The sequence below is a fragment of the Paroedura picta genome, chromosome 14, assembly GCF_049243985.1.
Source record: "Paroedura picta isolate Pp20150507F chromosome 14, Ppicta_v3.0, whole genome shotgun sequence".
In the NCBI taxonomy this organism is placed as follows: Eukaryota; Metazoa; Chordata; class Lepidosauria; order Squamata; family Gekkonidae; genus Paroedura; species Paroedura picta.
The window spans coordinates 18,896,700-19,019,633 of NC_135382.1; the positions used below are offsets into that span (position 1 = coordinate 18,896,700).

The window sequence follows — 122,934 nt, forward strand, 5'->3', positions numbered from 1 at the left end:
ACTGATGAAGATATTTCCCTTGAAAAACATCAGTGCATTCTGGGGCTCATTTTGGCATCCTCCATTGGAATATTTTGCCTTTGATTTTATTGCCTCGCCAGCTTGTGTGTTTTGTTCTTCAGCCTTGTCTTTCTTTTTGCGAACCCTACAGAATGGGTAGAAATATCTGAGACTTGGGCCCATTCCACACATATTGGTTAATGCTCTTTCAATGTGCTTTTGCAGCTGGATTTTCTTGTGCAAAACAGGAAAATCTTCTAAAGTGCATTGAAAGTGCATTATCTGACATATGCAGAATGGGCCAAGGATGGGTCATAGAAGGAAGGCCAGAATCCAAATATTTTGTTGGTTTCTGTCAACACCCAAGGGGGGGGGGGAGTCAGTTCTCATCTTTCTGTTCTTTTTTCCCCACAGCCTTGATCAACCACAAAGGTTAAGGACTGAGTTTAGGGATAATGGTGTTCATAACCTTGGAAATGTTACTCCATGTTAGACAGGGTGTCCTCTCTGAAGAGGTCTGTGGAAATCTGACACTTCCATCATGCTCTGCTTTGGATAGCAGCAGATAGCATCTGGTTAAAGCAGGGGTGGCAGGGGCTCATGGTAATTTTAGTCCATGGACATCTGGAGAGTCACTGCTTCACCACCCTGGTATTAAAGCAATAAATCAGAGCAGGATTTCTTTGGGGTTTCTTGATAGCCCTGGAAGGGTGTCCTGAATGGATGGGAGTTATTTAATTTTCAATATTAAAAAAAAAAACATTTATTGGGTGATATGTGCATATATGGTCATATTGCCCCCCCCCAAAAAAATGGCCAATGATGGGCCTGGAGGGGATGGGAAGGAGAGAGGCCCCAGGTGGGTGTGTACAGAGCTATGCTTCTGAACCATATTCTGTAGGATCACACCACTTCTGGGGTTTCTTGAAGCCTGAAGAATGTTTCAAGGGCTTTTCAATGGTAAAATAGTTGAGAAGGCTGAATTAGAGGGTCATAAGGGGGCAAGGGGGAGATAGCAGCAAATGATAAGCTTTTTTAGCTTATCAGCTAGATAAGCTTTTTTTTTTTTAATTAGTGCTACAAACAAACCCTTTTCACACCCTTTTCATCCACCTTCCCAAGCAGCCCTGGCTAGTACAGTAGAGGAAAATTTATGCAGCTGGTTTTGTAAAAGCAGGAAACAAAAAGAACCAACAAAATGGCGTCAAAATAATGTCTCTTCTCCACAGTTGTGTATTCTTTCTTGTTACCTTTATTCAAATTCACCAAGCCAGAATGAGATCCAGATAGTCCCCATTTTCAATGCCAAGTGCTTTTCTTCAGTGGCTTGTCCCTCTAATCACAATCATCCCTAGTTCAGCTCCTCTAGTCTTAGATATTTCACCAATTCTTAGTCACAAATTCAAAGCATAATGCAGCTGTAGGCTCCCACTCTATATCGAGTTTCCACCGAAGTCCCAGGTTTTGTAAAAGCAAGCTGTGCCCCAAAATTGAAGGCAAAAGGGGGCATTTTTTTAAAAGTCGCTTGGTTTTAATTGTTTATTAATCGTTTATTTTATTGACCTCACCAAATTTTCAGATTGCTTCTTCTTACCAAGACCATTTCCGCATGAGGAATTTGCTCCTGCCCAGCCTCTCATTGTTTGCGGGTTTAAATGCTGCTTCCTCATGACGTCAGCAGCAACACATAGCTCTCCAGTGGTTGGCATGAGTTTTCATCCTTTTTGCCCCACAATGAGGGAAAGCAGTAGAATCCACTTCCCCTTTCTTGTCATGGCACATAATGATGTGCAAACAGCAGATGAAAGAAGAAATGCACAACAGTCTTACTAGCATTTTGCCCACCCTCGCACCTGCCCTCTCCTCTCCATTTCCAGATCTCATTGCTACGGGACCGCAAAGCAATGTGCCTATGTATCAGTAGAAATAAAATGTACTGTTGTGTTCTCTTCAGTGTGCACAGTAATATTGGGAGTGGGCAGCAACCCTATCTAAAACACATTGATTTTTTTTGTTTTCTGGCGGTAGGGCATGAATGGGGAAAGAGGGGGGGATGTGATGAAGCAGAGCATTGTGTCCGTGTTCTGTATTTTTAATCTTTATTGTGAACACACGATCGTTGGGGGCCAATTACTGTGGCCAGCCTATTGGAAATCTACCCAAACATAACTCAAGACCGTTATACAAAGAATCCCGAAAGGAAATCTTGAAAAATGTTTTATTGTTGTGGCATGATCCCATAGCACCGTGGAAGTGTAAACCACCTTGTACACTTATGGATAGGAGCATATAGATTTTATAAATAAGCAGAAAGGGGATTGCCAGCATTCAACCTGTGCTGACAGGGCTGGTTATTTGGGAAGACACTGTCCCTCCTGTGATGCGTAGCAAGGCATAATCAAGATCCCTGCAACAACACATGCAATTAACCCCAGAGAAAAAGACTGCAATTTACAAAGTTTACAAACCCCCCAAACTCCCAGCAATTAAAGACGTAAATAAGAACATTTGGATGAGCTTTGTAAATATTTCAATTCAAGAGAGGCAAAGAAGGGTCTTTGTCAAACAGATTTATTAAGAACTCAGTTGTGAACACTGAATTACTAATTTTTATGAGTCACTGGCTCCATATGTATTGTTTCCTTAGATATATATTTAAAATATCAGTAAGGGAGAATTAAGGTTCAGTGAACATCAAAGAATCAAAATTACAGGGATTTGAGCATCGCTAGCTAAATCACTAAATCACTACCTAAGGACTGATTAGCTGTTTTAGCAAAGAATTATCATATGGCATCGTATGGCTTAATTTGGATATTATGACACAGTTTACTAATTTGCCATAATTTGCTTTTGCCTTATATCTCCACAGTTATGATGTTTTTTCTTTTAGTCTGAGGAAGAGTGTCTGCACTCGAAAGCTCACACCTTGAATAAATCTTTGTTGGTCTTAAAGGTGCTATTGGACTCTGTTTTTGTTGTGCTACTTCAGACTAACACAGCTACTCACACGAATCTAGCTAAATCCCTGGCATTTCTGAGTCTCATAACCCAAAGCTGTCACTTGGCTTGTGTCCACGGGAGGGATCTCCCTGTTGCCCCCTTTCCTTCTGCAAAGAGAAGGACCACGGATGCTGTGAACTTCACAGTGGACGGGTTCAGCAGGAGAGCAAACCAGGCCCGAATACTATGGCTGGCTAGAGGCCTAGTCTCACATACCCCTGCCTCATCACAGTCAGTCTCAAGTAGATGTCTAGACAGGAGCTGTGGTGGTAGCAGCAGAATAAGAAGAGTTGCTTTTTGTACCCCACTTTTCACTGCCCAAAGGAATCTCAAAGTGGCTTACAATCGCCTTCCCTTTCCTCTCCCCACAACAGGTACCCTGTGAGGTAGGGGAGGCTGAGAGAGCTTCTGACAGGACTGCTGGGTCAGAGTAGCACTATCAGGGCTGTAACAAGCCCAGGCCACCGAGCTGGCTGCATGTGGAGGACCCAGGAATCAAACCCGCCTTGCCAGATTAGAAGTTTCTGCTCTTAACCGCAGCACCATGTTGGCTGTAGCAGGAGAAAGGGCATCGTAATGGCCTCAACTGCAGTGGCAGCAGGAAGAAGGTGAGAAGATGGGGAGGGGAGGCACAGGAGGCCCATTGAGTGTGACAGCTGCCTGAGGAGAGACAAGGAAGCTTGAGTGGTTATAAAATCAGAGTCCAATGGCACCTTTAAGACCAACAAAGATTTATTCAAGGTGTGAGGTTTCGAGAGCAGGCACTCTTCCTCAGACTATGTTTCCTCTGGTCCCTACGCCACCCACCCTTGACAGTGGGCCTGAGAAGGTGATACAGAGTGATCTAACTCTTCATTTGGCCATTCCTTGTTAGCTTCAGCAGTTGGCCTTCCGTCTCTGCACTCCATTCCCCAGGCTGGCTCAATGAAGCCGCAAGAAGAAAAGTGGAGGGAGGTCTTGATGTTGCAAATGTCGTGATGTCACATCCATGAGAGTACCCAAAAGGGACACTGTGGCATCAACCACACTCCAGGAATTCCCCTCCCTCCATATCTATGGTAAAAGTCATAGAGATTGTGGAAACTCCTAGAGCAGCCCTGATTCTATGATGTCAGTTCTGAATTCTTACCAGGGTGTAAACTGCACGGAGCTTTTATTCCAACCCCAGATCGATTCAGTCCCTGCCCTCTACACAGAATGCGATTTCCGTTTGGATTTGGGGCGATTTAAAATTTCCTTCTGCAGCAAGAAGGATTGATCTGGAGTGACCCTACCTTTATTGTGTGATATCTTAGCGTGCTTTTAACCCTCAATATTTAAAGGCTGTTTTGAATCTGGGCTCTCCTCCATGGTAGAAGACCCGTGATTGGCCACAGGTGGTCATGTGACAAACTTGCCTTAAAGGAGAAGCCCCTAATTTCTCTCAACCTCTGGCGGTCCTGGATTTTTTCTCCCTTCTCTGCCTTTTTCGATCCTCCCCCCCCCCCCCCCCGCTTCAAGAAAAGAAAGAAAGAGGTTTGGCTCCCCCCCCCCCTTCTGAACTACCCTAACCACGTGCAGAACACCATCCTGTTTCAATGGGGGGGGGGAGAGGAAGATCTGAGTTCAAAGCGAGCTGAATTCAAAAGGATTGACAATGGAATAAACAAAGTAAGTGCAGACTCTGCCCTGGATACAACATCACATCATCTGTGATGCTGCTCCTCATCAGACTGACCCCCAAATTCTCCTGGAGTCGCAAGGGAAGGGCTGGCAACACATCTCCTTGGGATGGCATGGCATGGCAGAGAGCACTGCATAGTGTCACACTATATGCAAAGGATAGCAGAATGACCAGGATCATGTGCCTCATGTGTGACTGAACAGCCTATGGGTGGACAGCTCCCTGCTCATGATGAGTGGGCAGGGAGGGAATTGAACAGATAGTCATTGGAGCACCCAGTGCTTTAATGCTCCCCAGCACAACACCGCTCACAAAGGCCTTTTGTTCTGAAACATTTGGTGCTCCACAAAGTAGTTCAACTCCACACTCTGCAGATTTCCAGAGCCACCGAAGACAGCTAGGAAACAGCAAGGAAATCAGTGTTCAGCAAGACTGGCTTTCCACGCACTGCAGGCTCGATTAGAAAGCGTTGAGGCACCATCCAAAAATTATACGGATTTAATTTTCATTGATTTCTGCGTGCAAGAGAGACTGAAGAACATGAGATCATTGTGCTCTTGTGCTGCTTCCAGGTTCCTAGGCAGGATATAAGGTCTCAGGTGAAGCTGCTTGCGGCTCAGCTCTCAGGAGAGGGAGAGAGGCCTGCACAGCCAGGGGAAAAGCACACCAAAATCCAGTGGAATCAAACATTTGTCCTTCAGTGGTGGCCAGGGCCAGCATCAGCATCCTCTGAAATCCTCTGAAATGGGGCAGCTGCTGGGGCCCAGGGCTCCTGGCAGGGCCCTCAGGTTGGTGAGCCACTCACATGCTGGCTCCACTCCAGGGCCTAGTCTGCATACAATAGATCAGGGGTAGTCAAACTGCGGCCCTCCAGATGTCCATGGACTACAATTCCCAGAAGCCCCTGCCAGCGAATGCTGGCAGGGGCTTCTGGGAATTGGAGTCCATGGACATCTGGAGGGCCGCAGTTTGACTACCCCTGCAATAGATAACGCACTTTCAATGTGCTTTCGCGGCTGGATTTTCCTGTGCAGAACTGGAAAATTTACTTCTAAAGTGCATTGAAAGTGCATTATCTCATGTGTGCAGACTAGGCCCAGGACTCATAGTCTCAACTGCACCCCCTGCCCAGTGCCACTGGGGAAAGGGCTGCTGGCAGTTGGGAACATGGTTCTTGGGGCTGATGGAAGGGAGGTGGGGGAGAGGGCACAAGCTGGGGCTTGGTGGTAGGCAGGGAAGGGGAAGCAGTCCCAAGGAACATTTTGCCCAGGATCCCCCCAAATGTGGAACTGGCCTAAGTGGTGATTTTGTGCAGTTTCCATCATGGGTGGACTGACCATTGGACTAACAAGGAAGTCCCTGGTTGAAAGGCTACATTGGCCAGGAGCAAGTAATCTTCATGCCTACAGTCATTGCTTGGTCACTTCAGCCTGGTTTTGAACTGGAGTTGCTGGGTTCCTCCTGGCCACTGGCAGGCAACGGGGGCCATATCCAGGTTGGGAAACTCCTAGAGGTTTGTGGATGGAGCCTAGAGAGGACTGGGACTTCAATGAGGTATAATGCCACAGATTCCAACCTCTACAGTAGCCCTTCTCAACTTTTCTACCATTGAGAAACCCCTTAAACATTCTTCAGGTTTCGAGAAACCCTAATAGTGGTGCAATCGTGCAGAATATGGTTGGGAAGTAAAGTTGTGGACACGCCCACCCAGGGCCCCTCCCCTTCCCACCCCCTCCAGGCCCATCGTTGGCCATTTTGGGAGGGTGGGGCAGGTTGACATGATCATATATGTTAATAGAACAATAAATGTTTAACAAATTTTCAACAATTAAAAAAATTAATTAACTCCCACCCATTCCAGAAACCATTCCAGGGCCATCAACAAACCCTAAAGAGTCGCAAATCCCTGGTTGAGGAAGCCTGCTTTATAGCATCCATTTTCTCCAGGGAAACTGATCTGTGCAGTCTGGAGATGACCTGTAATCCCAGGGGTTCCCCAGGTCCTACCTGGAGGCTGGCAGACCTACTCTGAGCCAAGCAGATTCCCACAACTCTGCCCCCACTTCAGGGCCTACTCGTTTCAACTTGGTCCCGGGTGGTTTTAGAAGAAGAAGAGTTGGTTCTTATATGCCACTTTTCTTTACTAAATGGAGGCTCAAAGTGGCTTACAATTGCCTTCCCTTTCCTCTCCCCACAACAGACACCCTGTGAGGTGGGTGAGGCAGAGAGAGCCCTGATATTCCTGCTCGGTCAGAACAGTTTTATCAGCGCCGTGGCAAGCCCAAGGTCACCCAGCTGGCTGCATGTGGGGGAGCGCAGAACCGAACCTGTCTCGCCAGATTAGAAGTCCGCACTCCTAACCACTACACCAAACTGGCTTTTAGCATTTCAGTCCTTAGTCCCCTCCTCTCAGCTCTGGATTGTTTCATGAGTTGGCACCACACAAATCCGTCCTTACCTTGCAGCCCCTTGTTTCTCCCTTCCCTTTAGGTTCAGGTTCCCGTTTAGGAATATCATCTCTTTTATCTTTAATTCATAGGAGACTCTGCTCGAGCAGAACAATCGCTCCTACCAAACAAATAAGATCTTTGGTCGGGAGCCATATACTGAATCATTAAAAATGATTTCTGCTTCCCCAGGAGCTTGGACACTGAAAGAACTGCTTGCAAAGCAACACTTGGGAGAGGAGAGGCAGGCCTGTGGGTGAGGTTTAACAGAGCTCCTCTTTGTGCGCCCCCTGGCCAAAGCGCCACGCACCATCTCCCCCTCCCTTCCCATTCCTCATGATGCTCTGGTCCAGGGGTAGTCAACCTGTGATCCTCCAGATGTCCATGGACTACAATTCCCATGAGCCCCTGCCAGCAAATGCTGGCAGGGGCTCATGGGAATTGTAGTCCATGGACATCTGGAGGACCACAGGTTGACTACCCCTGCTCTGGCCTACCAAAGCTTCTGCTGCAATCCATCTCCTGCCATTTAAGATGCCAACAAAAGCTCCTGTTTGGTTTTGTGTTGCAATAGCTGCCAGAACAGTTACGGTTCTGAATGTCTTCTGGGCAAAACATACCAAATGATACCATTTCAGTGGGGTTGGGAGGTGGAGGAGGAGGAAGAGGAGAAGAAGAAGAGTTGGTTTTTTATGTTGCTTTTCTGCGCCAGAAGGAGTCTCAGAATGGCTTACAATTGCCTTCCCTTTCCTCTCCCGACGACAGACACCCTGTGAGGTAGGTGGGGCTGAGAGAGCTCTGACAGGACTGCTCTGTGGGAACAACACACTGTGACAAGCCCAAGGTCACCTGCTGGCTGCATGTGGAGGAGCGGGGAATCAAACCCGGCACACTAGACTAGAAGCTGCCGCTCTTAACCACTACACCAAGCAGCCATCACTCCTGTTTGCCGAATCCTGCGTGATCTTTCTTCAGCATTTCTGGCAATTTCTTTCTTTTCACAGCCTGAGCAGTTATCATGATAAACCACGCAATGCCCTTTGTGATAGCTGTGCATGCCACAAGTTTTTAAAAAATACATAAATAAAGCTGGCAGCAGCAAAGTCCTTTTCGGTAGTGGTGTCCTGCCCATGGAATGCTCTTGAAGTTCAACTGGCACCTACATTACTGCCTTTTGAGAGCCAGCAGTGGTTAAGAGTGGTGGATTCTAATAAGGAAAACAGGGTTTGATTCCTTTCCCGCTCCTTCACATGCGGCCAGCTGGGTGACCTTGGGCTAGTCACCATTCTCTTAGAGCTGTTATCAATACAGCAGTTCTCTTAGAGCTCTCTCAGACCTACGTGCCTCACAGAGGGTCTACTGTGGGAAGAGGAACGGAATGGTGATCGTAAACTGCTTTGGAATTCCTTTGGGTAATGAAAAGCTGGATATAAAAAAAAAAAACAGCTCTTCTTTGGGGCACCAAATCAAATAGCTTTTCCTCACCAAGTTTTTTTTTTTAAACTGTCCTCTCTCTGTTTTTATGCTGCTTCTTTTCATTCTGTTTTTATTCTACTGATTTTACTGCATGCCACTTTAAAATACTGATGATAAGGTTTCCGGGCTCATGTTTCCTTTGTGCCGCTGTTGACCTATGTTTTGTATTTATATTGGTATTTTTACAGTTTCACGTTAGTCAGTTTGGGAAGATCCTGGAGAGCGTGGGAGAGCATCACTCCAGTCCCTAAATAAAAAGCCTTTTGCAGTAAAATCACAGATGACTTAGGGTGACGGGGGGGGGGGGTGGATTTCCAAGGCAAGAGATGTCAGAGGCCGCTTGCCATTGCCTGCCTCCACGCCATGACCCTGGTATTCCTTGGAGGTCTCCCATTCAGCTAATAGCCAGGGCCAACCCTGCTTAGCCTCCAAAATCTGATGAAATCGGGTTAGCCTGGGCTGTCCAGGTAAGGTCTCAGTTGATAATAGCATTGAAGTTATGTCGGAAGAGTGACAGGCACCACCCTGTTCACAACAGATGTTTTAGATCAGGGGTAGTCAACCTGTGGTCCTCCAGATGTCCGTGGACTACAATTCCCATGAGTCCCTGCCAGCATTTGCTCTTGGGAACTCACGGGAATTGTAGTCCATGGACATCTGGAGGACCACAGGTTGGCTACCCCTGTTTTAGATGTTTTACCAGGGGGATGGGAGATTGAGTACTACCGCCATGTTTGTTCTGGTTTTTATTTGTTGTATGATTTTTCGTGTCCTTGGATTGTTTTAATGGGGTTTTATTGGGGTTTTTTAGCATGAACAATTTGTAACCCACCACAAGCCAGACTCAGGAGTGGTGGGGAATAAATTTAAATGCTAAATAAATAAATAATAGCACAGGTAGCTTCTGATGCAAATCAACTCAGCTGCTTGAACACCCTGTTTTTTAGGAGAGGAATTGTGTGAACTGCTGTTCCCCAAACACCCCCCCCCCCCAGTAACCAGGAGTGTTCATAAAACGTTCCACCAACATACAGGAGATACTGTAATGCATTCGAGAGAAAAAATGAACATGCATGCTTCTCTTACTTGAATACTCTCAAAATCTGTCTTGTGTATAGATAAGACAAGGGTTGTCGAATATAGTTAGTTCGGGCAGATCCTGCAACCTGAGAGGACTTGGATTGGATCTTGAACATTCTCGCCTCAACCTTTTTAGCTCTGGTTTAGGCCTGGTGGAACGCACTGCAAAACTACACTAGAGCCCTGTGGGACCTTCCGTTGTTCTGCCGGGCTTCCAAGACAGAAGTGTTCCGCTGGGCCTATGATTAAGGTGGGAAGGATCCTTCACAATCCATCAACCAAACAAATAAGAACACCACGGAACTCATATATGTGTCCCCTCTTCCGCCCCAGAAACGAAGATGAAAAATGCAGCTACATATAGATGTATGTGGTTTAAGGATTTTGATGATTTTAACAGTTACTTGTGTTTTAAGTGGTTTTAAACCTTGCAAGCCACCCTGAGGCTTCAGGGAAGGGTGGCATAAAATTGAATTATTATTATTATTATTATTATTATTATTATTATTATTATTAATATTACTAATATTACTACTACTACGAAGAAGTCACATATGCTTGGTATAGAAATAGAAACAATGATGTTGATGTTGATGTTGATGTTGATGTTGATGTTGATGATGATGATATTGATGGTAAAAATAACAAAAACATTCTGCCTCCAAAGCATGAGTTCAAATGTGCAACTTGTTCCGAGAAAGAAATCGGGACTGCCTGGGAAAATACCGTTCCAGCTGTGTTTATGCACTGGGCTTTAGTTACATCCCAGTCGGTGAGAGGGGTATTTCCATAGTGCTTTATTTGCCATGGTGATGTTATTGGATACCAGTAAATATTTATCAGTTATTTATTTAGTCAATGTATACTGCACCTCTCTGGAGAACATTCACTGGACTGCACGGTGGAGAAAATAAGAATGAAAGCACCTTAAATAATTTTGCAAAGGTGTGTCTCAAAAAGCACTCCTGCCTTCCCCAAACGGGTAGGCTTTTCCCCCCAGTACTGTCCAAAGAAGGTTATTTACAAGGGGGAGTGGTTCAGGGGACAAAATACAGAAGGCTGCCCTGCATGCAGATACCCCGTGCTGTTATGCAGAACAGCTCCGGTGACCAGCCGAGGCACATCGCTCTCCAATAAAACAATCAATGCCGATGAATTTGCAATCTATAGCCGGCATCACCCCTTTCCCTCCAGCCCAGCCTCCTACTGTACATTTTGCAGAAGCTTTGCTCTACAAGAATGAATTTCATCCATAATAGATGTGCAATTTTCTCTGCAGCATGACTGTACAATTCCTACAAACTCTTTAGGCTCCGTTCGATATTTTTAGCTGGGGATGTAATCAAACCTCATTTTCCAGTGGGCTAAAAAAGATGACCCAGAGAAGCACGGAAGGTTTCGGGCGACCCTTACCAGTATCACCGGGCTACTTAATTGGCATGGGACAGCAGAGCTGGATTCAATCCTGCATTGATGAATGCAGGCACCAGCCAGGAGGGGCTGTGCCAGCGAATCACAAGAGATGCTGCAGGGAAGCTAGCTTGCATTTGTTAGAGCAGAAGCGGCGTTTAGGTTGCCGGTACACAGGCATGCAGGAAAATGAGACAGAAGCTTTCTGAGGGGAAAAACAGCTTTGTAAGTTTCTAGTTCCTATTGCTGTGATGATACACTTGAAAGTGTGTGGGCGCTGCCTGCTAAAATTTCAGGAGTTGAAAGGCTGCTGAGACAGATTTTCAGCGACTGAGGGAAGGACTTCAGTGTTCCGCTTCACTGCTGCCCCCTGTTGACAGCTAGTGGAAACAAGGGGGAGAAATGATGCAAGATCAGAATGCGTTCCCGAGTAAATCATGCATGGTGGAAGGAATTGTGCCCATTTTCTTAATGTCTTTAATTAACGTGCATCCCAGGATCGAGATGTCCTCGCCTGAAAATCTGGATCGCTTGAGGATAGTTTTTCTTTTCTTTTTTAACACCTGGAGTATGTGCAGCCTAGTTCTATTCATCCTGTTCTGCTAGACTATGTGAAAAGATCACTTGGTTTTGTGAGAATACATGCACTTTGCTAGCTAAAGGGGCTTCATGGTCATTGGTGCTAAATTTCCTAGTACCTGGAATGTTGATCACTCCCTGCCAGATGGGGGGGGGGGGGTCTCCAACCGGTATAGCAAAGAAGACACACACACAAAACACTTTATAAATATGTCTAGAAAAAGAGAATCGATCTCCGTTGGCTGGTTAGGACTGCAGATGCTGCAAGAGGACTCATGTGCCTTTAGGACCTGCCCATGTATCTACTTGCTTGCTGCCTGCTCTACCGGTCTACTGTATTTGTAAATCAACAGATATTACAAAAAACATAACATGCCTCTGCCGTTTTCTCCAAACACTAAAAGGGAAAACAGGAGGCCAGTGGGAAAGCTCTTTGTTTATGTCCCCGAAGCCATCCAGTAATTCCCAAATGGGCCAAAAGTGAGAGATACTATTGTGTATCCAACAGCAGCCAAGCTGAAAAAGCCAATCTGGGATGTGTTTTGTGCACAGTTGAAAGGAGAGGGATTTCTCGCGTTTCTTAGGATGGTTTTTTTTCCCCCCATGATATATTTTATTGTGTGTCGAGTGTATTTTGTTGGCATTTCTTTGAACAATCATTTCCACATCTGGGCTCAGTCAGGCAAAATGTGGTGGGAAGGTTTACTTGAGGCCCATAATTCTTTCCCTTTCAAAATACCATTTATGCTTCTGAAGGTGATTTTATGAATCTGTGTTAGTGCTTATGGATTTTTAAAAACTGTAAGGGAATGGAAATTATGGCCTCATTTTGAGAGAATGAAGTTGGAGTTTCCCTTTCTCTCATCCCTGCAAGGAAATTTTAAAGGGGAAAGGGTGATGCAGAACTTTGATCTTTGAATGGGTCTGTGTTCAAGCAGACAAGGCCCCCCCAACCGAGATATACATCCACTATTTTCCTTTGTGCACTCATTCCGTGAAATATTGCCTTACCAATAACCGTATTTCTAAAGTATATAGATCAGAGTTCATGACTCTGGCATGTCTCCAGCCATACAGTTTCTTACATTGAATGGCATTCCAATTTGCAGAAAAGGGTTCTGCCCATTCCTCTTCTACCGCAGACCCCATTTTGTAACCCTGCACTGTTCATGAGGATACTTTGACCGTAGGACTAGATCTCCTATTCATCTGCCCAGAGCAAGGAATTCTGTGCCCCAGTTTTCTGCCCTCAAGGAATTGGAGAGCGGGAAGAAAAAATGGCCTCCACATAGCGAAGCTCTAGGAATTTCCCCTCGTCTCTGTGGTAGAGACCAAAGGGACTCAAGGAGACAGCCTAGAGAGTCGCCTGGAAATGATATCATATCTTCCCCAACTTTGTCCTTCCCAGGCACTTCCCTGCAAATCCATTGTTAGTTATGATGATGATTTTGTTGCTGCACTCCCACCGAAAGGCCGGTCCCTCGAGTGGTTTCCACTTTGCACAATGCCTTCTGATGATCTAGTAAAGGCTCAGGCACAATGAGAATTGAGCAGGCTGACATTTGCTTTCTTATCATTCTGAAATCTAATAATCAATCCCCTTCTGGATGCTCGTGTATGAAAGAGCCCTGAGAAAGTTAGGCCTGGAGGGGGTGGAAAGGGGAGGGGCCTGAGTGATAAAAATCCTTGCTTGGTGAGGCTCATTGCATGTGACAATGAGTGGCATCCAGAGAAGGAAGTACTCTCATTTTAACTTAACTGTATTGGGAGGGAGGGTGGCAGGAGGGTGATGGAGCGGAGGATGCCTGCCCAAGCCTAGTTCCCCGCCTGGCGGAGCAGGTCGCAGGGCTGTTTCTGGCACTGGAGGAGCAGGGAGCAATGGAGCATGATGTCACATCCGGTGGGTGTGTCTGGGTGATGTCACCTCTGATGCCATGTGACTTCCTGGGGTGTGGCAAGCAGGTGTAGCCTGCTGGCATCACTCCCGGGGATTCTAGGAAGCCTGAAGCCTGTTTGGTAAAAAGCCTCAATGGTAAAAAGGTCGAGGAAGGCTGTTCTAAATCGATAACAAGCATGAAAAACCTGTCCTGAACAATGGGCTGCTACTCAGATGCCAGTCTTGGTACCTCAGATAACGTTACCAGAATTAGAGCTGCATCTAAAACACATTCATCGCTGCGGGGGAAGTGGTGGCATTTGCCCCCAGCTTTGCTCGGGAATGTCTTCCAAAATCCCTTCTGCTTTCGGGTAGCAGATTGCATCTCACTATGGCTCCATAAATTACCATAGCCAGGTGCTCATCTTAATTTCTCCCTGCTCTATGGCAACAGCGGGGGGGGGGGGGATTCCAGCAAGTATTTCCTGCTGAGCTGCTTTCAGCCATATTATTGTGCTTCGGACAGCTGAAAAACAGAAAAGTAAAAGTTCTACAGAGGGCAGAACATGTTCTTAGCCTTCTGACCAGCCATTCTTCAAAGAACAGAAGCCACAGAGAAATGGCGTTTGTAGCTGAAGGATCCAAGCAGTAATTCCTATCAATTTAGAGAGTCACTGCCCCTTGTTAGATCCATTAGCTGTACGCTCTGCCTTTGGAAGGAATTTTATTAGTGTTGCTGGACAGAAATTCCATTAGATTTATCCTTAGCTCCCATTGGAAGAGCTTCAGAAGCCAAGCAGGGCCATATTTTGACAGCTTGAGAAGGCTGCCTGGTCGAGTTACCTGAGGGGTTCCTTCCTGGCAACAATCAATCTGCATTTCCCCATTAAAACCATAAAATCCTGTTCCTCAGATAAATAGCTTTGGCCCTGTGGGCCCCAGTTCTTCCTCTACCTCTCACTGGCAAGCGGCTTCCTAATGTGAGTTTAGGGTTGTCAGCCTCAAGACGGGGCCTGGGGATCTCCTGGAATTACAACTGGCATCCAGATGATGGAGACCGGTTCCCCTGGAGAAAATGGCTGCTGTGCAAGGTGGGTTCTATGGTAGTATACCTTGAAGGTGTCCCTCCCCTCCCCAAAACACACCTTCCCCAGGCTCCACCCTCAAATCTCCAGGATTTTCCTAACCCAGAGTTGGAACTCAACCTGCCTACTACCATCTCTAGATGTATCCACATCCTTCTTCAGAGAGAGAGAGGGGGAAAAAACAGAGGCAAAATAGGTACTGAGCATTTCAGCTTTTTCTCTGTCCTCTGTCAGGGTTTTTCCATCTTCACCCAACAGCGGGCCTATTGCCTCCTTTACCTTATGTTTGCTCCACACATACCTGCACAAGCTGTTATAGTGGGCTTCCCTGGCCAGTCTCAGCTCACTCCAGCTTTGGCCTCTCTGACAGCTGACCTACAGTGCCTAGTAACCTACAGATACTCTTCTTTAGAGGTCTGTCCTTCCCTCCATTTCTCGAACAATTCCTTTTTCTTCCTTAGCTGCTCCTGAAGTTCTCTGTTCAGCCAAATGGGCTTCTTGAGATCTCCTTGACTGGGACTGACAGGCTCTATGGAGGGAAAAACGAGTATGTTGAAAGAAAGAGTGGGTGCCCGGAGGTCACAGAACTGCAAAATCAATATCTCATCAAATTATCAACTGAACATGGTGTTTGTTAATATTCTAGTCCCCCCAAAATTATTTGGAAGCAACCTCAGAAATTATTCCTTCTTCAGCAGTACTTACTCATGGATTCTTGTGGGAGGTCTCCCTGGGTTAAAGCTAAATGAGGCAGAGGCATGTGCTTTATACAGAGGGAGAATTGCCAGTGCAGAACATCAAGACTGAAAAAGAAGAATGCCATGTGCTGATCCGAGTCATCCTTACACCCCCGCATCAAAGAATTACATCAATAATGAAAGGGTTAATCTGCTCTGCAGAGTCAACACCTTATTCAACTTGATTCCCAGCCTCTCTTCTTCTTCTTCTGCTTCTTCTTCTTCTTCTTCTTCTTCTTCTTCTTCTTCTTCTTCTTCTTCTTCTTCTTCTTCTTCTTCTTCTTCTTCTTCTTATTATTATTATTATTATTATTATTATTATTATTATTATTATTATTTTCATTTCTATACCGCTCTCCCAATATGGCTCAGGATGATGTAGAAGGTGGGTTAAAATTAACAGTAAACAAATCTTAATAAAAACCAGTGTGGAGGGGGGGGCATGTTATACGAATTCCAAAGCAGATTTGTTCCCCCATCTTCAAGAACTGTCTGGTTTCTTCCATTAATTATGACAAATTGGGGGGGGGGGGAGACAGAAAAAGAATCAAACAAGCCACCCAGGTATCCCCTGTGCAGTCTGGGGATACCTTTAGAGAGCTTCGATAAGGTTTACAGAGAAGGTGTCCAAGGAGAGCTGGAAATACGCTCCATTAAGAAAAAGTGATGCCATTATGAACTGTCCCACATGGTGATTAAAGCTAAAATGGGTAATTAAGTGAAAAGGCATTTTATAGCCAAGCAAGGTTTTAAAGGCATGGGGTTAATAACACCAACAATCCATGGTTGAGCCAAAGCCCTTTGCGATGTTCACTGGGAATGTTATATCAATATTATCGATCTCCATTATTGGGCTATCAAGTACATAAGGCTAAATGTAAAGTGTTTCCTAGCTTCAGTCCATATCTAAATTGGAATCTAAACAAACGTCTCTGGTTCACAGAACAGATAAATGCAGAATACACAGTGAGATATAGCTCATTCCACACACATTGGACAACGCATTTTCCAAGTATCAATGAGCTTTAGAAGTAGATTTTCCTGTTTCGCACAGAAAAATCCAGCTGCAAATACACATTTAAAGTGCACTATTCAACATGTGGAATAGACTGGGGCCTGGGGAGAGTAGGGTTTAGAGAGGGGAGGGGTCTCAGTAAGGCACAATGCTATATAAAGGCTAGCCTCGACAGCAGCCATTTTCTGGGGGGCGGGGGGAACAGAGGTCACAGAGGTGGACAATGCAAACACGAAAACTCTGTGGCCTTTTCCGCACCAGGAATTGGCCCAGCCCAGCGCTCGTCTGGTCATGTGGCTAGTTTCGGATTTTGGATAATGTTGGTGCCAGTCTCAGGCAGTCCAAGACCCAAAATGATTCAGGCTGCCCCGGACTGGTGTTGACATCGTCTGGAAGCGGGAATTAGCCCCATGACAAAACGAGCACTAGGCAGGGCTGAATACTTGGCGTGGAAAAGTCTGTGAGAGATACAGCAATACAGTGGTTAGATAATTTTCAACTATCCACGGAAAGACTACGTTTACATTACTTAATATAAAGATGCCAAATATAAGAAAACAACAAAGTCTCGCAATGCAATGTCATTGTCTGCAAAAAAATTGTTATTCAGAATGGCCACTACATATTCAAATGAAAACAAAGTAACCAAACAAAAACATGTTCATATCTTATACATTGTTGATAAAATGGCAGGGGAGGTAGATAAGATAGGTCTTCGGTAACACTGAGAGCTATTCCGCACAGTGTTAATGTTGCTGAAGTCTTACCATTGTGTAATGCTATTTTTTTAACATTATGCACACAATCGTACACAATCTGCAACACTCTTGCAACACTCCCACAAAAATCACTTCTTTGTAGCGCTTTTTGGGGAATCCACAAAAGTGCATTTCTAATACATCGAATGAACAAATATGTGTTTCTACAGGTGTTTTGGGTTTTTTAAAAAACAGTTTTAAATGGAATAACAGGGCCTGTAGCAGGTGCTACATGTGCTGCTAGGATAAACTGCTTCTGTAGAATGGCCCCCAAGTTCTGACCAATGGGCAGCTTCTAGGGAAACATTGCTATAAATTGACTCATGCTGAAGATAAAGAGTTCTGGCTCCAATTACGTGTCTGAATAAGAGAACTTCTGGGAATTACATATAAGCCACCTTGAAAGGGGTGGAAAGCAGACAAATCTGATAGATAAATAATGCCAGCTTGGTGTAGTGGTTAGGAGTGCGGACTTCTAATCTGGTGAGCCAGGTTCGATTCTGCGCTCCCCTCTCATGTAACCACCTGGATGGCCTTGGGCTCACCACAGCACTGAGAAAGCTGTTCTGACTGAGCAGCGATATCAGGGCTCTCTCAGCCTCACCCACCTCACAGGGTGTCTGTTGTGGGGAGAGGAAAGGGAAGGCAAATGTAAGCCACTTTGAGACTCCTTGGGGTAGAGAAAAGTGGCATAGAAGAATCAACTCTTCTTCAGTAAAATCAGGGCTCTCTTAGCCTCACCCATCTCACGGTGTGGCTGTTGTGGGGAGATGTAAGGAAAGGCAACTGTAAGCCACTTTGAGACTCCGGGTAGAGAAAAGCAGCATAGAAGAACCAACTCTTCTTCTTCTTCTTCTTCTTCTTCATAATGTGCTGTGGTATCCAGAGATGCCAAAAAGCCATCAGTTATGCTGCTTATGCTTCTGGCAGCAACTGTGGGCTGAATCTCTCCTAGCAAAGAAGATTCCCACGAATACTCATGGATCCAGTTTAGATCAACCTTGCTGCCACGGAGTTCTGAACCATATCTGAAATGGTTCCATACTGAGGGAACAGAAGATTCCATCTTTGGCAGTTCCCCCACTGTCACAGTTTGTGTTGGAGAAGGCTCTGGGCAAGTGTGGGCTACAGAAAGGCCTCTAGACCACAACCTCGCCATTTCAGAATTTGAAATCAGATTAATTTCCAAGTCCAATAAGTATCCCCCAGATTAATTTGTCTTAATCAGAGAGCTATTCTGACTTCACTGCTGTAATATCAGAACAACATGGAGCGGATTTCTAAAGCTTGAAGGGGATATGCCCATGCACATGTGTGTGTGTGTGTATCCAGTTCTCCAATTTCCAGCTGGGGCCTACAGATCTCCCAGAGTTACAATTGTTCTCCAGACTACAGAGATCAGTTCCCTGGAGAAAATGGCTGCTTTTTTAGGGTGGACAATATGGCATTATATCCCTCAGAGATACCTCTCCTTCCCAAGCTCTGCTCTCTTCAGGCTCCTCTTCCAAACCACCAGGAACCTCCCAAACCAGAGTTAGCAACCCTAAGTCATTGTTTGGAAAAAAAAAAGGCCCCCAAAATGAGACCCTCTCAACTCCTGCGCTTTGTGTGCCTCGATAATCCTCATGTGGGCAGAACGGCATGACGAGAAGTTTCTACGGAATGGCGAAGGGATGATCGTATGGAAATCTGTTTACAGCCCAAAGGAGGCAAATGTGGAAATGACACACACACCACTGAAAGCTCTCCCTGGAAAATTACAAGGGCCAGTTTACTTGGCAGGGAAGAATGCATGCCTTGAATTTTTGGCATGAAAATCCCCAAGGAGAGTTGGCAGGACAAAGGCACGGGAGTTATTTCTTGGCAGGATAAACAGCTCATGAAGATTACCGTCTGCGTAGACTACTCCTTCTTCTTTTCTGGCAACATAGGCCTGGCAAAGAAATGCTAGGAAGGCAAATTTTACTCCCTCCCTGGCAAAATACATGTACTGGGCTGTAGAGGATGGGGGACTCCATTTCTCACTCAGCTAATGGACACCAAACCGCATGGCAAGCCAATGCACCACTTCCGTTCTCTGGCAGAACAGATAGCAAGTCTGCAGGGGGGGGGGAATAGATTGCTCAGATCCTTTCCAAGCTGGTTTCAGGTGAGACTAGGCTTGCCAGCTCTGGGTTGGGAAAAACCTGGAGACTTTGGGGGTGGAGCTGGGAGTGGGTGGGATTTGGGGTGGGGAGGGACCTCACTGAAGTATAATGCAGCCTTTCACTCCAGGGAAACTGATCTCTGATGCCTGGAGATGAGCTGGGAAGATAGGGGATCCCCAGGTGCTACCTGGGGACTGGCATCCCTTGGTTGTCCTGATGAATGACCTGCTCTGGGAGATGGTTGGGGGGGGGCACAACCCCATTGATCCTTCTGGACTCTTCATGGCTTTTGATACCATGGGGGGAAAAAGAAGAGACTGCAAAGTTTCCGAGTTATATTAACAATGCAGAACAAGAAACCATGAAAATTAACTGTCCAAATTATTCCTACATAAACCCTGCTTTAATCAATTATTACTGTTCATTAGGATTCTGTTATGCAAAATCCAACCATGATTCTGCTGTGCACAATGAGGTGTCCAGCTGTAGCTTGGCTGTGCAAGACTGGCCTCCAGTCAAGGGCCGGTTTCAATAAACGTTCATCAGCAGCATAAGCAGCAACAAAATAGATACGCAAATTACAAATTATGAATGAAAAAAAAAACACAGCAATAACATAGAAGTTCATCACTTTACAATCTTACTTTGGGGCAGCTTTGGCCTGTGGGATCCCCCAAAGTCCCACCTTGTCTCCCATACCTTTCAATGTCTACATAAAGCTGGTGAGAGAGGTCATCTGGAGATTTGAGCCAAATTGCCTCTAGTATGCAAGTGATGCTCATTTCTATCTCCTGTTTCCAAGTGATCTCAAGAAGGATGTGGAATCCATGGACAGATGCCTGGATTCAGTTTTGGAATGGATGAGGGCTAACAAGCTTACAGTGGATGAGCAAGAGGGTTGTGAGTGTCCTGCATAGTGCAGGGGGTTGGTCTTGATGACCCAGGAGAATTGGAATCCCTTCCAATTCTACGATTCTATGTATTCAAAAGCTAAATAATAAAAGGTGTGAGCCTCCATTTCTCACTTTGTTAATGGACACCAAGCCAATGCACGGCTTTGATTTTTTGGGAAGGATGAATGGTGAGTCTACAGAAAAGCTAGGACATTCTCTAACTCCTACTATCTAAGGGTCAAAGATGCCTGAGAGATCAGTGGATAGATCACCTTTGTGTTTTCTTTTTACTGGGAAACAGCTGCTGCAGAAGGGTATCTAGTCTGGGGAGAAGTTAACCCTTTCCTCCCATGGAACAAAATTTGAAGCCAGTGGGACCTTTAAGACTAACAAAGTTTAATTCTGGGTATAAACTTTTGTGTGCATGCCAACTTCTTTAGTTGCTCTAAAGGGGTGTGTTAAGAGCCTCTTGTGGCGCAGAGTGGTAAGGTGGCCGTCTGAAAGCTTTGCCCATGAGTCTGGGAGTTCAATCCCAGCAGCCAGCTCAAGGTTGACTCAGCCTTCCATCCTTCCGAGGTCGGTAAAATGAGTACCCAGCTTGCTGAGGGGTAAACAGTAATGACTGGGGAAGGCACTGGCAAACCAGCCTGTATTGAGTCTGCCGTGAAAACGCTAGAGGGCATCACCCCAAGGGTCAGACATGACTCAGTGCTTGCATAAGGGATACCTTTACCTTTACCTTTAAAGGGGTGTGCTTGCAGATGTTGCTCCAGACCAACATGGCTACCCACCTGAACCTTTCTCTCCTTGGCAGTTTTGCAATATCCGCTTCCTGTCCACGATTGCTGTTATTATTATTATTTATAATAACTAACTTTATTCAGTGCAATCTCAGTGGTCCTCATCCATCATGAACAGACAGGAGGGAGTAGAAATCACAATATTATTTACTTAGTTATTCCGTTTTTATCCTGCCCTTTTGTTGCTGCTCAGGACATTGTATGAGTGCCCCTACTGTGAAACAGATTAAGATGAATGAGAGCTTGACTGACCCAAGGTCACCCAGTGTGTTTCTTGGTGGACTGAGGAGGACTGAGGATTTGAACCCTCCACTGCAGAAATCCTAGTGTGCCACATTGCACAGGAAGTAACATCATCACAGCAGTGACTTCTGGGTGACATTCTGGTATTTGGGCAAAAACTCTATGGTAAAAACTGGTTTTACCGTTGAGTTTTTGCTCAAATGCCAGTGTGTCACTTCCTGTGTGATGCCAGAGATATGGCCTAGGCCTTCATTTTTCTACCGATAAGTCCCCCACATGCACACTGGTTTCCAGGAAGGATCCAACAACCCAAAGTTGGGAAACAGGTTAATTTCTTTTCAAATCAATAAGATTCCCATTGTAGTGCTCTCTTGCAAAAATACCTCTCTCTACATAGATGGGACCACCTCTGTCACAGCCTGCAGGCAGTGCTTTTAGTAAGCAATGCAAAGCAGGGAAATGGCCAAATGGCCACACAGAGTTCTCTGTGTGTCAAGTAGGGAGACCCAGTACCAGCAAATCATGAGGCCTGCAGCCCCGAAATTTGCTAAATTGATCCAAAAAACTGATCAGAACATTGACTTAGTTCATCCCATTTAACAATTAGGGACCGGGGTGAGAGTCTTCCTGTCTCAGGAGAGGGTGAATCCTAGACAGCTGATCTGACTGGAAAGAAGTGGAAAACACCTTTGCCATCCTTGGATAAATAATCATTTTCTTCCCACCCGAATCTTGCCTCCCTTCCACAAACCCATTTCCACACCTTATTTCAGCATGCTACATAAACAGTAAATACAGCGCCCACGCAGGATGAGAACTCCAAGGGTATAAATAACATTAGGCAGGTCTCAAAGCAGCAGACCTCAGCGGAAGCATACTGTCGTGTTTAACGGAGAGCGGGACACAGCTGATGCTGCAGTGTCAGTAAAAGGTAAAGGTAAAGGTATCCCCTGTGCAAGCACCGAGTCATGTCTGACCCTCGGGGTGACGCCCTCCAGCGTTTTCATGGCAGACTCAATACTGGTTTGCCAGTGCCTTCCCCAGTCATTACTGTTTATCCCCCAGCAGTAAGCTGGGTACTCATTTTACTGACCTCGGAAGGATGGAAGGCTGAGTCAACCTTGAGCCGGCTGCTGGGATTGAACTCCAAGCCTCATGGGCAAAGCTTTTAGACGGCTGCCTTACCACTCTGTGCCACAAGAGGCTCTTTGCAGTGTCAGAGAGCCCCCAAATACGGGGGACAGGAGGACTTCAGGTCATCCGCAGCACTGCTCAAACATGGAAAAAGCACGGAATTGAAATTGAGGTGCAGAATTCAATGCCTTAAAAGCACACTCACATTTCTAGCCCTCATGGTCATCGAGATTACTGGGTTGGGCAGGATATGACGCTGATAGAAATTGGGCAGAGATTTTAAAAATTTCTCTCCCTACTTCATCATATTAGAACAGGGAATCACTCTGTGAAACTGGCTGATAATAAATTAAAAGCAGAAGGAAATAGTACCTCGTCACGAGAAATGGACTTGTGGGACTTTCTGCCACAAGATGTGGCAATGGCTTTGAGGGACATAAAGGGGAGGAAGGTTGGACAAACTTATGGAAAATAGCTCTGTAGGTTAGCCACGAGAGCCAAATGGGAATCCTGACTTCCTTTGATTGTCAGAGACTTGGGAGCAGACCTCAGGAGAGGGTAATTGCCTGAAAATTCAACTTGTGGGCTACTTTATGGCACCAGCCTGGCCATAGCTGAAAACAGGATGCTGAAGTTGATGGAGCTTTGGTATGGGGAGTCCACAAGGACAATTGGCATGGCTTGCCTGGAGTGGGTAATGCTAATGTTCCTTCAGGAACACTTACTCCAAGAAGAACATGCCCAATTGCTACAGTCATCTTTGAAGGTCCTGCTAGGGGTGCCCCAATATCTGACACTTGGTGGGTCATTCACAACCCAAGAGAAGGACTTCTTGGTCATGGCAACCAAACAGTGGAATATCTTCCCCCTGGCCCCAACCCCATCTTCTATCAACTAGACCCATCAGCAGGGAAGCCCACAAGGAGACTCCCACCTGGAGGCAGATAACACTCAAGCCCTATTATACTCCAAAATGACCATGTGAGATTTTCAGTCCCCACTATGAATGCTCTTACTCCACGAGAGCAAGAGCAGCAGAAGAACGAAAGACAAGAAGGAAGCGCTGGCTGAAAGCAGCAAGAGAAACATCAAAGTTTTATTTTGCTAGTACAGTTTCCAGTGGGGAAGTCTGTAAAAATAAAATCAAAGGAAGAGTCTCGTGTCATTTTAAAGACGGCGACATTTCTTGCAGCGTCGTAAGGTAACATCAATGTAATAGCAACTCGATAATAATGAAAAGGCTGCTTTCAAGAGGAGAAGGGTACATTTATGTAACAGCAAAGAACACTGTGCTATCCAGCTCTGTCTCTGCGCCCTGGCAGAGAAAGTAATACCGCTTAATGAGCTTGTTAAACAGCTTAGTGTCTGTAAAACGATCTGGACAATCTCCGAATCACCTCTCGCGACTTGAAAGGGCTGAACGATTCGGTTAAATGCAAATACGCAAAGCAGCCATGGATTAGAGAACATCCTGAATCACAAAAGCAGGCCCAAATAGCTCCTTGAAAGCAACTGTTTTAGGGGAGAATATATTCTTTTCTAGCCTGGGATCTCCGGTCAAAAAGGGGCAGCTATGAGTTCTTCTTCTCAAGTGCACTTTCTATGATCAGACTCGCTGTTCTAGCCCAAGCAGAATTGCACGCTTCTAAGCCCACTGAAATTAGCTGCCTTCAAAAGGCCTCTCTGCTTAGTATTTATTTATTTATCTTATTTATGGTTTGATCAGCATCCCGCTCCTCTTGGATTAGCCGTCTTGGGGCGGTGAACATCAGCGAAAATGCTAACATTTCAATTAAACAATACATGGCACATTATTATAAAATTAGAAGATAATTAACTTCAAAATTAAAAAATTGCCGGCCGCTTCCAGGCCGTTGATGTTATGCAAAGCAAGTAATTTGGGAGGAGGAGGGAGGAGGAGAAGAAAGGACTGGAGGAAGGAGGTCCAGTTAAAGTGTGATATCATTTCTGATTTCTTGATTGGCCTCAACCATAAACCTGGTGGAAGAGCTCTGTCTTACAGGCCGTGCGGAACTTAGGTAGGATAGCGCTATGACTGCCTGGAAGGGACCTTTTGACCATGTGCAGCAATGACCAGAAGCAACAGTGATAGAACCGTCACCTTCGTATCTGTGTCCACCTCCCATCAGAATTAGAAGGAATTCTTTGAGGCTCTGTTAGTATAGCTAGAGATTTTTCAATGAGGCACTTTGTATTTTGAGAGGGAGATCAGGATTCTGACCTCCCCTCTCCACTCACAATAAAAGTAGGGACCCTCTTTGGAAAATTTCTAGCTGGGAAATACCTGGAGATATCTGATTTGGATAGCCCAGGCCAGCCCAATCCTGTCAGATCTCAGAAGCTAAGCAGGGTCGGCACTGGCTAACTCTTGAAAGGATGACCTCTGAAGATTACCAGGGCCAAGATGTGGAGGCAGGCAATGGGAAACCACCTCCAGACATCTCTTGCTTGGCTGTTCGACGATCTTCAGATCTCCTGGCTACATTGTACTCATGCCATATAATAAATAAAATTACCCAGAGACCTGGGGGTGGAACCTGAGAAGCGCAAGGTTTGGAGAGTGGATGTACTTCAATGGGGTATGACACCATGGAGTCCACTCTCCAAAGTTGCCATTTTCTCCAGGTAAACTCATCTCTGATGCCTGGAGAGCAGTTCTAATAGCAGATGGTCTCCAGCTGTTGCCTGGAGGTTAATAAGCAAACCAAAGGACACTGGGACACTTATATGGTCACACAAAATAGCTGGAAATATTCACACAAAACAACTGGAAATGTTCTCTTAACACCTTTGTTTAGCTGCTGAGATATTCTAGGTTGCTGACTAATAAATATCAGATTTTGGAATCCCTTGATAAAGCGCTGTTAAGCTAAACATGTTGGGAATCGTTAAAGAATGCTTCTTATTAAAGGAATTGTGTTTTGAAGATTGAAGACTCCTTGTGTGTCTACTTGCTACGCTGGGTTTAGCAATTTTGTGTAACCATATAGGTCTCCAAGTGTCCTCTGGTTTGCTTATCGTTAGGTGTATTTCATGGGATCCCACCCTTCTTTCTTTGTAACCATCTGGAGGTTGGCAACCCTAAAATTATCTGTGGCCAAAGCCCCAGCGAATGTAAGAAAGCTCACATCAATCTCCTCCACACTTAGAGAGGCTCTCTGAGGAGCTGGACAGTGATTGTGTAAATCCCACAGCTAAAGATGACTCATTTTGTTTCTCCCCCTCCCCCCTTCCAGAAAAAAAATCCTTTCTCACACTGAATATAACCCCCCACCCCCACCCACACCCCAAAAAAGATAGCATTACCAAGGAGCATGATTGTGCTGGCTCTTCCACTCCCTATGCACAATCACTGACACCCTGTGAGGGAGGTGAGGCTGAGAGAGCCCTGATATTACTGAAGAAGAAGAGTTGGTTCTTATATGCTGCTTTTTTCTACCTGAAGGAGTCTCAAAGCGGCTTACAGTCGCCTTCCCTTTCCTCTCCCCACAACAGGCACCCTGTGAGGTGGGTGAGGCTGAGAGAGCCCTGATATCACTGCTTGGGCAGAACAGCTTTATCGGTGTTGTGGCCAGCCCAAGGTCACCCAGCTGGCTGCACGTGGGGGATTAGATGCCTGATTAGAAGTCCACACTCCTTACCACTACACCAAGCTGGCTCTCCGATAGCTAAGTGGCCATAGCTTAACAGCCACTGAGGAATCCAACCCCAGGTAAGAATGGGATCCTTTAGTAAACTGGATACATTCCTCTTACAGAATACACCTCACAGGGATTAATATACTGCAGTGGTATAGCTAACTTAAATAATTATGCTAAAAAGTTAAATAGTAGGTAGCCATGTCGCTGTGAATTGGCAGAACAAAATTTGATTCCAGCGGCCCCTTTAAGACAAACCAAGTTGTATTCAAAGTATAAGCTTTCATGAGAATGCAAACTTCCTCAGATACAAAGATACAGATACAGTGACGAATTCACATGGAAGTTTATACCTTGAACAAAACTTCGTTGGTCTTCAAGGTGCCAGTAGACTAAAACTAAAGTTTGGATAATTGGCTCACATAGGATATGCAGTGACAGGAAATGAGAAACAGTGTACTGCAGGGCCAATAAATATTTTTAAAGGGGGGAATTGTGATTGTAGAGTTGCAGCTGGCTTGCCTAGAGGTGGCAGATAGGACGGGAACTTCGGCAGGCTGCAAGAAGGTACTTGGAAAGCTAGCCCCACAGGACAGAGACTGTGCCTCTTATCCACAGAACCTGCCAAAAGTAAGGTATCAGATTGGCTCTTGGAAGCAGCGGGAGCGTTGCAGGGGAAGAATGGCGGAACTGCAGACTGCTGATCACGCCATATGGAGCCCTTGGATAGAAAAGATGGTTTGGTGGGGAACCAACTATAGACAGAGAAAGAAGAAGTGACATGCTAAAAGTTTACAACGTGGTGCCATTCAACAGATGGCAGGTAAGGATGGATTTTTGGTCTGAAAAGTTTGGAAGTAACCCTTCTAGCTACATGTCTGAACTGATTTTGACAGCCTTTCCCCTGCCTTCTCTGTCTCCCACTCCCAGGGCCAAATATCAGCTTCTGAAGGGAGTATTTTTCTCAGCAGTTTCCTGCGATGCTGTCTACTACCCAAAAGTTATATGAAGACTGGCAATGGTTCTCCGCTCCAATTACAGTGAACTTCCGTCATTTGAAAAAGTGCAAGGCTGTCGCGGGGCATGAGCTGTGAATCGGAGCGTTATTTCCAAAAATATACCACTCCTCTAATTCAGATGTACCCCATGTGCCTCATTTGCAGGCCGTTTCTTGCCCAAAATAGCTCGCAGATGTGATTGGCCGCATCTTCTCTGTCATCCGGGCTGTAGCAGGAGTATTAATGCCAGCATTCTCAAAATCTTTTTAAAGTCTGTGCTCAGCGGAGAGATTATCTCGTGGACCATTCAGAAAGGCACAGACGTTTCTCCCCTGCCATGTGCGGTTGCATAACGGCCTGGCGACACTTGGCGTAATTGCTCCTGCATTGAAGAATAAAGGTAGAAAGGCACTTGGGTGTTTTGTTTCATCCTGCGGCTGGGCCAAAAGCCGTCCTTCACACTGCAGCCCTTGTGACCGCGTGAGGACTCTGTGGAACACCCGGGAGAATCTAAGCAGTCGGCGGGGAGCCTGCAGAGATGGGCCAGAGGGGCAAGGAATGGATTCCAGAGGGGTTTTGACAGGAAACCAAGATATTCCCTCTTGGGGGCAGATAGTTGAATGCTAGCTAGAAACAATGCACAAAGACCTCTGTGGGTTCGTCTTTTTTTAAAAGCGGTGTAACAAAAGCAAGTTGGAGGAACCTGGTCTGATGGCAGAAGCTGCTTTGAGACGGAGGAATAAAAGGGGAAGGAATTCCACGGTGATTGTAGACCATGCGGAAATGAAGCAAACATATTGAAAATTTGGAAATATGTCTGAACTTTGCATTAAGATAATGAATGGATAAAAACGGACTGCATATCTCTGGTGTACATTTTTAGCTTCTGAGATCCGAAATGCAGTTGAGTGGGAACATTCGCCGTCATTTGGATTTTGGCAGACGTTGTTTATGAAACCTCATGGCGGTTTGACAGTCAAGCACGGATCATCGATTTGTAGCCCAGTGGAGATCCAAAGCAGCTTATGACATCTTCACTCTCCCTTCCTCCATTTCACCCTCACAGCAACCCCACAAAATAGGTTAAGCTGAGACACTGGAAGGGGGCCCAAGGCTTTTCACTAACCAAAGGAGTCCCAAAGTGATTTACAAACACCTTACTCATCCTCTCAGACACCCTGTGAGATATGTAGGGGTGAGGGAGCTCTGAGATAACTGCTTTGCAAGGACAGCGCTAAGAGAACTGTGACTAGCCCAAGGCCACCCAGTTTGGCTGCATGTGAAGGAGTGGGGAGTCAAGCCTGCTTCTCCAGATTAGAGTCTACAACTCTTTAACCACAATACCAGGCTGGCTCTCAGAAGGTAACAAGGCTGGTATATTTGGATGGGAGGCCAGCTAGGAAGACTCTGCAGAGGAAGCCAAAAGCAACCCCCCTCTGCTAAGGATTGGCCTTGAAAGCCGTTGCCACAAGCTCTCAAACCTCTCCTGTACAGAGAATACAAGTCATATGGTCTGATCCTGACTCAGAACAGCTGTGTTTATCTACCTTTTCTATTTTCTATTGTTACCTTTTAAGATGTTTTAATTCCTGGTTTTAATGGATGTTTCTGTATCATCTTATGCTGGTCTATGACCGTAATAAAACTAACTATGTGACTCAGAACAAAATTCTGGCATTTCAAACTTCAGCAGAAAGAAATCTCTTTGTGCCATAAAGGAACAGCCCGCATGCCCTGGACAGTGGACAGATTTAGAGATCACTAACAGTACGAGGATTAGGATTCTCAGTATCCCGTCATCACCGGACTTCCACTTTGGCTGGGTTAAATATCAAAGGGCAGCCCTGCCCGAACTCTCTCCAAACTTCATTCTCACATTGAAGGCACAGCTGCAGCTGTCAGAGCAGCCCTTGACGTGAATGCCTGAAGCTGATAAATAGGCATGCCAGCCTCCAGGTGGGACCTGGAGATCCCCCAGAACTATGGCTCATCTCCAGACAACAGATGTCAACCCCCCCAGGAGAAAATGGATCCTTTGGAGAGTCAACTCTATGTACTCCACTGTGGTCCCAACATAGGTCTGGCAATCCTGCCCCCCATACCCAACCAGTGTCCAGGGGAGACCTGGCAACCCGAATTACCAGCTCTGGTTAAATATGAAGAAGTATTGCTTCTTATATGCCATTTTTCTCTACCCGAAGGAGTCTCAAAGCGGCTTACAGTCGCCTTCCCTTTGGGCGAGGATGAGAGAGCCCTGATATTACTGAAGAAGGAAAGTTGGTTCTTATACGCTGCTTTTTTCTACCTGAAGGAGTCTCAAAGCAGCTTAGAGTCACCTTCCCTTTCTTCTCCCCACAACAGACACCCAGTTAGGGAGGTGAGGCTGAAAGAGCCCTGATATCACTGCTCGGTCAGAACAGCTTTATCAGTGCTGTGGTGAGCCCAAAGTCACCCAGCTGGCTGCATGTGGAGGAGCAGGGACTCAAATCTGCGTCGCCAGATTAGAATTCTGCACTCCTAACCAAACTGGCTTATATATTGTCTCCGAAGGGGGTCAGGTGGCATCATCAAGGTGAGACAAAGTGAGTGACCCAGTTTCTCACAAAGCTGACATGTACTTGATCCATCATTCGTATGCTCTGCAAATGTTCTTCCACCGAGCCACAGTCCCCATGGCAGCTCTCATGACCTCCAAAGTTGGTAAATCCGATTTAAATTTAAACATTAAAAACTGTTATCCACCTTTTATCATTGTAATGTTAATTGTATGAATTCCTGTTATTACCCACCCTGAGCCAACCGGGGAAGGTGGGCTATAAAAATAAAACTATTGTTGTTTTTATTAATAATCATATAATATTAATAAAAGGTACACCTTACTACTGCGGACCTTTGTGCCTCTACCTGCGTGTCCAGCTCCAAATGCATTCTTCAGCACTAAACCTGCTTCTTCAAGTGGACAGCAACCCCGTCTGGAGTGAGGCGGCTCATCCATCCCTGCCCCACTCCCTTATTGACCCCCACCCACTGCCTCCTTTTTCTCCAGATTCCTCTTCCGTTAAATGGCTTTCATCCAGCTTACGACATCTTCAGACAATGGGCAGCTCTGACTGCCTCCCTCAAGTGACTGATACAAAGGAGACAATGGAATTATGTCATCCCTGTGTCAATCACTGAGATCTTCACTTCAGATCCCCAGAGAACCTCACCCAGCTGTTGCAGGTAGATATGCTGCTGCTTGGATCTGAATGCTTCCTCTGCCCAGCTCATAGCTTGGCAGGTGGGCTGAGCAGGTGACCCAGTGCTGTCAGCTTCTGCAAGCCACCACAGTCCAGAGCGAGGAACGGAGCAGAAGGAGACTGCAACTACCTGTTCTCTTTCCGCTATCTCTTTGCTGTTGTACCTGCTGTACAATTGCACATTAATTCCTTCCGACCCAGTTTCCCACTAAACATTAACAAGTCCTTTCTTTTCCTCTTCTCCCCCCGGAATCTGGAACATGTTTTGAATTCCTAGAGCGTCCAAAGACACTGTGATGTCACTTCCAGTTCCAAAACTGTAAGGCAGGAGTAGTCAACCTGTGGTCCTACAGATGTTCATGGACTGCAATTCCCATGAGCCCCTGCCAGCTGGCAGGGGCTCATGGGAATTGTAGTCCATGAATATCTGGAGGACCACAGGTTGACTACCCCTGCTGTAAGGGATATCATATAGTATCTGAGGAAGTGTGTGTACACACGAAAACTCACACATTGAATAAAACTTTGTTGGTCTTAAAGGTGCCACTGGACTCTAAACTCATCATGGTGTCAATGATGCTGATTCCCCGCCCCAACCCCCATTTCATTCCTGCTTTCTTGGTGGTTTGCTTTTCTTTGCACACTTAAACTCTGCCTACAAGCCAGACTTGAGTGGTCAGGATTTGAGCCTTTATTTTATCAGCTTTTCCATGCTGGTTGGATCGCTAATTAGATCAATTAAGTACAGGGGGAAGAGACAGGCTATCTGATAAAAATGAATATTCCCACTTCTGCTGGCTTATTTAAAGCTTCCTTTGTAATCCAATACGTGCACTTCTTAACACACGTTTTGTTTGTTTGCATGTGGTTTTATTATTTGTGTTGCTTGTAACAGTGAGTCAGATACGAAAGTGCAAAAGCAGCACATAAATATTTAAAATGAACCCATCAATGTCATAATACTTGTTTGGCAGGAGAAGGCTGTGACGGGAAGGAGGGGAGATGGCCGGGAAGGGCCAGGGTGGGGTTCAGGCCCTGGCCCACCTCGCTGTCATTATCAGGAGATCTCCTATCAACTTTGGCTTGTGCTGTGTGAACAGAAAACCCAACAAATAATTAGAAACTTTTCCTGGGTTTTAAAGTATTTAATCAAAAAAATAATCATGCACACTATTTGATTGATTACAAAATTAGTAGGCTAACTGTATTATTTGTTTATTTGTTTGTTTGTTGCTTCTATTTATATACTGCCCTCCCCTTGCACCTCAGGGTGGTTTACAGAGAACATGAACAAGTACAATATAAATTCAATACTAGAGAATAGAAGTGGTGATAGGAGCAGTAACAGGCATAATAGTAACAACCGTAACATATCAACTGTAACTGTAGCCTCTCCAATTGGTCAATTGCCCCTTGATGTCTTGAACGGGCATATCTGTGTGGGAGGGAGGGATTCTGGGGGCCCAGGAGACGTTGCTCGTTCGATTGACCTCAACCAAATGTCTGGCAGACTGTTAGGACTGTTTTTGCAATTGTGATTGCTGGCATGTTCCAAATTTGCACCTGGCATTCTGCATTTGTGGTTTTCTCTGTCCCATGTGGCATGTGTTTTGTACTTTCGTTGGGATGGTGGGTGGTCCCACCTCCTGTCTTTATTTGTTTGTTTGTTTGTTTGTTTGTTTGTTTATTGTTGGATTTATATTCTGCCGTTTGCCAAAAGGTCTCACGGTGGTTCACAATAAAATATAAAATCAAAGTAAAATCACATAAAACCCCATAAATACCCCATTATTGCAATAAAAAGATGGCATTCTATTCTATAACTTTCCCCACTTTCCCCGCTTGTTCAGAGAGAGGTCGGGCGTTAATTCTGTAAGAGAGAGAGGAGAGAAAGACTGGCCGATGGATCTGGGATCTTGGATGGAACCTGGGCTCTGCCTTGGCCTCAACCAAAGGCCTGGCGGAAGAGCTCCGTCTTACAGGCCCTGCGGAAAGATGGTAGTTCCGACAGGGCCCTTAGCTCCTCCGGGAGCTCATTCCACCAGGTCGGGGCCAGGACTGAAAAGGCCCTGGCCCTGGTCGAGGCCAGGCGAACGTCTCGGGGGCCCAGGACAGTCAGTAGATTCATACCCGCAGAGCGGAGAGCCCTGCGGGGGGCATAAGCAACCAAACGATCCCGCAGGTAAGTAGGACCCAAGCTGTGTATGGCCTTGCCTCCCTCCCCCTGATTGAGCACGTGCAATAACACAATCGCATCCTCTTGCAATCAAAATAAGGAAAATGCCTCCCTCTTTTTCTTGGTCACCCCCCCCCCACACACACACACACTTCAAGGAGAGTCACCAGGAATGAGGGGGGGGGCAGACACAAATGGAGGAGAAGGAGACACTTGGCTGGAGATGATGCATCATCATTTGAGGTGGGAAACAGTGGAGGAAGCCAACTCAACTCTCAAGCTTCCTCATTAAACGCGAATTCCCTTCCATGGGAGGGTACAATGGGTACAATGCCATAGCATCCACCTCCCAAATCAGCTATTTCTGTAGGTGAATTGATCTCCCAGGAATAACAATAACGATAATGATAACGATAACGATAACGATAACGATGACGATGACGATGACGATGACGACGACGACGACGACAACGACAACAACAACAACAACAACAACAACAAGGAGTTTTGTACTCTACCTTTTACTACCCAAAGGAGTCTAAAAATGGCTTACAATCATCTTCCCTTGCCTACCCCACAGCAGGCACCTTGTAAGGTAGGTGGGGCTGAGCGAGTTCCGAGAGAACTGTAACTGGCACAAGGTTGCCCAGCTGGGTGCATGTGAAGGAGCTGAGAATCAAACCCAGTTCTCCTCATTAGAGGCCACTGCTCTTAACCACTACACCAAACTGGCTCTCTCTGGAGATCTCCAGCTACCACCGGGAGGTTGGCAACCATAATACAGTAATGAGCATATTGGGTATTGTTCTACTTCTTAAAATTGGGGCAGGGGGAATAGAATAAAGATCTCAGATTGAGCAAAAAGACAGTCAGTTTGGTCCTAAAAAATGTTAGTTACACCCTTTGGACTAATTTCCATCGAAACCATGGGGTTTTCAAAGGTGTGACTCTGCTAAGGGTTGTCCTGTGTCTCTTTTAATTTAAACCACCTCCTGGCCTGCTAGGTTCCCATGGACTTCCATTCAGCCGCCTCTGGGGCTGGCATTGTCAGCAAAAGGACTCCCCATTTCCCTCCTCTTCAGAAATTAACAGTAGTTTGGCTCCTTTGTGGAGTCTTTCAAAAATAGATTGTGGAAGCCCTGAGGGGAGGAAAAGTAGAAGAGTCTAAAAGTAGCTCTAAAGCTGGATTAGAGAAGAAACCAGTGAGAGAGAGAATAATGTCTACTTTTTTTCCTTTTCTTCAAAGGCAGCAGTTTAGGGCCAGGAACAAAAATCAGGGGTCCTTCAAGGACAAGTGAGAGAATTACAGCTCTCTGGAAATCAATAAAACCCCACTTTCTTGAGGCTTCTGTCTCCGTACTGCTGCGGCAGCGATTCAGTTCGGGAGCCCTGCCGAAGCAAACCAACCCCATGTAAACAAGAGAATGTCAAAGACAGGAGGGGTAGAGGAGGCAGCTCTTATAACAAGAAGCAGTTGGGTGGGAGGTGTATTAATCACCATCCGTTCAGATACTGACTGCCAATGGATGCCATTTCCCTGGGGAGGCAACAGATGGCACCTCTTTGCGGGTTGCCAGGGGTCCCCTCCCGCCGGTCGTCAAGAAAGGGGTAGGGTTGCCGGAACCAGGTTGGGAAACTCCTGGAGATTTGGGGATGGACCTTGGGGAAGACAGGGACCTTGGTAGGGCTCAACGCCATAGAGTTCACCCTTCAAAACATTCACGTTGTCCGTGGGAACTGTTCTCTGTCGTCCCAAAGCGGATTACAATCCCCTTCCCTCCTTTTCCCATGTCAGACACCCTGTGAGGTAGGTAGAGCTAAGAGAGCTCTAATGGAACTGATCTGAGAGAGCAGCTCTTAGAGAACTGTGACAGGCCCAAGGTCACCCAGCCGGCCGCATGTGGAAGAATGAGGAATCAAACCCGGCTGTCCAGATTAGAGTCCCCACTCAACCACTATGTCACGCTCTCAAAGATGTGCAGCAGGGCAATTTGGATACCAAACTCTTTTTTACAGACAAATTTAAGTAGCATGCTGGGTTTCCCCCCCCCCCCTTCTGTTCCTTCATTGTATGTAAAGCAAGCACATGCAGCTTCTGGCATGTCATTTGATCTGGAAACTGCTAAAAATAATTCCCCATCAAATGAAATAAATGAACGGGAGAGAGAAAAGCAGTCCCTTTTTGTGATTAATATATCCCCACCTTCCACCATAATTGTGCTCACAAGAGTGGGAGAAGTGAATAGTTACAGAGGAGATATTTATAAAGTGAAGCTGTGGGAGGCCATTACCCTCTCCTGCTGCTTAGATGTCTCGCATCAGGACCAGGTAGAGGAAGAGGAGGAGGAGGAGGGCAGAGCTTGCTGTAAGTTGCTTAACCACTGACAGTATGATGGTGGGTGAAGTCTAGTTTGCCATCCATCCCTTTTATCTCAGTAGCTTTTGTTCACTGGGGTGGCCATCACCTGTCATCTAGTGCTGCCTTTCTCACCTTTTCTTATTGTTGAGAGAGCCCAGAAAAATTCTTCGGCCTTCAAGAAAACCCAGAAGTGGCATAGAATATGGTTGGGAAGCAGAGCTGTGAACATGCCTATATGGGGGCCCTCCCCTTTCCACCCCCTCCAGGCACATAATTGGCCATTTTGGGAGAGAGGGCGGGTCAACATGACCATATATGGTCATATTACCCGATAAATATTGAACAATTTTTTAAAAATATTTTTTTAATGAATTATCTCCCACTCATTCAGAAAACCCTTCCAGGGTCATCAAGAAACCCCAGGGTAGTTCTATTTCAAGCATCTGTTTTGCCAAGAAGCAAAAGGTTCTTTTGCACAGAGTGATTCGAAGACAATAAGCACAACAGTGGTGAAGGGAAAACCATTTTAGAAGAAGAATTGGGATTTTTGTACCCCGCTTTTTACTACCTGAAGGAGTCCCAAAGTGGGTTACAATTGCCTTCTCTTCCTTCCCCCTAAACCGTCACCCTGTGAGGTAGGTGAAGCTGAGAGAGCCCTGGGAGAAATTTGACTGGCCCAGAGTTACCCAGCAGGCTGCGTGGGGAGAAGTGGGGAATCAAACCCAGCTCTCCAGATTAGAAGATGCTGTTAATAACCAGTACACCACACTTCACTAAAATCTCCAAATCCCTAGTTGTGAGAGATCATCAATAGGTTATAAGGATGAAGCAAAAATATACTCTTCTGTTCCTTCTGCCATGGGAACCCCAAAAAATGATTGGGGGGGGGGTGGACTCCAAGGACAGGCCAATGTGCCCATCACTGCTCCATGGTCCAACCTGAGCTGAGGTTCCCTTAGCAGAAGAAACGTAATGGTATATTCTTTGTTTTGTTCTTATGATTTCTTGATATCTCATGACTGTAGAGATGTTAATAAACTCATTTTTGCTCCAGCACTGGGGTGGATCTTGCCTCTGAATCCCTCTGTGGAAAAGAGCTGTTTTGCAATTTGGGAATACAGCAGGCATGGTATGTTGGGTGCAGATGGATAAATCTGTGACTGACCACTAACACCCTGAGTTACAATAATTCTCTGAAAATTGTAGCTACGATGTCCTGACATATACAAAGCAGCTTTATGCTGAATTAGACCACCTGTCCATCAAGCTCTCCAGGGACTCACATAGAAGAAGAAGAAGAAGAAGAAGAAGAAGAAGAAGAAGAAGAAGAAGAAGAAGAAGAAGAAGAAGAAGAAGAAGAAGAAGAAGAGCAGTTGGTTCTTATATGCTGCTTTTCTCAACCCGAGGGAGTCTCAAAGTGGCTTACAATCGCCTTCCCTTTCCTCTCCCCACAACAGACACCCTGTGAGGTGGGTGAGGCTGAGAAAGCCCTGAAATTACTGCTTGGTCAGAACAGCTTTATCAGTGCTGTGACGAGCCCGTCACGCTTCTGGCTGCATGTGGGGGAGCGGGCAATCAAACCCAGTTTGCCAGATTAGAAACCACTGCACTTAACCACTGCCCCAAACTGGCTCTCCCAACTGAATCGCCCACAAAATGCAATATACTGACTCCAACTTCCGTGAAGTTCTCTGTCCCCTTCCCCTCTTCTATCAGTTTTCCAGGCAGCAAGGTGAGAGAGCGTGACTCAGCACGGGTGCCATCGAGGCAGAAGAGTTAGCAGATGTTCCTGCTGAACAGCATCTTTCCGATCGGCCTTGCCGTCCTTCCCCTTTCCGTCTATCCTTGCACAGTCTCGGGCTTTGGGAGGGTTTTCTGGTTCTATTTCTGCTCCATTGAAAACTGAAATTGCTAGCTTGTGCTCAAAGCTGAAACGGGAGAATATTCAGCCCAGCTCAAATTTTGGCCTTTCAGTCCCTGCCGATTCCTCAAAACACTCAGAGCTGCACAGGCGTGCATGAAAGCCCATCCTTGCCAAATTCTGGGCAAGGAGTCAGCCTTCGCACCACCAGCTCCATGAAAGGTGTTTATTGCAGTGTTTCAAAAGGGATGGGATGGCTTTTTGGGGGGGGGGGAAGGGGAAGAATCACACACCCTTGAAGAAGCAGTGCATAATTCTCAGCGGCATTTATCCAAAAGAACACACAATCAGCAGAGTCTGTTCTTTTCTTTCTTTCTTTGGGGTTTTTTCTTCTTCAATCTCCATAGAAAAGCCAAGCAATCTCTCCATGCAGTAATCACCTTCCTCCTGGGGTTAATCCTCTCCTAAGGTAAACTGCCCAGCTCATTCCAAGGAGACTCTTTTTGCTTTTTGGCAGCTGCTCTTGCAAACATCTGCTCCGTGGAGAAGTTTTTGTTGACTTAAGCACTTAACACACTCTTCTTTCGATAATACAATATCCACAGAGGAACAGACTAAGCAGAACTGAGGCCGTCGCAGCTGTGCTGGGCTTGGCTACAAGGCCCTGAAAGGCGTTCGCTTTCTCTCCTTGAGCCGGCAAACGGCGTAATTAATTGCTGTGTTTATACCAAGCGTATTCCACCCATTAAATCTGACAGTGGAAAGACCGAAAATAAGGCAGCGGGGAGAACACAAATCACTGCCCCTCTAATTTGTTGTGGGTCAGATTCGGCCACGGTTAGGGCAACACAGTGCACCTTACACCGAACTGGGTAGAATCATTGATTGGGAAGGGACCTCCAGGGTCATCTCACCCAATCCCCTGCACAATGCAGGAACTCACAACTACCTGCCCACTTTCCAAAGCAGCCCTTTTCTTCAGGAGAATTGAACTCTTTAGTCTGGAGATGACCTATAATTCCAGGGGATCCCCTCATTCCACTTGGGGACTGGCATCCCTCGTCCACGAGCCAACTATGAGCTGGATCTACAGAGGTTGTTTCTTCCAGAGTTGCCAGCAACCTTGCAAAACAAAGGCCTTCAAACTAAAGCTTGGGAGGTTACTGTATGCAAGCCCATTTGGGGTCCACGCCACTTAGCAGACCATCACAGGCTGGAAAGTGACTCTAACTATCCCTGTGGAGAGCCAGGTGGGTCTCAAGCAGCAGAACAAAGTTTGAGTCCAGGGACACCTTTAAGGCCAACAAAGTTTTATTCAAAGTATGCACTTTTGATTGCATGCACACTTTTTCAAATACTCTCCCTATATGTAAGGGTTGAGGAAATTCTTTCACAGTATCCTATGAAGTGTGCTTGTACACAGAAGCTTATACCTTGAATAAAACTTTGTTGGTCTTAAAGGTGCCACTAGACTCCAACTTTGTTCTAAGGTTCTTGACCTGCACTGGATTCTTTCAGTCCTACCTTTCCCTGAAAGCCATTTCGTTCTCCCGGATGCCTTTGGTACACAAAACGGAAAAGCTACATGAATTGAAAGTCCCTGAGGTTTGCCTCTAGGCCCTCAAACATGGTGGCACCCTCATTCATGCACTAAGAAAAAGGAAATATGGCTTTACACAGATTAAAATGTGGAATTCACTGCCAGATAATTCAACGATGGTCATTGGAAAAAACGTATTCATGGAAGATAAGTTTATCAGTAGATACTAGATGAGATGACTGAGGGGAACCTCCATGTTCAGAGGCACTAAGTCTCTGAATCCCAGAGCTAGGAGGAGACATCAGGGGAAGGCCTTGGTGTGGCGTAGTGGTTAAAAACAGTAGCCTGTAATCTGGAGAACCGGGTTTAATTTCCCACTCCTCCACATGTAGCCACCTTGGATGAGTCACAGTTCTCTCGGAGCTCTCTCAGCCCCAACTACCTCTCATGTCTGTTGTGAGGAGAGGAAGGGAACGTGATTGCAGGCTGCTTTGAGACTCCTTTGGGTAGTGAAAAATGAAGCATAAAGACCAACTCCTTCTTTTATGTCCTGTTTTTAGCTGTCCAGAGGTACTGGTTGGCCACTGCATGAAACAAGATGCTGAACTAGATGGACCACTGGTCTGATCCAGCAGGTTTATTCTTATGTTCTTAAGAGTTAAGGACCCAGTCTGGAATCTACATCCATTGTGAGGAATATGTGGAGGAATATCTCCAGAAAATCAATTCACATTGAATCCATTGTTTCTGGAGCAAAGTTTTCCCATCCTTAGAATTGGGGAACGAACATACTAAAAAGAAAGGCCCTGCTCTCCCTATTTATAAATACTTGGAAAGGATTCAGCTTGCTAGCAGAAGGTGCCTTAAATAGACAGAAAGGTGGATACGGCTAAAACAGCAGACATTGAGGAAAGCTGTGTCAGCAAAAATAGGAAGATTTCTGTCTGATCTTTATTCCCTGGGAAGGTCATGTTATTTTATCCCACTGCTGCAGTAGCAAACCATGCCAGGATAGCAGGATACCCAATCTTTCTGTTTTCAGGGAGAATTCAATCTTCCACAAGCTCAGTGGCTTTCTGCATGTGGTCTTTTGGCCAATTTCTAACGCTTCAGCTACTCAAGTCCTTAAGGAGAGAAGGTCCACTTTCCCCTGGCAATAGCAAAGGAAGGAAATTCTGTCAAGCCTAGCAGGTAGCAGGGACATGACCTGGAAATGACACAACCATGTTAGCAACATTGAGGCAATGCTCGGGTACCTGGGCAAAATCTCTATGGTAGAAGCCAAATTTACCATAGAGTTTTTGCCCAAATACCAGAGAATCACTCTGCCGTCACTACTTGATGACATCACCTCTGGGTCACATCAAAAGTGATGTAGAGACATTTCTGCAACATTGGCTGGATCTCCCTCCTGTTCCCAGCAAGTCCCTCCCATCCCCAGCAACATGTGTTTTGAAAACTGAGCACTTTATTCTTGTTCAGAGTGGCTGGATTTGAATAAAAGGGATGTGGGGACTGAGGGGACTGGAAATATGAAGACAGACCCTGCCCAAGCAGGGCCTTGGGTGGTTTGGCCACAAAATGGACTTTGTGCTTGACAGCCACCATCAGCTTTACCTAGACCAGGGGTAGTTAACCTGTGGTCCTCCAAATCAGGGGTAGTCAACCTGTGGTCCTCCAAATCAGGGGTAGTCAACCTGTGGTCCTCCATTGGGAATTGTAGTCCATGAACATCTGGAGGACCACAGGTTGACTACCCCTGCTCCAAATGTTCAAGGACTACAATTCCCATGAGCCTCTGCCAGAAAATGCTGGCAGGGGCTCATGGAAATTGTAGTCCATGGACATCTGGAGGACCACAGGTTGACTACCCCTGACCTAGACAATGGCCCCCTCTCTACAGCCCACCTAAGGGAAGTTTTCGAAAACTGTAATTTTGAAACAGAGGGAGAATAGCACAGACAGCATGTACTGTGCCTGTTCATGCTGACTCATGCATTCTGTGACAAGGTTACAGGTCAAGAAAACAAGGTCTGACTCCTGTGACACCTTTTCAGATCCATGAAGTTCTATTTTGGGTATATGCTTTTGTGTACATGCACACTTCTTCTGATGCATTGAAACCAGCCTTTACATACAGATAGGAGTTAAGGAGGATGTTGCCGGGAAGGGCCAATTAAAGTCAAGATCCATAAGTAACTGAGTAGTCAATACAGCTAAGATGGAATAAAGGACTGTGTCAGACCTGTGAATTGTGCTAGTTCTGTTAGGGCCCTGATGTTCTCTGAGAGCTCATTCCACCAGGCGGGGGCCAAGGCAGAGAAAGCCCTGGTTGAGGCCAGTCAGACTTCTTAGGGGCCAGGGATTATCAGACAATTTGCAGTTGCTGAGCAAAGTGCCCTTCAGGGAACATATGCAGACAGTCAGGCCCTTAGATACACAGGCCCAGACCACATATGGCCTTGAAGGTTAAAACCAAAACCTTGAAGTGAACCAGGAACTCTATTGGAAGCCAATGTAGCTGCCACAGTACCAGTCTAATATGGTTGTTGTGTATGGGGCCAGGCTAACGATCCTACAGAGGACCAGGCACATGGTCCAAGATAGGATCAGTCACCCATGGGTTCTAACCATTGCACTCCAAGGATCCCCACTGAGGGAGCCAATTGTTTATATCAATTATGTGGGATCCAGCTCATGGTGCATTGCCATGTCTGATACCTTTGTCTGATGTATAGGTATATAAATTGGAGTTTTCAGGGGCAGAGGTGTTTCAGTGCAGTCTTGGTGCTGCTTATATCAAGTTCTGGCACCAGTTAAGAGCTGCCATGATTCCAGTGTCTGTGAGTCTTTATCCCACAAGATCCACCACGGATCTAGTAATGGTGTGCAGGTGAACACCCACAGAGCAGCATTTTAGACCAGTTGTAATTTCCGGATTAGGATCCAGATTACTACTCAAAACAAATAAACAAACACACAACTCCAAGCAGTTTACAAAGAGAGGAGAATGAGGTAAGCTGTGTTGGGTTCTCATTGGGATGAAAGCTGGGATATAAATATCAATACAGTCAATAAAAGCCAGGTTCCCATTGCATGAAAAAGTAGCAAAGAAGATGATGATGAAGATTTTGACTCAATCAAAGTGACACTGGTTAAAATCACCTATTAAGACACAAGTATTTCATCTAGCTGCTTTCCTTAATTCTTTTGCTGCTTTAACCTTTGATCTTAAACTTCCTTTTGGGCACACTCCATAGCATTTCTGTAAGTAAATCTATTTCTTTGACATTTGCAGTCTTACTGGACTGTATATTCTCTCTGACGTACAGAGTCACTCCACCTCCAGCCGTTCCCTCCATATCCTTCTGATATAATTGATCTCCACGAATAACTGTATCCCACTGATCACCATCATCCTACCAAGTACAGTTAGTCTGTAAGGTGTTGCTTGACCTCTGGTTTGTTTTCCTAAATTCTTCCCCTTTTGTCACCCACCTTTAAGGCAAATTACATGCCTCAAAAGTTTTCATGAAAATGAATGCTGTTTAAGAAGTATCGGGGCGATTTTGATACGTTAATTAATGTTATCAGTCCACGCTGAGTTTTACTAAAAAGTAAATAACCAAATTTCAGTTGTTTTCGCATTGTGTGTTTCTGTGTGTATGTGCGGTTGTGTAAGCATATTTGACAGCCTGTGCCCATGCTGTGCATTTATGCATTGATTGGGGTTGCATTATGAAAAGAACAAGCATTTGCAGGATGCATTATTCATGCTAATAACCCTTTTCTTCGAGTTAGCAAACAGCACCGGGTAGAAATTTCTAAGGCATTTAGATTTGCTGTCACGGTTCCCTCTAGTGGACAGAAGCAAAATTCGCCTTCAGGAACATTATCAAATCGTAGAATTATAGTTGGAAGGGGTCATACAAGCCACCTAGTTCAACCCCATGCTCAATGCAGGATCAGCCTAAAGCATCCATGATAAGTATCTGCCCAGCTGCTGTTTAAAGACCACCAGTGAGGGGGAGCTCCCCACCTCCTTAGGCAGTCAATTCCTCTGCTGAACTACTCTGACTGAAAAAAAAATTCCTTATATCTAGCCAATATAGTTTTACGCATAGTTTTAACCCATTATTGTTGGTTTTATCATCTGCTGCCCACAGGAACCTTCCCCTGCCCTCCTCCAAGGAACAACCTTTCAGATACTTAAGGAGAGCCATCCTGTCCCCTCTCAGCCTCCTTTTCTCCAGGTTGAACATTCCCAAGTTCCTCAGTTTTCCTCACAGGGCTCAGTCCCCAGGTCCCAGATCATCCTCATTGCTCTCCTCTGCACCCTCTCAGTTTTGTCCACATCCTTTTTGAAGTGAGTTCTCCAGAACTGCACACAGTACTCCAGCTGCGGCCTGACCGTGGTATACATCAGAAAGATGAAGATCCTAGTGCAAAAACTGTGGGCTAGAATCCCAGTTAAATTCAACCCTGGTTTAAGGAGTGGCGGATCCTGCAGCAACAAAGCCAGTTTAAGGATTTGCGAGGCCTTAGCAGAACACAACTGGCACTGTTGATTTAATTTTCATTTCATATTGTATTTCTATCCCACCTTCCAACTGTAACGACAGGGCACCCTTAACAGGGATAGTTGTAACTTTGGAAACAACTGACAGCTTCTTTTTGCTCGTGCGGTCCACAAGCTGCAGCACGAAGAACCCCTAACCCCTAGAGAGCCAGTTTGGTGTAGTGATTAGGAGTGCGGACTTCTAATCTGGCAAGCTAGGTTCGATTCTACACTCCCCACATGCAGCCAGCTGGGTGACCTTGGGCTTGCCACAGCACTGATAAAACTGTTCTGACTGAGCAGTGATATCAGGGCTCACCCACCTCACAGGATGTCTGTTGTGGGGAGAGGAAAGGAAAGGCAAATGTAAGCCACTTTGAGCCTCCTTCAGGTAGAGAAAAGCGGCAAATAAGAACCAACTCTTCTTCTTCCTCTTCTTCTAACAAACACTGTGAGATGACCCCCTAACCGTACAGCACCACCAGGCTCCTGGAAATGTGGGGTCTGTAGTACATGCTCAGTGTGTTGCTAGGATAAACGGCCTCCGACTAATCCGGCAATTTGCACAGATCCCATCTTCCTGCTGCAGGACCCCCCTCATACAGAACTAAATTATTTGGTAGGGCATTTTAAGCAGGTAATAGGGCTATATTATAATTGAATGGATCAGGGAAATGCTTTAATTAAAGGAAAGGGATGGCGGACTGTACTACTGTGTATAGTACATACTTATCCTTTGCTGCATGTATTATTTTTCGATGCAATTTCTGCGTTAATATTTCATGTTGATACTTGTGCTTGGTTTCAGATTCCTGCCGTCCTAATCCTCATATATTGCTAACTGGATATCCTGTCTTGTTTATTGCATTGATTTATTCTATGTAACCTGCCTTGGGGCTCCTAAGAAAGGAGGGTATGAATAATGTAAATAAATACAAAATAAAAATAAATGCCATTGCTCAGAGTCCCCTTTCTGCCAGGGGCAGCGTCTTGTGGAGATATAGTCGGGGGGAGACTGGAAAATTCCATTTCATTGATGAAACATTTTGTCTGGATCTAGGTAGGGGCCAGATATGTACCAAATAGTTCAATAAGGACAAGGACTAGCAAATGTGGGGAAGATAAAATTCCTCCCCTTAAAAAAAACACTCCAGTAGAAATTCCGTCTAAACATCCGGAAGAAGTTCTTGACAGTTAGAGCGGTTTCTCAGTGGAACAGGCTTCCCTGGGAGGTGGTGGGTTCTCCATCTTTGGACATTTTAAAGCAGAGGCTGGATAGCCATCTGACAGAGAGGCTGATTCTGTGAAGGCTTAAGGGGGTGGCAGGTTATAGAGGATGAGCGAATGGGATGTGAGTGACCTGCATAGTTTAGGGGGTTGGACTAGATGTCCCATGAGGTCCTTTCCAACTCTATGATTCTATGTGTGTTCCTTTTGTTAACAGAGTCCGAATTTGCAAAGAGGAGCAAGGCTGCTTAAAGAATAAACCAAGCTGGTCCAAGAAGGTATGTCTTAGACCTGGCCCCCACCTCGCGGAAGGAGCTCCCAGAACACATCTGGGCCGTGACGGAACTGATGCAGTTTTGCAAGGCCTGTAAATCAAGGCCTGAGGTCTTCCGGTGAGCGATAGTCCCTCAGTCTTGTTTGGACACAATTTTGATTTACGGCCTTTCTTCCAGCCCATGACTGTTACGCTAACAGATTCCAGTGGGTCGCCGTGTTGGTCTGAAGTAGCACAACTAAATGTGAGTCCAACAGCACCTTTAAGACCAACCAAGATTTATTCAAGGTGTGAGCTTTCGAGTGCTTGCACTCGAAAGCCCACACCTTGAATAAATCTTGGTTGGTCTTAAAGCTGCTGTTGGAGTCACATTTTGTTGCGTTACCCTAGTAATTACTTCAGGTTCCCATGATGGAAATCTTCCCACTACAAACAGCATTATTTCCACATAGAAAACTAGTTTGAGGAACTGGTGTTCTAAGGATCAGGACCTCGTATGTTTTTAATCACAGAGATGTCCACGGAGGTACCGTGACGGCAGGCTGTGTCCACAATGAATAACAGCAAAGGCTGCCTTTCCGTTTTTATTTTAGCCGCGTGCGGTTCGATTCTATCCCTGCAGTCACAGGATGGTTCCTTCAAAACATTTCCAGTGTCTTGAGCGAATATTGATAGCATGTCAGCACAGCGCTCTACTCTCTGACTCAGGAGCATGAGAACAAGAGGCCGTGTGCTGAGGAGATGGCTTGAGCTTCCAAGAAAGATTTCATCACCGTCACCATGTATAATAAAGGAGGTGCTCGATAGCCATCATCTTCCGTCTCAGAAGAACAGCCCAACCATTCCTCCTTTGTATGAGGTCACTCACTCCAGGTGGTCCATTACTGCCTCTGGACATCTGTTCATAATGTCCACTTGTCTCCATGGATTCTGCTGACATGGATGGAGGTGAGTTTCAATGGCATATCAGTGACCTCTCTCCCCAAAGCTCTGGCTGATTTCGCCCAGTGGTTCCATGTAGATATCAAATAGCATAAAGCTCATTAAAGCAAGGGACACTGTGTGAGGGGCAGGCTTCATTAACAAGTTGGGTTTCCCTGGCAATAGGGATGCCAGCCTACCTGGGGATCCTCCGGAATTACACGTCATCTCCAGGTAACAGAGATCAGTTCCCTTTGAGAAAATGGCCACTTAGGTGGTGGTCAGGGTGGCACTGAAGTTCTACCCGTTCCCACACCGAAAGTCTATTGTTCTTTCCCAACCCAGAGCTGGCAACCCAACTTGGCAAATGCAGGAGATCTGGAGGAAATAACTGGAGACATTTACCTCTCCTAGTCTCTCTGGTCATTACTACAGAAACTATGGGAAATTATTTGAACCATCACAATATGGGAGCCATTATTTCTCCCACTTCTCAGTTCTTTGGGGGTCAGGAAATATAACCACTTTTAGAATCCTTCCGGTAGTGAAAAGCAGGGTATAAAACCAACTCTTCTTCTTCCATAGGTGCAAGGGGACCTCAAGCAACCCACAGTTTCATTGCTTCTCTGATAAGAGGGAACTTTTGAGGTGCAGTGGGTTCTCCTGACCTTGAAGTTACTCCTCTACAGGTAAAGTCCCTCCCCTCCCCCGCCCCCATCAATATTTGGAACACAACCATAGCTTGGGGTTGGGATGAAAATAGGGCTGCAATGTTGAGCTGATAAAACAACTGAAATGTTTTGGTTGATTAAAAATTAACCAGTCATGTAAACATCTACCGATCCAGAAGGGACGGGCGTCGTTTTTGTTTCCACCCATCATAGGTACCCGAAATCCTTTAAACAGCATCTCAGATTTTTATGTTCCAAGCTACAGAAGAGCTTTTTGGAGAAACAATGTCCTATGTGCATTGCATTTAAGTGTTATGCATTGGACAATCTATGTCCCTTGGATCCAGGTTATTGTGAACGTTGGCAATCTCTTTCATTCTATTTGACTTTGAGGGCCAGGATAGAACAGAAGACTTCATGCAGCGTTGCTAAGGTTACCAATGGACCAGGAAAGATGACTGGCTTGTTCCTAAACTTGTAACACTGTGATGCACAGACGTCAGCAGGGGGAGATTTTCATAGGCGCTGTCCTCCATTTTGCCTGCAAATCAAGTAGCTGTTAGAGATACACAAACAGCGGTTGATGGAAAAGCTGGCCATTCAGGACCTACCTGGAATGCCCGTATCTTGAGTGGCATCGCCAAATAACTTTTGCCTCTTCTGAAAAACATGAGTGGCTGTTTTCTCTATACCAACCTTCTGCTAAAAACACAAGAGGGGGTTGTATGTAGGATTGCCAACTTCCAGGTAGTGGCCGGAGACCTAGGATTACAACTGATGTCCAGGCAACAGAGATCAAATGAGGGAAAGGCTACTTCGGAAGGTGGACTCCAGACTATTATACCCCACTACCACCACCACCACCACCACCACCACCACCACCACCACCACCACCACCACCACCACCTCCTCCTCCTCCTCCTCCTCCTCCTCCTCCTCCTCCTCCTCCTCCTCCTCCTCCTCCTCCTCCTCCTCCTCCTCCTCCTCCTCCTCCTCTTCCTCTTCCTCTTCCTCTTCTTCTTCTTCTTCTTCATCATTCATTCATTCATTCATTCATTCATAGCCTGTACTTCCTTAGGGTTCAGGATGGAGGGCGTCACCCCAAGGGTCAGACATGACTTGGTGCTTGCACAGGGGATACCTTTACCTTTATACACTGACTGGTTTGAAATAATTTTACTTTAGTATTTTTTAACTAAATGTGATTGTTCTATGATGTGTTTTAAATCATGTACTGCCCTAAGCTGGCTTGCTGGGAGGGCGGTATATAAATTTAACAACAACGATGATCAAATATTCAGGCTTAGATAAAATCTGGCTACTGTTCTGAACAGGGAGGCCAGCAGGATTTCAGCACTTTTTTGAGGCCCAACTTTTGGCCTGGTGGAACAGCTTTGTTTTACAGGTCCTGTGGAATTGTCCAAGGTCCTGCAGGGCTCAGGTCTTCCCAGGGAGAGTATTCCATAACCGGGGCCAGGGCTGAAAAGTCTCTGGCCCTGGTTGAGACCAATTTGATATTTTGGGGGCTGGGGATCATGAACAGGTTTCTTTCTTTCTCCATGCATATTTCTTCTTCCTGATTTTTCTCCTCCAAATTGCAGAGTATTCCTCTGCATACTAATTAGAAAAACCAGATTTTCTTTTCCTTCCTTCCTTCCTTCCTTCCTTCCTTCCTTCCTTCCTTCCTCCCTCCCTCCCTCCCTCCCTCCCTCCCTCCCTTCCATATTCTACTGGGAGATCTCTAGATCTTAAGTTTTTTGGAAGTCCCCTTCCCCAAACACTATCCTTTTCAGGCTCCACCCCCAAAATCTGATATTTCATAACCCAGAGCTGGCAACCCTAATGCTTAGGCCATTCATTTCTCCCATCTTTCGGCAGTCCTAGTCAAAAATTGTCAATTGGAATTAAACTCCGTGGCTCCGAGCACCTACCTTATAAGTGTGCTGATTTGTTTGGGGTTGAATTCATCAAGAAAGCCTCTTCACAATGTAAATAAACAGAATTAGAATGCATCACCTTCTCGTCTTGATTTCCGCTTCTAATTGGAGGACTCTCCAAATTATGCAACCTTGCTTCTTCAGAGAGGGCTGCTAATTTTCAGCTAATAGAAGTTATTACGACAAGTACAGTTCAGCTCCTGTGATATACTCAACATAAAGTTCATTCCACAGCCCTTGACAGTTAATCTTCAAGCAAGGATGCAGTCAGCAGCAATAACAGGGCAGCGTAACCTTAGTCATGCATGCTTAGGAGACAAGTCACCAGACCAAATGGGATGCCAGCCAAGGCACCGGAGTGGCTGCAAAGAGCACAACTGTGGCATTATCTCATTTTATAAGATTTTATTTGAACCTTGGCAACCCTGCCCAAAGGCAACCTGGCCGAGGACAACCCAACACAATGGGATACACACAGAGCTTGGCTTCTTCTCCCTCCTTTTCTGATTAGTACTGGAGTAAGAGGGAACTGCCCACAGTCACCCAACAGAAGACGACGACGACATTTTGCACCAGGAACCTCTGGGATCTTTCAGGCATGAAGAATGCATGTTGTTTTTGGTTATGCTTTCCGAAATGCAGGAAGCACCCTGACAATGCGATTTTGGTGGCCCTCTCAAATGCCACCAGCAATCTTAGAACATCCCCACCCCACCCCCCTCCAACAAACCAGCGTTAAGACTACAAGTCAAGGACAAATACAGACAGGTAAGACAGCTCACCACACGCTTCTATAAATGTTCTACAACTCACAGATATAAGACCTACACATCACAGCTGAACATACGTGGCTACAGTGGAACACATTCATGGATCTTTGCTTGACGTCGATGTTAAGTTTTGTGGACTTAACAACGTTCGTCAATATGCACAGTGGAAGGGGGAAAGGGAGAAAGGGGAACGAGTCTTTCAGACAGTTCTTCAATAACCTGGAGAAAAGTGTTGTGCTGCCTTGAATAGGTCCAGTTTTGGGGAATCCTGTCCCCGTGTGAACCTCACCAATCATTCAGTTTTTCTTGGGGGAGCCGGGTGAATATTCCACCCCCGAGGGAGATCTGATATACCCAAGTATGAGATACAAGGGCTACGGAAGTCATTCTAGCTGCTTAAATTCTCAACAAAGGCTTTCTGATTCCGGTAAACTTTGCTGGCCTTAAAACTAATTTCTCCTTTCCTGCCACTTGGCATTTGGCTGATGGATGTTGCCTTTTTATTTTTCCCTTTGCACCATCTCCAGCTTTCTTGTTTATACTTTTTCGCCCCATTTTGGGTATTTTTAATCGAAAACCAGTCCAGGCTTTGTTAATAAATAAATGCAAGTCCACCCTCTTTCTGAGCAACTGAGTCCAGGTTGGTTGGTTTGTTTAAAGTGCGTATGCAAGAAGACACAAGCTCGTGGAAAAGAAGAGACGACTGTTTCGACGGCCCGGTTCTTTCGGCCCCAGGTTTCTGTGCTCAGAGATCAGTCTGCGTAGCGCCTCATCCGATGCTGTATTTCAACAGGGCCAGCCAAGCTTTGCTTCTCTGCAGGGGATCAGCCTGACTCACTCCTTCAAACGCATTCGTTTGCAAAAGGCTCACGGGTGGCTTTTTCTTTTCTGGCGCCTGAAATGCAAAAGAGGGCAGAGATGGAGAGGAAAGCAAACCAAGGAACACAGTCAAAATTGGGTTTTGTGACGAAATGCAGCCATTGCCGAATGCAGCGGACCCCACCCCCCACCCCCGCTTCCTCTGCACAAGAGCGGGCAAGAGAACCCTCTGCATCGTCCTGACGCTGCAGTACTGCAGGAACTCTGTGGGGCCCCGATCTCTGGCGAGGCATGTGGAAAGGGTAGGTGATCTGCATTCCCTAAAAGAGCGTTGTCGTTTGTTGTCAAGAGAACCACTGAAATACTGGGGGGGGGGATTGGAAACCTAAAGAGGGGTCTGGAGGCTAATCGGGGCTCATGCATGCCAGCCCCATCTGTAAGACGATGCTTGTGCATAAATTAAAGGTGGTCACTTCTTGTTCGAGCAGAACAGCCCTCAGCTCACAGATGGCTAACACTGTCCCCTCGGGAGGGCACGTTTGTGCATGCTTTGTGTGTGTGTGTGTGTGTGTGCATGTATGGCTGGGGTGTAAGTACTTCATAATTAATTGATTTTTTCCTGACATTCACTTTTGCCAGTCTCCACCCCCCAAGCCCATTTTCCTGAGCACTAATTCAGACCTCTAGTTTCTGTTCTTACAGAGTCCCGAACTTGGGAGCCAGAAAGAAGCAAAGACTTTTCTGGGCAAAGCCAGATGAAGTGGGCGGATCGACATCTGTTGACCCTGGGAGGCTGCCCCATTCACATGACCCCATAAAGCTGGTGTGGGGCTATGGGGGACGTTTCATCAGGAAACTAGCAGCGCCCCACTCAGAGAAATTGACCTTGCTCACCTGCCGTACCTTGCCACCCCTTCTGTAGCTGTTGGTATTTGGCCCCCAGCATCAGTGGTGGAAACTGGGATAGGAAAGTGGGACCTAGTGGGACAGTAAGGTAGGGGTGAGGGTTTCTCTTCTCCAACCTGCATGTTCCTTTTGGTAGTAAGATACACACACACCAATCTTTCATGCACACACACAAGCATGCACACTTTGTACATAAATAGCTATTATAGTCTGTCCCGACTAGCCAACTAACCCTTTGGTCTGGAATGGACCCAATTCGATTGTTCATTTTGTACAGGCCAGTGTTTCCCAACCTGTGAGTCCTGACCCGAAAGTGGTCTGCAAAGCCCATGAAAGTGGCTTCTGGGCTTCTGTGGTTTTGTTGATTTGTACATGCATGTTTTTTTTTTTAATTGGCTTGCCATATCAAATAAATTTGCACTTGTGAGTCACTGTGGCAAAAAAGCTGGGATCCACTGATATTGACAGTACAGCTTGTTGGCATTCCCAGAATTTTGTGCGTTGTCATTCCAGGTTGTCTGAGACATGTTTTGTGGTTTTATGTTGACTTAAAAGAGGAATCACTGCACTGCCTGTCCCATGGGGGGAGTGCCATAGAGGGCCCCTGTCCCTGTAAGTCTCACCCTTCCCCTTACATCTGAATTGCTTACTTTCATATCGCTGCTGGTTGTTTCTCTTCTGGCACTGATGAATAAATGGTTTATCATCAGCTCTTAAAGAGGCAGTGGCTAAGAACTGTTCTTTTCTACCTGTACCAACCATACAAGAAAGTCCTCTAATACTCAGGTGTGCTGGCAATACTGACTTTGATGGGCCAACAGGGCTGATTTAGTATCAGGCAGCGTCACCTGTTCATGTGTGTGTGTTTCTAGCAATATAATATTTTTAATAAGCGGTGCTTTTGGCTTCCTACAAAGGGAGTGGGAACTCTGCCATGAAGTTCACTTTGAGCCAGTTGCTTTCTCTTTCTCAGCCTGACCTACCTGATAGGGGTGTTGTGGGGGTAAAATGGAGGAAGAAAGAGCCATGAAAGCCACTCTGAGTTCCCTGGAAAAGTGACAGAGAGAGACAGACAGATGATAGATGATAGATGATAGATGATAGAGAGAGAGAGAGACAGAGAGACAGAGAGACAGAGACAGAGACAGAGACAGACAGAGACAGACAGACAGACAGACAGACAGACAGACAGACAGACAGACAGACAGACAGACAGACAGACATTTTTGGTAACCCACTTTTTACTACCTGAAAGATTCTCAAAGTTGCTCACAATTGACTACCCTTCCTCAGTTCTTCAGACTGGAGGCCGCAGCTCTTAACTCTTCCACCACACTGATTTCAAAGGCTCCCGCCAGCCCCCAAGAGCTTGTAATGAACCCTTTGTTCATGAGTTCCATGTAAGAAATAGGAATGGCTAATTAGGCTAAGGACGAAGAACTGAAAGTGCAGGAAGAACTTTGGCCAGAGAATGACGTGGCTGTTTTTACAATAAAGATGACCTTTTACTAAGGGCCATGGGGAGTCTCTGTTGGAATGCTTCTTCTGGGCAATTGCAGAACAATCACCCTTCGAACAGCACACAATGACCCACACATGGGGAGCACCCACTGGGTCCTAGGAGGAAACATGGTAAAGAACCACAGCCTCCCACCACCCCACCCTCCTGCCACACTCGCTTGCATCTCCTTTCTATTCCCCCTGGCAAAGCAACACCAACGGCTCCAAAACCCTGCACCTAGTTGGGTGTGACAGATCAATAGACAGCAGGTTTAGCATTTCAGCAGAAAGAAAAACGATTAAACCAAGGGGCCCTTTGGGATCAGAAGAAATCGTGAAAACTCAACATTAAACATTCTAATTGCTGGGGATCCTCAGGGGTACTATTAGCTGGAAAACACTCTTCACTACTCAAGTTGTTTGTTTTTGTTTAAAAAGAAATTTGTGGCTCAACAGACAACCCTCTTCGGAGCCAAACTCCGTGGCTGTCACTGCCTGCAACGGGGGAAACCAAAGGGAGATTTCCAGGTTTGAAATCTGGTGACTGAGCTCAGGAATTTCTGTATGCAATGCCTGTGCTCTACCGCTGTATAAATATGGTGCCAACAAATGGCAATTCTTTCCTCCCTGAAGGAAAATGCTTGAAGAAGAACCTCCTGGGCTGACCTCAGGGAACGCAGAAGACAACTCTGCAGCAGCCCTCCGCCCAGGATTCCCAGACTAGGCCGGTTAAGCCCCCCTGAATAATATTCCCTTTGCCATTCATCTTTCTGCACTCCGCTTTCCTGCTCTCCCACATCCACAACCCACTTTAAGAGAACCTAGAGGGACACAACTGCATTTCTTACCAGCTATCCTGCTACGTCAGCTTGCTATTTTCTTGGGACAGGCGTTGGTCTTTCTTTCCGTGCTTTTTTCTCCCCATTTTTTGTCTTTTGTATCCATTACTGCAGGGGTAGTCAAACTGCGGCCCTCCAGATGTCCATGGACTACAATTCCCAGGAGCCCCCTGCCAGCGAATGCTGGCAGGGGCTCCTGGAAATTGTAGTCCATGGACATCTGGAGGGCCGCAGTTTGACTACCCCTGCATTACTGTATCAAGCACCATGTATAATGGTGGCACTCAATAAACTATTAGGGATACTGAACATCTGCCTTGTATATAGTCCAGCTAGCCTTATATTCCATATTGTGGTAGCAACGCTCTGGAGTCTCAGATACATAAAGATGTTTCCTATAATCTGCTATCTGAGTTTCTTGATGCAGAGATGTTGAGGATTGATCCTGGGTCCTTCTCCAGTCAAAGCAAGTACGTTCTCTATTCTTCTGGAGAGTCCCTCCGATTTTTCTCCCCTTCTTAGGCTTTTCCCAGGGTTTCAGCACCAACCACCCTACCTTGAAAGCAACTGCTGCCCTTAGAAGCATAGAATCATAGAGTTGGAAGGGACCTCGTGGGTCATCTAGTCCAACCCCCTGCACTATGCAGGACACGCACATCCCTATCACCCTGCCACCCCCCCTTCTGTTAAGAAATCCCCTAGCATTTTCTCCGCTGAGAATCCTGCCCATAGACTCAGACACAGTTATTAGAGTTAAAAATGCTTTTTAAAAATGTGGTTGTTTACATGTTTGTTTTAAAATATAAAAAAGTGGGGTCTATTTGATTTCCATTCCTAATCAGGTTTCATCATCTAAACACAAAAAGTTTGCAGGCCTGAACGGATCGCCGCAGGGCACATTTATTAATCATGTGCAGAGCACCGTCAATGCGCTTGGCCCAACAGAGGGAAAAAATAAGCAAGAAAGAGAGGCAGCACCTCTGGAGCATACACTTTAAATTGCAACAGGAAAGAGAGCAGCATTTCTCAATCTCCCACGTGGGGCTCTGTTGGCCAGCCCACGGGAAGGGAGAACACAGCCTAGGAAATAGAAACCATTGGGCACAAATGGCCTCTCCGAGTCACTTGTCCACCATTACTGGTATTACGATCAAGCTTACAGAAATCCTAAGCTGAGGATTCCTAAATTACGATTTCTAAGCCTCTATTTCAGGATGGGATACACAGAGCTTTGGCACCATGGTAGAAGGTGGGGCATTGGTGGATGTGGTTGCACGTTCTGAAATCCCTTCTTCCCAGGGTACACCTGGCCACCTTGCAGAATTGAGGCCAAGAAGCAGGCTCCTACCGGCATGGATTTCTCCCCTTGAATGGGCCATCACAACTCAGTTATCAGCAAATTCCACAAGATGGCGCCGTGCTCCACTCTATGCAATGGCTAAGCTGCACACACCGGTGAATGCAGAGTTTGCCATCAGCACAAATACTTTTGGGTTTGCAAACACAACTCATAAAGAGATTTCCAACATTTATTCTTAGAACTGATTTGATAATCCTAGTATGCTGAATCAGACCATCAGTCCAGTACTGTCTACTCAGATTGCCAGAGGCTCTCCAGGGTCTCAGGTTAAGGTTTTTCACATCACCTACTTCCTTGTCTTTCTAACGGGAGATGCTGGGGATTGAACCTGGGACCTTCTGCATGCCAAGCAGATGCTCTGCCACTGAGCCAGGGCCCACTTCCCTGACCCCCCCCCCCCTATTTCTATCTCTTTCTTTCAGACCAGTGGTCCCCAACAAAAACTGTCAACCTCAAACTGATGTTATCCCAATATGAGAAACTAAGAGATTTTCTTAAGTTTTCTCTAGCAGGAGTAACAGCATCTTGGATGAGAGGTTTGTGATTGTATCTCACTATTCCCCCAAGGGGTTTAGGGCAGCCTATGCAGAGGTTATCCCCCCTGCTAGTATTATAACAGTCCTGCCAAGTTGTGATCCTCAAAGTTTGGGAAGAGGAATCCGCTTTCGACTTACTGAACTTTTCGGGAGCCCATTTCCCAAGTAACTTCATGCTCCGTTTCCCCAACATAAAGCACAGGATCCTCACCTGTTAACAGTGAACCATTTAAAAACCTCTTTTTTTCTGCGTAACATTTCTAAATATACAATGTCCCTGAGCAACGGAGTCAAGATCCAGGCCCTGACAGAACTATCAAAGTTCTGCAGAGCCTGTAAGACAGCACTCTTCCACCAGGCCGATGGTCGAGGCTGGGCCGACCCGGGAATACTATGTGTCTCCCTCCTCTCCTCTCCATGTTCTCCCCAGCACCAGCACCACATGAGGCAGGTGTGGGAGCCAGCACCTCCTCCTAGGGAGCAACAATTTGCCTTTTCTTGTAAATATTTCTGACCCCCATACTCACAGGAATAATCCATGCATTGCTCGATTCACACAAGACAGCAACCACACGGATCGCATTCCTGACACATGCCTCCAGCTCATGGGAACGGAAAGGAACGTACCATCTACAGATGATTGTCAGCTTTGATTATTATGGTGTCCTGCAAAAGTGACCTGCACAGGTGCCCTTAAATAACTCTGTTTTCTGCTTCTTGCTTTGCATCATTTGATCTTGAATACATCCGAAATCAGGCTTTTAAAACTGATTCTTGTCCTTGCCACTAAATGCCCCACCTCCACACTCCAGCCCTTTGGGGCTTTACTGGATTACCACTTCTGAGTGGGGACCCAGAAAAGAGGAGCAGCCTTGAGGGTGACCAGCTGCACCCCATCCATGGCAATGACAGCACTGATGACTCTCCAGAAACAGCACCTGCACACTGCAGCCCCAGTCACCACTATGGCCTTTGCTGCATGCACAACTTGAGTCTGATCTCTCTGGATTAAAGTCCTTTAATTTGCATCCTGTTCACATTCATCATGCATATTTCTTCTTCCTGATTTTTCTCCTCCAAATTGCAGAGTATTGCTCTGCATACTAATTAGAAAAACCAGATTTTCTTTCTTTCTTTCTTTCTTTCTTTCTTTCTTTCTTTCTTTCTTTCTTTCTTTCTTTCTTTCTTTCTTTCTTTCTTTCTTTCTTTCTTTCTTTCCTTTTTTCTTTCTTTCTTTCTTTCTTTCTTTCTTTGCCGCTGCTTGATCTCTTCTCATTGGTCAGCTTCAGGCAGTGGGTGCCTTTTGAAATTTTAAGGAGTACAGGAACTTAGACAAAATGAAGGCAGGGAAACCTACTAAGATAGCTACCCAGAAATCAAAGCTGCTTTAAGAATCCCCCCTTACAATTTCAAAAGGCACCCCCTGCTCGAAATGGACCAATGAGCAGAGACTGCGGCACAAGGTCGGTGGGGGAGGTGTGGCCTTTGGGGGGGGGGTGGAGAAAATCCAATAGAATCATTCTGCTTATGAATTTCCTTCACCCTGGAAGCAAAGAAAGGGGGAAAACCGGGGTAATAGGACTTTTGAAAAGAAACTGACATATAGCAAATGGAAAACAACTGAGCTAAATCCATGCAGAAGCAAAATGAAAGCACAACCCACCTACAAAGTGAAAATGTGTTGGCACTCAGAAGAGATAAATACACCCGAGAGGAATGCAGGACAAAAGCAAAGGAAAACACGAGTGCATAAAAGGCCTAAACAGGCTCCATGCATATAGGTAGATGGTGAGCGGCAAATTAGTATAAGCATAATAAACTGTGTTTAACAGATGCAAGGGCCAAGCTAGAATAACAAGCTTAGTTTATATGGTCGCCATTTGGCTGGGTTTAATTCCAGGGGAAGAAATAAGCTTGTTATTCCTGTTCGGTCCTTGCATCTGTTAAACACCTTTTACATACATTGACTATTCTACATATATAATCAGTGTAGAAATGCCATAACTCTTTAAATTCTTCTGGTCTGCCGTTATCTAGGCTGGTCAGCTTCGCCATTTTGGATAGCTCTCCCAACTTGTCCAACCAGCGTGTTATTTTTGGTAAATCTTGTTTCTGTTAAACACCTTTTTATTATGCTTATGCTGATTTGCTATTCCTGGCAAATAGATGGGGAAGAAATGGAGATAGTGACAGATTTTATTTTCCTGGGTTCCAAGATCCCTGCAGATGGGGACTACAGCAAAGAAATTAAAAGACGCTTGCTGCTGGGGAGGAAAGCTATGGCAAATCTAGACAGCATCCTAAAAAGCAGAGACATCACCCTGCCAACAAAAGTGCGTTTAGTCAAGGCTATAGTCTTCCCAGTTGCAATGTATGGCTGCGAAAGTTGGACCATAAGGAAGGCCGAGCGTCAAAGAATTGAGGCTTTTGAACTCTGGTGCTGGAGAAGACTCCTGTGAGTCTCTTGGACTGCAAGGCGAACAAACCGGTCAGTCCTAGAGGAGATCAGCCCTGACTGCTCCTTAGAAGGCCAGATCCTGAAGATGAAACTCAAATACTTCGGCCACCTTATGGGACAGAAGGACTCCCTGGAGAAGAGCCTAATGCTGGGAGCAATTGAGGGTAAAAGAAGAAGGGGACAACAGAGAATGAGGTGGCTGGATGGAGTCACTGAAGCAGTAGGTGCAAACTTAAATGGACTGGTAGAGGACAGGAAGGCCTGGAGGATCATTGTCCATGGGGTCGCGATGGGTCGGACACGACTTTGCACCTAACAACAACAACAACAAAGCTGATTTGCTGCTCACACCCTACCTAGACGGATGGACTGGCAACTTCCATTTCAATGTATCTGAGGAAGTACATGAAAGCTTATACCTGGAATAAAACTGGGTGGGACTTAAAGGTGCCAGCAGACTCCAACTTTGTTCTGCACCAGGCAGTTCTGTTCCACCTGACTCTGCCTCTAGTTATGTGCAGTGTAGAGTTACTCCACTCCAACTCCATCGCTTTCAAGGGGTTTCGATCAGAGAACTGCGCATAGGCTTGTGCTGTATGACCCATGCACGACACTGCCATCATCAGAAATGCTATGTGCGCTATCATCCTAACTCTACAACAATTCATTGCTTTGGAAGACCAAAGATTTCATGTAGGGGCTCTTACAGTCTGCTGTTTCTTTGCGTGCTGGTTGGTTACTGAATCCCTGCTATGAGCTGCATAATTGTTCCGTACCTTGTATTGTTTGAAAGAAATTAAAGACACGGGGGAGAAAAATGAAAAACCTGAAAGGAAGCCCTTGACCAAGGATCAGGTGTTGCATTTTAAACCATTCCATTAAAATGGATGGAATAAAAAGCCGTTTTGGTGGCTGGAGAGGCTCTTCGTATCGGTAGTGTAGAGCCTTAGCATTCGAAGAGCAGAAGATGGGTCTGTGCGGCGGAACTAGATGGCAATCACTGCGGCAGTCTCGGGTTTCATTTCTGCCAAGGGTCTCCTCCCCCTTTGATACATTTAGCCTGTGTGATGGTTTCAGAGAGGGGAAAGGGGGTGGGGTAGCTGGTATAGATTCAAAGCAGTGAATCATAAACACCCTTCCATATTATTTGGCTCTCCTGCTATAATTTGTCTGATAATTCCCGAAATATATGGGGCCAGGGTTTTTTGTAAGATAGATTATCACAGTCAGCACTGGCTACACCAGGGGTAGTCAAACTGCGGCCCTCCAGATGTCCATGGACTACAATTCCCAGGAGCCCCTGCCAGCGGACGCTGGCAGGGGCTCCTGGGAATTGTAGTCCATGGACATCTGGAGGGCTGCAGTTTGACTACCCCTGGGCTACACACTAGAACAGCCAGCTTCAGTATCAGCTAAAGCAGAGTTGGCCAAACTGTGGCTCTCTAGATGGCCGTGGACTACAATTACCATGATCCCCTGCGAGCACTCCTGAGTTAGAGCTTCACAGGCAGGAAAAATGTACCAAATGTATTGCATCAGGAGACCTTAGCTCCCTCTATCTCAAACAGAGTATCAAAGAGCTGGGAGAAGGGCAGATAAAGGGTGGCCAATGGAGGCGTCCTAGGTAGAGTTACAGCCTTATAAGCCCACCACAGCATTAGTTCAGAAAACTAAAGTCATGGTGGTTAAAAGGGGGACTGAGCCCCGCCAATCATTTTTCATGCCCCTCCAATCAACACTAGGGCTTGCTGTGAAACCTGCCACAAGTCTTTCAAGTGTAAATTCCCTATGCAAAAAAGGGAAAGGGATTGAAGTAAAAAGGTGTGAATCCTGTCATAAATCTTCCAAGTGCGAATTCTCTATGCGGCTGCAATTCTCTAGGACAGAATTAGTAGTTAGCAGGGCTGAAGACTCCTGTTTTTAAAAGCCTATGAGGCAGAGAATTGTGTGTAAGTGTGTGTGTGTGTATGTCTGTGTGTATGTCTGTGTCTGTGAGAGAGATCTCATCCTTACATTTTATACCATATAATCCACCTTGAGTCTCAAGTAGAAAATTGGCAAATAAATAATATACTGCAAATAAATTTTTAAAAAACCGATAGGCTGAGCACCACTGTATACTATGCATTTGACAGAATTATTTGACAGAACCAACCTGGTTCTGACAACCTCCCACCAAAAGAAATTCTGACTGTGGGTCTGACTATTAGAAATGGCATGGATGGAGGGTTCCTTCCTCTCCCATAACAACAGCACTTGCAGCCGCTCACTGAAATGGCAGTAGACGTGGGACCAAACAAGGACTTCTTCGTACTACTCCTAATTTTCTTGCACAATTCAATGCCACAAAATATGAACACAAATGTAGTTGCCTTATTCTCAAACCACCAACAACTCTCCAAGGTCTCTGGCTGAGGTCTTTCACATTACCTACTGTCTGGTCCTTTTACCTGGAGCTGATGGGCATTGAACCTGGAGCCTTCTGCATTTGGGGTGAATGCTTCAGTGGTTCAGTCGCCTCGGCGATCACCGAAGCCTGAGGCAGCCAGCGCTGTGGAGCAGAGAGGAGGGGTGGCGGCAGCTGGCATGCCACCACTGCCACCGCCCCCCTCCCTCTGTAGCACTGGCTGCCTCAGGCTTAGGTGATCGCCGAGGCAGCTGAACTGTGCCAAAGCGTTAACCCCTATTCTACATGCAAAGCAGAGGCTCTTCCACTGAGCCATAGCCCCTGCCTATAGTGAAGCTTTGTGTCACAACCTTTGAGGAAACTTTTCTTTTTGGTTTTGCCTGCATGCTTGTATGCCTATTCGTTGCTCCAGGCAGTTCACTTTTAAAAAATCCCATTCCCGGGAGAAGGAGGAAGGTACGAGGGTGGGACATTGGCGGCAGAGATCGCGCTTCTTTGCCTCTACACATTTTTTTTTGTTGGTGGCCTGCTAGTTGCTCTCCTCTAGCTGGCACATTTTAAGTTGGGGAATCCACTTTATATAATTACCCAACTAGCACTTTAAAATGGAGGATGTAGCCAGCTGTATGCTGCCTGGACACTGGATGTTGGTGACGCGGCCAGAATATAACAACTACCTAAGGTAAGGATTTCGCTACATTTGATGGGTGCTGAATTACATGTACAGAATTCTCCATGCAGAAGCAAAAATGGGGAAACGAGACCCTCCCCTGGTGCTATTTTATTGTGAAAATACAGCTGGAAGGTGGGAGCAGGAGCCCTTCCTCCTCCTGAGGTAGCCTTCTAAGCCCAAACAGGCTCTGCTTTATTTTTGAAGTAGCTATTTCTTATAACTGGTTTGTCATTGAGGAGAACCAAAGCTGGGTCAGGGGAACACGCTCTGGGGACCCCGACCCAATCCTTCTATAAAGCACATGCCCACTTTGGTCCTGAGAAAGCAGCAGTCCAGCAAACACCACATGTTCTGACTGTCCCTGTTTCCCCAAAACAGTTGCTGTTTTCTCATATAGTTCCCTGCTAAATCATTATCCCTGTTTCATTTTTTTTTAAATTGAATGTGCTCACTCAGCACTTCAGTAACTCTTCCAAATGTTTCGGTCCCTGCACCTTGAGAAATGAAATCGCTGGTGCAGCAAGCAGGTGAAACAGCAAGGTGGGGAGAAATCAAAACCAGAAGGCACCAAGAAGTTAGCAAAGCTTAGCGGATTTGACTGCTTAGAATTTGGGGGCAATCCCAGAGCAGGGGTCCTGAACCTTTTATGAGACTTAAAATGCTCTCTATTCATGTTGCTGGGGAAGTGGCAACAGTGGGAAGGCTTCTGGAGTTCTGGTCTCACTGGTGGACCTCCTGATGGCCCCTGGGTTTTGGTCACACTTGACACAGAGTGTTGGACCGAAACGGCTATTTGCCTGATCCAACATGGCTTCTCTTATGTCTGGGGCAGTTGTACCCTGCCTTATTGGCACTTGGGGGAGGGCAACAGTGGGAGGACTTCCGTAGTTCTTGTCCCACTGGTGGACCTCCTGATGTCACCTTTGTTTTGGGCACTGAGGAGCTCTTAGCCTGATCCAACATGGCTTCTCTTATGACCACAGAATCCATGAACTGGTAAAAGCTAGGGCAAAATGGTTAATCAACTGAACCTGTGTTGATGGCGAAGAGGGGTGTTGAACAAAAGGAAGCCAAGCCAGAGGAACTCTATGAACCAAACTGCAGATGGTGAAAATGATCACCTTTGAATTTTGTTCTTTTCTTCCTCAAAGATGGGATGACTTCATTTGAACCGGGCTGGCTAATTGCATGAGCTTCAAAAGCAGCCTCTCTCATTTCCTCAATGCGGCTCCTGTTTGGCTGCAAATCGAAAATTCTGAGCATGCCTGAAAGTGGCAGCAGCAGCCACTAATGCTGCAATTCTACCCATGAATGTTGTGTTATTTCTCCCCAGAGAGCCTAAAGCAATAAGCTGAATTGCACTCCGGCTTCTAGATGCAGGTTTAGCAGAAGCTGGAATTCAACAGAATCCCAACCAGCTGAGAATCAGTCTTTTCTCACTGATTTTTGCAATGCAACTCTGCACCCGCACAGGTGTAGATGTGTACCTGTGTGTGAGGACATACTTGGAGAATATTTGGTTGATGTAAATAGACCCAAAGACCCAATAAATAGCCCTCATGCTTTTGCAGTGGCCTTTAAGTGTGTTATTAGGAACATAATTAGGAACTTCCTCAAGACCAGTCCTATCAGCTCTCAGGGTAGATCCTGGCAAGTATTTGGATGGGAGACAGTTAAATCCGCAGGTTCAGAGGACATTGGGAGCTCCTTCAGCTCTTGTGACCCCAGCTCAAAGAGGCAAAACTGACCTGAGGCAAACCCACCAACAACCCCAACTTATATACAAATAGGGAACAAAAGATCTTCCTGCCAACGCACAGTATTGGTCAGTTTCACTTTAAACTGACTGAATCTGGGAGACGGATCTCACCATGCACTGGCCAATCGCGTTCTCAGGATTACGATCCTGTCTCAGACCGCAAGCTCGGTCCTCGGCAGGTCTACAGACATAACAGAAACCTCCAAGGATTTGGGTGGCAGCTCCTCCAAGGAATGCTAGGGGTCATGCCATGGAGGCAAACCTCCGCCGATTGTCCCTTGCCTGGCTGCCAGATAACCCTCGGATCCCCCGGATACACCACACGTGCCATAAGAGGAATACAAATAAATAAATAGGGACATCCGTGTCGCCCTGAGTCTGCTCTGGAGGAAGAAGAAGAAAAAGAAGAGTTGGTTCTTATATGCTGCTTTTCTTTACCCGAAGGAGGCTCAAAGCGGCTTACAGTTGCCTTCCCATTCCTCTCCCCACAACAGACACCCTGTGAGGGGGGTGAGGCTGAGAGAGCCCTGATATTCCTGCTTGGTCAGAACAGTTTTATCAGTGCCGTGGCGAGGCCAAGGTCACCCAGCTGGTTGCATGTGGGGGAGCGCAGAATTGAACCCGGCATGATTAGAAGTCTGCACTCCTAACCACTACACCAAACTGGCTCTTTTTGAGGGGGGCAGCCTATAAACTGAGGGGGGCAGCCTATATATTCAAATAATACATACATTTTAAGGATAGAAAAAGGAAGGAAAGCTTACCAATTTCTATTGCCAAAGCAGAGCTGCACGGACACCGTTGTTGGCCTTTCCTCCAGAGAGACTGTTGAGCACAGGACAAAAAGGGCCTCCTTTCCCAGCTATACATTCCGTTCTGCCAAATCCCCTTGGCAAGCGTTCTTCTCCATCTCAGTGGGAAGCTTGCTACGTTAAATTTAACCTCCACGCATAGGGGCTTCCCAGTTAATTCCCTTCCAGCCCTGCATGAACCCAGCATCTTCTCTTGAGGCGCATGTTAGGAGCAGAGCATGGGGAAGGGAATATTCACGAATTCCCAAGCCACCAGTTCTTTCACCTGGGAAGCAAAGCCTCGTCCATAAAGGTCCGTGCACAATGTCCCAAGAAAACAACCGTTCGCAAATCCGGCACACCACGAGCTTCCCCAAGGCGTGTGCTCCTTATTTTCCTCCCCCAGCCATTCACAGATTCTAAGGAAGAAATTTATTTTCACATGTTCAGGCTCCAGACAACGAGGGACTCTCTACATTTGTGTGTCCTGCAAGTGGAACCTGATCCACATAATATAGCATTTCACCTTATTGTAAACTTTACAATAAAAGTGCAATGAAGGAAGGACTAGAAATTATTATTAGGAATCCTTCTGCAATTCTCGTCTGAATTTCTCCCCCTGGTTCTGGAGGCTTGTTTCCAACATGGAGCTGCTTGTCCTTTAGGCCAGGGGTAGTCAACCTGTGGTCCTCCAGATGTCCATGGACTACAGTTCCCATCAGCCCCTGCCAGCAAACGCTGGCAGGGGCTCATGGGAATTGTAGTCCATGGACATCTGGAGGACCACAGGTTGACTACCCCTGCTTTAGGCCATGCTCACTACCCCACCCCACCTTTTCCATTCATTCAGTTCATGTACAATGTTCCTCTCCACCCACATTATCAACACACTCACTGATAATTCCCCCAAAAAATCTTGATGTGATTATATATACACAATTGATCAAGACTTTGTGTGTATGTATAGCATTCTACCAACGGGCATGTGCATATGTATGCAAATACTGACATTATCTTGCATAAAACCACCTCAAGCTTGTGTTTCCTGTGCCGTGTTTCTTTAGCATTCATGCATGTACTGAAGTGTGGCTAATGTTGTGCCCTATCACAGGTCACTTCCAGAAATGCTGGTGGAAATTCTCCTGGTAACCAGCGGCAGAAAGCAAAACAGAGAGAGCCTGTAGAATGGAAGGGAGAAACTCAGTGCATCTCTTATTGATTCTACCTAAGGCCACCGGCCAGGTGAGCTCACAGCAGAAGCAAGATTCCAGTTGGGAATTTCTTTGTCTGTAGCTCAGAATTTTAGGATATCAGCCTTTACCAGGTCTGGGGTCTGACCAACAATGTCAGGCACTACAGCCCTAGGTTGGGTTTGGGGAGCTCCATTCTCTGCCTCACAGGAGTGTTATTCTGATCAGCACAGCAGGATGGGGCACAGGCCTTTCCCCCAAGCACCCTTTTACTAATCCAAAATGGCCCGTTTGCTATGTTGGGGAAACTGACAAATCGGTTCTAACAGGCAAATAGCAGCTATGTACTGAGACCCTTTTAGGTGAAGGAAGGGGCATGGGATGCTTATCGACACCGTGCTGATATAAATTTGGCCTACAAAACATAGCGTTCCTGGAAAACATTTCCAGAACATGCAACGTGCAGTTAGGCTCTACTCAGACTAGGGTGGCTGATCCTAGCCCAATCTTCTCGGATCTCAGAAGCTAAGCAGGGTTGGCCTGGGTTATTACTTGAACCGAAGACCACCTATGCAGAGGCAGGTAACAGCAGCCCACCTGTGCTCCTCTCTTGCCTTGAAACACCTACAAGGTGGCCGTAAGATACCTGTACCTTGACAGCACTTCCCACCGCTCCCAGTTAGGCCTGATCAGACTGTAGTGTTAGGGGTGTTACAAGCATCTTTGGGAAACATGAGGCCTTCCCGGTGGGCCAGTCACAGTTCTCTCAGACCTCTCTCAGCCCCATTTGCCTCACAGGGTGTAAGTTGCTTTGAGACTCCTTTGGGAAGGAAAAAGCGGGGTACAATAAAACCAGCTTCTTCTCTAACCCTTCAGCAGCAGCACCAGAGATCTACAGATGCCGGGATTCCCTAGGAGAGGAAATTAAACCGCTTTAAGCCTGCAGTATCTCAACACACACAAATATAAACACAGCATCCAGAAATCTCACCAGTGATGGGATTACTGTTGTTAGAAATACTGCCCATGCCCATTCAATGGCAAATAACTCTGCACAGTCTCCTATCGTACAGTCTCCCCACACCTTGTGAACCTCAACAGCCATCTCTGCTTTGAAGTCATGCCTTCAAACCTTTCTAGAGGTTACTTAGATCCCAAATTGCCAGGAAACTGCTGGGACTTTTTTGGGGCCCAGTGCAGAGGATAGATCTTGTGCACACTCTTTTAAAAAGCACAAGTTGATCAGGCTGATTTTAATTGCAGCTTCCATGGGAAAACCTTCCAGACGTTTGGGGTTCTGGGCCTGCAATGCTAAATGCCTAGCTGAGGAACTAAATCCTATGGAAGGTGTCCTTCCAAGGAAGTGTGTTTGGGCAGGAATGAAGACGAGGAGAACATTATTTTTATTCTCCACCATCTCTTCCAAGGAACGATGTTTGCTTCTGGAAAGCTGGCATATTAAAGCCAGGCCATTTGGTGCCTGCAAGCCAGAGTTAGCAGGTACAGAAAACCATCCGGGGAGGTTGTTATGGAAACCAATCCCAAAAGATGCTTTCTTTCCACACATGCTCCACAAGGCTGTACTCTGACTTCAGGGCAGCTAAGGAGAGATGCAGAACGGGCAGGGTTTTTGTTTTCACGGAAGACACCGCAGGGACGGTCAGCCCCATCAGCATCTCCTTGGAATTAAGTCTTAGGAGACGTTTCTGTGAAGGTGAGAGCAAGGTGCATTTTGTTCTGCCCCTTTGTGACAGATGGTATTCATTAATTTGGGGAGGGGGGCAGGGGGCTGCCTGGTCAAACTACAGGTCTGCAGTGATTTTAAACTGGAGGTGAGGCACTAAGGTTAACTTTGCAAAGACCTATTGAAAACCAAGAGGAAACAACGAGCAGCTAAATGCAAATCACCCAAGGTACTCATTCCTAATGACTTGGGTTTCTGAAAGAATTAAAATGAAACAATATTAAATGTAAAGAAAACCAATTTGGGCTCCACAAGCGACTGCTGTGCAAGGCAGGAATAATTTCTAACCCCACCACGGCGACAAAGATGCTTTAAGTTATGAGAGAATCCAGAGGGGTCACCATTTTAGTCTGTTGCAGCCAAATAACGTGGGGGTTCCGGGCAGCCTTAAAAGAAGTGAGCTCTGAATCAGGAAACCTTCTGGTGGCATAAATGGTGCTTGTCTTTAAGGTGCTACCAGATCTCTTTTAGAATCAGAATCACACAGAGCTGGAAGAGACCCCAAAGGGCCATCTAGTCCAGCCTTCACTTTCTCAGGGGCTTTAAAATCATACATGTTTGGCAGGTGCTCATCCAATCTCCTCCTAAAAACTTCCAACAAAGATGATTACACACACAAGGCAGCACATTCCATCTACAAACCGCCTTCACCATCAGAAAATGCTTTCTAACATTTAAGTGGACCTTCCTTTCCAGTAATTTGAACCCATTGCTTAATCCTTGTCTCTAAAGCTGCAGTAAACAAGTTGGCTCCCTCTTCAACACATCTACCTTTTACGTGGTTAAACCCAGATATTCTATCACCCCTTAGCCTCCTCTTCTCCAAGCTACACAGACCCAACTCTCTCAGCTCTTCCTCGTAAGGCACGGAGTTCAGCCCCTCAACCATCCTAATTGCCCTTCTCTGAACACGTCTCAACTCTGAAGGAGCTCCATTCCCTTCAACACTGACAAAGTCACTGGAAAAAGCAATTAAATTTAGTACTGGAGAGAGTTATTTTCTTCTGAGCCTAATACTTTCCCACTGGGAATCAGAACCCTTAAAAGCATTCAAAAGTAAGGAGGGGGAGGGGGAAATCAGATCCCAGAGAGGTGCCTTTCACATTACCCATCTACCAGTCCTACATCCTTTTCAAGATCTTATATTGGGGTCAGGGTGTTATCTTTACTTCCCCCTTCAATTGACCTTCAACTGTCTTCAACATTCACGAGGTGGGCAATGAATATGCTGAGTTTTGTCAGGATTCATGTTACTTTCATTTTAACTTACAGCTTCACTTTCTGCAGAATACCCTTAGCGTGACGATCCCCTGGCTTTACTGGTAGAGGGCATGTGGGTCACGACACTGGAATGTGGGGGGCAGCTTTACGTTTTACTGAACAACTGCACAAAATATTGCCTGCTTCCTTCTGCCCCCCCCCCTGCCGCCCAATTCCATACCTCTGTAAATGATAGTAATTTTTTAAAAGAAGATTAAAGTTGAAAATTCATCAAAGAGGGCGAGATTTCCCTCTGATGAGTCAAAACTCCCCCTAACTTCTCAGTGGTCTCAAGACACTCTTTTAAAGCTAATGCTTGTGGCTCTCATGAGCATACTGGCCGAAAAACCTCCCTCTATTAAATCATGCAATTAGTTTTCCTGTTTGTTTGTTGGTTTGCTGTCAAATCACAGCTGACATGGCAACCCCATAGAGTTTTCAAGGCAATAAATGTTCAGGGCTGGTTTGCCATTGCCCACCTCGGCCTAATGACCCTGCTGTTCCTGGGTGGTCTTCCTCCCAAAAACCAACCTGCTTAACTTCTGAGACCCGGCAAGATCTGGCTATCTATCCTAGGGCACAATTCGTTTTACCAACATGCGCATTATAACAAAATGCACAAATGACTGCATGGCTCTATTGCTTTTCTCCGCATACCCACCTTAAGGTCATTCCAATAACAAATCCAGGTTTTCCACATCAAATATCGAAACAGACAATCCCAGCTCTGGTCAATAATGTATAAGATCAAACCTTTAAACAGCAGCTCCCGGCATCTGAACGTAAACTTTTTAGGTATCCAGTGTATTTAGTGACTCCATAATATCTCCATTTCCCTATAAAAAAATCTTGAGGGTGTGAAGTGTCTGCTCAACCTCATACAAAATTACAGCCTGATTGTTACTTGATAAAAACTGCCATACACCTTCTGGTTCAGCTAACTCAGTGGCTCTCAACCTGGAGGTTGGGACCCCCTTTGGGGTTGTGGCAGGGTGAGCAGCTTGGGGGGGGGGGCGCCGCCACTGTTGCTGCTCCCCCTGCAGGCAGGAAAGAGCACGTTCAGCGTGGTAGGGCAAGAGGCAGAACTGAACTGAGAAACCCTGGGGGGAAATCAATTTATATACAATCATCATGAGCAATGGATCTTCCTGCCATTGGTCAGTTTCGGTTTAATTTCTGAGAAAGAACACTGGCATAATTTAATGGCTGGGGGTCACCACAACATGAGGAACTGTATTAAAGGCTCGTGGCATTAGGAAGGCTGAGAACCACTAACCTAACTGGTTTCACCTAATCCAGTATTGACAACCCTGACCGGCAGCAGCTTTCCAAGAATTCCAGCCCCGTGTTTCTCAACTCGCTAACCGAGATCCGTTCAACTGGAAAGGGCAGGATCCCACCCTAGAAAATTCTGGCATAGAAGATCCTTCCAAAAGACCCCAGTGGCGCTGCTCTGGACTATGCTGAGGTACGGTTTCTTAAACATGACACAGGATGAAGACAGACATGACATTTTAAGCAACAGGGACAACTTGCAAATAACCTTGCTGCAATTCAGTTCAGTTCTAATATAGTTGTTTTTTTTCTAAGGCCAAGGCTGGGTGGGGTGAAGAGCCAGTTCTTTAAATTTTATATCAGAAGCTGGCTGTGCCTAGCATGAATTGGCTTGTGCCCATGCCGTCACTGAGGAACCAGTCTTCTTGCCAAGGTTGGCAGGAGATTTTCACTTTGCAGAATGTTTTTTTTTTGGGGGGGGGGACGAACAAGGCGGTAAGTGAATGGATACTGTGTACATGCAGCACTTTGGAAAATAAAAAAAGACAGACAGCCCACCTGAAGAATGGGTGAGGGCCAAGCTTCATGGCTTGAATCAGCAGCCAGTCCATTGGTAAGGACAGCTGTCACTTCAGCTGCAAGATCCAATGGCTAGGGAGCCACCTTCAGTCTGTCTTTAGCCCTGCTCTGAGTGAAACAGCTGGCTGTTATACTGGAGTCTACAGCAGGGGTAGTCAACCTGTGGTCCTCCAGATGTCTATGGACTACAATTCCCATGAGACCCTGCCAGCATTTGCTGGCAGGGGCTCATGGGAATTGTAGTCCATGAACATCTGGAGGACCACAGGTTGACTACCCCTGACTCAGGACTGGAGAAATGGGTATGTGGAACAGGATGCACATATCATTGCATTTCCACCCTCTGCTTCCAAATACAAAACATCTGGGCCCAGCCATGTTTCCTGCAAAGAAAGGCACATGGATACAAAACTGGCAACACCCACATGGAACCAAAAGCCACACGGGCTTCGGAAGGCAATCTGCATACAGAGAATAAGGGATTGCTACACTTCCTTCCATGACACCTTTTGACTGGCCAGGAACAAACACAAGTGGCAGGACAGAGGGGAGCTCCAAACGAATTGGGAAATCCTCCCTCTTGCCCCCGGAGCCACAAAGTCAGTGAGGTGGGGGCAACTGATCCCCCCTCCCTTTTTCTCCAATTGTCCTCCTTCACTCCCTGATCACAAAACTATTTTTCTCTCTTGCATGGAGCCGAGAGAAAGAGCCTTCCATTGAAAAGACTCTTGGGAAGCAAACACAGCTCCAGAATGCTCTGGGGGGGGGGAGGGTACGTGTCCCCCACCCACCCACCCTTCTTGCCCACAATTCCAGCCACACCATTTGTTTGCTCGAAACACGGGAGAAATCACCATGAAGGAACGCAACCCCCCCACACACACACACACACACACGCTCACAGATAGCAAGATGCCTGGACAGGATGTGGAAGGCTGGCTAAACTAATCTTCTCCGATGCCAGCAAGACAGCCAGCCTTGCTCCCAGGCCAGCTGCAGAGGTCGAGGCTGCTTGGTGTGTGCGTTTGCAGGCTTCCAGGGCACAGGTCCCAAATCAAAGGGAATCTTGTCAGCACGCCGTTCCCCCTCCGGCTACCCAGCAACACAGTGCCGTGCCTTGCACAGAGGTCCCGTTACTCCAAGGGCACATCAGAGGCTAGGACTAAAGGACAGGACGTCCATCCTCGGCCAGATGTGCACAAAACCCACGAAGCCGATACTCAGACGAGCCACAACCACGCTTTTTGTTTGCAGATAAGAAAAAGGTATCCACAGGGCAGCTGCTAAGAAAAAGGTTCCTGCCTTCAGACGGCCACAGGCAAATGAGGTGGTGGCCCCCAGACTGGGGTGGAGGATCCTGTAATCCACTGCAGAAGCTTAGACAGCAAAACAAGCCAGGGTCCCAAATCCAAGCTGCTTTTTTTTTCTTTTCTTTTTTTTTTGCGTCTGAGGTGCATAGTTTTCAGTCCCCCAGCCTTGGTTCTTCCACTGCTCCTCTGCTGTGAAAGCAGGGAGCATCAATGGCAGTTTGAGGAGCTTGCAGACAGCTGGTCTCTCGCCAGAAGGAGCTCCGGAGCTCTCCCCGTGACCTTGACACCCCACCGAGCCCTCAGACTTCTGTTAGCAATTTGTTCTCCTTATAAGCCTGGTTGCCGGCTGGAATAAAGTTGGAGTATTTCATGGCCTCCAAGTCTTCCGCCTCCAAGAAGTCAGACTTACTGAGCGACTGGCTGCTCTCCCCTTTCCTGGGCTCGGAGAAGGGCGACTGCGGCTGGCCACAGGTGACGTGGGTGTACTGGGCCTGCTCCTCCTGGTCCGTTTCGCGGTGGTAGAAGTAGTTGAAGTTGGACACGATGACGGGCACCGGCAAGGCGATGGTGAGCACGCCCGCAATGGCACACAACGACCCGACGATCTTGCCCCCGATGGTCATGGGGTACATGTCTCCATAGCCCACCGTGGTCATGGACACGACCGCCCACCAGAAGGCATCCGGGATGCTTGTGAATAAGGAATCCGGGTCATCAGTCTCGGCAAAATAGACGGCGCTGGAGAAGAGGATCACCCCGATGAAGAGGAAGAAGATCAGGAGCCCCAGTTCCCTCATGCTGGCCTGCAGGGTCTTCCCCAGGATCTGCAGCCCCTTGGAGTGCCGGGAGAGCTTGAAGATCCGGAAGACCCTGACCAGGCGGATGACCCGGAGGATGGCCAAGGACATGGCTTGCTGCTGACCCCCGTTGCCGGCGCTGCCGGGCTGCTCTTTCTTCTGCTGCTCCTGCGCCAGCTCCGTGCCCAGGGTGATGAAGTACGGCATGATGGCCACGATGTCGATGATGTTCATGATGTTCCTGGAGAACTCGGGCTTGCTGGGGCAGGCGAAGAAGCGCACCAGCAGCTCGAAGGAGAACCAGATGACACAGAGAGTCTCGATGAGGAAGAAGGGGTCCGTGAAGAAGGGGCTGGTGCCGCCTTGGGGGTGGGCAGGCGGCGGGGTCCCCCCCTCCGGCTGCAGCGGGAGCAGGAAAAGAGGGTCCTCGTCCTGGAAGTCCTGCAGGAAGGTCCCCTGGCCGCCGTCTCGAAAGCTCCCGGAGGACCCCTTGCTCTCCTGGCGGAACTCGGGCAAGGTCTCCAGGCAGAAGATCACGATGGAGATGAGGATGACCAGGACCGAGACGATGGCGATGCCCCGGGCGGGCCCGGAGCTCTCCGGGTACTCGAAGAGGAGCCACACCTGGCGCTGGAAGTGGGGCTGGGGCAGGGGCTTCTCCTCCTCCTGGATGAAGCCCTCGTCCTCGCGGAAGGTCTCGATGGCCTCCTGGCCCAGCTGATAGAAGCGGATCTCCTCCAGGAAGATGTCCAGGGGCACGTGGACGGGCCTGCGGAGCCGCCCGCCGGACTGGTAGTAGTAGAGGATGGCGTCGAAGCTGGGCCGGTTGCGGTCGAAGAAGTACTCGTTGCGCAGCGGGTCGAAGTAGCGCACGCGGCGGCTCGGGTCGCCCAGCAGCGTGTCCGGAAAGACGGCCAAGGTGCGCAGCTGCGTCTCGAAGCGCAGGCCGGAGATGTTGATCACCAGCCGCTCGCTGCTGCAACAGCAGCTGCCGCTACCGCTGCCGCCGCTCGCCGACTCGTCCGCCCGGCCGGCCGGCTCATCCTCCGGCGCCCCGCCGGCCTCCCGGGCAGCGGCCAGCGCCAGCGGCTCCTCCGCGCCTCGCATGCCCCGCTCGCCCCCCGCGCGCCTGGGCGGCGGCTCCCGCTCCCGCGCCCCGCTTCGCCGCCTGCCGCGCGCGCCCTCCACGGCTCCCTCGCCGCCGCCTCCTGTTGCTTCGCCCGCCGCGGCCCCCTCGCCGCCTGCCGGGACTGCACTGGACGGGGCTGGAGGCGCCTCGCTCTGCCGCGCGCTCCCTGCGCCGCCCTCGCCTCGCCTCCCCGCCCCTTCCCCACCCCCCAGTCTCCGGCGAATTGGACCCCCCCCCCCCCCCCAGCTCGACCGACCGCCTTGCTGGAGCCTCTCTGCCTGCTTCGGCAACAGGCGCGGCGCTCGCTCGGCCTCGCCGGCCGCTCAGCCAATGGGCGCGCAAAGCACGCAAAGAGGTGGCGTGCCGGGTCTCCCCGGGAGCATCTAGTCTGTCCCTCTGACCTTCGCGGCGGCTGATCCCGGGGATGGGGGAAGGAAGCAGAGCGGGACACTCAAGGGGCATCTAGGCTGAAGCCCTGACCTTCGCGGCGGCTGATCCCAGAGATGAGGAAAGGAAGCAGCGAGGGATACTCAAAAGGCATCTAGTCTGACCTTCTGATCAAAGGAAGCAGGGAGGAGGTGCGAGGCACAGTCAAGCAGCATCTAGGCTGACCCTCTGACATTTGCATCTAGGCTGATCCCAGAGATGAGGAAAGGAAGCAGTGATGGACACTCAAGGGGCATCTAGTCTGACCTTCTGAGAAAACGAAGCAAGGAGGAGGGTCACTTCAAGGGCATCTAGGCAAAATATGCCTTGGTATGAGCTAACAGTGCCATGTCCCCCCCCCCCAGCCACCAGCAGGGGAAGGGGGAAGTAGGGTTGGCAGATCCAGTTTAGAAAACTGTTAGATATTTGGGGATAGAACGAGAGAAGGATAAGAACCTCAATGGGGAACAATGCTGTAGAGTCCATCCTGCATAACATTTTCTCCAGGGAAACTGATTTCTGCAGTCTGGAAATAAGCTGTCATTCTGGGGGTCCCCATGTCCCACCTGGAGGCTGGCATTCCTAGAAACCTCTGGAGATTTGGGAGTAGACTACGGTGAGGGCAGGGACCACAGTGGGATGCCAGGCCAGAGACCCCACCCTCCAAAGTATCCATTCTTTCCAGGGGAACTGATGAGGTGTAATTCCAGGAGATTCCCAGGTCCCACCTGGAAACTGACATTCCTAGCAGGGCAGTGCTACTGCTACCCTGTGGGATCAGAACAGTATCCACAGGTTCTACTCACTTGATCCTGGCTACCCTGGGACACAGAAGGAAAGAGACTGGTCAGGCATTCATTTCCCCAACCCCTGTTACCGGTACTGACAAGTAAGGTCTGGTTGACTCAAGGTGGTTCAGTGTTGGGGAGGCAGTATAGACTTTATCCTGTAGGTCAGGGGTAGTCAACCTGTGGTCCTCCAGATGTCCATGGACTACAATTCCATGAGCCCCTGCCAGCAAATGCTGGCAGGGGCTCATGGGAATTGTAGTCCATGGACATCTGGAGGACCACAGGTCGACTACCCCTGCTGTAGGTAGTAGATCTGGAATCCTCCTTGGTGCGAAAAGGCTCACCCTGCAGATGGAAAGCTAGCACAGCAGGGGAGAAAACGTCTACCCATTGTTCAGCATACTGTATCAGAAAGAGTGTGCCTGCCCATGAAAGCTTCAACCCATAATTAAACTGTGTTGCTCTGAAAGGGAGCACTGAACTTAAACTTTGTTCTGCCACTTCAGACCAATACAGCTGAATCTATGGGGCTGGGCGGGTTATCTATGTGCACAGAGTTTTTGGACAAGGAGAGCTCTTCCGAAATCAGTGCTGCGGTCGATGTTCTCTTGCGTTAATCATTTTCTTGCCAGAATCACTAAACCCCTTTAAGCAGGCATGCGGTTACAGATGTGGTTCCACGGGCATGCAAAGAAAAGCCAACTTCCCAAATCACTCCTCCATCCCCACCCGAAATGTCCCAACATATCCGTTTTCTACCTTTTGACCATGGAGAAATCCCTGGAATATTTTTCAGGCTGCGAGGAGACCCAGAATCAGGCTGGAAGTGATGTCATCTGGCCACACCTCCCAGCCAAGCCCATGGAGGGGGAGAGGAGAAAGGAGGCGGTTTGAGGCAGAGGTAGCCACACCTTTTCCCAGGCATGGTGACTATGTGAGAACACCAGCCCCTGGTCAATGGAAGCAGCAGGTCCACTAAGCCAGGATACAGGGGAAAGGCTGGGGAGCCCCTGGGGAGCTCTCACAGAGCCCCAGTGCTCCACTGAGCTCCTGCCTTAAGGGTTTTAGAAGATAACAATTGCCTTGCTGGATCAGAGCATGCAGTTGTCTCCGAGGAGCCCTCAGGAAGGTTCGTGGGCAAAGCATAGATGCATCTGTCTTCCATAGCATGTGGGATTCAGTGGCATTGCTGCTTCCGAGCTTTCTGGTCACTAATGCAAGCGAGTAGCCACTAATGGACTGATCAGCTGTGAAGTTGTCCAATCCTTCTTTAGGCTGCAGGGAAATGGGACATGCAATTCGAGTTCTATACGCTGCCAAACATACTGGTCATCATAATAAATAATAGTAAAAATGGCCCTTAATGTGATTTTGAGAGAGATCTGTCTTCTGGAATCTGATGGAAGCGTTCCACCCCAGGACGCCAAAGCATTAACGGACAAGAGAGTCCAACACAAGGAAGTCACATTCCTTGAGTACTCTCTTAGCAGGGAAGCCTATGGCATTGCCATTCTCACATCTTCCTCCAGCCAAGTTCCCCTCTCTCTTGCTGCCATTCTATTTCTCACGATTGAGGCTTGGCTGGCAAGCAGTGATGTGTATGTTCACCCTGCATATAATTTGAAGCCAACTTAATGGCATTTCCTCTGTTCCAGGTGGAAGGCTGCCCTCAGTCACTCTTTCTGTCTTATTCATTCTGTCTAATTGCCCTTTTTTGGAGGGCCCCCAATGTTTGACGTATTAAAATTAGAACGCATTAGCAGGTGTACATTTAAACTTCAAGTGACGGTGTTTATTAAGAAATAAATCTCATAGTATTCAATGTACTTAGGATTGCAACGCTACCATCTGGTAGGCCAGATTCACAATCCATTTTTTTATCTTCTTTGCCTGTGTATATAGCCCAAAGCATGACATTTTAAGAGTGCCTGTCACAAACCGTGACTTGGACATCAATGCCTTGGCTAACAGTAAACAGCCACAAAAATCACACTGACTGGGTAAGCATGTGTAGCTAAATGAAAGGATTCCGTGGTAAAATATTGTTCCAAAATGGATTGCATTCAAGTTAACATTTCTTCATTTACCTTTTAATGTTTACTTTTGATCTAAATTAGTAGGTTAATAATTTTATTACAGAGCCTCTTGTGGCGCAGAGTGGTAAGGCAGCCGTTTGAAAGCCCTGCCTATGAGGCTGGGAGTTCGATCCCAGCAGCCGGCTCAAGGTTGACTCAGCCTTCCATCCTTCCGAGGTCGGTAAAACGAGTACCCAGCTTGCTGGGAGGTAAACGGTAATGACTGGGGAAGGCACTGGCAAACCACCCCGTATTGAGTCTGCCATGAAAACGCTAGAGGGCGTCACCCCAAGGGTCAGACTTGACTCGGTGCTTGCACAGGGGATACCTTTACCTTTACCTAATTTTATTACATTTTGGTTTAAAATGTGGCCCTCTTTAAGCACTGGGTATGCTAATGTGCCATTTGCCAAAAGGTTGGGGACTCATGAGGAATCGATCAGCCACTTTGTGAGACAGGATGCTGGACTAGATGGACCACTGGTCTGATCCAGCAGGGCTTATGTTCTTTGAGTGCCTCTGCCTGTACATAAAATGCTTTCTCAGCACTGATCGGTTCTCTGATCAGCTTTATCACCAATCACACTAATGAACGGTAAGAGGGAAGACTTTCTCCCATATTACCGTAACTTATCCAATTAAGTTGACTGGCAGCAGATTCAGGACCGCCAACAAAAACACTGTCTCACGCAAAGCACAATTAACGTCTGGCATTTGCTGCCTGCCGCCCACGACACTTGCTTAGCTGGCTCTTTTAAAACTCTTAGACGAATTAATGGTGAATTGCTCTGTCAACAGCTATTAGACATGGTATCTGGCGACACCTCCATGTGCAGACAAAGCTTGCTTCTGAAAAGGAGGTGCCTAGGATACTGAGTCAATCCTCTTAGGCTTTACATCCTGCTTCTTATCTTTCCAAGGCAAATGTCTGGTAGCAGATGGCAGCGGTCACCTCTAGACTGGACTTCTGTAATGCACTCTACACAGGCCTAGCCTTAACCTTGACCTGGAAATTGCAGCTAGTCCAGAACACAGATGCCAGGGTCTTCACAGGAACATCTTGGAGAGCCAATATTAAGCCTGTGCTTTGGCAGTTGCATGGTGTCTGGTTGAATTCCAGATCAAGTTTAAGGTATTGGTACTTACCTTGAAGGCCATTTGCCATCTGGGCCTGGCATCCCTGAGGGACCGCCTTTCTGCCTATGATCCCTGTAGAACGCTCAGTTTGTGGTCCCTGGCTCCAAGGAAATACTTCTGGCCTCAACCAGAGCCAGGATGTTTTCAGTCCTGGCCCCTACTTGGTGGAACAAGCTCCCAGAGGAGACCCAACCCCTGATGGAGTGGGTACAGTTCTGCAAGGGCTTGTAAGACGGAGCTCTTCCGCCAAGCTTTTGGTTGGGGGCCGGTGATCCTATAACATCTAACAGCTCCTCCTTTTAAAAAGATTTACCATGACTGCATCTCAGCCTAGTAACAGACCTATTCAAAGAGACGGCACCATAAATACTAGCCGTAATTGATGCTTTAATTTTATGTTATATTATTATTTTATTGATGTTGTGCACCGCTCTGAGCCAGTCTATTGGAAGGGCCGTTTATAAATGGAATAAACAAACAAAAGAAAACAAAGTACCGCTTGATCAGCTCTTGCAAGAAAAGTTAGAGGCAATATTGCACTAAGCAATGAATTAATGTTTGTTAAGGCTCCCTCCAGTAGAATGCCAAGATAAAGAATGCTGGGAAATGACACCCATGGGGGGCTTGTGGCTGGACAATGGTGCCAGTGGAGGGTGATCAGCTCCATGTTGGGAAATTCCTGTACATTTGAGGGCAGTGTCTGGGGAGGAAAGCGTATCGAGAGGGGCACCCAGGGGGGTCATAATGCCATAGGGCCCGTCCTCTGAAGCAGCCACTGTCCCAAGGACAAATGATCTCTGTAGCAGTTCTTCACCAAAATAGAAATAAGCACATGGAATTCTCTGCTGCGGGAAGTAGTGGTGTCTGTGTGCATAGACACCTTTTAGATGAGATTGGATAAAAATATGGGATGGAGGGCCATGAGTAACTATTAAAAAGGTAAAGGTATCCCCTGTGCAAGCACCGGGTCATGTCTGACCCTTGGGGTGATGCCCTCTAGCGTTTTCATGGCAGACTCAATACGGGGTGGTTTGCCAGTGCCTTCCCCAGTCATTACCGTTTACTCCCCAGCAAGCCGGGTACTCATTTTACCGACCTCGGCAGGATGGAAGGTTGAGTCAACCTTGAGCCGGCTGCTAGGATTGAACTCCCAGCCTCATGGGCAGAGCTTTCAGACTGCAGGTCTGCTGCCTTACCACTCTGCGCCACATTAGCCATGACATATAGATGGAACTCACTGTCGGGGACAGTCATGCTCTGTATTCTCGATTGCTTGGGGCGGGGGGGGTGCAACAGTTGGAGGGCTTCTGGAGTTCTGGCACCCCTGGGGGACCAGCTGATGGCACCTGGGGTTTGTCCACTGTGTGACACCAAGTTTTGGACTGGGTGGACATGATTCAGCATGACTTCTATTAGGTCACGCGGCAATCCGTTGCAATTCCAGGAGAACATCAGACCTCGCTTGGAGGTTAGCACCCCTGTGCCAGTGTGGGCAGTGCCTTTGCAGGGCAAGAAAACCCACATTGCTCCTTCCAGATGATAGACCAGGGGTAGTCAAACTGTGGCCCTCCATATGTCCATGGACTACAATTCCCAGGAGCCCCTGCTAGCGAATGCTGGCAGGGGCTCCTGGGAATTGTAGTCCATGGACATCTGGAGGGCCGCAGTTTGACTACCCCTGTGATAGACCAATGTGTTGTTGTATTGTTCACTATAGCAAGGAAGATCCCAGGTGCAAGCGCTTTCATCTCGTCCTTTTGTTCTCCCACCAAATCGAGATATGGAGGAGTGTGGCTAGTTTACCCCCTTTGTTGCTTACAGGAGGCGTCTCTGCCTTCCCCAGCATGTTGAGGAATAGATTTTGTTCTCTCCCAAGTGCCAATATGCATTTATCTTCCGGCTGCTCTATTGTGTTGTGTCACGAGTCTGTGTTTTTTTTTCTTCTTCTTCTTTTTCAAATGCTTCCATGAATTATTCATTGACAGGATCATTCACACTATTCGAGACAAACTGGGGGGGGGGGGATAAATCATTAGGAAACATCTGCCAGACCCAAAATCAGGATGTTATAAGCCCTTGGAGGTTGTAAGGGGGGGGGGGTCCTGATATCCCTCTGCTCTCTTTCCCCCCATTTCTAAGGTGACCAGATTGCCCCACTTTTGGAAGGACATCTGGGGGTACCTGGCAAATTGTACTTATGTTGCAAGTATATATATATATATATATATATATATATATATATATATATATATATATATATATATATATATATATATATATATATATATATATATATATTGCAATACTATTTTTGCATTCTATGCATTCTATGAAACTTTTTGTTGCTCCATATAGACCAAATTTTTAATCAAGAAACCCCCTGGTCAGTGATGTCCTGTTTTACCAATGTTAAAATCTGGTCACCTTACCCATTTTGTCCCCTGCCACCTTGAGCATGCTCAGCCAGTCATCAAGCTGTTTAGAAACAGGAAAGGCTCTCTTTTAACTTACAAAAGAATACTTCCCCATATACCTGAAGAATGCCCCACAGAATGCTAAAACATTCTCCATGGGTGGTCCTGAGTTGCTCATTCCTAAGAGACCCTTGGCATGAACTTAAATATTCGAGAGAAGTAGGTATATAAGCTCACAAAAACTGTGAGTGGGGAGGAATGAAGCATTTTGGAATTGATCAGATAAACACACACATATACATTGGTGCCTCCAGGTTTGTGTCTCAGAGACTTAACCAGGTCAAGGTCTCAATCCTCCCCCCCTCCTTTTAACTGACCCTCAATGTTCTGTGTCTCCTTGAACAGAGTTTCCCCCTCTTTCTCAAGTCATTTTCTTTCTATCTTTTTGCATTTTAGAGTGAGCAGTGGAAGACGTTGTAGTTGAGAATTTCCTGCATTCTGCAGGGGGGTGGACTAGGAGACCCTGGAAATCCCTTCCAATTCTATGATTCTACCAGGGGCGAAGCCCGTTGCATTCAGAAATACAACGGGCACTAGATTGGGTGTGGGTGGTGTGGAAGAACTCTGTGGACAGCCTCCCCTTCCCCCCAGGACCTGGAAAGGCTGCAGGCTGCTGTTAGGAAACTCACTGGCAGGGGCAGCTCTCATGCAGCAGGTATCTGCAGCCTCCGAGCCTCAAAGGGAAGTGAAAGGAAGAGGGGGTGGTCAAGGGTGGAGGATGGAAGGTGGTGGGCTGGCTACTGGACTGACAGGCAAGCTGGTTGGAGGAGGAGGCACTCAGGGGCGGGGCAGCCGCTCTGAGTGGGTGTTAAGCACTGAGTGGCACTTAAGCCATGAGACCAGCTCCTCCTCCAAGGCCTTATCAGAAATATTAAGCGGAACAGATGATTCCTCTCCCCACAACAGACACCCTGTGAGGTAGGTGGGGCTGAGAGAGCGCTAACAGAACTGTGACTGGCCCAAGATCACCCAGCTGGCTGCATGTGGAGGAGTGGGGAAAAATACTGGTTCTCTAGATTAGAGTCCAACATTCTTAATAACTACACCACACTGAAGCCCAGACCGTACTGGTAGATCACTTGACTTTGCAGCTTTCATGATTAGTGTGCGCCACTAATATGACAAAGCTATATGCATTCGTATATGCAGTTCAATACCTCTTCCACACACACAAAATGTTTTTATATGACAAAAAAAGAAATATGTGATTTTTTAAAATTCAGGACGCTGAAAAAATAAGGTCATGAAGTTATATGATCTTTTGCTGTAACTTGTCAATATACACACTTTGACTTCTTGACATCTGCTACATATTTAATTTAAAATTCTACCTTGTGGAGAGAAGGGAAGGGGATCACATACAGCATCTTCCTTTCCCTCATGGTTCACAGCTATAACCCGTTACATATAACTGCAAAATTGTTTCCCCTCCTGGAGGGGCGGGTAGAACTTGCAAGAATGAATTTGATACCGCTGTCATCTCCCATGTAATTGATCTTACCATGCAACTGAGACTCCTTTTTCACTTTACAAAAGAAAGACTAATCTAAAAAAAATGTTAACAATGGCTTGACACATCTACGGCCTATACTCGATCCAATTAAGATGTCTGATTTGGATTTAAACTGATGTATTCCCGTCGACTGCGGTTCACACAATAAGATGAACTTGAACATATCAAGTGATAAACTTATCACCCTCCAGCTTGGTTCTCACTGAAGGTTTCTGTCCTGTGCTGATAAGCCAGCTCAATTGTCAGCAGACAATCTGTGGGAACAACCATTTCTCTATTGCCTCTGACAGACAAACCTGGGCTGTATGGATTGTCTCTTAAGCAGCTTAGACCTTGTCTCATCTGTTTTGTGGACTTGGCTGGGTTTTGATTCTTTCACAAATATATGGGGGGGGGAGAAGAAAAGCAGGGCAAAAGGTAATTCCAAACCCAGAGTGTGTGAATACCACTAAAACTGATTGTTAACATTTTTGAAAATAAACTAGTTCCCAAGACAATTCCTGTCAGTTGCTGTATACACAGATACAGCACTATAGAAGAAATGTGGCTACAGTCATGTGCATAATTGTGTGGGTGTAAACCAAAGTGAACTCAGTGGGGGTTCACCTCTGAGTAAAAGTGGGCTTTTATTGTATCTGTCAGGGCTGGAACTCAGGAACCAGTTAATGGATAAACTACAACCCATAATTTTTGATGTGGAACACATCTTCTGGTGCACCCCCTGGGACAGAAATGGGTACGGTCATGACATCTGTAGCCCCGCCCCAGGGAGCACACCAGAAGACCACCAGCAGAGGAGGCCAAGGCTGCAGCCAACATGCTGGCCATGAAACCGGTGAAGGCAGGGCCCCTAAAGCCGGCTGGGGCCGCCATGGCACCTGGCTTCCCAGGCCGGTCCTGCCCGCCACAGAAGATCTAATTTGTGGAGGGTGAGACTGGCCTGGGAAACTCATTGCAGTGCCTGCCTTCCCAGTCCTGTCCCATCTTCTGCAGAGCAGGGCAGGGCAAAGAAGTTCTGTCGCGGTGCTGCCAGGGTTTTCCCAGCCTGCCCCATTCTGTGGAGGGTAGAACCTGCCTGGGAAGCTCTGCCACTGTGGCGCCTGCCTTCCCAGACCTGTCCTGCCCTCCGCAGAGTGGGTCAGGCCAGGGAAGCTCTCCTGCCACAGCACCTGACTTTCCAGACTGGTCTTGTCCATGGAGCAGGTCAGCCCTGGGAAGTGGGGAGATGCTGTGGCCGCTGGCAGAAGGCTGTGGAATTCCTGCTGTGACAGGTGAGGAGGGGGCAGGGGAGTGTGTGTGTGGGGGAGAACAAGGCAGGAGAGGTAAGTGGGAGAGGCAAGTGGGAAATGGGGAGAAGGTATGGGGGAGGGACCAAGAGGGAGAGGCAAGGGGAGTGGTGGGCAAGGTGGGAGGAGGGGGTATTTTGTGGGAGGGACCAGGAACTAGGTAGAGACATGGAGAGGTAGGTGGAAAAGGCAAGGCAGGGGGAAAAGAGAGAGATCGTGTGTGTGTCAGAGAAGGAGGGGCCAAGATCATGGAGTCCCACAGCAGGTATATGTTCCACATATCCTGTAATAGTCGGACTCTCAAGAGATTTTTTTTTTTACTGGAGAACAGTTAGTTTTTATACTCCACTTTCTACTACCCAAAGACGTCTCAAAGTGGCTTTTCCTTCCTCTCCCCAGAACAGACACCCTAGGAGGTAGGCTCTGAGAGAAACTGCTCTGTGAAACAACTCTAACAGGACTGTGACTGGCCCAAGGTCACCCAGCTGTCTGCATGTGGAGGAGTGAGGAATCAAGCTCGGCTCTCTTGATTAGAAGTCACCACTCTTAACCATTACACCAAGCTGGGTGAGAACACCAGTGTAAACTGGTAAGAACAAAGTTTAATCAGTGTTTCTGTTTTTCCTTACCCATTCTTTTAAGGATTTGAGCTTGAATTTCTCTGCTCCCCATTTTCCTCCCAAAACAACCCTGTGAGGTCAATTAAGCTGAGAACGAATTATGAGCCAAGGTAGCGAACCTTTACCCACTTATTTACATGAACACATGAAGCTACCTGTTACTATACCAAATCATTGCTCCACCAAAGTCACTCGTGTCTACTCAGATGAGCAGTTACTTTCCAGGATCTCAAGTAGAGAGAGGTTTCTTACTTAATGTACTATCTGATCCTTAACTGGAGATACAGGGTTTGTAGGAACCAATTCACAAACCCCTCATGTTCCTTTAGGTTGTTCCCTGGGAGGTTGGAAAACCTCAGCAGACTTCTCAAACCTGTTTGCATCACCACCCCTTTCCGTCACTCCCAAGACAAACTAATTCCCACTGCCACCAGGAAATCTTTAAGTATCTCCTGCAAAATGGAGCTGTACATCCAGCCCTCTGTTCCTGCATTGCCATTTAAAGTCTCTGCCTCGTAGCTACGCCTGCTAGCATGGGGCAATTTATAGCAACTCACAATTTTGAGCTATTGTGTTCCTGGGATTGCAGGCTGACCTTTGCTCCTCCTCATTACTGAACTTCAGATAGCAAGGTTCATCGGCATGGTGTGTTTGCAAAGTTCAAACATAGAGTATTCAAAATGTAAGGAAGTTTAATGAGTGAAAATTGAATACACATCTTCTCTACCCAAATCTTAATAATTTTAGGAATGTATTTCGGGTATTATGGGGTTTTATTGTATTTTTATTCTTTTACTGTGTAAACCGCTGTGAGCCCTAATTGGGAACGGCGGTAATATAAACCCAAACAATAAATAAATAAAATAATAAATAAATAAGTATTCAGGCTGAGCAAGGGTACAAAGGAAAGGTGAAAACACACGCTTTTCTCTAAGTATTTATTCTGGGTCTGTTCCCTAGTTATTGACCCTTGCCACATAGGCCTAAACTAAAAGTTAAGTCCTTCATAGGTAGAAGAAATAGAAAAGAACTGAAAATCTGGCCCACTTTTGGATCATTTTGATCTTTGTTACATTATGACATAGTGCAAATACTTTAGTATTTAGTGCAAAGGCTAAATGTCAAGATTTTTTTTTGATTGTGTGTCATTTATTTACAATAGTTTTATAAAATAACATGCAGGTTAGAGGGTTATCAGAGTTAATAACCTTTAATATAAAGTATTGTTGTTTTGTTTATTGTTCACATTGTCCCAACAATTCAGGTTTCCTTTGCAGACTACGCTCTTCCCCATTTGGTGAAAATCGGCTAAGTATAATGGGACAGACACACTGCAAAAGGTAGGAAATTATCTGCCGATTGCTCATGTTGACTTGTGCACATTCGCTAATGTGAAAGTGAATCTTCTTTTTCTGTCTGCTTTAATTACATAATGGTATCCCTTTGATGAGATGTTGTGGCAATCTGCTTCTGTCCTGATGATTCTTTTTTTCACTCGTTGAAGTCACTTAAAGTAATAAATATTTTAGTAGTTTAGATGAAAAATGCATTATCACCCTTGCTATTTTAAGCTTTTTAAAAAGTCTTGCTTTAATCTCTTTCTGTACCCCAAGCTAAGGACCATGGCTCTTTCTCTCATCTGCTGCCCACTCTTAGTTTTGCTTTCAATAATGGTCCAAGGAAGTTTCCAATCACTGTTTAATAGAAAATGCCTTTCATCCTTCAATAGACAGTAGATAACTACTTACCAAAGAATTGATTAGATACCTGAGCTTCTGTATCTAACACATGTGTGTCTGAAGATAGACAGATGTTTTTAAGGGACTTGGGATAACAGCAGGTTACTTTTTTGTGGTTTGGAGGTCCATTAGGAAAGGGTTGCTGTGTCCAGTAAAGGAGTCCTGAATCCTGCCCAGAACTATGAAAGGTGGCCTGAATACCCTTGAGAATAGGCAATAGCTACAGTGCCACAGATTCCCATTACCACCCTCGCTCCACGTTTTGCATTTCAGTCCCTGATGCATCCTTTTTTAAATTTTTGAATGGTTTTTTTTAATTAATGAGAAGAACAATTGGGTGATTCCTTGAATGTTCATGTGGCATTTTGAAAAATTAAAAAAGGCAGAGCTCATACATGGCAAGAAACGAATTCCTGAGCCAATATTCAGTTTGCTGCCTTCAGAGCCTGCAGGGCGGACTGGGGTTATAAATATTTTAAGTAAACATGTAGCTGGAAGGCACTCCAGTTGCTGAATGGCACTTGCAATGGAAAATTTTGCTCTGTACTTTCTGTACTTTCTTTCTGCACTTACCTTCTTCTTAGCCCAGGGATTTGGTCAGGAATGCCCTTCTCTTCCCCTTGGCAGCCATGAAGCTCTTTATTGGGATGCCAACCTTCAAGCAGAACCTGGGGACCCCCCAGAATTATTTCTTTACCAAATGCATACTTCTTGAAGCCCAGTTAGGGATACTTCTTGAAGCCCAGTCTCCAAGTTGTGGCCTGGGGATCCCCTGGAATTACAGCTCATCTCCAGAACAGGGAGATTAGTTCCCTTGAAGAAAATGAATGCTTTAAAGTGTGCTCCACTGAGGTCCCTATTGGAGCTTCCCAACCTTGACCTGGCAACTCTATCCTCCCATCCCCTGCTGGTGGCCAGAGTGGACCAGACAACCCTACAATCCTCATGTGGAAGCAAAGTTGATCACAGGTAAGTCATGCCAACCTCTGCTTTCTTACTACCTGTGTTCTTGAGGTGTCAAATGCAAACCCAGCGTGAAGCAACCATGCCCCATTTATCATGTAAACATGGGTTTCTGCCTATGGTTTGTATAGCACTGTTGGTGTGCTCTGGTTGCCTGCAGAGTTAGGGATATCATAAATTACATTGTAATTTCGGGAGGAGCAGAAAGAAATGGGAAGGGGTGGTTTGTTTGACTCTCCGTTGACTTTAGTAGATGGACATTATCTTATGTCCCCCCCCCCCCAATCCTCTGCCTCTGCCGGAGTATAAGATCAGGAGTAAAATGGAACCCCTTCTGATCTTGTCCCCAGTCTCCAATACCACCCATTTCTTCCTCCAGTCATGTCTTAGCTACGTAGATGTAGCCAGAGTTTGAGTCCAGTGGCCCCTTTAAGACCAGCAAAGTTTAATTCTGGCTATAAACTTTTGTGTGTATGTATGCATACTTCTCAACTTTGTTGGTCTTAAAGATGCCATTGGACTCAAAACGTTGTTCTATTGCTTCAGTCCAACATGGCCACCCCGCCTGAAGATGGAACCAAGTTACTGTCCTAAGTGTAACTTTAAAGTATTGCGACTTTGCCTAACTCTATTGTAATGGATTTAATAGAGATATTATACTCCATGTGACAGAGGCGCTTGAAGGTGGAATCTAACTCCTAAGCTTGTTGGCCTTTCTTGTTTGTTTGATTTTGGCAGGTATGAAATACAAAGGCGGCTGGAGTCAGGGAGTGTCATATATCAAATGCCACTGCCATTCTGCTATGAAGCGCTAAACAGCGGTGTGCGGTATCTGCCGGAGACTTTCAAACAATGGCAAAATATCAAGTGCAGAAATCAAATCAGTCCGATGTAAAACACTCATACATCCTGTGAGTGTCAGGCAAGTATTCACAGGGTATCTGGGAAACAATCTATTCACAGGGGAGAATTTTGAGGAGTGATTCCCCCCCCCTCCCCAGCTGTAATTAGGGAGGACTTCTTGATCATCCCTACAAGCTTGCTGTTAATTGCAAAGGCGGACTGGCACCAGGGAATTAATTAAAGAATCACAACAGGAGGAATACGGCTCGTTTCCTTCACAATGTACTATTGATCCCTGCCAAGAAGACTGAAGCAACTGCATTTCTTTTCATATTTAATGCATCAAGCACTACGATCGGCTTCCCGTGAAGCTCAAACCCATTCAAGGTTCAACGGGTTTTAAAGGCTGTACAAAATCACTCGTTCTACAAAAGACGTGGACCGCCTCCTCCATGGCTTCTGAGCCAGACACAAACTCCGGTCTCACAGCTTGGGCTAGCTCTCAACTCACCTTTCACAAATCTCATTTTTCCTGCGTCTCTCCAATTATCTTCCTCTGCAGGTTGGCAGGAAAACCAATACAGGAGTCATTGGTCTGCCAATCTATAAAAAGGTAGGTTGTCAATTTTTGAATATTTCGTTTCTAACAATCAGCACCTTGCAAATCTTATCTAAAGCTCTCAAGTGCAATCTTATTTATATTATATACCCCCAAAAGTAACACTTTGTGTAATGGGGGGCTGTAAACTCTACACCAGGGGTAGTCAAACTGCGGCTCTCCAGATGTCCATGGACTACAACTCCCATGAGCCCCTGCCAGCGAACGCAGTTTGACTACCCCTGCTCTGCACTATTAATTCTGGCATTGAACAACATCATTCTGAAGTGCAGACCAGTGACCTTGTGCATGTTTAATCAGAAGCAAAACCAGGGAAATAACTATTTGGGCATTCTGAGCGCATCCGATCTGAAAAGCTGTCAATTCTAAAGCGTTGAATTAGTCCATTTAAAACAGGGCCAGCTGGTTGCAAAGACCACTCTTGCCCCTGCTGAAGATTTCCTGTGCCATCCTATGACGAGTTACACCAGTCTAAGTTTATCGATCATATCCGGCCTCCGGGAAGAGCATCTGGCCTCGACCAGGGCCAAGGCCTTTTCGGTCCTGGCCCCTGCCTGGTGGAATGAACTCCTGGAAGAGCTACAGGCCCTGTGGGAGCTTTTGACATTCTGCAGGTGTGCAAGACGGAGCTCTTCCGCCAGGTCTATGGTTGGGGCTGGCATGCTAAGGTAGATCTACACCCCCTTCCTGGATTACTCCATTGGCTCTGCAGAAAGCGGGACAGGACTGGGAAGGCAGTAAGATCTGCATCCTCTCTGTCTAACCCCCCCCCCCAGAGGTGATAGTGGGTGGTATTTAGTATTGTTTTTTCACCATGGTATATCTTGGATTCTATGTATGGTTTGCTGTGCATTCTGATATAGTTTTTGGATTCTTTTAGGGGTGATTTTATTGGGGATTTTATGCATGTTTGTAACCCACCACAAGCCTTTTCGGGCTAGAAATTCAATAAATGGGGGGGGGAATGAAATAAGTCCACTGGTTTCAATGCGCTTAGAGTGGGATGATAATTGTGGTTTTTAATCTTTTGATGTTTTTTTAAAGTTGTTTTGATGTTATGTAATGTTCCATAAAAGTTATAATGTTCTGTGTAAACCGCCCAGAGCTGCAAAGAAATGGGCGGTATAGTAATCTAAATAAATAAATAAATAAATAAATAAATAAATAAATAAATAAATAAATAAATAAATAAATAAATAAATAAATGACTCTGCATACAATTACGCTGTTACCTCATCTCCTCCTTTCCCTTACTGACTTGTAAGCAGCCTTTGGCACTTCCCCCAATGGCCTTCCGCCCCCACAGTCGTGGGTCCCTCTCTGCACCCTCCATCAATCAACCTGGTAGTCACCTCTCCCACATACATACCAAATCACACCTGATGGATCTGACTCTGTACTGATAAAATGATATAGATCAAGAAGAACTCCAGGAAGCTGGGGTGACCACCCCATGTGGATGAGTGGAGACTTGGGGCCAAGCAACCACTGATACTGGGGGTTTCTTATCAGGTATCCGGGCATGTTGTTTAACTCTAAAGAAGAAGAAGAAGAAGAAGAAGAAGAAGAAGAAGAAGAAGAAGAAGAAGAAGAAGAAGAAGAAGAAGAAGAAGAAGAAGAAGAAGAAGAAGAAGAAGAAGAGTTGGTTCTTATATGCCACTTTTCTCTACCCGAAAGAATCTCAAAGCGGCTTACAGTCCCCTTCCATTTCCTCTCCCCACAACAGACACCCTGTGAGGTGGGTGAGGCTGAGAGAGCCCTGATATCATTGCTCGGTCAGAACAGTTCTATCAGTGCCGTGGCGAGCCCAAGGTCACCCAGCTGGTTGCATGTGGGGGAGTGCAGAATCGAACCCAGCTTGCCAGATTAGAAGTCCGTACTCCTAACCACTACACCAAACTGGCTTTCTTCCTTCCCTAATCCCTAATCCCTTCTACAAGGTTATTTCCCCTTGCATAGTCAATAGAAAGAGTCCAGATTAAATGGGACATGGCATCACATTTGTTCTGAGCAGGATTCGTGAGCTTCATGGGGAATGTCATGCCTACTTCAGTCACGTTCAAAGGGATTCTCCATATTTCGGCAGACCCTCCAAGCCTCACTACCACCGGGAGAGGGGCGGGGGGCGTTGTTCAGGTAAGCACCACTTTCATACTGGCCATGGGTCACCATGCCGTTTCACAAAACCCTGGTTGAGAAAGCCTGCCTTAAGCCCTGCTGAAGTGGGCTACTTTGACTCTGATTGACTCAAAAGGATTTCGGAATCTCAACACAAGCCACTTGAAATCTAGTCATTTGGGAATAGATCTTCCAGACTTTCCTCCTTCTGTGTGAATCCTCTCCCATTTCACAGCCAGCCCTGACCACCGGATGCAGTGAAAGCCAAGTCAACGCAGCTGGCCTGCTTTTCAAAGGCGAGAGAGAGAAAGGGAATAATGACAGATAGGTTTGTAATTGAATTTATGCTTATTTTAGTCCAAGGTTGAGGTCAAGGCATGAAGCAGAGGTTATCCGATGACTCAGAATAGCCACAGTTCTGTGCTGGGATAAACTTAGTCCTCTGCCTAACAGAGAGACAGATGATATTGTCAGATGACCAGGATGCAGCTTTACATAATTCATCCCTTTTCTCTTGTAATTTTCCTCACTGAGTTTGAGTGGGGAAGAGGCTTCTGCCACAATAAGTTTCTGGGTGGTACTTGCCATTCCAAGCCAGCCTTTCATAATCCTGAAGAAAGGTTGGGGGAGCTTGGTCTGTTTAGCCTGGAGAAGAGATGACTGAGAGGGGAACTGATAACCATCTTCAAGTATTTAAAAGGGTGCCATGTAGAGGAAGGAGCAGAGTTGTTCTCTCTTGCCCCAGAGGGACGGACCAGAACCAATGGGATGAAATTAATTCAAAAGAAATTCCGTCTCAACATCCGGAAGAAGTTCCTGACAGAGTGGTTTCTCAGTGGAGTAGGCTTCCTCGGGAGGTGGTGGGTTCTCCATCTTTGGAAAATTTTAAGCAGAGGCTGGATAGCCATCTGACGGAGAAGCTGATTCTGTGAAGGCTCAAGGGGATGGCAGGTTACAGTAGATGAGCAATTGGGATGTGAGTGTCCTGCATAGTGCAGGGGGTTGGACTAGAGGACCCATGAGGCCCCTTCCAACCCTATTATTCTATTCTATGATTCTATGATCTTTAGCTGTCTATAATCCAGTAACAACAAAAACGGGGGTGATTAACACATTCTGGGAAATGGGAGATGAAGCAGTTTGGAGTCACAATATGTATGGTTTTTTGGCTGGAATTGGTTTAGCAGGTGACAAGTTGTTTAAGCCTTTAGTAACAGCAACTGGCTTTCCAAAACTCGCGTGGAACAACAGAAGCAAGAAACGGAGTTCAACATTAAATCTGTTGATTGATATTCACAACTTGACAAGGGGTATAAGAGACGGCATCGGAATCTGCAATCACCACTCCCCCCCCCCAAAAAAAACAACAACAACACACCGTTCAGACAGGCTGTTCTTATGACTAATCCCAGGGTGCTCTGCTTATTAGTGAAAAACAAACAAATCCCAACCAAGTCGCTTATCTTAATTACTGTTTTCAGAAAATATAAGAATGGTTTTCGCATAAAGACAAAGTGTGCTAATAAGATCAGACTACGGTACCCTTTACTGAATGTGAAATATGGTTAAACGTTCAATTGAGGATTTCTGGAAAGCCAGAGAAAACAAATATTGAAGGGGGAAAGGAAAAATTAAGTGAAAATAGAGAACAGTCAGTAAGGAGATCAGGAAAACCTTTGAAGTAGAGAGATGCTCGTTTAAAGATTAAGTTTTTGTTGTGTTTTTTTTAATTACACAGAAAATGCACCTGAGATGGAGGACAGAAGGCTGAAGCCACAGCTCAGAAAGAGAGAAAGAGAAACATTGACATTTCATGCTCCTGGGCTCATTCCCAGCAGGGCTCTCGAATAAAAAATATCTGAGTGCATGCTCTCCCTGAGACCCTGGAGAGATTCTGCCAGTCAGAGCAGACAAGTCTGAGCTAGATGGAATAGTGGGTCTGACTCAGGATGCAGCAGCTTCCAGGTTGTGTCCCAAATTCTCCAAGTAAAAGATCTGAAGCAGCTGTTTGGAAAGACCCTTCTCCAGACAAAACCATGGAGATCCACTGCCATCAAAGGAGACTGATAGATCCATGGGTTCAGAGACCACGACTCTGAGTGTTCATTTCAGGTCTTAATTGTGACCCCAGAATGATGGTACAGAGAACTTAAACTGCACAGAAGCTGAACTGATGAACCCACCCCAAGCCCCAACATGTATACATATACACATAAAGAGCAAAAGATCTTTCAACCAGTGAGCGGTTTTGGCCAGTTTCACTTTAAACTGACTGGATCCGGCCATTGGGATCTTGCCACACACTGACTAATTGCAGTGCGGAATTATGATCCTGCCTCGGACCTCAATCTCCGTCCTCAGCGGATCGACAGACACAACAGAGACACTACTGGACTTTACAGAGAGATGGCCTGCTGGTAGAGAGCGGAACTGCACTCTGCAGGACTTCTTGCGAGAACCGTATAGTCACCCTCTAGTGGTCGCAAAACCCCAGGCTAATTTCATGAACTGTGTCATGGTCCATGCAAGCTTGTTGCATACTTCTGTTCTCTGGGGTCTTTTCCACATTTGAATTGGGAATGCATGGCTCCTCCGCAAGGCCAGCAAGACGGATATGTTCCACCAGGCCTACAGTTGAGGCTCATAAACGATATGAGAAATGTGCTAGCCTCCCTGTCAAAAAAATCCACAGTTATACCCAGCTAGGGTGGGTGTAACCCTCCCTCCTTGACTTCCCCTCCCTCCTTTCCAGCCAATAGAGAGAACTAGGCAACTGGCTGATCTAAATTTGTTTTTAAGAATTTAAAATCTATTTAATATATTCATTTGACCGAAACATTTGTATGTGTATATTTTTTATCTATATTGTATATTCTATTTTTATATGTAATTTTACTTGTGAAGCAATCCGTCCTGAGTCCCCAGAGATTGGGCAGATAAATAACAACAACAACAACAACAACAATATTGACGGGAAACTGAATCATCATGGTAGCAGAGCAAGAGACAGAGGCAGATATGGACTGAATCTGAATTCAGATATGGACTGAATTCAAAAGCAAACCGCTTTTGAATCACTTCTGGACCCCAACTCCTTAATTCTGTTCCATGTTCCACTTTCGAGAAAGAATGGACAAAGTCGTGGGGGACAGGTCTATCCACAAGATAACAAAGATTAACCTCCAACAGCAGAGGCAGTATGTCTTTCCAAAAGGCTTGGGGCAAACAACTGGGAAGAGCTAGTACTTTTGTGTATCTGGAACATCTGGCCGCCTGGAAACAAAATGCTGGCCCTTGGATTGATCCTGCAACGTAGCACTTGAAAGTTCTTTCTTCATGTCCTCCATGATGCTGAGGAACTGCGCTTGTCTGAATCTCACTAAGGATAGGATACCATGGCCATTTCAGGTCTGGATCCCTGTAGACTCCTGGGCTGCTTGAGTAAAGGAGGCAAGCAGGGCTTTTGCTGGATAACTTATTTTGGATTTAAGCAGAAATGGGGATAGGGCGATTTGCCTGTAAAGCAGCATTCTCTTTTCCTGCTGCCACTCAGCTGGGTCGCATGCCAGACAAAATGATGTTGCTACCGGAGCTACTCAGAGCTGATGTCATCATGCCCAGAGATCCTCTAGCATCCACTCAAAACTCTATCACTAAGCCATAGAGTTTAAGAGCTAGTGCTAGAGTGTCACCCCCCAGCATAATGGTGCCAGTTCTGGGTTGTGCCACAATTGATGGAGGGCTGCTCCAGTCAGCTGGGCCTGGCATATGAGAGATCATGGACACTGACACAGCCGGAGTCTGAATCAGATTCGGATGGATCGCCCAAGCGACTCAGACAAAGCTGTAGGGTGGGGTTGGCAGAACGCCGAAGAAGCCAGAAGAAGCCAGAAGAAGCCAGCAGGCACACTGCCACAATAGATGGGGGCCAGCTGGGTTAACTCCAGAGGAGGATGAGTGAGTCATCCCCTAGGTGCAGCTAATTAGCTGGGCTGCATTTTGGAAGACAAACGCGACTGTTCAGACGTGGAAGCAATCTATGCTACTTCCCCCCGGACTGGCTCTGCTCCTGTTAACGTCTGATTGATTACTGGCAACTGACCCCTGGCTTCACTCTTGACTCCGGCATTGGTAAAGTGAACTGGTTTTGTTTGACTATCGAATTCTCTGGATTTGACCTTGGGACTGCTCAACTATTCTTTGCCTTGCTCTGCACTGCACTTGTTTAACTCCCAGCAACTTGGACTGACTCTCCCCTGGCTGGGCTTGCCACCCAGGTTTCACCAAGATAGCTGCTACTGGGTGTGGCCAGCTAGGGCAGCATACCCGGCTCACCAGACTAGAAGTCTGCACTCCTAACCACACCAACTTGGAAAAAATGAGTGCTTTGGAGGGTGGACCCCATCACACAATACCACACTCAGGTTCTTCTAGGGATGCCAGCCTCCAGGTGGGACCTGGGGATCCTCTGGAATTGTAGCTCATCTCCAGGCAACAGAGATCAGTTCCCTTGGGGGAAATGGCTGCTTTAGAGGGTGAATTTCATAGCACAATACCACACTCCCTGTCACATCCCTAAATTCTCCAGGTACAGGAGAATAACCCAGCGCTGGGAACCCTGTGGCCAAAGGGGAGAGGCTTGTGGTAAGACTCACTCCCCCTGTCTCCTGTGGGTAACATGCAAGGTAACCAGACAGACAGGTCTGCCTTCAGCCCTCTGTTGTTTCAGCTCTGAGCTTGCTTGTTTTCTCTCCCCTGTACATGAAGCAAGATTATGGAAATGAGGAAGATGTTGTTTGTGCTTCAGATTAAATGCTGGCAACTACCTTTAAGGACTTACCGAAACAGGTGGGAATGCTTCTGAACAGGTATTGAATGTGTTTCCAGCAGTGTTGAGCAATGCTATAGTAGAGTGCTCAGGTGGGTTGCCAGATGCCACCTGGCCACTGGTGAGGGAAGGGGGGTAGGGTTGCCAGATATAGGATGGTAAACTCTGGAGATTTGAGGATGGAGCCTGGGCAGGACTGAGACCTCAGTGGGGTACAGTGCCACGCAGTCCACCCTCCAAAGCATCCATTTTATCCAGGAGAACTTATAGTCTGGACATGAGCCTCTTGTGGCGCAGAGTGGTAAGGCAGCAGACATGCAGTCTGAAAGCTCTGCCCATGAGGCTGGGAGTTTGATCCCAGCAGCTGGCTCAAGGTTGACTCAGCCTTCCATCCTTCCGAGGTCGGTAAAATGAGTGCCCAGCTTGCTGGGGGGTAAACGGTAATGACTGGGGAAGGCACTGGCAAACCACCCCGTATTGAGTCTGCCATGAAAACACTAGAGGGTGTCACCCCAAGGGTCAGACATGACCCAGTGCTTGCACAGGGGATACCTTTACCTTTACCTTTAGTCTGGACATGAGCTAAATTCCAGGGGTGATCCCCAGATCCCTCTTGAAGGTTGGCATCCCTAGTGCTCAGGTATCTAGGGTGGCCAGCTTCTGAGAAGTACTTGGAGATCAGTTGTATGTGTGGAAGATGAGAGTTTTGAGGAAAGAGTGAGGAGGGTTCTTCCACTGTGAGGTGGAGGTGGGAATGGCTGCCCCTCCAGCATCGGATGCCCAGCAAGCCCTGTAGGCCCCCCCTCTGGCAGCCATTAGAGCTGAGGGCACCACACCACACCATGCTACCTCTCCTCAGAGGAAGAGGATTCTTGCTTTTTCTGCCTGCCTATCCCTTCGTTCTCTTTCTCTCTCTTTGCACCCCCTTGAGCCTCCCCATTTTCCCACTCTTGGCATCTTGCCTGAGTGACCCAGTAGAGTCTTTCCTTCCTCTCGCCCCTCTCTGTGTTTTGCCTGTGTTTTCGCAGAACATCTTATGTGATAATCCGATTCTCGCACCCTATTTTTTAATTTTTTGATTGGGTCTAGGCTTTATATAAAATGGATTCTAGACCCCCGAATGGCATTTTCCTCAAACCTCTTTCTTCTTCCCAGACCAACTAATGTTTTCCTAAACGGGAAACCAGTCCTTGTTACATTCTCATGGAAAATGGTTGAAGCCACACAACAGATTTCATGAGACTGGGGGGATGTTACTCTGGCAGGGGCCCCCATAATAGAAAGCAGTTTCCAAGGAGACACCTCTTTGTGCCTACCATATATTTGGCACTGTGCAGAGTGGTGCACACAGGAACCACACAGGCAGTTGCTTGATATGGAAAGTCTTTGGAAGCACTTCTTGGAAGTCCAGCTGGAACTCCATCTTGTCCAGGATTGCTAGAACAAGATAGGAAAATTCCTTTCTCCTCTATTTCTTTTAGGCCATCCCAACAGACTTACGCTAAATGGGCAGTGAGGGGGCAAAATGATAGGACCATTGCCCCTCCCACCAAAAAAACATCAGACTGTCCAGAGAAGGAATGGCTTCTCCAAAACTAACCCAATACTCTTTTGTTCACTTCATGTCCAGTCTTTCTGCCCCACCTTACTTGATAATGATCCTTATCGTGTCTCTCCTAACTTTCTACCGGTTAACCCAGGGGTAGTCAAACTGTGGCCCTCCAGATGTCCATGGACTACAATTCCCAGCATTTTCTGGCAGGGGCTCCTGGGAATTGTAGTCCATGGACATCTGGAGGGCCGCAGTTTGACTACCCCTGGGTTAACCCATCTGAATAACTGAGTAGACAAAGGTGAGAGCTAACCTCATCAGCCTCCACTCAGCCTAGTTATATTTCAAGCTCACTCTTTCTGGCTTGAAGTCATATCTTGCACCTCCTACCTTGGTTACATCATACTACAGTTCACCTATCAGGTACACCTGTGGCCCTTAGCCAATCACCTATCACCTGTACCATGCAGCAAACCGTATATCTGTCAAAGCCTGGGTTCTGCCATGTGTATTGTGATCATTCCACACCTGAAGTTGTCAACTTAATCTCTTTGCTTTCTGGGACCCATCCTGCTTTGGGACAGGTGCAGTATATTTTCCATTTCTCTATTTAGCTAACTTTCCCCCCCTAGAAGTGAGTGAGTGAGTGAGTGAGTGAGTGAGTGAGTGAGTGAGTGAGTGAGTGAGTCTCGGTGTGTCTCTTAATAAAATACAAAATCTCTTTGGAACCAAATCAGGCCTGCTTATTACAAGGCTTCCGATAGGACGGTGAAGGATCTTGCTATACTGATTTTCCCCACAAATTAATATTAATAAACATTTTGGGCAACAATGTGGCAGTGTAGTTAAAAAGCTTTCCAGTTCCTTTTTGTGACAGCCTTGGCTACTGTGATAATGTTCCAAAAGATAAGAATCTTCTTATAAACAAATGAGGATCAACAGTATTCCTGGGTATGTTTACTTTTTCAAAAAAATCTTTCTTCGGAGCCAGTTAGGACTTGCAAGAACATCTGGTTATTTCCAAACAATATGGTGAACCAAATCCTAGCATAAGAATGTTTTGAACATGTTCTCACCAACACTCATTTACTTCTCCTTGTGTTCAAGTGATGGTCATGCCAGGAAAAATGAGGCATCTAATCACATGCATCTTCGCCGGAGTAATTTTGGCACAAGGTGAGTACGTTCTCTCAGATCTGGAACGTTAACGGAGCGTGTTTAGTAGATTTAGAGAACAAAGATTATACCCCAATGCTCAGGTAAAATCTGACTGAAATTTATTTCCAAGAATTTCAGCGCAATAATCTCCATATATTACGTTCTTTATATTGCTCAACACAATAAGTATAGAAGACACATCATGCTATAAGAAGGTGGTGTATAGAATTGTACTTAAACAAGGTTTTGGTTCTTACTTTTAAGGCCATCTGTGGCTTGGGTCCCACCTATTTGAGGGACCACTTATATCCCTATATCCCTCACAGGGCTTTTTGCTCTGCAGGAAGGAATTTGCTAGTTGTCCCTGGCATCCAGGAGGCACACCTGGTTTCAACCAGGGCCAGGGCCAGGGCCTTTTCAGTCCTGGCCCCAGCCTGGTGGAATGAGCTCCCAGAAGAGCTAAGGGCCCTGCCAGATTTGTCAATGTTTCACAGAGCCTGTAAGATGGATTTCTTCCGCCAGGTGTTCGGTTTAGGCCAGGCTAGGAAAAACTGCTCCCTTCTTGCGTAGGCCCTGTCTGGGCCTGTCTGGGCCTCAGAAAAACTGCTGGAGGGCTGACAGTTGTGCATATTGGGGAAGACTCCTTTGCTCCCAGGCATGGAGCAGTAAATGAATTCACAAAAAGGAGACATTTACACATTCACTCATGGCGGTCTTTCAATTATCAAGGCTTATATCCACTCCAAGATATCGCGGGGGAAAGGTAGGATCACAACGAATCCATCATGCATGTTGTAGGGAGAAAATTTAAAGTGCCTAAAATCAAAATGGTAATCAAATTCAGTGTTGACTGCAGGGATTCATTCGAACTGGGAGCCCCGTGCAGACTACACCCTGATGTCATGTCAGTTGTGTGTGCATGTGTGTGTGGATGGGAGCGGATCCCCCAAAATCAAACAAGGAATTCGGGGAGATGAGTTACTTATGTCTATGCCCATTTTTCCATTCTGCATCCAAACTCCTGCTGGGACCTCAAAGTTGTTGTTTATTGGTGGCAGCCAAATCAGCAGGTATGGAAGCCAGCACCTCCTCCTAGGAAGCAACAATTTGCCTTTTCTTGTAAACATTTCTGACCCCCAAATGAACAGAATGTTTCCTGGTGTACTCTCAATTTAAGCTGCCCCCTCCTTTCCATCACACACATGTATTTCCACATTGAGGGTTTACATTTCCCAGTCCTTGGTAGAAGTTTCAGACGCTACTAACACTGGATTGGTTCCTTTTCAGTTCTGAGTCTCATAGAATCATAGAGTTGGAAGGGGCCATACAGGCCATCTAGTCCAACCCACTGCTCAACACAGGATCAGCCCAAAGCATCCTATAGCAGTGGTCTGCAACCTTTTTTAGGCTGCGGACCGGTGGGTGTGGGAGGGCGATCTGGCGGCTGCACATGCACGGCCGCAAATGCGCATGTGCATTTGCACCATGCATGGCCGCAAACGGCGCGTGCACATTTGCGGCCCGGTGGTTGGGCACCACTGTCCTAAAGCATCCAAGAAAAGTGTGTATTCAACCTTTGCTTGAAGACTGCCAGTCTCCATTTAGCCTCTCTTTTTTTTCTTTCAGTGGTGGAGTCTCTGAGATGCTACCATTGCTCCAATGAAAAGGATTGCCAGGAAATCAGAACTTGTGCTGTAAAAGCATGTATTACCTACATCAGTGTAGATGGTGAGTAGAAAAGAAGAGTGCCCTGATCTAGCTGGCTCAGGCTAGCCCGTGCTTGTCAAATCTCGAAGGCTAAGCAGGATCAGCTTTGGTTAGTATTTGGAAGAGAGACCACCAGGGAAGTCCAGGGTCATTACACAGCAGCAGAACATGGCAAACCACCTCTAAACATCTGTTGCCTTGAAAACCTTCCGGCATCCTCGTAAGACAGCACTTTGCACTGCAAAGTTGTGGTTAAGTTTAGGAACACCATGTTTAGTTGATGAATCAGTCCAACAAGTTGAAATCCTGCAAGACTTCCAAGGGATGAAAATCCTTCCCTCCCCCACTATCTCCGAACATCTCTCCTTTCCCTGCATGTCCTCCCCACATTTAACCTTCTCCCTTCCAGCTTTCCTCTACTATGTCCCACTTCCCACTCACCATTTTGTCTTCCTCTTCCAGCTGTGGTGACGACGGCTTTCACCCAACCTTCAGTCCTGCTGGCCCAAGCTCTAGTACCTTATGATGTATTTATTATTTGCAATGTTTGTTTGGTTGTTTTTCACATTTGTATACCGCCCTCCCCAAAGGCTCAGGGCGGTTTACATAGAACTTAGAACTATAGAAGAAACAATCCATACATATAAATAGCTATAACATGAATATTACTAACTGATAAATATAACAACATTATTATAACAGTATAATAGTGCAAACAGGTCCAGGAGCAGAACGCCTTAATTGATATCTGGGGGGGAGGGAGGGGTCAGGGCCCTGTAGATGTTGTCGGTTATGCCTGGTCTCAACCAAATGCCTGGAGGAATGTGTTAAAGCTTTATTAATTTGCCAAATTGTAGCCCATTAGAATTTATCCTGTTATTTTTCCATTCTCTTTGCCTCCTGCAGTGGCCATTTTGTGGTTGGCTCCACCTCTTGTGGCAGCCATTTTGTGGTTCTACCCATACCCTTTGTCAAAATTCTAACCCACTTCCACAAATATTCATGATGAGAAATGTTAGACCAGCAGAAGTAAAATGGTGAGGGCCCCCTGCTCTAGAATAAAACATACAATGCAGCAGGAAAAAGGAAGAAAAGTGAGCCTAATATCATGTATATTTGTAAAAGTGTGTTGGATTTCCTTTCAACTCCAACTCTGCTGTTTCCTTTCAGAATCGGGCATACCAAAGATTTTCAAAAGATGCAGCACTCCGCAGGAGTGTGAAATGGAAAGAACAGGGAGCCCGCGAAATATAAGGATTTGCTGTGAGTTTAACTTGTGCAACAGATAGAGGGTTTCTTGGTAACCAGCTACATTTGAACTATTGTATTGCACTCAGCAAGTTATTTGGAGCAGACCTACCTTGTAGGGCTGGTGGTTGTAAACTGCAGGGTCTTGGTTACATGCTCAACAGAAATACCCCATAGTGGCAGAACAGGAACTGCTTTTATTGTCTAAATAACTGCTTTTATTGTCTAAAGCAAATGCTGGCAGGGACTCATGGGAATTGTAGTCCATGAACATCTGGAGGACCACAGGTTGACTACCCTTGGTCTAAAGGCATGCCTTGATTGGTTCCTCCCAACTCACCTGAATCTTTTTTCTTTTTAGTGGGAATGCCCATTTCCTCTTGCACAGGAAAAGAAGAGCAGGGCTTTATTCCCACTCAGACTGTCTTTGTGTCTGTGGCAGATAGTCTCAGCATCTGGCTGTCTCTAAGTCCTCCTTCATTTTGTAGCAGCATGTAAGAACTGTATTTTTTTCCTGTAACTTGCTGAAGTTTATGGAGCTCTGATTGGCAAAGCTGACCAGTCAGTGACTATGATGATATATCTGTGTATATATCTGAGCAAGTAAACTTTGTTGTTCATAAGTCTCCTGGTTCCTGTGCCTTATTCAAGCTATACCTGAAGGATCCAAGGTAAAGCGTATACTGCTCTGTGTGTGTGTGTGTGCAACAGAAGTGGAGCCTTGAACAGTGGGTAAGGGCCTCTTTTTATTCTTTGGTGACTTTTGCCAGTGATTCCAAATGAGTTTGCAACATCTGGGCAAGTGCAAAATATTTATTGAGAACACAGCCAGATTCTCAACATTTTGGTAGCAGAGGGCACGATCTGATGTGGGTTTAATTCCCCCAACATGAACACAACCCTTCAGAACAGCTCAGCTGCTTTGCACTCACTTTGACGGGATTAAAATTCATCGTCTGAGTTAAAATGGCAAAGAATGCTTTCCCCCATAGCTCATAGAAGCTAGAGATAAATGTCAATTTAAAAAAAATCTAAACTCTAATAAATAAGCCATACCATCAATATTAATCTGGGGGGAGCACAGTTTGGTGAAGAGAGGGAATTCAGTGGGGTATAATGTCACAGAGTCCAGCCTCTAAAGCAGCCATTTTCTTCTTAGGAACCAATCTCTGTTGTAGGAAATGAGTTGTAATTCTAGGAGAGCTTCAAGAGCCTTCTGGAAGTTGGTATTCCTTGCCCTGAATTTAACATTTATGTGATTACTTTGAGGGCCAAATTAAACATGATTATCTGAGATTTTTGAAGAGGATTCTCAGCTCTGGAATCACCCACCAAGAGTCAGGGCCTGTAAGGTCATGGGGTGGAAAACACATGTCCAGCCATAGATTTAAAGGTAAAGCAATATAGCAGTCTGTGAAAACAGGCCAGCACAGAGAAACATATCACAATCCATGTTCCTGATGTGCCACAAACTCAGAGCAAAAACTATGAAGTCAAATAACACACACAGGTGAGAAGGCTTTTACTGAGTATACATTTATTCACATATTCACATGTAGAAGAAGAGCTGGTTCTTATATGCCGCTTTTCTCTACCTGAAGGAGGCTCAAAATGGCCTACATTCACCTTTTCTTTCCTCTCCTCACAACAGACATCCTGGGAGGTGGGTGAGGCTGAGAGAGCCCTGATATTACTACTCGGTCAGAACAGCGCTATCAGTGGCGTGATGAGCCCAAGGTCACCCAGCTGGTTGCATGTGGGGGAGCGCAGATTCAAACCCAGCTCGCCAGATTAGAAGTCCGCACTCCTAACCACTACACCAAGCTGGCTCTTGAATGCACATATATCCTGCCTAAATGTGCATACATCTGTTTGTAAGGACCAACATGCTTTCCCTTTCCAAACAACACCCAGGATAAATGTGGGGCTTGTATTACACGTTCAGCTGAACATGTGTTGACTGTGAAACGAGAATTACTCAACACACATAACAGAACAATCAAGTCTACGCTGTACATGAATTGTACGTGTGTTCACTGTAACATGTGTAGGAATTGTGTTACAGGCCCACCTACAGGTCAACATGGAAGCAGCAGAGTAGAACAACTTCTGGAAAACCATTCCCCAACAGCAGAGAAGTCCCAGGTTTTAATAGACCAACCAAACTCATCTGCATGGAAGGAATGTTGGGCATACTGAATAGAAACTCAAGATCATAGCGAAAGTGGTGAACATGTTACATTTCCTTATCCTGAGTTTGTCCACGAAGGTTGCTATTGTCTACTCAGACTAGCAACGTTGCTCCAGGCTCAGCTACTGCCTGAACGTTTCAACTGGAGAGGCTGAGAACTGAATCTGGGACCTTTTGTACCCAAAGCAGATGCTCTGCCACTGAGCCAAGGAGGACCCTTTACCAAGCAAAAAATCCATGAGAAGCTTACCATTTCTGAAAATATTGCAATAGCAGACCAAAAGGAGGGCTTTCAGAGATAGGGAGCTTGTGCTTTTAAGAGTTTCAAAGGCAAAAAACAGCACCTTGAATGAAACCTGAAACATTTTTTCCCCACCACAGGCAGACAGTGTACTTTTTAAGCAAATGTGCAGTCACAGTCTGTACCCATTAAATACAATGAGCTGACTAACTTTAACAGCAATTTCTCTTGAGAAAGAATTTGTCTTAATACTAGTCTAGAAGGATGCTACTTCCCCCAGCAATTTTGCTCTTGTTTTTTCTGATAGGTCAAGCCAGACTCTGAAGCTAGAGTTTACATTGCGGAAATTAATAGAACTCATCTTATGATATATTGAGTTGGATCCAAGCTAACTCTTTTATCAGCAGAATGGAACTTTCCTGCCTCTCCCCCCTGCAACCTGCAGCTACTCATCTCCACAAAATGGGGGGAAAGGGGATTCTGAGGGGCAATGGGAGAAAGGTCAGCAGTAGGAAAGGGAAATCAGTGGAAATGCCTAATCTAGTTTGGACCCAACCCCAAGTTTTCTTGTTAGACTTTTTTTGCGGGGAGGGATGTGTCATTCTTCAGAATTTTGCAAAATTCATTTGAATGGAGCAGAGATTGCCATCCAGTGTTTTGGGGGACCCTAGGGTTACGCAAGAGCACCCCAGGGATTATGCAGCCCTTCCTATAAGTTCAGATGGCCACTGGAACCCACTTCTCCTGCAGCTCTACAGGTCCAGCCTCTTTCTCCACAATGGAAATGGCTGCTGGCTGGCTGGCTTCCACATCTTACTTCTGTGTCCACGTCTCTAAAGGGGCATGTCACCACTTCCAGGGTTCCATGACATCTGAAAAGGTTGGAAAAGGCTGCACTGGGGTAAAAAATGTAGCTATGTATTTATTGCCTGCGCAGCAAGAAAATTTTCGTAATTCACTGTGGACACATTTGAAAATTCCCTAAGCAGAAAGGAATCAAGGAATATGAGAAAGTGCTAGATGCTGGTGAACCAACAAATGTGATGTTGCTACAATAAAATAAGTATAATTCTCAGTTTGTTGGGTTGGGCATTTCAAGAAAGGGTAGGAAAGTTCTCACGATATTGCAGAATGAAGTTGGAAATTCTAAACCAAACCGGCTAAGAAGAATTCATAAGGAAAGACCAAGTTGCCCCAATCAGCATAGAAATGAGGAATGTATTTAAGAGAAAAGATGGGGAAACTGTTTATCTTTTCCATAGATTTCAGTCTGGATTGGCTGATCTGACTTTCTGTCAGTCACATTTCTGTTGTGGGTTCCCTTCTGGAAACTTAAGATCTCAAGTATGTGGAGGCACAATTTGGATCAAAACCTGGTTGTATAAGCAGGAGTTTCTGCCTTCCCTCTCATGCCATTTTGCTGACCCAAAAAATTTCCAGTGCCCCAGTGTGCACCCCACAATGGGGCAAATAGCACCCATGGGGCAAATCTGGATTGGGAAAAGGATCCAAGGAGAGCTCCTATACACTTCGAAACTAATTTCCCAATTGCAAAATTTCAACAAGAGAGTCTATCTTCATGTTCTCTCTAGTCAACATTTTCTTGTCTAAATTTCCTCTAGTTCCCAAGTGAGTATTAAAAATCTCATGTTGTTTGCTTGTTCCATTGAACAATACAAATTACCCAGCAGTTCTTTTGCTTCCCCAGTCTTTCACAGTATGTTGAATGGTCCACTTTTGACCTGTGCAGTTTTGCAAAATAAGTCTATAAACTGATGCCCCTTCGTCTTTCACAAGTTCAAGACATCTTTTAGTTATTTTGTTGATTACAGCTGCTCCCTAAAACAAAAATGCAAATAATAAGATTAAAATTATTTATTCTTGAAGTTCTATAAATATGGGTAGGAACAAAAATGTACATCATGACAGTTTGAATAAACTTTCTTTAAAAAAAAATTTAATTATGTATTACATAATGCAATTGTTATTCTCCATACAACATGACATTAATCTCCATAGATTTAAGAGTTTGAATGAATTTGTTCTTTAAAAAAATTAAAACCTTTAAATTCTCCTCTGCAAAGTTTTCCTTTTGAATATTCTCCAGATATTTTTTGTTGTTGAAGAATTTCTTCAATATGCACCAAATATTTGACACCTAAATTTAATGACCTTGGCTTTCAATATTTTCATTTTGACAGGCAATATTTTATAGTTTTTGATAGCTGACATGCAATCATACCTCAGTGGATGTGTTTTTGATAACATTACTGGTTTGAAATGAATGATTATTATTGATTCATAACCAAGTTATCAAAATATAGGCATGTAACCAGAGAAAATAATAAATTTTATTTCTATTAAGTTATTTTTACTACTTAATAATAATTAGGTTTTTGGTCATTGCTGCAAAATATTATGCTGTGATTTGTTTCCAACAGTTGTTATCCACTTACTAAGGATGACATTTTCTTGATTTGGAGGGGTGGATCATGGCTCAATGGGAGAGCACCTGCTTTGCTTTTAAAAGCCCCAGGGTTCCATCCGAAACTTCTTCAGATGTTTTTAAAGGATTCTGTAGAAGGTGATGTGAAAACCAACACCAAAGACCCTAGACAGCTGCTTATCAGACATGGTACAGTGGCCCAAACTGATCTTGATGGACCAATGGTTTGACTCCATATAAGTTAACTCTATGTGTTCACATGGATTGTGTCCCTCACAAAAGGGGTTATGAATGCCAGATTTCAGGCAAATAGGACATATCCTTCATCCTATCAGGACGAACTCAGAGACCATAGCCCTCACCCCAAAGGTTCCTCTCTGCCAAATTTCTTGCAAATAGGAGATAGTATCCTTCATCCTATCAGGGTTAATATCTCTGCTACTGAAGCCATCACCCAAAAGATCTTCCCTGCCAAATTTCTTGCAGACAGGAGGAAACCTCCAAGGAACACCAGGGTTGTGATATGAGGGCATGCAATGGCAAGCCACCTCTGAATGACCTTGAAAATTCTACAGGATCGCTGTAAGTCAGCTGTGAATTGATGGCACCTTCTACCACCAATTTTAGCAATGACAGATGCAAAGCCTGCAACAGTAATAGGACATTCAAGCATTTTTGTCCCATGGAGGTTTCTGATCTAGAGAATCACAATGCTAAGAGAAGACAACCTACCAACTTGTTTCTAAAAAACGTATGTTCTAAATGTTTGATCTTTCTGAATTATTTAAGACACTGTGCAGTGCAGAAACTTACCTGTCTGAAATCCCAGTGCATGCTCAGGCCCTTACTCATAGCCACATCGCATTGCTCTAGAAAGGGCAGCTCTCCTTGGCTTGTATCAACCAAGCATCGATCAACTATATCGCGCCGTGCTCGTAAACTTCCCACGTAGATCTCTCCGGTGCTATGATAGAACACGTGCTGGCACAGAACATTACAGGGCATTTTGATTCCTTGTTAATTTGACACCATCCTCAGCCAGCAGGGTAATAATATCCAATACATAAAAGCCAGATTTATCATGAAAATCAAGGTGATGATTCAGTGGGTTGGGCTTTTTGGACTCAGCCCATTGCTAATCCAACCTGAGATTGCTTGATTTTGAAATCTGGACAGAGATCTAGACACAATGGGTTGGATTCCATGGGATCTATCCAGCTAGCAGAGGTGCTTTTCCCCAGTAGAAAGAGTGTTCTCCAGGTGTAAGATGCATTAAGAAAGTGACGGAGGAAAGCATTTCTGCTTGATAAATGGACCAATAGGATCAAACTGAATAATTGAGGGAAGTAAGGGGAGCATGAGAATATGTAGTATACTGTGGTTCGAACTGCCGCTCAGCTATGAAGGTGATTTAGGGGCGCACCAAATCAGCTTGCACATTAACTGCTACTCCTCAAATTAACAGTCCTCAAAGAGTTGTGCTCAAAAGGGATAAACAGAGTTCTTCCCCTGCCCAGGGCTGGCTTATCCATGTAGCACATGCAGCATGTGTTATGGGCCCCATGCTTCCAGGGGCCCCACACACTGCCCCCTCCCCCGATGAAACAGGGTCATAGCCTTTCTCATCTCCCCTTTTCCCTCTTTGAGGACATTTGGAGTTACACCCCTTTCCATTGTGGGAGCCCTCACTGCCCCCAAGCTGGCTGCTCTTCTGCTATTATATCACTGGCAGTCTTCAAGCAAAGGTTGGATACACACATTTCTTGGATGCTTTAGGATGCTTTGGGCTGATCCTGCGTTGAGCAGGGGGTTGGACTAGATGGCCTGTATGGCCCCTTCCAACTCTATGATTCTATGATTCTATGATTCTATATTCTGCTAGGGCCCGGCAATTCCTTAAACTGACCTTAGGGCCATGGGCCCTGTAAATCCTTAAACAACAACTGCCTATGCCACATTCTGTGTTTTGATCTGTGCTCTGTTCTGCTGTTCAGGAATTCTAGTTTAACCAGGAGTGTTTCACACATTATTTCCAGAACGGAAGCATGGAGCAAGTTTTACTTCCCCCCTTACTTCTGCACAAGTACATGATGATAAACATTGTTAGAAAAAATGCAGATGAGGCAATCATATGTATGATTGCATCAAGTCTCATATTTTACAGTATTAAGTCTTCAGGTTCAGTGATCACAGACTCCAATTCTTCAGGACAGCTCTTTTTTTTTAGCAACTCCAGCAACAGACTACAACTACTGAACAGAGGAAAACAGGCAAACTCATGCACTTTTATACCTTTCAGCCAGCCAGCTGCTGCCTCTGATTGGCTCTAAGCAGAGCAATCTGATTGGCCCTAGCGGAGCAAATCCTAAACCATATTCATCTTAAAATTACCTGTGGGCTGTATCCATGACAATCATACATGATGGGTGTATTTCCAGGCAAAGGGCCTTGATCTATGCAGATGCCTTCGTTTAATGTGTTTCTCATCTGTGAGGTAAAAAACAACTTGTTAACAAATAGGCTTTATGACTATGAATGGGAAACCAAGTGAGAGAAACAATGAAATGCTTAAGAACCCCTTAAGAAGACCTCCTTATTGCCAAGATGAAGTAACTCAATCATGAATAAGCTGAAACTGTTACAAAGCCGGTGAATGGCCAATACATATAAAAGGCTCCTGTGAAGACAGGCAAGGTCAACTGGTCTTCCTAAGATCAGAGTCTAGCAGCACCTTTAAAATCAACAAGGATTTATTCAAGACATGAGCTCCCAAGTGCAAGCACTCTTCAGAATGTTAATATTCCCCATGGATATTAACATTTGATTAATTCTTTTTAAATCAAGATTTTTCTAGCTCGAAATGGGTAAAAATGTACTATTGGATAGAGTTACTTGCTTAAGAAATGCTAATGTTTACTTACTGTTCCATAGGCCACAATTGTAGTCTGGGGTATTAAATTAGGATACACATTTTTGATATACCAATCGAAGCTTCTACAATTCAGTTTCTTCCTTAGTTCTTTTCTAGAAGAAACATCTCCAAAGTCTATTCCAGGATTCTGAGGGGAAAGTATGAAATGAAATGCGTTACATGTTGGCGTGGAATAACTTGATGGGGTTGAATGCAGATACTTAAAATTCTACTTGGTACAAGCTTAAAGAAACGCATACTGTAATAAATTTTTTTAATGAGCTCAGAGTGACAGAGATCAGTTCACTTGGAGAAAATGGCCACTTTGGAAGGAGGACTCTGATATTCTACCACCTTGAAGTCCTTCCTCAAACTCTTCACTCCTCACCCAACAAATCCACCCAACAAATCTCCAGGTATTTCCCAAGCTGGAGATGGCTACAGTAGAACCACTTTTTACCACTGAAAACCCCCTGAAATATTCTTCAGGCTTTGAGAAACCCCAGAAGCGGCACAATAGTTCAGAATATGATTGAGAAGCATAGCTGTGGACATGCCCACTTAGCGCCCCTATCCTTCCCACCTCCCCAGGCCCATCATTGGCCATCTTGGGAGGGGCAGCTGGGCCAACATGACCTTATATGGTCCCATCACTCAATCAATCTTTATTTTCACTCATTTAGACCAAAATTTCAGATGCACTAATAAACAATGGCAGTAAAAAAGGAAGGTAATACATAAAAAAGAGGTTAGAAATTCTTCAGCAGTAAAACTTTAGAACTTTTAAAGCCATAAAAGTCAAGATTAAGGGAAGTATCATAAAAACTACTAATCAAAAACATAAGTAATTCTATGGACCAATCAGCCAAGTTATAATGGCTATATGTCAGTGACCCAATATTTCCTAGTTCTTGAAGCTTGCCGAGCAAATTTTGCTACTTTGCTGGTTAAAAAACTATTTGAGTCCGATAGCAATAGCTGCAGGTGATGTTTTCTCAGTCCCTTAATCTTGCTCTTAGTTTTATATTTTAATAGTTTTAATAGTTTTATTGCTATTATGTCTCATTTTGCTTTTGTAAAATAGTCAATGGTATTTAATGCTTCTCTTAAATATTGATTATTATGGTTTTAAAAGTTCTCAAGTTTTACTGCCATTGTTTATTAGTGCATCTGAATTTTTGGTATAAATGACTGTAAATAAAGATTGATTGATTGGTCACAGCACTCAATAAATGTTTAACAATTAAAAAACATTAAAATTACTTAATTGCCAGTCGTTCAGGAAAGCCTTCCAGGGCTATCAAAAAACTCTGGGGTTTCTCAAGACCTATTTTGGAACTCCTAACAAAGGCAAATTAAATTCATGTTTCATACGTATGTAGTAATTAAAAATTCAGCTAGTAACCTCCAGGGGAACATTCCATGCGTAGTAGACCATATATTTATACTCATCCATCCACACTTCCGCTACTCGCAGGGCATTCTGTTTCACAGCATGGGAGAGATCCAGCAAGTAGGGCTTGTGAGCTCTCTCAAGGTGGGCGACCCTTGAACAAGGCAGGACTTCAATTTTCCCTCCACACTGCCAAGTCTGCAGCCGTAAAGAGAAGAGCTTCATAAAATCAGAGTTTACGCAGAGTCTCCAGTCTGACCACCAGTGCAAACTGTTAACCAACGTTGATAAGGGTAAAACAAAAAAGTCATTAAAAGAGGGATTCCTTCTGAACTTCTGGAGGCGTGACACATTCCTCCCGCAGGGGGTACATTTCTTTGAACCCATGCCATTAATTAATTTTGTTTATTCAATGAACTGGGTGCTGCTTCTGCAGAGACTTTCTCAAAGCAATGAGTGTTAAAACAGCAACTGAAGATTCCAATCAACACATCAGGAAAACAGGGTCCACTGTTGGGGACCCTTTTGTTCCCAGTGTGGCTGCTCCTGCCACTCTTGTACTCTGCCAGGGGCCCGTAAATCCTTAAACTGACTCTGGTGCTATGGGCCCCTCAAATCCTTAAACCAGTGGCCCCCAACCTTTTTATCACTGAGTATCGGTCAATGCTTGACAATTTTACTGAGACCTGGGGCGGGGGGGGGGGTTGTCTACCACTGCTGCCTGAGCTCCTGCTCCACTTGCTTTCCCGCTGGCACCCCTGACTTCCTGCCGTCCGCTGGGGGGCACTGACAGCAGGAGCTGCGCAGTGCCACGCCGAGGGGGAGCCCCAGACACTAAATGTGAGCCGGCAGCAGAGTAGCAGTGCAGCCCCTGAGGCAGCAGCCAGGGAGGAGGAGGAGGACAAGGAGGAGCTGCGGCCCGCTACCAGTCCGCACACTGGGGGTTGGGGACCACTGCCTTAAACCACTCCTGCATGGAGGAAGGGCCACAACTATTCCACGTCAGTCAAGGAGAGCTTGCTCATCTCCAGGCAACAGAGATCAGTTCCCCTGAAGAAAATGGTTGCTTAGAAGGTGGACTGTATGGCATTCTACCCCATGGAAGTCCCTCCCCGCCTCAAGCCCCGCCCTCTGCAAGCTCCACCCCCAAAGTATCCAAGTTTTTCCCAACCCAGAGCTGACAACTTTAATCTCTGGCTTCCATTGCAACTAATGCAGTATTCTATCTGAAAACAGAGTTCCATGACCATGTTGCCATATGGGGCTCTGAGTGTTTGAGAGTAATTGTCAGCCAATTCTGTATTTTCCCTTTTGAGCAATAAATCATGTACTATGTTAACTTTGAAGCAAAAGAAAGGAAACACCCTTACCCTGATGCCCAGTTCCACATTTTCTCCTCCGTATATATGCATTCCACCATCCAATACCCCAATTGCTCCCAAAAACTCTCGGTTTGCAGCAAATATTCCCATCACAGAAGGGCTCCTGAACAGGGGGAGAAAAAGGTTTCATTCTGAATATTTACTGTATATCTGGTGTAGTCTCTGAACAAGTTGATTCAGTTCTCAGTTATTCAAAACTAAATCTCAGAGTACAGACATATATTTGAAATGCCTGGGGCAGCCTTTTTCAACCTTTTGACCGTGGAGGCAGACCAGAAAAAATGTTCAGGTTTCAAGGCACACAATTCTCCTGAAGTCTTTGAGAGGATGGCCATTGACTGCCTTTTATTGCAGCTTTGGTATACCGGTCAAAAACAATGACTCCATTTAGTTTAAATAATGAATTTGATTTCTCTTGTTTTCTGTCATTTATACTTGCATTGCCCATTCATTGGCACTACTATTTATGTAGCCCTTCCACACTTTGTAAGAATATTTAGCTTTAAAATACTTCCTAACTTCTTAATTGGTTCCACCTGCCATGGAACATATAATAAAGCTATCCTTGGCTTGAGATTGCATCCTTAACTCCGAGGAATTCTTTGTCATCAAAATTAGCTATTTGGGTGCTGATGAGATGGTTGATCTTGATGGTGAAGAGATCGAATGTGTTCAAGAATAAATCATCCTTCCAAAATGCTCAGGGTTATAACCTCAGATAACAACATGGGATATCATCAATAAAATATAGAATCAAATAATATACTCAATAAAACAATTTATGATTTTGTTTGCCCCTAACGTCTTTAAATGAGGAGAGGGGCAGCTCCTCGGTGGGTCTGATTCTGTAGAAAGTAGCTCCATGCATTCATGTAGTAGTGGGGATTTAAACCCCCTAAGGGTGTATTTTAAATGTTTTCAGATTTTTAACAAAACTTGCAAATCTGTTTTCTTTTTCAGTGGCCCTGAGATTTAAATGTTCACAGACGGGGCCATACATAACTATTAGAATATAAGACGGTTATGATATGTCCATTAAATGATTCCAAAGTTCTAACTTCTTAACACCAGGACAGCCATGATATGAAATTTCCTGAAATTCTATTATTTCCACTTTGGGACAAATAGCAGCTCTAGTGATAAGAAAAATAACCAGGTATCTGCCTAGGGATTCCAGTCCCCAGGTAGGACCTAGAGATCCCCTGGACTTACAGCTCATCTCCAGACTAAAGAGATCAGTTCCCCTGGAGAAAATGGCTGCTCTGGAGGGTGGACTCCATAGCATTATACTCCAGTGAGGTCCCTCCCCACGCACTCCCGGCTCCACCCCCAAAGTCTCCAGGTATTTCCCAGCCCAGAGCTAGCAATTCCTTCCTAGTGCACCAATCAAAATCAGAGCTAGCCAAGAGTTTACTTTCAAGACCAAACAAGAATGTTAGCAGATCTAATCGCGGAACTCCTGTGCCTTTTGTACTTCAGCCAAAAATCACAGCGTGCTCCAGGATTTCCTTGTTAGAGGAAGGGCTCCTGCTTATGTCAAGGAAGGAAAAGAGGCAGCTCCAGTCACCAAAACACTCAGGGTTAAATCCCTGCACTAGTCTTGTGGGTTCCGCTCCTGATCCACTACGGTACAGTATGTTTCCAGATCTCCCAGACCAGCTCTACCTGTCCTACTAGAACACAAACACTATTCCACTTTTCTTTAACGTCCTGAAGAACTGAAAGTGGAATAGCGTTTGTGTTCTAGTTCTGGAACGGTAGAAGTTCTGGAACAGTAGAAGATGCTTCCTCAGTGCGGCTGCCAACCACCGGATGGGGGCTGAAGTTCTCCCAGAATTAGAACTGATTTCGAAATTACAAATTAGTTTCCATGAAGAATATGGCAGCTATGGAGACTGGGCTTTACAGCATCCTATCCTTGCAAAATTCCCTCCCAGCCCCAAATTCTGCCCTTCCCCAGCTGCCCCCCACCTCCCGATCTCCAGGAAATGAGCAACCCAGATTTGACAACCGTCTTCCTCAGCCTCTCTCTTTTTAATCCAACTTTTCCTCCAAGGAGCTCTGTATGTCTCCCTTGGCCCCAAGTTCAGTGAGCTTTACATCATAATGGTGATTTGAACCGGAGTGGTGAGTTCTCCAGACTCTATGATAACTCTACAGGACTGGCTCTCAGTGGCATTTGGTGGCTAGTGGCTACAAGATAAGGCTGCATCTCACCCAAAAGGGTTGAGATCTAAGGAGATAAAGCGGCGGGGTGGAGTGTAGCCTGGGCAGGGTTGGTGGCCCCCAGAAAGGAGCAGGGAATCTCCCTTCCCCTTAGTGGCAGCACAAGAAAAATAATTTGTAATACCATTTCGCCAGTAATAGATTCAGGTGGGTCATGGTCTGAAGCATCAGAATACAGTTTAAGTCCAAGTAGAAGCTTTCGTTGGTTGGTCATAAAGTTGCCACTGGACTCACTTTGTTCATAAAGCAGATGGTGTGAAGGCAAGAGATCGCCTACTATTACAACTCCTCTCCAGGTGACAAGAGATCAGTTCATCTAGAGAAAATCCCTCCTTTGGAAGTTGAACTCTATGCCATTACGCCCCAAACCCCGCCCTCTTCAGGCTCCATCCCCCTCAAATCTCCAGGTCTTCGCCAGCCTGGAACTGGCAACCCTAATAGTGTGTCAAAAATTCCCAGGAAAACCCAGAAATGACATCAGTTCTCTAGGACCCATTATGCACGGGGGTTTTAGCGCACATTCGGGGTGGAATGGCGGCGACTAAAATCACTGATAACGCACGGAGCTGGCTGCAACTGGCCACAGCTTCTGTGCATGCCGCCGAAAAAGCCGCGTCAGTGAAACGCGGAAGAAAGCGCAGCTTCCGGGTGACCGGATCGCCGCGTGCATAATCGGTTACTCTGGGTTTTGCCGCCGTCGCGCCTCGCCTCGTACATAACCGGTATGCGTCGTGTCTTCCCCCTTCGCGTTTTCCATGTGACCCGAAATCGCCGTTTCGGTGGCCGTGCATAATGGGCCTAGGAATCACCAGAAACTCTGTAGGTTTATAAGAATTTTCAGTGATTCCTAGAGAGGCGTGATGTCACTTCCAAGGTTTTCCCAGAAGATTCATCACACCATTGCCACAGCTGTTCCCTACCCCCATCCCCCAGTTCTCTTGCTAGGTGGCAGGCCATGCCCAGCAACCGTAAGCCAGTAAAGGAACTAGTTTCTTAGATTGTACAGCCAGTTGGAAGATGCCAATCACTGATTTGCTGTTCTGGTACTACGTGTGGAGGCCTTCCTCCTTAATTTGTATAAATAAAGCAATATGTTGTCTTTCATCACAAGGACATCAGCTGACCCTGGAATTTTCTGTCATTTAGAGAAGTGAAAGTGCAAAACTTAACCATTAGGACTTACCGGATCGGTGCTGTTTCATCTTTGAGTGCATACCAGTCCGTTGGAGGTGACTCATAGAGACACCAGAGGGCCCAGTCAAATCCATCTGCAGCCTCAATGTACCGAACTATTTCAAAATCATCGAAGCGGATATTGTCAAACACTGGGGACACAATAACTGTGTGATCTTCCTTGATTCGAGCCAGAATGGGTTCAGCCCTGCAAGAAAACAATAAAACACTGCATGAAATACCTTTCTTGAATATGAGAAAGACAAGAAGATTAAGAGTCTGGAGCACCTTTCTTACAAGGAAAAGAAGAAGACTCTGTCTAAAAGATTATTTTTATTATCTCCAGCCAAAGGGTTTACTTCCTGGAATGCATTGATAGATCATTATCACACATTTTTCTCCTGGATTTGATTATTTCCATCCCTACCCATTTTGTGATGCTTGTACATAACTTAAGCCACCATATGAGACTACTATGGGAGCAGATGAAATCTGTCTCAGATGGCATTCCTGTAATGGGGTATGACCAGTGGAGCAAGCCAGATCCTGTCAGATCTCAGAAGCTAAGCAGGGTGGACCCTGGCTAGTATTTGGATGGGAAACCTCCAAGGATTCGGGTGGAAATTCCTTCAAGGAACATGAGGGGTCATGACATGGAGGCAGGCAATGGCCAACCACCTCTGAATGCCCCTTGCCTGGCTGCCAGACAATCCTTGGATCTCCTGGATACATTACATACAGGAGTAGCCAAACCGTGGCTCTCCAGTTTTCCATGGACTACAATTCCCATGAGCCCCTGCCAGGAGCATGCTCATGGGACTTGTAGTCCATGGACATCTGGGGAGCCACAGTTTGGCCACCCCTCAAACCATGGGAGTTGGGGGAACATTCCTGTTTCCATTTTATTCCTTACCATTCATGATTGACTTCAATATGTGCATCCAGGATAGCCACAACATCAGCACTGGAGGCTTTCCAGCCAGAGATCCGAGCTTGCGTGAGACCTTCTCTTCTTTGATGCCTGACTATCTTCAGCAGCCCAGGATGTTGCACATTGTACCTTTTGATCTTCTCCTCCAAAGGCCCTTTTAGCTCCTCTGAAAAGAATACTGCGCATTTTAGTCTCTTCAAATATTAATGAGTGCGGAAAAGATCAATTAGGTTACATTATTCACATTTCCCTTCTCTCTCTCTCTCTCTCTCTCTCTCTCTCTCTCTCTCTCTCTCTCTCTCTCTCCCCAGTACAAACCCATGAATATCTCTTAGTGTATAATGGCCACCAGAAATTTGGCTGCTCAGAACTCATGCAGAGGCTAATTTAAAATGCAGCCAGGCCATTCACTTCAAGCTCATGTGTTCCACACTGGAACACATGGATGCCCTGTTTCACTCAGATGCTGGAAAGCTACTGCCATTCTGACTAGACAATACTGACTTTGACAGATCAAGGTCTGTTTAAGTAAAAGGCAGCTTCGTGTGTTCATGTGAGCTGACATAGGAGGACCTTGAAGCAATCTGGGCATAGTACTGTGGTGGTGTTCTCAGCAGCCATGCACCATAATGCAGAGGACTCAAGTTGGACTTCTCTATAAGAGGACCATCTCTGCAATGTGCTCACCATACCTAAGATGAGAAGGATGGAGGCTCCAGTCAGTGACAGCCATACATTGTTTCATGGACCAGCCATTCCGGCTTGTAACATTCTCAGACCACGGGACTCACCGTGCGCACTGCAGTCGTCAACCAAGACAATTTCCTTCAAAAGATGGGGAGGTGTTCTATTGATTATGCTGGTGATCGCACGCAAGATGACGGATGTGGCCTCATTCAAGAATATGAGAACAACACTAATGGTTGGGAGGTCCTGTGGATATTTTTTCTCTAGACACCTGTCCAGAAAACCAAGGAGACTCTGTCAGAACCTGCCCAATGGAAGTGAAGAACTATCAGAAAGAAAAGACCGTCACGATAAAGGGCCGTGAAGATTCCATGAACTGCTTTCTGATGACAAAGCAAAGAACATTTGATTTGCTCAGAACAAATGATGAGTCTGGGGGATAAACCAAATATCTAATGAGCGGATTTATTTAGTTTTGTTAATAATCCCTCCTGATCTGAATCTAAATTTAACTTTAAAATAATTGATTAACATTACAGCTGTGTGATATCTGAAAATGTATTTTCCCCACATTAATTTAGGAGTGGGGGAGGTCTCCCGTTTACTAGTTAATAATGACATCCAGCTCAAAGGCCTGCAATGTACTGGGTATGGAGAGTCATCATAGTGATACCCACATGTGGCATTTCCCGTGGCACCTACCTCGTATTCTAGGAAAGTGGAGGTTTTTTTAGAAATGAGATTCTATCTATCTATCTATCTATCTATCTATCTATCTATCTATCTATCTATCTATCTATCTATCTATCTATCTATCTATCTATCTATCTATCTATCTATCTATCTATCTATCTATCTATCTACCGCCTTCTCCAAAGGCTCAGGGCGGTTTACAGGAAACAGGAAAAAGGTACAGATAACATTTAATTTAATCATTACTGTTGGTCCGAAATAAAACTGGGTTTTTTTTTAAATCACAACACAGCTAACCAAGGACAATTACATCAAAGTTGTGAAAATGGAGGGGGTTCTTTTTCATATACCATAAGTTTTAAAAATTGACTATCTTTACATTCTCATATATTAATTTTCACTATTTTTGCCTTATATCGGTTTCATATACCTAAGCTTTTTTGCTTTTAACATATAGATTCAAAATGATGCCTAAAACATTGATAATACTTTTTTCCATCTAGAAATCACCACTGTTATAAGGACTTAACATCAGCGACTTTTACCAGTTTTAAAAATATTTTTCCCACGTAGTTTAAGATATTTGCCTTTTCATCCCCTTTTCTTTCGAACCAATGGAATTTCCTGATCAGTAGACACCCCAAATGATAACTGGACCCAGGCATTAAGCATCCTTCTTCTGTGTTGATGCAAATCCACTGGTTTCCAGTTTGCTACTGGGTTCAATTCAGTGTGCTGGTTTTAACCTCTGAAGCTTTTCAGGACATGAGACCCATAACAGTTGAAGGACAGGAGCTCATTCACTAGCCTGAAGCCTGCATCTGAAAGGGGGGGAAGCTCATTTTGTGCAACTGTACTGGGACTGCCATAGAGCCAAAATTCATTGGCAAATGTTTGTAAGGACCACAATAAAAGTCTGGGGAAATCAAATTTCCCTTAGATCTGACCCTCTGTTTGTTAAATTATGGGAAGATGGTACAGCTATCGTTTCATGAATTCCTACTGAGTATTTTGACATTAGCAAGGATGATGTTTGCTTGACATTGAAAATCCCCATCAGCTGTCAGTAAAAGAAAATAAAAAATATGAGAAACAACAAAAATGACAGAATGAACAGCTAGGCCAGGAAGAAAATGCCTCGTCCACTTAATAGCATCTTAGATGTTGTTTGCCCCCATGCCAAGAAAAGTTTCAGCCATTAAATCTCCATTCTCAAGCTAGTTGGCAGTCCTATGAACTGCTCTACAAAGTCTAAGAATGCCAGGCACATGGACAAAAAACTAGTTGGTGTTGCATTGTCATCTAGAAAAGGGATTGGTGACTGAAGCAACCAGCCTGGAATTAACATATATACATTAAAAGTTTTATTCTCTGCTTTGGTAGGGAAGATGGAAGTTTTTATGTTATAAAGGCTTTTGTGTTATTTTTGTATACTATCTATTGGTAATTTTAATGGAATTCATTGGAAATGTCTATGTGTTTGTTAAAGTGCTAAAAAAATTGGAGAAGGGAGCAAGCAAACTAGATCTATGATGGCTTGGCTAGCGATAAGATGCTATCAGCGGTGGCTCTTGAGCTGTGGAATTCCCTCCCTATGAGTTTCAAGGAGGTGGCAGATTTAAATTAATAAAGTGTTTGAATCTGGAATCCCAACATTTCATTGTTGTTGCATTTTAAAATTAGAAAGTCAATTGTAGCTCAAGCCATCTTTCTTGATGCCATTATGTTGTCTGTTGGATCATTTTTAGAAGAGTTTTTTTATGATGTTTGTCTTTTGATTTATTATTTAAGCTGCCTTAGACTTAAGAGAAGGGAGCAAGGAGCCATCTGCTCATTGGTCAGCATTGGGAAGTAGAAATGCAGGTGCCAAATTCCATCAGGTTTTGGCTATCAGCTATTTTTGACTTGCCAATTTAGCCTGTTCTTGATTCTCCCCTACCTGTCTTCTTCTCCTCTGGCTGAGTATCCTAAACATATCCCTTCATATCCCCCCTCTCAACCTAGCTCCCCAGGTTCTCTGTCCCTTAATCACCTCAAATCCACATTTGTCAACTTACATTAACCCATAAAAGTACATGAAAGAGTCCTACTTCACCTGGAAGGCCTGGTGGCTTTGAGAGATCTGTCCAGAGGCAGGAGGTTGCTGAGGTAGACATTGTACCCATACTGTTCAAACAGGGCCTGGGCTTTCACTTGCTCATCTTCTGATAGGTTGTCACCCCACCTTTTAAACAGACTGGAGTCTGGGAACCGCATTTTGGGAGAGACTTTGTGCTTTTCCTCTTCCTTCTTTGCCTCCTTGGCTGATTGCACTCCATCTGTAGACTTTTCTGGCAATTGTACATCATCTACCAGCTTCCTTTCTTCCACGTTGCTTGATAGTTTTATGGAATTTGCTAAAATAATTAACAGAAAGTGTCATGATGGAGTAAGGTTGGCAATTCTGGCTTGGGGAATTCTTGGGCCTTGAGGATGGTGGTCTCCGTGGATAGAAGGGAGCTCAGGAGGGATGTGAGGCCATAGACTCTGCCCTCCAAAAGTGCAATTTTTCTCAAACAAAATGATTCCTGTACTTCAGAGAAGCCAATTGGAGGTTGATGAACTGGTTAAGTGGAGCTATGCTGTTCAATCAAATTCAAGTAGAGGAAACCTCTGAGAGTTTAAGCAGTACAAGCATGAAATTGCATGCAAGAAATGCTTTTCAAAGAGATTAGAACCAGCATAAACAATGTGTGAACCAGCCTCAAATTACCAACTAGCCTCTATAGCCATGCTTCTAATAGCAGATTGATCTGCATATAAATGGCCCACAATCTCTTAGCTGTGAAAATCTTCACCTGCGTTTATACAGGTCAAAGAGCTGTTAAATTCACAACAGCAGCCCACAATCTTCTTCCTGATCAGTTACCAACTCAAGGTTACATTATTGATGACCATGTCAGGTTTTTATTTAACTTTTGTCAAAGTCATGAAATGTGGGTACCTCCAGGTGCGGCCTGGCATTTTCCCAGAACGATAATTGATTTCTAGTCTGGGTACTACTAGGCATTCTGTGATGACTCTGGTATTGCTGGATACTCCGTACATTGCACTGTTCTGCTGGGCTTGCAAAAATCCTGCCCCCTGGGTCTACTGCATAGATTCTCTGGTTTGATTTTAGTCCCTTGGAAAAAACAGAGGATGGGGGCATCTTGTTTGGGGAGTGTTAAAGTGCTTCTTAACATCTAATCTGGTGATGCTTGCAATCACTGTTTTGTGATACTTTGTTTAGTGTTAGTTAGTAGAAGTTGTACAAGGTTGCCATAAGTAATCTACCCCAGCGCCAAGTAGGCAAGGTATGGCACTGAACTGAAACTATCTTGGAGTGGAATAAAGACATACTATATGAGAAATGTCCAGAACCATCCCAAGTACTTATACCTTTCTAAACTCATTGACCTCTATGGATTTAGGAGGACATAACTCTGCTTAGGATGGCACTGTTTAGCTGTTTAAAATCCCCAAGGCTTCTTCTGCTACCCCACTACTGATAGTTCTGCAGAGAAATCTCATTCATTGTGGAAAATCTACTCTAAACTACAAAGCATCCAGAGAACAAAAGAAGAGCCATGCTGGATCAGACCAAAGGTCCATCAAGTCCCATACTCTGTTCACACGGTGGCCAGTTAGCTGCCTCTAGGAAGCCTCTATGCAAGATGACCATATCTTCCCACCTGAGCTTCCCAGCAACTGATTTAAAGAGGTATATGGCCACTGGTAGAGCCTCTTATGGCGCTGAGTGGTAAGGCAGCAGACATGCTTGTCTGAAGCTCTGCCCATGAGGCTGGGAGTTCAATCCCAGCAGCCTTCTCAAGGTCGACTCAGCCTTCCATCCTTCCGAGGTCGGTAAAATGAGTACCCAGCTTGCTGGGGGGTAAACGGTAATGACTGGGGAAGGCACTGGCAAACCACCCTGTATTGAGTCTGTCATGAAAATGCTAGAGGGCATCACCCCAAGGGTCAGACATGACCCGGTGATTGCCCAGGGGATACCTTTACCTTTATGGCCACTGATGCCAGAGAGAGTCAATATCCAATAGGGTCAGTGGCCATTGTGACTAGTAGCCATTTGTAGCCCCTTCCACCACTAATTTGTCTACTCAACTTTTAAAGCTGGCAGCCATCGTTGCATCCTGAGGCAACAGGTTCCACAATTTATTTATGTATTCGTAAATTTCTAGACCACCCCTACCAGGACTGCCATCTCGGGGCAGTTTACAACATTGTTAAAATATACAAACGATTAAAATAATTGAAATAGTTAAGTTAAATAAATAGTTAAATCCCTCAAAGAATTGATGATAGCCCCATTTGGTTCTTCTCCTTGGGATAGGCAAGAGCTGTTGAACTGCAGTGGGGGAAGCCCATTGGTATCTGTATGTTTATTTGTCCAACCTGCTGGCCTCAACCATAAGCCAGGTGGAAGAGCTCCATCTTACAGGCCCTACAAAACTGTTTTAGTTTGTTGAGGTCCTGATGTTCTCTGGGAGCTCATTCCTCCAGGCGGGAGCCAGGACCGAAAAGGTCGGACTATGTGCTTCTTTTTGTCTGTCCTGAATCTTCTATGCTTCAGCGTCAGTGGATGATCCCAAGTTCTAGTGAGAGACAAAAGCCTCTCCCTGCCCACCTTCTTTACACCACGTCTCTCCATACTCGCCTTTTTTCCAGACTAAACAGCCCCAAGCTTTTTAATCAATCCTCATAGGGCAGTTACTCCAGACCCCTGATCATTTGGGTTGCTCTTTCTGTACCTTTCCAAGTGGACAGCCGGAAAATGGCTTTTAAAACCATGGATGATGGCTTTAATGGGGGTTTTAATTGGGTTTTTAATTGTATTTTAAGTGGGCTTATTATGTAACCCGCCACAGAATGACTTGACGTGGGTGGTGGAATATAAGCAAAACAAACAAACAAACAAAATAGGAAAATAACCAATTGGCTTGTAGGGAAAGGATCTTTAATATTTGCGAAACCCGAATATATTTCGCCTCAAGCTTCTTCTGGTTCATTCTGTTTAATACTTACAGAAGGAAAAGTAATACTGTCCTGAGAACCTGAAGTGATGTCCCCCTGATGGAGAAATGTGTTGGGGTTTCATAAATATTAAAGATTATTTCACTAAAAGCACCAATTGTTTTCTCCCCCTTCATTGGACTTGGTGTGACCCATTTCTTCAACTGGACAGCATATTGGTATAATATTCATGGCTTCATAGAGTTGGAAGAGTTGGAACTTCATAGAGTTTGCTGGCAGGGGCTCATGGGAATTGTAGTTCATGAACATCTGGAGGACCACAGGTTGACTACCCCTGGTCTAGTCCAACCCTCTGCTCAATGCAGGATCAGCCTAAAGCATCCAGGATAAATATCCGTCCAGCCGCTGCTTGAAGAGTGCCAATGAGGGGGAGCTCACCACCACCTTAGGCAGCCAATTCCTCTGCTGAACTAGTTTGACTGTGAATCCCTGTCCTCTCATATCTAGCCAGTATCATTCTACTCATAGTTTACATCCAGCAGAGGAACCCTCCCTACCTTCCTCCAAGTGACAACCTTTCAGATACTTAAAAGAGAGCAATAGAATCAAAGAACCATAGAGTTAGAAGAAGCCCTACATATATATCCCTCATTTCAAAAAACCCTGGGTGATAATTCTCCTGTACTTACATATATTTTGAACCACCATCTCTATGTATTCTAAATGTTCCACAAGGACGTTTTCCTTTGCAGACTTCCAGGCGTGGAGTTTTAAGTGCACCAAGTCCTCTTTCCTTAGATCTTTGATTGCAATCTTCACGTACACCATAAAAAAAATGTTCACCGTCAAAAGCAGAATCAGCAAAGTGGGGAAAAGACCAGGGAGCTTCCTGCGGGACATTCTCCAGCTCCTAATCCCTGTTCAACTCTCTTTGCTTTCTGCAGTCACAGCTGACTGGCTGGCAGGTTGCTCTCACAGAGAGTGGGGGGGGGAGTTTATGAACTTGCAAACAGACAAGTGGTAGCAAGTTAGAGAACTTTGGAGGGATGGGCTGTCATCTCACCTCATCGATTAAAAGGAAAACTGATGTGGCACAGGGAGGGGGAAAATCCCTCGGATTACTTTTATGCAGCACAAGCTTTAGCAGGAATGCTGCTAAGAAGAGCCACTTTGACAATGCTTTTCTACCTCTAAGGTTTTGGAAGGGTTACCCTTGACATTTAAAGGACAAACATGGCAAAGGTGCATGTCACTCAGGATATGACATTGCTTTCAATCAAAAAGAACCTTACCTTGTCTTAACAGCAAAAAAACAAGTTTTTGTGTACACAGATGTATGCAATAATACAATATTATATAAAGAAAGAAAGCATTACTGTTTATCATCCAGTCCTTGGAAGCCAAAGGGAAAAAAATATATCTATAATGCATGCTGAACAGCATTCTGGACCAGTGCAACAATAAAATGTATGCATAATGTTTATTTAGGATGCTTAGGGCTGATCCTGCGTAGAGCAGGGGGTTGGACTAGATCGCCTGTGTTGCCCCTTCCAACTCTATGGTTCTATGATTCTAAACTCACCCAGCTATCAGGACTTAAGCTCTCAATGCCACCTGGCTCAGTGGCTTGTGTCTCATCTCTTAACCTATAACCGAGGTTGGATAATAATTACTATCTGTATTTGAGTAAAATTTTAGAAATTATTTTTAGAATCATAGAATAAGAGTTAGAAGGGACCTCATGGGTAATCTAGTCCAACCCCCTGCACTATGCAGGACACTCACAACCATATCGCTCATCCACTGTAACCTGCCACCTTGAGCCTTCACAGAATCCACCTCTCCGTCAGATGGCTATCCAGCCTCTGTTTAAAAATTTCCAAAGATGGAGAACCCATCACCTCCCGAGGAAGCCTGTTCCACTGAGAAACTGCTCTAACTGCCAGGAACTTCTTCTGGGTGTTGAGGCAGAATTTCTTTTGAATTAATTTAATCTTTTTGGACCTGGTCCATCCCTCCGGGGCAAGAGAGAACAACTCTGCTCCATCCTCCATATGGCACCCTTTTAAATACTTGAAGATGGTTATCAGATCCCCTCTCAGTCATCTCTTCTCCAGGCTAAGCAGACCAAGCTCCCCCAACCTTTCTTCATGCGTCTTGGTTTCCAAACCCCTCGCCATCTTTGTTGCCCTCCTCTGGACACGCTCCAGTTTGTCTACATCCCTCTTCAACTGGGGTGCCCAAAACTGAACACAGTACTCCAAGTGAGGCCGAACCAGAGCAGAGTAAAGCGGTACCATCACCTCCCATGATCTGGACTCCATTTGATACAGCCCAAAATCCCATTTGCCTTTGTAGCCACTGAGTCACACTGTTCTCCCATAAAATACTTACTGAGTGACTGAAGGAGGTATTTTTCTAGTATCTACTGATCCTCCATGTCGTTAACAAGAAACCATTGACAACCGAGACTTCTCCTCTGTGAGCCAGATACCTTACAATCTCATTAAGGCATTTGCATAGTCTTGTCTTTGCCTTGCTCCTGAAATAGCCCCCCCCCCAGCCTGTCCAAACTGTTTGGCTGGGTGGGGGGGCCCGTGGCCGAGGGGTAGATAAGGGACAGTTAAGTCTTTAGTCTTAGTAAAGACCCCATGACTATTGGTTTGCTATTTCCTCTCTAAA

General features: G+C 45.8%; 2 protein-coding genes and 1 long non-coding RNA gene across 9 annotated transcripts; 1 reads left to right on the forward strand and 2 right to left on the reverse strand.

The window, feature by feature from the left end:
- Window positions 1-48,151: 48,151 nt before the first annotated feature.
- LOC143823597 (potassium voltage-gated channel subfamily A member 6-like) lies at window positions 48,152-72,054 on the reverse strand. The gene is made up of 2 exons (XM_077310076.1): window positions 69,535-72,054; window positions 48,152-49,431 (listed from the first exon to the last, which is right to left on the reverse strand). Exon 1 carries the CDS (start codon window positions 71,844-71,846, stop codon window positions 70,242-70,244), a length of 1,605 nt encoding a protein of 534 aa, XP_077166191.1. The 5' UTR covers window positions 71,847-72,054; the 3' UTR covers window positions 48,152-49,431; window positions 69,535-70,241.
- Window positions 49,424-99,588, forward strand: LOC143823598 (uncharacterized). Of its 7 annotated transcripts, none has more exons than XR_013226523.1 (9): window positions 49,424-49,657; window positions 81,970-82,159; window positions 83,455-83,530; window positions 85,631-85,814; window positions 86,298-86,348; window positions 90,211-92,603; window positions 95,960-96,028; window positions 97,637-97,738; window positions 98,888-99,588. It is a non-coding gene; the product is annotated as an uncharacterized LOC143823598 (long non-coding RNA). The 7 variants fall into 7 exon arrangements; XR_013226525.1 differs by having other exon boundaries at window positions 85,631-85,803; XR_013226522.1 differs by having other exon boundaries at window positions 85,631-86,348.
- Window positions 99,589-100,595: 1,007 nt separating this feature from the next.
- On the reverse strand, window positions 100,596-121,154 carry GALNT8 (polypeptide N-acetylgalactosaminyltransferase 8). The gene is made up of 11 exons (XM_077309874.1): window positions 120,942-121,154; window positions 117,335-117,635; window positions 114,651-114,817; window positions 113,842-114,025; window positions 112,939-113,136; window positions 109,518-109,632; window positions 108,160-108,345; window positions 106,765-106,902; window positions 106,235-106,330; window positions 104,657-104,824; window positions 100,596-103,236 (listed from the first exon to the last, which is right to left on the reverse strand). Exons 1-11 carry the CDS (start codon window positions 121,150-121,152, stop codon window positions 103,078-103,080), a joined length of 1,923 nt encoding a protein of 640 aa, XP_077165989.1. The 5' UTR covers window positions 121,153-121,154; the 3' UTR covers window positions 100,596-103,077.
- Window positions 121,155-122,934: the final 1,780 nt, after the last annotated feature.

Coding starts and splice junctions, on each gene's coding strand:
- LOC143823597 (XM_077310076.1), bottom strand. CDS start 71,846: ATGCGAGGCGCGGAGGAGCCGCTGGCGCTGGCCGCTGCCCGGGAGGCC.
- GALNT8 (XM_077309874.1), bottom strand. CDS start 121,152: ATGTCCCGCAGGAAGCTCCCTGGTCTTTTCCCCACTTTGCTGATTCTG. Junction 113,137..113,841: donor ATTGAAGTCAATCATGAATG/GTAAGGAATAAA, acceptor GTTTTCTTGCAG/GGCTGAACCCATTCTGGCTC. Junction 103,237..104,656: donor TGCACTGGGATTTCAGACAG/GTAAGTTTCTGC, acceptor TTTTTGTTTTAG/GGAGCAGCTGTAATCAACAA.